This window comes from Apium graveolens, unplaced genomic scaffold (assembly GCF_009905375.1).
Source record: "Apium graveolens cultivar Ventura unplaced genomic scaffold, ASM990537v1 ctg1791, whole genome shotgun sequence".
Taxonomy (NCBI): Eukaryota; Viridiplantae; Streptophyta; class Magnoliopsida; order Apiales; family Apiaceae; genus Apium; species Apium graveolens.
In genome coordinates, this window is record NW_027417398.1 from 1 (window position 1) to 118,607 (window position 118,607).

At 35.1% G+C, this 118,607-nt stretch overlaps 10 protein-coding genes, 1 long non-coding RNA gene and 3 pseudogenes across 12 annotated transcripts; 9 read left to right on the top strand and 5 right to left on the bottom strand.

The window, feature by feature from the left end:
* Positions 1-2,417: 2,417 nt before the first annotated feature.
* On the top strand, positions 2,418-3,519 carry LOC141700115 (uncharacterized; annotated as a pseudogene).
* A 1,401-nt stretch (positions 3,520-4,920) lies between these two features.
* On the top strand, positions 4,921-6,470 carry LOC141700116 (putative histone H2A variant 3). The gene is made up of 2 exons (XM_074503890.1): positions 4,921-5,059; positions 6,143-6,470. The coding sequence occupies exons 1-2, from the start codon at positions 4,943-4,945 to the stop codon at positions 6,437-6,439; spliced, it is 414 nt and encodes a 137-aa protein (XP_074359991.1). The 5' UTR covers positions 4,921-4,942; the 3' UTR covers positions 6,440-6,470.
* Positions 6,471-7,750: 1,280 nt separating this feature from the next.
* Positions 7,751-12,727, bottom strand: LOC141700118 (uncharacterized; annotated as a pseudogene).
* A 12,658-nt stretch (positions 12,728-25,385) lies between these two features.
* LOC141700117 (large ribosomal subunit protein uL10 pseudogene) lies at positions 25,386-26,376 on the top strand (annotated as a pseudogene).
* Positions 26,377-27,725: 1,349 nt separating this feature from the next.
* Positions 27,726-28,867, top strand: LOC141700106 (caffeoylshikimate esterase-like). Its single transcript, XM_074503880.1, has one exon. It carries the CDS (start codon positions 27,780-27,782, stop codon positions 28,779-28,781), a length of 1,002 nt encoding a protein of 333 aa, XP_074359981.1. The 5' UTR covers positions 27,726-27,779; the 3' UTR covers positions 28,782-28,867.
* A 19,097-nt stretch (positions 28,868-47,964) lies between these two features.
* LOC141700114 (plastidic ATP/ADP-transporter-like) lies at positions 47,965-52,350 on the top strand. The gene is made up of 5 exons (XM_074503887.1): positions 47,965-49,034; positions 50,363-50,617; positions 50,907-51,050; positions 51,138-51,485; positions 51,696-52,350. Exons 1-5 carry the CDS (start codon positions 48,273-48,275, stop codon positions 52,038-52,040), a joined length of 1,854 nt encoding a protein of 617 aa, XP_074359988.1. The 5' UTR covers positions 47,965-48,272; the 3' UTR covers positions 52,041-52,350.
* Positions 52,351-52,887: 537 nt separating this feature from the next.
* On the top strand, positions 52,888-55,832 carry LOC141700111 (pentatricopeptide repeat-containing protein At1g15510, chloroplastic-like). The gene has a single exon (XM_074503885.1). The coding sequence runs from the start codon at positions 52,976-52,978 to the stop codon at positions 55,595-55,597; it is 2,622 nt and encodes an 873-aa protein (XP_074359986.1). The 5' UTR covers positions 52,888-52,975; the 3' UTR covers positions 55,598-55,832.
* A 349-nt stretch (positions 55,833-56,181) lies between these two features.
* On the bottom strand, positions 56,182-60,015 carry LOC141700113 (uncharacterized). Its single transcript, XM_074503886.1, has 7 exons — positions 59,715-60,015; positions 59,001-59,116; positions 58,806-58,924; positions 58,557-58,719; positions 58,238-58,461; positions 57,830-58,148; positions 56,182-57,720 (listed from the first exon to the last, which is right to left on the bottom strand). The coding sequence occupies exons 1-7, from the start codon at positions 59,871-59,873 to the stop codon at positions 56,376-56,378; spliced, it is 2,445 nt and encodes an 814-aa protein (XP_074359987.1). The 5' UTR covers positions 59,874-60,015; the 3' UTR covers positions 56,182-56,375.
* Positions 60,016-61,472: 1,457 nt separating this feature from the next.
* LOC141700119 (uncharacterized) lies at positions 61,473-65,774 on the bottom strand. Its single transcript, XM_074503891.1, has 6 exons — positions 65,076-65,774; positions 63,700-63,736; positions 63,378-63,614; positions 63,238-63,285; positions 61,861-62,306; positions 61,473-61,740 (listed from the first exon to the last, which is right to left on the bottom strand). The coding sequence occupies exons 1-6, from the start codon at positions 65,375-65,377 to the stop codon at positions 61,656-61,658; spliced, it is 1,155 nt and encodes a 384-aa protein (XP_074359992.1). The 5' UTR covers positions 65,378-65,774; the 3' UTR covers positions 61,473-61,655.
* Positions 65,775-75,580: 9,806 nt separating this feature from the next.
* LOC141700120 (F-box/kelch-repeat protein At5g15710-like) lies at positions 75,581-77,926 on the top strand. The gene is made up of 2 exons (XM_074503892.1): positions 75,581-75,717; positions 75,935-77,926. Exon 2 carries the CDS (start codon positions 76,105-76,107, stop codon positions 77,404-77,406), a length of 1,302 nt encoding a protein of 433 aa, XP_074359993.1. The 5' UTR covers positions 75,581-75,717; positions 75,935-76,104; the 3' UTR covers positions 77,407-77,926.
* A 3,880-nt stretch (positions 77,927-81,806) lies between these two features.
* LOC141700107 (uncharacterized) lies at positions 81,807-82,776 on the top strand. Its single transcript, XR_012566217.1, has 3 exons — positions 81,807-82,012; positions 82,109-82,170; positions 82,320-82,776. It is a non-coding gene; the product is annotated as an uncharacterized LOC141700107 (long non-coding RNA).
* Positions 82,777-83,053: 277 nt separating this feature from the next.
* On the bottom strand, positions 83,054-90,338 carry LOC141700110 (O-fucosyltransferase 27-like). Its single transcript, XM_074503884.1, has 10 exons — positions 89,800-90,338; positions 89,061-89,145; positions 87,413-87,483; positions 87,243-87,331; positions 86,889-87,132; positions 85,380-85,492; positions 85,210-85,300; positions 84,995-85,123; positions 84,275-84,825; positions 83,054-84,053 (listed from the first exon to the last, which is right to left on the bottom strand). The coding sequence occupies exons 1-10, from the start codon at positions 90,016-90,018 to the stop codon at positions 83,591-83,593; spliced, it is 2,055 nt and encodes a 684-aa protein (XP_074359985.1). The 5' UTR covers positions 90,019-90,338; the 3' UTR covers positions 83,054-83,590.
* A 7,977-nt stretch (positions 90,339-98,315) lies between these two features.
* Positions 98,316-104,469, top strand: LOC141700109 (transcription factor BIM3-like). Its single transcript, XM_074503883.1, has 7 exons — positions 98,316-98,477; positions 98,560-98,653; positions 100,826-100,895; positions 101,241-101,336; positions 102,601-102,989; positions 103,582-103,711; positions 103,827-104,469. Exons 1-7 carry the CDS (start codon positions 98,411-98,413, stop codon positions 103,935-103,937), a joined length of 957 nt encoding a protein of 318 aa, XP_074359984.1. The 5' UTR covers positions 98,316-98,410; the 3' UTR covers positions 103,938-104,469.
* A 372-nt stretch (positions 104,470-104,841) lies between these two features.
* LOC141700108 (rhamnogalacturonan I rhamnosyltransferase 1-like) lies at positions 104,842-108,692 on the bottom strand. 2 transcript variants are annotated; one of them, XM_074503881.1, is made up of 9 exons: positions 108,379-108,688; positions 107,786-108,122; positions 107,342-107,409; positions 107,176-107,264; positions 106,920-107,085; positions 106,537-106,826; positions 106,220-106,424; positions 105,979-106,136; positions 104,842-105,506 (listed from the first exon to the last, which is right to left on the bottom strand). In XM_074503881.1, the coding sequence occupies exons 2-9, from the start codon at positions 108,102-108,104 to the stop codon at positions 105,260-105,262; spliced, it is 1,542 nt and encodes a 513-aa protein (XP_074359982.1). In that variant the 5' UTR covers positions 108,105-108,122; positions 108,379-108,688; the 3' UTR covers positions 104,842-105,259. The 2 variants fall into 2 exon arrangements, with proteins under 2 accessions (XP_074359982.1, XP_074359983.1); XM_074503882.1 differs by having other exon boundaries at positions 105,367-105,506; positions 105,983-106,136; positions 108,379-108,692.
* Positions 108,693-118,607: the final 9,915 nt, after the last annotated feature.

Genomic DNA, 118,607 nt, shown 5'->3' on the forward strand with positions numbered 1-118,607 from the left:
GATTTTATTCCAAACCTCGTCGACAGAATAATCCCCAATAAAAATTGTGTTCTACAAGTTAAATTATAATCAAGCAATATGCTTTCCACGTAAGTGATTTGATACAGGATGGATTTAGGAAGATATGGATATATGATATTAAATATATAAACTTGGGTGGTTATCCCCAGAAAATCCACTTCCCCGAGGGTTTCCAACTATTAAAGGAAGATTTATGATGGACCAGAACCTATTATAAAAGACCTAATTCAATATTGATATAAAAGATGTATGTTAACCAACTTTAGCTAAGCGAGGGTACAAAATAAAGTTTAAATTCTGAGAAGACTAATAGACGAAGGACCGTGAATTATTATATATCATTAATTTTATGAATACAATGTATTTATAATAAATTAAATTCTCTTTTATTTCCACTTCCATATATCATCATGATGATAAGATGTTCTACTGTTGAAGCTGATAAACTGTATACAATGAGTATGGGCTATAATCTTGATGCTATGGATAAATCATTAAATTTTAAATTATAAATGTGTACTGTTTCGTTGTTCGCTTGAGAATCTTCTACTAGATATTGCCTTCTAATGATTTTCATGTCAATTTGTTGGTATGGTGTGGTTTCGCCTATGTTGTATATGATTAAAATATCTACTGATTTTAGCTACTGGCTTTTTTGTAATTCTGCATTGAAATATATATTATAATCAAGCAACCCCTTCTAAAAACAGTTTATGAAGTCTGAGCTTTTGATAATATGAACTCTTAGCTCATTATGACTGCGGTCAAGGACAACACTTCACCCATTAAAAGATTGTTTTTCGATTGCTTGTGCTACTTGTGTATCAATCTGCTGTAAAGAATCCGAGATCTTCTTTTAGTGTATATTTTTTTCCAATGATTCTAGAAAGATTATTAATTCATCTGCGGCTTGGGAGGACATACTTATTTCTATAACCAATTACTTTGCCCTTCTCAGATTCTACTCCGATGCTAAGAAATGGAGAGACTGGTGATTGGATTGGTACCTTTCAGGGGCACAAAGGTGCAGTCTGGAGTTGCTGCCTTGATAGTAATGCTCTTCGTGCTGCATCTGCATCAGCAGATTTTTCTGCGTATGTAGTCCAGCTTCCTTTAACTGTACCAATGCAGTAACTTCAAGTTTTAGCTGTTATTGTAGTTAATCGGATATAAATATAATTATGACTTAACAACCTAAATGTTGGATTGACACTTTATATGCTTTTATTAGAAGCTATAGGATATCCTAAACATCCCGCGGACCCTGTTTAATTGAAAATATAATTTTTTTACAGGAAACTGTGGGACGCGTTAACCGGAGACGTATTACATTCATTTGAACACAAACATATCGTTCGGGCATGTGCTTTTCTCAGGGGTCAGTACTCTGCTGTGATCTTTAAACAGTCTATATATGAGATGCCTTTTCTGTATGGATTGTTAAAATTATAATGAGATAATCTATTTTGCAGGACACTCACCTATTACTTACCGGTGGCTTTGAAAAAAAACTTCGGATATTTGATTTGAATAGACCGGATGCTGCTCCAAGAGAAGCAGCTGACTCTCCCGTTCAATTAGGACTGTTGCTTGGCTCCACAGTGACCAGAGCATATTAAGTTCCTGCAGTGATTCTGGGGGAGTGAGGTATGTATAGTATGCTATTTGACCTATATTAATGCTCACTGCTCTCGTGTTAAGATAATTAAGGCAAAAAACGGTCATATACTGTAAGTAATAGATCTATAAGTTCCTCTTGTCCCCGCTGGAGGACTGGTTGGTGGTTAGAACACTTGCCTTGTCTTTTATAAAGTATTATTAGGTGAAGGATTCAGCTTCTTCATCATTCTACATCCCCAGATCAGATTGAATTGAATGGACAAAATAAACATGTTCATAAATTTGGTTGTTATTTTTCTTGTCATCTCTTACTGTTTGATGTTGTTCCTGTTTTAGCAAGTCCTCTTTGATGCTAACAGGAACCTAAAATTTGTAATCGAATTAACAAAATTTTCCAGGAAACAATAAAAGTTATTCATTGATTCTGATACTGCAGAATTTTTACAACAACATGCCATTCACCTCCAAACTAATTAGTAGTAAAGATATTTGCCCGATTTCCTGTCGATAAAGCCTACTGTACTCCATTTTCATCCTCATAATGTTTAAATTATTGTACTATTAATGAAGCCTTCTTAAACACATTTATTAAACAGTTCACACACACACAACAAGCCTGCTATTATACTTCTGCAAGCAAATAAGTTTCAGTTAGTTAATTGTGAAGTGGCCTGAATTGTGATGGACCAATGTGTATTTAATCCGCTTATATTAATATAAGAAAAACAAATCAAAGTCTGAATTTTATTAGTTATATGAACCTAATTGTAGCAAATATGTCATGGATGAGTAGGTTGTGGGATGTAAGAAGTGAAAAATTGTGCGGACACTCGAGACCAAGTCATCTGTAACCAGCACAGAAGTCAGTGCCGATGGCCGCTATATAACCACTGCCGATGGCTCCACTGTCAGTTTTTGGGATGCTAATCAGTAAGAGTCTGATTCAGCCTTTTCTTTTTTCCTTGTAACCTGCAGCATCCAACAATAGTTTACCATTGTCATACTTTAACGTTCTTGTCTGCCTTGTTTGGACCATCAAATTACAGTTTTGGTTTGATTAAGAGCTATGACATGCCTTGCAATGTGGAATCAGCATCACTGGAACCAAAGAATGGTAACAAGTTTATCGCAGCTGGAGAAGACATGTGGATCCATATGTTTGATTTTCATACAGGAGAAACGATTGGTAGGTATCCTGAACCTTTCAGTCCTCATTTAGGGAATTAAGTCCATTTTGGCTCTCATCTTGTAGTTGTTCCTTGAGGCACGGGGAAATATAAGAAATATAAGTTACTAGTGCACCTAACACTGAGTGTAGCTGAGTTCTATAAAATTTTCTAGCAATTGCAAAAATATCAAAAAATTTAAACACCGCCAAATCCCCCCTTCTGCTACAATTTCTACTTCTATGAAAGTTTGAGATTGTAAAATCAAGTACATACTGTGATTTTATTAGGAGTCTTTCCCCTAGTGAATTACTTGAACCGGAATTCTGTGTTTGACATTTTAAACATTGCCACGTGTCGCTAACTCATGTACAATGTTAGGATGCAACAAGGGTCATCACGGTCCAGTGCATTGTGTAAGATTTGCACCTGAAGGGGAATCATATGCTTCGGGGTCTGAAGATGGAACCATAAGAATATGGCAGACCGTTCCGTCAGTTCATGAGCACGATACATCGCTGGCCAATGGCCCGGATGGGAAAGTAAAGGGCACTACCGATGAGGTTGCCTGGAAGGTGGGGAATATTCACATCAGTGAAGGTGGGGAGAGTAAAGAGAAGTAAAAGAAAGATAATATCCAACTAGGAACATAATGGTTGTTTGAGTATAATCTTTGTGATCTAGAAATGGGAACTGTTCTTTCTTTGTTTTTCTTGATACTCGTAATTTAAGTTTTTGATAGACATACGTACCTAATACCCTGTACTCGGCGGATAGATATGAAAGAAATTGACAAATGAAGCTATATTATAGTTCTCGAACGTGCAGGGAATACGTTGTGTCGTGCGTCGCAGGAAATGAGATATGAGTTTGCCTTGTTTACAGATTGAAAATGATCAAATTAAAGCATCACGAGATAGAAGTTTATACCTGATTGAACGTTGAGTTGCAGGAAGTATTGATTTATTCACAGCGAGCCTAGTTTATACCTTCTATTTTGTACGTCCAATAGTTGCGGTCGCGGATACTAATTTGTAAGGTTATAAGCCTATATTTGTCACACAAAAAAAAAGTTGCAGGGAATATGATATCACTTCTGACTTTGGAGAGTGTTAAAAAAACTAGATTTCAATTATTACATCAAATAATAAAAAATTCAAATTCAAAAGGTGTTTATAGTCAAATACAAGTAGTGTGGCTTCACTTGGAACATTATCAAATACAAATTGTATGTGTGCTGTTTTAAGGTCCAAGTTTCCAATGTAGTCAAACATGGAACATTTACCATAATTACACCAACTTTAGCGCAATATTCATCGGCACACTTGATAAACCCAAAATTACGATAATAATGTGTAATGGACAACACACACATGAAACTTACTCCTTCACTATTTCTGCACACGTCTCAAAATGCTTTGACCGGCTCATAAAAATTATTATTTTTTAAAATTTTATTTTTTAAATAAAAATATAATTTATACTAAAATTCACAAAAATATTTATTTTAAAATACTTAATATGACTATATGATCAAGCAACTTTAAACTAGGTGTAGTCAAACAAAAATATGTAAACGGTCTTTCTAATATGTGCCCAATGACACATAATAAGTACTAAATTTTATGAGTTTGATGCATTTTTATTGGTGGAGTTATTGTAAATGCAGGGTCCATCAATATTTATGATTAGAGGACCAATCAAAATGCACCAAACTCATTAGAATTAGTGCTTATTATATGCCCTTGGGCACACATTAGAAACACGACAGATAAATATAAGAAAGCCCGGAGAATGTCAAACGCCGTTTATGTACTGGTTATAGAATGATTTAAAGCTTGATAAAAAAGAATAATTTAAAGTTGAAAATTAATATCATTATTCACATATATAGTTTAATAATTACATTTTTATTTTACACTTTGAACACTTCCTTATAAATTAAAAAATTTAATAAAATTATCCAAACAAATGACAATCATTTAATAGAGTCAAAAACAAAACAAAAAAATTATATTTTTATTTGTTTTGGAAAGAAAAAGTAATACAAACCGACATTTTATAATTTTAAGGTAAGGCGACTATAAAAAGAGGCGTGTGAGGAGTAAAAAGGAAAGAAAAAACAGGGAGAGAAAATGTCGGGGAAAGGAGCCAAGGGATTGGTATCAGCAGCGGGCAAAGCTCCTTCTTCCAAAACCCTCAACAAAGACAAGAAGAAAGCCACCACTCGTTCTGTTCGTGCTGGTCTTCAGGTCATCTCTCTCTCTCTCTCTCTCTCTCTCTGTCTCTCTCCCTCCCTCTCTGTCTCTCTCTCTCTCTCTCTCTCCTCTCACTCTCTGTCTCTCTGTCTCTCTCTCTCTCTCTCTCTCTCCCTCTCTCTCCCTCCCTCTCTCTGTCTCTCTCCCTCCTCTCTCTCTCTCCCCTCACTCTCTGTCTCTCTCTCTTGCTCCCTCTCTCTCCGTTATTTGAAATTTGGGGTTAATCATTTTCGTTCTGAATTTTGTGTGGATTAATTCTAATCACTTAATTCATTGTATCTTACCCTGATTCTGTGACAGTAAAATAGACGATTTAGATTTAATTTATCCCGAAATGGTCTCTTTATTTTTCATTTGTTGCTGTTTTTTGTTTGCGTGATCATCTTGACATTGTGTAGTGTATTTATTCTTTCTATACATTTTTTGAGTTGATACTCTTTAATTCAGCAGTATAGAGATGTTCATATAGTTGCGAAATAAAACTAAACCAAACTAAACAAGATGTTCCAGGTTTGTCTTGCCCAGGGACATTGGATAGACTGCTTCCGATTTTTCCAACTTATGATCTAGTGGATAACTGTTGACACTTAATCATTGTTGAGCATGACCTTGGTTGTAAACTAATTGATATCAATTTCTTGCTATATATACTATCATTAATAATATCTGGATTGTTGTCGAATGATAACCACACTGAACCTCCTTTCAGTGGAAGTGTATATTCTCCCTACTCTGCTAGGTGGTGTACCAGATAATTTGTTTTCCAGTTTTTAAATGGAATCAGTTGACATATCTATTACATGTACGTGTAGGCAAAATCGACATTGTATAGTGGGTTACTTTTTGATTTTTGATCCATTTATTGATTGTTTAATGTAAGGAGCATAACATTTTGCATTGTACTATCCTTTAGTTTAAGGGGTATTAGTCGTCTTGGATATGTTTTATTGATAATGTTGTGTGATTGTTTCGTAATATTGTCAATAATCAAGAATAAAGCATATGTTGTTCATCTCAGAAACTATTACTGTTCTCTCTGGCTCTCATTTCTAGATGTTATTCGTTTGTTTATTGCAGTTTCCAGTGGGTCGTATTCACAGGCTTTTGAAGACGAGGGTTTCTGCAAATGGAAGGGTTGGAGCAACAGCTGCAGTTTATACAGCAGCAATACTGGAGTATCTGACTGCAGAAGTGCTGGAGTTGGCAGGTAATGCAAGCAAGGATCTAAAGGTTAAACGTATAACCCCGAGACACTTGCAGCTTGCTATTCGGGGAGATGAAGAACTCGACACTCTCATTAAGGGAACCATAGCCGGTGGAGGAGTTATTCCTCACATCCATAAGTCGCTTATCAACAAGTCTTCCAAGGAGTAAGATGAACCGCAGAGTTTCTACTCGTGGAGACTGAAAAAGAATTTAAAGAAACACAATGCAAAAACTCGATACATGCAGTGTCCATCTGTTTCTTTGTTTTGAGTCGAACAACCTTTACAGTGGCGTATGACTTTAAACATCAGTTTCTCTTGTCTGAAATGTTATGAACCTCAATTTTGTTTGCTGTTTGTCTTTTGAGTCTTGTTCTTGTGACATTTTTGTGTTTAAGCCTTCTAATATGATCTGTGCTTGGTGTGTGACTCCGTTTGTTTGGAAATTTCGGGGACAGGAAATGATATGGTTCCGTTTTTCTGTTTTTCTTCCCCTAATCGGCGATCATGAGCTTTTTTAGCCGGAGCACCGGAGGGATTGGATAGTAAAGTCCAATCTCTGATTCTTATAATCTCAAATATAGTACTTTTATAGATAAGTGTGTTTAATTAAGTTATAAGTCAAGTATTAATAAAGTAAAGCCTAGAAACGAGAAGTTAGTCATTAGTGTTTTGGAGTTTCAGCTTGAACTCAATTTCGTCCATGTGTTTACTTTTTGTAACTAGCAAGTATTTGTAATCCGGGTTAAAATTTTATTATTAGCTGTATCTTTCATTTTTACCATTTTCATTCTTAACGTTAGAAGTCAATTGGATGAACAAATTGCAAAATGCAGAAATGTTTCTTTCTCCGAGTAATTAGAGTTATACGTCTTATAAATAATTATCTTTAATAACTCTTGGCGATTAGCGAGAATCGAACCCAGAATGTGGAATGAAAAATATAAGATTGTACCGATTAAAAAAATACTCCCTTTTGATGTATACAGTTTTTTCATTTTAAGGTGAATATAAAATATATATTAAATTTTAAATAACAAGTTTTTCTTGGACACAAAAAAGTTTAAAATATTATTTATGAAATTATATTTTTTAAAAGTATTAAAATACGTTCCCAGCCCCGGCACGCAAATTTACAGGGGGGGTATACAAGTAATTGGGCATCTTATCGTACCAAAACCAGTCAGATTGTTGTTTGCACGGATTTTTAGATAGTGTTTGTGTACTGTATATTTTTACAACTGATTTGAGCGGCTGACAGATTCTCTGAATCTTCATTATGCCCCATTATGCACTCCTGACCTCTTAAAAAGAAGCCTAATTAAAGAGAACAATACAATAATTATTAAATATAAAGAAATATGTAGTATCTTCTCTTAATACTCTAAATTCAATCACATCACCATTCACCAGCAGCAGCAAGAAGATGTAATACATGTTAAAAAGTAGAAACAAGGAGATATAATAGAAGATAACACACTTTGGTTTGTAGAAAACATGCCTGACTGAGCGCTTTCATTACCAACTTGAATATAATGTACAAAGATGTTGATCCACGACATGAGTGGTTAACAACAGGACTTTCTGAGCACACTAAAAGTTACTAGACCTCACCAACAACAAGGCAGAGGGAAGATACAGAAAACATACATGAAAGAGTTCTATGACATCCTGCGGAGGCTACTGGTATGGCTCGAAACTAGTCAAAAAAACAACTGAAAGAAGAGGACTTCTTTTGAGAGTGAACTACAGGCTGGGGGAAGGGCAAAAGGAAAACCCCAATCCCAAACCCCACAAATAAACCTATTTGTACTTAATAACAAATGGTCCTACAAGTTTTGTAAATCTCGTATTCTTAAGAGTCTGCTTATAAAGGGTGATAAGGCTGCGAGCAACGCCTTTGGACACTCTTCATGCGGAAGATGGCCACAACCAGATATTGCTACAGTCTCTGCAATGCAACAGGTCAGTTCACGGTCAGATATGTTAATCTTATAAATTATACCTAATTAACAAATTCTTTGCACACATCACATCAAGGATAAAACATAATGACATTATCTGTCCAAAATATAACAGCTTTAAACCTTTGCACTCATTACATCAAGGATAAAACAGCTGTTTCTTGAATTAATACACATTTATTTTCTATCGAGGATTTTCTAACTTTACCAGTTTAAATAAGTACCAGCTCAATAACTCCAGGTTCCGAATAAAAACTAAACTGGTCAATACACTATAATACTAAATAAATGATACTCATTTAAAGGTTTTTATGTCCCAACTATAACGTATCATTTCACTTTAGTAGTTAGTACCGAGACTTAATTCACATGCTACCTCGTGATTCATGAAGTAAAGTATAGTGCAATACTTACAGAATTTACAAATTTCGAGCCATAGTTTGAACCAGTATTTAAAGAGACAACAGCATCTTCAGCTCCTGCGATAAATAAAACTGGGATATCTTGAACTGCTGCTACTAAAGATGCTGCATCTTTCGGGGAGAGAACTGTTTCAAATGATAGTCTAAGTATCTCATGGAGTGCTTCAACCCAGCCTTCTACATACAAAGGGGCCTGAATATAAATAATACCAACTCAGCAACGGTGAGATTTAACAATGCTGATCTAGAGGATGGTAATGTCTACAAGTACCAATTACAAAAGATGTCACGTTGGATGATAGATGAATAAACAGGAAAAAGAAAAAAACAGGGCCATTTGTTTCTGTAGTTATTCACCACTTTCTATTAGCCAACATTTTTTGACCGATTGTACGTAATTAAACCAAATCACATATTCCCCTGTATTTAATTGTAAAGCGAATATCAGCCTACCTTAGTCCATAAACAAAACATCGTTTTAAAATAGCAGAAGTGAGTAATGCTAATTCAACTGGAGATAGAAATAGGTCTTAAACCATGATTTGGTGGTATTGTTGGAGCAAAGTCGCAAATACTTGTGTTGGCAATCACCAAGATTGTAACATTACAAACCGCATTCACATGTCCTATACAAAACCCATTACCAACCTATATAGAGTATCTTCATTATAAAATCTAATGATCCAATAACAGTATACTCTTCATATTACATAGTTTCCTGCTGTTATAAGCTGGTAAACTTTTTCAAATAGAAATTTTTACTAGTTTGAACAAGTTTTCAAGAGAAAGAGATAAAAGCTGAAACTTTACTAAACCAATGGCGTGTCACACTTATAAATAATTAGCCATATAAAGAATTTGCTCATGTAGTGTTCTAACAAGGTGAAGGTGAAGAGACTTTTTTTAAAATTCGTGCTTTACATGTATGTGGCAAGGGGACATTTCATTGAGACTTTTGAACAAAAAGGATTTTGACAGAGTAGCAGATGGCAGACAGTCAAAGTACCAATAGAAATAGAGCAGGCATTTTAGTGTTTCATGTCTGTTAAGCAGGGAAATAGCCTTAATATATACAGACATTGCTTACTTTATAGAGACTTGTGATTTCTGTTGTTAACTTGGTAGCATCATACCAAGCACGCCGATTGCCTACTTGTGTGATCTCTGCCCGAAGTAGACTTACAAGGTTTCTTTTCAGTGCAGTTCCCAAAATTATTCTAGCAAAGCCAGGAACAACTTCTCTTGACAAGCTTACATTCAGTAATACCAACCCCTTGATTTCAACCTGCATTACAATCATCAGTACGCTTACATAGATGGATGAGGTTATCACAGTACATATATGATGAAATGCGGGTTAGATACTAATTGACATGTAAATACAATTAAACATAGATCTAGCTTTAGTTTATTTCTTTTAAAGAATCATGAACATGCACAAAGATTAGAAATACAGTGTTCTCATTTATCCAAAGTGCGAGCTCCTCACATTGACAGAGGTTGCAGAGACATCACTTTCTGTGCAGCTTTCATTGCAAGCAGGCCTCCATCATCATGACCAACAAGAACAACAGAAGAAAACCCCATCTCCGAACAAAAATTTAGAAGCAGGTCAACCTGGAAACATATGTTATCGCAAAGATGTTCAGATAAGGGTTGTCATGGAGAATAATACAGTGTAAATTGGGTATAACAAAAAGGGCATACAACTACGTTGATGATGGGAATTAAAATATTACATGCAGAAAACCACAATGAACATAACTGCAGATGGACGGTTCCTATTTTATACATGAGAAATGAATGGCTAAGAAGACAATAATGAAACCTCAGTTTACTTGAGCAACATTCATAATAGTAATTTGATCAAACTCAATGTGCAAGAAAAATGATAATATATCCTGCAGGCAATAACCTGAGTTTCAAGCTTGTAAGGATTAGGCAGCTGATTATCTTCCCAGTCCTGTTTCTGTGGCCTAGATGTTAATCCCCATCCAGGACGATCAAAAGCGGCAACTGTGCAGCCAACCTGCCGAGCCAACACATCCATTACATGCCTCCATGAGAAGATACCCCCTCCAAATCCATGCACTAGAACAATGCCAAAATGACTAATTGTACTCGAATCTTCCACCACAGGAGAATGATGTCCACTCACATCCTCAAAATCACCAGTTTCATCCAAGCTCAACATTGGAATATCTTCTGATTGTCTAGAATAAGTTGATCGATCTAATAGTGGTGTATGGAGCGAGGAGGAATTAAAGTGGCTGCTAAAGCTCCTTTGAAGATGATACTTACTTTTGGATATACATTTAGTGAAGGCCTATTAAGAAAGGTTGAAGAAGACAAGGAACGAGAAGGGGCACCAGATAAGCTAAGCTTGTAGTGTACGTTAAGCCCTTGGGTCATCATAAATAAGCTGTCAGTATCTGCTAATAACCGAACTGGAATTTCCTCATGATCACAAGTAACCCCCCCAGGCCTTCTATTCAACTCACTATCACTTCTTAGTGTCTTCCCTGCAATGGGAGTGGGTGATCTTGGAACTTTCTGATAACCAGAAAATGATATTTTGCATGAAAGAATCTGTTATCATTAAAAAGATTCATCAGAAAACAGAGGTCATAAAGTGGTATTCGACTATTCGAGGCACTTAATATATAAGACGCTAAAGCATAATTATTTGTAATTTAATGGTCAGGAGCTAAAGTGTGATTCAAATTTCCTTCATGAATATAGTGATATAAGAAGCGATGTTTTCAACTTTACTTAGAAAAAGAAGTATTATAAGCTTACAGATTCTGGATCAACTCGATGCAACATTAATTTCCTCCTTGCTCTGCAGCTTGTGCGATAAGCAACAACAATGTGCCCTAAAGCAAAGACCACGGAGGAGAGAAATAACACAGGCATTCCCCATGACTTCTTTAAATGTAGTTTCCGCTTTGTCAGAGACAAGGAAGCTTCAGCCTCAATTTGAGAATTGACAGAAAAAACACAAGCCTTAACCGAAAGAAGTAGTATCGAAGCAATGGAAGACATCGTAACAGTTCCTAAATAAGGCCCGTGTGAGAGAGCAGGTCCATCACACATATAATACACACCTGAACCATATAAAGATAAAACAATTAGGGCTTTATCATAGACTGCAGCATTCACCAGTCTCCACCTATATGCAGTTTTAAGAACTCCATTAATTGATTTAGTAAGTAAATCCAAAATCTCCTTTCAAATATGTGCAAGAGCATAACTCATCTCCTGTTACATTTAGGTGTTAATTCAATTCAATATATTATTAACCCACCTAATGCAATTATAAATTTCATGCAAATCAAATTAACCACCATAACAAACAGATTGGACAACATAAAAATCTAGATTCGCGACGGAGCTAACATGTACCAATTACATAATCCACATTCACTACAATGCTGCATTTATTCTTTAATCAAACAAAATTGTGCACAGAACATACAAAAACAATACAATGTTGCATATAAACAAAACATCTAATGAAAGAGGGAGGGAGAGAGAGAGGGGGGGAGAGGGGAGAGAGAGAGGGGAAGGGAGGGAGAGAGAGAGAGAGAGAGAGAGAGAGAGGTGGGGGAGGGAGAGAGAGAGAGAGAGAGAGAGAGAGAGATTTTGCACAAAACATACAACAACAATACAATGTAGCATTAAAAAACAAAACATATAATGGGAGAGAGAGAGAGAGAGGGAGAGAGAGGGAGAGAGAGGGGGAGAGAGAGGAGAGAGAGAGAGAGAGAGGACATACTGGTGATAAGGAGAGATCTGATAACGGAAACGAGGGGAATATCAATCAAGGAAGAATTGAAAGCGTAACGATGAAGATGAGATCGAAAGGAATGACAAGTAACACAAGTAAAACTAGAAATCAAAAGAGCAGGAAACAATACATCTCCAATTGCAACTAACAAAGGTAAACACAAAACCAAAAGCGAAACCACCATTGCAATCATAAAATATATAGTACGAGCTATTCGTCTCATTTTCTCCACCATTCCTTTACTACTCGCCGCCATTCTTATCCTCTTTCTTCTCCCCCAAAACAAAACAAATGATCCCCAAACCACCGAAATTACACTTAATAACTTAATATCAACAACAAATAGTGATGATGAAGATTGAGATGAAGTTTAATTCAATTAGTCATGTAAAATGTATGTATATGTGTATGTATATGTGAATAGATCGGAGAAGACGAATCGAGAAACACTAGCCGATGGAGCGGTAACTCATTGGCCATCATGATGACGTGGTGGCCGAGTCTCCGCTTTTAATGAAGATAAAATTACAGAACGTGTGTAATTTGAATTTGAATTATGATGACGCCATGGCTAGGGTTTCAAGAAGAGCTTGAAATTGAGGCGTAATGGTTGATTTCAATTAGAGAGATTTTTTCTCCAACTCTCTCTCTCTATCTCTCTCTCTCCTCTTCTCTTCCTTTCCTCTCTCTCTCTATCTCTCTCTCTCGCTGGTTTTGTATGTATATGTGTTTGGGCGAGAGAGATTACTGTATTTTTTGGTTAATTAATCACTCTGCTTTTTTGCATGCCTGGCAGCTTTTGTTTCTCTCTCCTCTCTCTCCCTCTCTCTCTAGAGTCTACCGTTCTATCCCTCCTCGTTGTTCCGTTGATCCTTTTTCGTGTTTTCTATTTTTATCTCGCGATAAATAATGGGATTTTCTGTTTTGACCGTTTGCGGGTAACGTTACTTTTTATACTTTTATTTTGTTTGTGATGCTTTTTTGGCTTAAATAAAAGATTATCATTAGAGTGTTACTTTTTTTTTTTTTTTTTATCGTAGGTAACCCGTAGCCGTTATCCTTCGGGTGCGCACTGGGTAAACTCTACGGGCTCACGCAATAGCCTGCAAACCACGTGAACCAAGGTAAAACTTTTTTAATCTTCATAGTTTACGATTTTTAATGTAAAATAATTACGAGCAAAGAAAAAGAGTTATATAAAAATCATTGCTTCATTGGTCATTGTGGAAATCATATACATTTTGTAATCAAATGAATAATTTCAGAAAAAATGTTTTTTTTCAAATCATTACCAAGCATGTAAATATAGAATATTCATTTCGAATCATTACGAGACTTGTAAATATAGTCTAGCACATGTTCAGATCATTTATTTTTTACATATCTGAATTTATAGTATAACACATGTTTAGATCATTTATTTTTTACACATCCAGATTCCTAACTTTCGACGATGCTGAGTTTCTTAAGATAGTTTAGAAAATTATGAATGAAAATCATATGACAACCGGTTTGACATAATTTATTTAGAGCATTAATTTGATAGATTTTGCATTATTCATTTATTTCATTTATATATGTCGAGATAAACAGTTTATTAATAAAGTGTTGTTAGAGCAATTCCAACAAGTTCCTTAAACTTTATGTAAAAATAATATAATTTAAATGCCTCATAATTATTTAGGATTCAAAATTTATTATCATCTCCAACAACATCTTTATCCCACCTCTTAACTTATATTTTATTAATAAATGTACTTATTATATTGGAAAAGAGATATATGATGTTAATAAAAAAATTGAACATAATTCATGTATGTGAGTAATGAAGGACAAGAGGAAAGAACAGAGACTCCTAAAAGAGAGGAGGACAAATTGGTTGCCAGGTGTTTGAGTAAGAGTTAGGAGGATGTTGGAGCTTATTTTTCCAAACTTTTTCTCAAAATTTAACTTAGGAGCTTGAAATGAGGAGTTGTTAGAAATGCTATTAGAGCAAATCCAGTATCTTAACAAGTTCGTTATAAATATTGTAAAATATTAACTCTTAGTGATTTAAGACGTGATTTTGAATTTGAACTCTAACAATGATCCTTATTTTCATTCATTATTATAATAATAATAATAATTTTGAATGAGATATGAAAGAAAGATAGAGAAAAAAACTTAAAAGAAGAGAGAGAAATCAAATTTTTATTGACAAAAATAAAATAAGGGATAAATTGTGATTCATTAAAGACCACTAATACACTGTTGAAGTGTATTTTTTTGTCACATTTCTTATATTTGAAGTTAAGAGCATGTTTAAGGGAGTTGTTGGACTTGCTCTTACAGTGATTAAGTTTACGTCTCTCTACAAAAATTATGAATTCGACTTCTAATATATACGTTTGTGATTAGTTATAAAAAAATCGAGCAGTGTAAACAGAGGAGGATTTAGTAAGGAGTCCCCCACAAAATAAAATTTTGCCATTTTTATCATTTCAATTTCTGAAAATATTTAAAAGCGCCCCTATAATTCAAAAATATAAAAATTTATTCATAAAATACAGTCAGTATCCCCGGGGAATATAATTTCTCGATCCGTCCTTGACCAAGTTCCGAACTCGCATTCCAACAGGCAAAAGGAGTGAAAGAAAACAGGGAAAAGGTAAAAAAAGAGTGAAAATAGGAACCCCACAAAAAGAGGGGTTGAGTATGGACAAACCAACGGCAAATAAATATGGTGAATATATTTAGGGAACGCCGCCCCAGAACGTGACCGTTAATTTCATCAAAGTGGGACTACAAAACCCCACAAGGAGGTCGTGCTCCGCATCTTTAAGTCCCTTCAAAACGGTGAAAGAATATTACTATGTGCCTCACACCCAGCCGCGCAGGGGACAAGTACCCTTTAGGGTGATTTCACATTTTTATGCTTAGGAGTCCGGTTTGCTTCTAGATTTTTGTGTTTTTTTAATATTGATAAAATATTAATTTAAAATTGTTGTAAGTATTTTTCTAACATTTTGAGATTCTGAAGTGATCGCTTAGAGCAACTCCCACAGATTAGCTATATTTGATCCTGAACTAAAATTCTAGGAATTTTGCAGAAATTTGAATTTAAACGTTATGTTTATTCCTTAAAAAGTTAGCATTTTTCTCTCATGGCTTATTTATAAGAAATCACCAGTTATTTCTTATCTTGTTTTTAATAATAATAAATTCATTTCTCTTTTTTCTCCGTTTCAAATGCATAACTAGAGTTTAAATATAATAATAAAATATTAATAGGATACATGTATAAGAAATGTTGTTAGGGTTGAATTACAATAAAATATCTTAAAATACTATGATCCATTTTTATAATAATAATTTTGATGAATATGTTATGACTCTATTGGAGTGCTCGTACTCAACAAATTAGTAGTATCAACTTAAGATCTTAGAGTTTCGCGTTCATTAGAATATCTCCAATGTACTTGCAAATTTGCAATGATGCAACATTTGTGACGCAAATACGGTTGCGTAGGGATGAGTATCGGGCCGGTTGCACGGATTAGAGAGGTAAATCATCTGACCTGATTTTTTTTGATTTTTTAATTATTCTAATCATATTCATAACCGTAACAGTTACTTAAAAATCATAATCACCCAAATTATAATGGTTCGGATTAGGTGATTTCCGCTCAAATTGTTAAGAAAATATATGCATATGTGTACTCGGGAAAAAAATGAGCTAATAAATTACCAATTAGATCAAATTTATTATTGAAACTTTTTACACCCCTCTAAATAGCTAAAATACATACTTGTACTAAATGTGTATATATTGCACGTTACTATTTTACTATATCCTATTCGTTTATATATCAAATAAGGGGATAATTTGCTCGCACGAATTGACTCAATTGTTTAAAAGGAAATAAGTTTTCTCTTGGTCACAGGTCGAATCTCACTATAGAAAAATTTATAATTATACTTCCTGAACTAGAGTATGTCGCTTAAGTGCGATTTATTTTGGTTAAAATGGTTTGCAGACTATTACGTGAGTCCGTGGGATTTACTCAGTACGCATCCAAAAACAAGCGGCCGGGGATATTCTACGATACAAACAAAATATGGGGACAATTTGGTCATCGCCTATTAGAGGTGCTCTTAACAAACCAGTAATGTTTTCTTTCTTGAGGGGCTATTGTACCAATATTCTATCTTTTATTTATTACTACTCTTATTTTCTTTAATATATGAAACTTGATTTTTTCACATATAATTTTAAGAATTTTGATCGCATATTTAAAATTATTATAATTCAATTTATTTTATTATTTTTAATTTAATAAGAAATTTCAATAAATACAATTATAACTACGTAATTAAAATTCCTAAACATATGCAAGCGCACTGAAATGTCAAACATCAAATATTAAAAACGGGAGTAGAGATTAGGGAAAATTGATAAAATTAAATGTAGACTTTGTAGGATATCTCTACTATAATATTAAAGACGAAACATTAAAGGTCTGGTTGTTGATATTTGATCATTCAATCTTGAGTCCTCCGATCAAATTGATGAAAGCTAATAAATATAATTTTAAAAATTATTATTCACGTGATATAAGATCGAATAATACAAGTAACATATTATTAAAATTATAATTTATAATAAATAATGATAAAAATGACGATACATCACATTATATAGTAGTTAGTAGTATTAAAAAACATTATTCCATAGACAATAAAGGACAATCCATTCATTTCTTTTGCATGAATGCGCTCAATATAATTTATTAAATATACCTGTCTAAAATTGTGACTCATCAATTTATTCACTCCACTCGCATGAGAGGTCTACATAACTCTTGTTTCAAAAATTAATATTACTATATACTCCCTCTGTCCCATTGATTTATATACGTTACTTTTCGATACGCTTTTCAATACTCATTTAAAACATAATTCCACAATATTTTTTTAAATTTTTTTTCTTCTGACTAAAAGTTTCATGTTTAAACTTTTATTCAAAAAAAAAATTTGAAAAAATATTACAGAACTATATTTTATAAAGACCTCGAAATACGTGTAAATAGTAAACGTATAATAATCAATGGGACGGAGGGAGTATCATGTTCACATCTGACTTTTTTCTTGGTAAACTTCGTATACATTATAATACAAAGAACATATTAATAGTAATAAAAAACTAATTTGAAGCAAAAATCGGAAAGACACTCATTTTCTCCATGAAAATTAAAGTTTGAGCAATATATTTGAAGTATTTAAGCGGTGGAGACACAATAGATGTGAGGAAACGAAGACACGCAATACGGCCAGCGGTTTTTGTGTTAAGTGTTCATATATACATGATAATTACGAAAATTTATATGTTTGGTGCATATAAATTAGTAGATAAATTTTAATTTTGTAGTCATTTATTTTATTTAAATAAAAATAATTAGTAGATAAATTTTAAAAATCTCAAAAAAATCATCTAAAATATTATGAATTCATAACTTTTTATTTGGTTGTAATAAGATTTAAAAAAAATGTTTAGAGCTCCATAAAATAAATTTTAATTCTCGAGCACATATTTTGAGGTATCTGTTTGATATTTATTATTACTTTAGTGATCCAAATGATACCCCGTTAAGTTTGATGATTAAACTGATATATGATCTTGAGTTGAGTGACCACTTTGATATTTAACCTATTCAATTAATGTGATTAAGTCCCTTAAGAGGTTTGGGTAAACTCAAAAATTAGGAGAAAGTGCCTAATTTTGGATAACTATCCTCTTGATCACATGTTCGAATCCCACGGGAGAAAAATTTATAATTATATCTCCTGAGTCAGAATTTGTCGCTTAAATGCGGTTTAACTTGGTTAACGTGATTTGCAGACTATTACGTGAACCCGTAGCATTTACCCAACATCCACCCAAAAAATAGCGAACGGAGACAGGGCGAGTATAACACAGGATCACAGGTATGAGCGGCGGAAGTGATGATGTGCATTCAGGCTGCCCTGCGAAAAGAATAAAATACACAACCGTTGCGCAAACTTTTCGAAGGATAATTTTAAATTTGAAGGACGTTAGAGACAAATACATCGTGCACATGGAAATCAATAAATCGGACAAACATTTAACCGGACTTTTTAAATAAACTACACTAATTAATTTATTGATTCCCGGTATCCATGATATTGTGCAGAACCACCGTATTCTTTTGGTTTTATTTAATTTTAAAAATTTAGTATAGTCATACTAATCACTTTACGAAAATCCAAGCACTCAAGCAAAGAGTTTCGAAAAATAAGGTTAAACATGCTATTATTTAATTTTTTTGAATTAAACCTAGACAAATAATAGTGTAATAAGATTGGACCCGCATATATTAATAAATTAAAATATATTGAACGTTATATTAGTCATTTGTGAATCAGTTCGGATACGTAGTATTAGAATAACGAACTTAATTAATGGAAAATGTTATTTTTATATTAACTTTTTTTATTTTCGGAGCCGGAAAAATATGAAAAAACGAAATTACCCTTACATTACTTTTCTCTCTTTGTCGTTATTGTGTATGTTGGGGACAATTTTATCTTTTGAGTAATATTAGATAACACAAAAAAATTATAAAAAATTGTTACAAAATGATGTAACATTATTGATGTGACAGTATGAGTTAATTTAATTGATGATATTGATGTTGATCCGGTGTGCCTTTTTTTATTTAGAAAATTAAAGGTTGTTAAATAACATTTTGTAATTATTTTTGATATCTCTATTATTTTACTTTATCTTTTCATACTTTGTTTGTTTTGAAAATAAAAAATATGGTCAGAGAATAATGTTTTCCTAATTTTTCATATTTTGTTTGTTCTGAAATATAAAATACTAGTATATAACATGTGCGATGCACGGTCATTTTTATCATTATATAAGATAAATTATAATTTTAATAATACGTTGCTCGTAGGATTCGATCTTATATCACTTGAATAACAATTTTTGAAATTATATTTAACGATTCTTATCAATTTGATTTGACCGCTTTACATAAATGATCAAGAACCAACAATCAAATTTTTAATATTTTATTTTTAATATTATAGTATAGATATTCCGAGAATAGTATTTCCCTAATTAATCATAATAATGAACTTCACATAGAATGTATTATGAATTAAAATAGGTTGTGAAATAGAAAAAGATAGGAGGTGGGGCACACCGACCACGACCGTAGAATCAAGTGATGTCCCTATCTCGACGTGATCTTGTGCGTTTTGCATGCAATGCTAGGGTGTTACTCGCACAAAAGTGGCGCATTGAGAAGCAAAAAGGCATAAAATTTTATGTATTATTATTAGCATGGTCACCACAATGGTCCATCCCCCTTTCTGGCCCTTTGCAGACATCAAGCCACCACTAAATACACACGCATTTTGCTATTGATAGGAACTACACGCACATCATATCTTAGAGCTGTTCCATCCCTTGTTATTTTCTCTTTGACCTGCATGTGCTGCTTGTAAATTTGTTTTTAACATTCTCTTATCTCGTTCTGTCACTCGATTCTTGTAATCATCTATCTGGTTATAATTTTAAGCGCATAAGTTTAAAATCAAAAATTTTGGTGAATGTGTCGGTTGATGTCATCAATCCGTGTTTAATATATTATTTTTAGGACTTTTTGTCTTGTCAAAATATTATAATATCTATGTCTCTTTTTAGTTGTCACATTGGATTTTGATCCAGTCAAATTGACTAAAATTTGACCGAGATTTATTAATATTTTATAATTGAAAAAAATAAAAAAAATTACATCACCGTAAAGTAGTTTTAATCAACTTTAATATATAATTTTTAGTTTTTTTAAATAATATAAAAGTAATGTTTAATCTTTGGTAAAAAACTGGCTAATTTGACTTCTATAAAAAAATTGTGACAATTAAAAAAGAACGGAGGTAATAATAAATAACTAATTGCTAATAATTGATTGTGTGTATTTGTCTTATCTTACCGCGCACGTAAAATAATCGAGAAGGAGCTTGCACAATATCTGACTGTCATGACCTTTACTTAAATTCAAGCGTTTATTTAAAATCGAATTTTGGATCTTATTAGGTGGTAAGCTCGTAAAGTTCTGAACTCACCCCAGCGAGTTATCGCGGTTGGGTAACTTTATATTTTTTATTTCTTACTAAAAATACTAATATATTTTTTCATGATATTTTTTTATTTAACATCTCGGATGCTTTGCATATGGCAGGTACCATAGGCTTTTGTAGTTTTGTGCCCTGCTTAATCATAATGTTAGGACATTAGTGGACAAAAATCTAATTCTAATCAGTTTCAAGATATATTAAACAAAAGGGATTAATTATACTTACACAAGTGTCTCTTATATATTACTCCTTCTGTTTTTTTTTAATTTGTCGTTTTGACTTTTGTACGTATTTTAATATGATTTGACCGGCTAGTTGAAATATAATTTTAAAAATTTTCTTTTTGTGAATTAAAATATAAGTTGTATACTTTTATTTACAAAAAAAAAATTATAAATGATAATTTTAACTATGCGGTCAAATCACATTAAAATGTGTGCAAAATTCAAAGCGACAAATAAAAAAACAGAGGGAGTATATAGAAGTATTGATATAGAAATCAGACGATTTTTTAAAAATCGTCGATAAATTGTTTAAAAAATGATTAAAATAAGTGTTTGATTTGATTGTTAATCGGACGATTTGATCGATTAAATCATTAATAAATTATTCAATTTTTTTAAAATTATACGATAAATTACAAATCAGTAACTCAATCAAATAATTCCGATTTTCGAAATATCTCATCATTATCATGCAGATGAGAAGCAATTGTGGTGTCAATCATCACATTTAGACCTCAATGACCAAAGTTAATACCTTTTACATGACTAAATATAATATAATATAAAATAATTAAAATAGTTGTACAGTAGTAAATAATAATTGAAGCTACTTGGAAATAATAATGTTATAAATACCAACTTGAAATTAAGGCAGTACAGCTTGTTGAAAAACAAGGCATACACATATGGGCTCTTTTGTCTCTTATGTCATCACAACTTTATAATGTTTTCGTGTGTGTATATATTAATTAATGCCCGTTATGTCACTAATTTTGAAAATGAGAACAGCGTGAACCCCGCCAAAGTATGTACAAATTAACGGACAGTGCTCACAAATTATATTCAAACGATTTATCTGGTGTGTTCATAATCACATCCTAAAAGATATAATTGATGGATTATAAATCATTATTAACGAGCTCTCAACAAATATTTTGTGAAAAACTCATCAAACAATAAGTGTTAGTATGTGCTCACGTGCACACACGCGGGAAAAATCCATATTCAAATTGCAGTACAAACAATGTGGTAATTGCACATAATTAATAACATAAATTAATTAATTATAGTTGGATAACTCAATTGCTTAAAAGTTAAGAGAAGTATTAGTTTTTCAAAATTGGTTCCCGAAATATTTCCCGAACAACGAGTTGTCATCGTGATATAGGATGTTTACTCGTAAATGAGATGGAGCTCTCGTGTATTAAAATAAAACACACAAATGAAAAGATGACACATGTTATTTTGGAAAAGTTTTTGGAATTATTTTTGGGTACGTAACATTACTCGTTTAGTTTATCCTCTGTTATGTCAGAGTTTGATCCAAGTTCATTTCGAAATTTATTATGACCGGTACTCGTTTATAAAGTCATAGTAAGTCATATTGATATAAAAAAACAAGATACATAAATTTATAGAAGTACATTAACCAATAACCAGACCAAAATATAGGCATATAGCTGCATGAGTGTTACAGCCTAACAGGCTAGTTTGACTCAAGATTTGGTTTAGGTCAAGTCCAATCCACAATAAGACCCGCTATGGCCCAGTCCAGTCCAATCCATAATTAGATGGGCTATAACCAAATCCAGTCAAAATGGTTTGCATGAGGCTTGGTTACAGATTGCAAGATTGACGAATCATTTCACATAAATGTACACAATTTTGATTCACTTATTATTAGTACAAAATTTAAAAAGCGTGAGTTGCATATTCAATTATTCATCAACTACTTTCGGTTCATTCTAACTCTGTATTTTGTAGGTTTAAATAGGTTGAACACTTCAACTTAAACACGATATTAATAGTGTTCCCCTTTCCCAACCAAAGATTAATCGGAAACTAATTATCAGCCAACAAATCACAACCATTCAATTTGAATATTTACAGATACATTAAACATTTCTGCAATAATTTACTGCGAAAGGTACGCATTCGTAATAACCCATTCATTGTGAAAGACAATGGCTGATTCATTGTGAGAGACACCTTCTCAAAATTTAACTTTTGCGGGGCACTTCGATGATTCAAGGATGCAAGTAGTCATGTGGCTTCTGAACAACCAGACAGAGGGGAAACTGAAGCATGGTGCAGTTCAAGAAGTGGCAAATCTGTTCAATGTATCAAGGAGAACAATCAGCACAATATGGAGCACTGCAAGGAGGCAAAAGGCAGCAAGTGAGCCATACAACATGTCAACAAAGGGTCATAACTCAGGGAAAAAAAGAATACAAGTGCAGCCTAATGCAATAACTGGGATAAACATGGGGGACAGAGCATGCATAAGAGACTTGGCAGTACAACTTAAAGTATCTTCAACTACGGCAAATGGAATGATAAAGAGGGGACTCATTAAACCTCGCACAAACCCTTTACATCCTGCTTTGAAATATGCAAATCTATTTCAAAGGGTTGAATGGGTTCTAAACTTGCTAATGGGAGACACACCAACAACAAAGAGACAATATTATCACATGTACAACTCCATACACATTGATGATGGAACCGAGAAATATCCCTTGCAACAACAACTTCATACACATTGATGATGGAACCGAGAAACAACAACAATCGAATTAAAACGATACCTTACAACAACAATCGAATAAACGATTAGGACCGAGAACATTCATCTTCTGAATCGGCCTCAACATCCAAGTCGTCGCATGACGGATCCGGAGCAACAACGGTGGCCACTTAGACTGGATCTGAAAAAAGAGGGGATGAAGGAACATCGTATTGATCCAAGGGGACTTCAATCTCACTTGCATGCAACGGCGATTTAGAGTTTTCATCTGATTTCGCCACCGTCCCATCTGATTTTGGCACCGATTCCTCAAAAGTATTTCGACTACATCTCAATCGAATATTTTCTCGACTGTAACTGTGTTCCCCGTCACATAAATCACCTTCATCGTAATGGTTCCATCATTATGATGGAACTTCATACACATTAATAAGGGAACCGAGAAACAACAACAATCGAATTAAAACGATTCCTTACAACAACAATCGAATAAACGATTAGGACCGAGATCATGCATCTTCTGAATCGGCCTCAACATCCAAGTCGTCGTATGACGGATCCGGAGTAATAACGGTGGTCACTTCGACTGGATCTGAAGAAAGAGGGGATGAAGGAGCATCGTATTGATCCAAGGGGACTTCAATCTCACTTGCATATAACGGCGATATAGGGTTTTCATCTGATTTCGCCACCGATTCCTCAAAAGTATCTTGACCACATCTCAATCGAATATTTTCTCGACTGTAACTGTGTTCCCCATCACATAAATCACCTTTATCACAGTGATTGGGATCGGAGCACTCGTACATATTAGTAGATTCATCATCGGAATCGGAAAAACCATAATGAACACTCATGTTTATGAAGAGAAATTAGGGTTTTGATGGCAGTAGAGAGAATGGAGAGAAAAAAGAAGGATAAGAGTCGATGTTAAATAAGAGAATGGGTATAGATGAAGTAGGTGAGGGAAATATTTTAGAGTATTTAGATATGTTTTGTTTGTATTTTTAATGTAATATTTTTTTACTTTTATGTTAAAAAAAATGTGGGAAAAGTAATTTGATTTACCTAAAAAATAAAGTGGGAATTTTTTTTAGGAACGGAGTGAGTAATATATATGCTCTCAAACATTGTATTTGTGTTTATAAAAATTGAAATATAAGAGTGTTTGATACTCCCTCTGTCTCCCTAGAAAGTATACATTGGGGGGACGGGGAGCCGACACGCATTTTAACGCTCCTTTATAACATATTTGCATAAATTATTTTAATTTTTTTTTCTTCTGAATAAAAATTTGATATTTGAAGTTTAATAAAAAAAGAAAATTTTAAAAATAAATTAGGGAAATATGTTTTTTATTTACCTTAAAATACGTATCAAATATTAAAAAAAACTGTATACAATCGGATGGGACAGAAATCGGATGGGACAGATGGAGTAATTGATACGACTATGAACGGCCAGTTCTCCTATATAATGGGGGCAATGCCAAGTAGCCAATCATATCAATAAAATACATCACAGGGTCCCACATATATCATAATTGACATTTTAGACAGACCACGTGGTGTTATGTGACTGTCATTTTGCAAAAGTAATTGCTACGTGCGAATATAATAAGTCAGCTTAATCACTTATAATCTCCTAATTATTAATCGAGTGTTTGTCGACACAGTTTATAAGTTGAAATTATAACTTATAAGTTGATAAGTTTAATATTGGGAACGACATAATTTTTTTCAGTTTATTTTTTTATTTTTCATTTTTTTACTAATTTTAGTTTAATTATTTTTATTAATGTTAATCTAACTTAAAATATAAGAATTAAGATAATATATTATAAATTATTTATTTTAACTCATTTAATTAAAAAAAATCTGAATTATAAGTAAAATTATTAAAACACTTATATAACTTATAAATATTAATCAACTTATCACTTAGAAATCACTTATTTGATTTAAATTAAAATTTATTTATTTTAAAATTTTCCAAACAGACACTTTTTATTCGATCTGTCTTTGAATCCATTATGTTATGGCACCAAAAGCATCAAAGGCCGATAAGAAGATTGCTTATGACGCAAAGCTGTGTCAACTTTTGGATGAGTACACACAAATCTTGGTGGCTGCTGCTGATAATGTGGGGTCGAAGCAACTTCAGAATATCCGAAAGGGTTTGCGTGGCGACTCGGTTGTGCTTATGGGGAAGAATACTATGATGAAGCGGTCTGTTAGGATTCATGCTGAGAAGACCGGCAATGAGGCCTTTCTTAATATCATCCCTCTACTTGTTGGCAATGTTGGGCTGATTTTTACTAAGGGTGATTTGAAGGAAGTGAGTGAGGAGGTTGCTAAGTACAAGGTCGGAGCTCCTGCTCGTGTTGGTTTGGTTGCTCCTGTTGATGTTGTTGTGCCACCAGGGAACACTGGCCTTGATCCTTCTCAGACATCTTTCTTCCAGGTCCTTAATATCCCAACTAAGATTAACAAGGGTACTGTGGAAATTATCACCCCAGTCGAGCTTATTAAAAAGGGTGACAAAGTGGGATCATCAGAGGCTGCTTTGCTTGCAAAGCTTGGTATTAGGCCCTTTTCTTATGGTCTTGTTGTCTTGTCTGTTTATGACAATGGAACTGTTTTCAGCCCTGAGGTGCTTGACATGACTGAAGATGATCTCGTGGCAAAGTTTGCTGTTGGTGTTTCCATGGTCACTTCCCTATCACTGGTCTTGTCATACCCAACTCTTGCAGCTGCACCACATATGTTCATCAATGCCTACAAGAATGTGTTGGCAATTGCCCTTGAGACAGAGTACTCATTCCCACAGGCTGATAAAGTGAAGGAGTATCTTGCGGATCCTAGTAAGTTTGTAGCAGCTGCTCCTTCTGCCGCTGCTGATTCTGGTGCTGCTCCTGCTGCCGCTGCTGCTGAAGAGAAAAAGGAAGAGCCTGCTGAAGAATCTGATGATGACATGGGCTTCAGCTTGTTTGACTAATTTCTGTTGGCATGAATTGCTATAATCAGCTTTGTCTGGTGTTTTTGTGCTGTTTTATTTTTGAGACTTCCAGCTATGCTTTTAAAACAATTGTACTCTATTTGTTTATGAATATTACAGACTTTAAATTCCTGTGGGTTTTACTGGGTTAAAAAAAAAATGTTAGAATAATATAAGATCCTCGAAAGGGTCATTCTCTAACACCTTGAGGTTTTAGAGTAACTAGTTTACTCAACATGGTATCAGAGCTTAGGCTGGCGGGAAAACTAAGGTTCGATTTCCAGCCACCCCCAATATTCTCACAATTTAATGTGGACACTAAAGGCAATTAATGCCCCAAAGATGGTATTGGGGCATTCCTCTAACAACTTAAGGTTTTAGATGAGCTGGTTACTTAACAAAGTAATTATCACCTCTCTTCTGTTATTAAACTAGTCGGCAACGACGAAAAATTCAACCGAATATATTGATTTCCGCAAGTTATTTATCAAATTTCTCTGCCGAAATGACTTCAATACTTCGAGGAGAGTAACAATTTATACCTGAGCAAATTTGTATGGTGGGCCTTGAGAATAAAGATGTATAAAAAAATTATCAGATTTTTCAAATTTTTTCAAGATCGAATTTTTCCCACTTTTTTCATAATCATCGAATATGAAGCTCCTTATTTTTTGAACATAATTTTAATTAATTTTTGAATTATAAATATTGATATACTCCCTACATTCACATAATTCCATCAATAAAAATAAGTTAAATTTAATAAAAATATAATAGTTATTGTGTGCCAACTAGCACACATTTAAAAAGATTACTATAATTTTCTTTAACTTTTAATTACCTATTCATATCAATTTCAATGAATATAACCAGTGTTCCAAAAATCCTCGATTTTTAGAAAAATTCCTGATTAATCCCCGATTAATCTTTAAAAAAATTTGGCCGATCTAGTTTTTAAAATTCGATTAATATTTATAAATTGTTTTTTGAATTATATATTTCATAATAAATAAAGTAAATATATGAAATATTATTAAATTATTTAAATATATCCGATTTTTATTCCGATTAAATCCGAATTTGCCGATTAATCTCTAATCGGTACCTAAACCAATTAGTACCGATTTCCGATTTTTACAAACATCAATATAACCCGTTTATGATAAGAACACCAAAACAAAATTACTAAAAATAATTGAACATAGCGGTTGGTAAAGCAACCTTTCTTGACTCACCAACAATGCTTAATTGCTTACACCATTCACCAACTATTCCCCCTCATTTTATAATATTATCCTTATTTTTACGGTCAGTCTTGAAGCCTCACCTACTCCACCAACACCATTGTCTACTAGACTTCCACTATTAAAACCCATGCTAATTATTTGTTATTAAGCTAAAAAATTTGTCACTTTTGTCACTTCAACTCCAACCATGAACACCATGCCGGCGCCACCTCCCAACTTCTGGGGCGACATGCCGGAAAATGACTATTACAAATCCCAAGGCGTAACGAATTCGAAATCCTACTTCAAAACCCCTCACGGCACTATTTTCACTCAATCATTTTTGCCTATTTCACCACTCGAGGACCCCACTGGCCCCTACGCAGCTTCGGTAAAGGGTACGGTGTACATGACTCATGGGTACGGATCGGATTCGGGTTGGTTGTTTCAACAAACATGCATCACTTTTGCTACGTGGGGATACGCTGTCTTTACGGCCGACCTTTTAGGGCACGGCCGTTCTGACGGTATCCCCGGGTACATAGGCGACATGGACAAAGCCGCCGCCGCATCGCTTTCATTTTTTTTTAATACTCGACGGGGTGATCGGTACCGTGATCTCCCCGCTTTTTTATTCGGTGAGTCGATGGGTGGGGCCGTTACAATGCTGATGTACTTCCAATCACCGCCCGACACGTGGACGGGACTAATATTCTCGGCCGCGCTCTTTGCATGCATGCAAGAAACTAAGCCGTCTAGGGTTAGGTTATTTATGTACGGTTTGCTACTCGGAGCGGCCGACAAGTGGGCATCATGGCCGGAGGAGAAAAAAATCGGGAACGCGATAAAAGATTTCGAGAAATTGAAAATAATGTTACAAAATCCACGTCGATATTCGGGTCGGGCCCGGGTGGGGACGAAAAGAGAGGTGGCAAGACTCGAGGAATATTTACAAAATAATTTTCATAAAGTGAAGGCTCCGTTTCTTGTTGTTCACGGCTCCGACGATGGCGTGACGTCGCCGTCGGGGTCGGAGATGTTGTATAAGAAAGCGAGGAGTGTTGATAAAACACTTAAGTTGTATGAAGGGATGTATCATTCGTTGATACAAGGTGAGAGTGATGAGAATGTAAAGATTGTGTTGGGTGATATGCGGGCTTGGATTGATGAGAGGGTTGTCAAGTACGGCCCAACTTGCAAAGCCCAGTAATTAATCACTATTTCTTTGTCTCTATTTGGATTTAATTATTATCATGATTGTTAAATTAATAATTATATACAAAATATTTTTTAATATTTTAGATGCTTTAAGGGATATGATGTTGTAGGAATTGACCGATTTTTTAAAAAATTGTCGATTTTTTGCTCAAAAATTAATTAAAAATATTTGTCTGCTTTATCGAATTTTTGATAAACTTCTAATAAATTATCCGATATTTTAAAAATTAACATCAATATCTAAATCGAATAATTCCGATTTTCGAAAGGTATAAAACACAAAATTCTGACGCCTTTCTATTGCACGTTAAATGGTTAGTATATATCTCAAATTCCATCTCGTACGTGCCCAAAAGTTCTTTTAGTTAAGCAAATATAAAAATATAAGTAATAATACACATTAAAAAATGATCCTAAAGTTATATGTATTCTCTTATTAGTGACGTTCATTTGCATGCATGATAAGTTAATTTTATGATAAATCAGATTTTAAAGATTGAATTGAATAAATATTTTTTAAGAATTTATTGATGATTTATCGGTAATTTTTGAAAAAATTATTATTTTATTAAAAAGCGAACATTTTCAATATATGTGGTATGACTTTTTTCTCAGTAAATCAGTTTGAACTTAGAAAAATAATACTTAATGAAACAACTAAATTAAATAACTATTAAAGTTGCTTTACAAAAAAAGTGATTTTTTGAAAAATATCCAAATCCAAGATTTTTTTTTGAAAAATACAATCACTTTTTAACAAAATTGCAAGCACGTTTTTTTATTTACAAAAATACGATTTTTTTTGCAAGAAAATGATTTTTTGCATTTCGATGCAATCTCTGTGTGTTTCTGCAACTTAATGTAATTTGAAATGTAATAAAAAAACTCGATACAACTATTTGCACATCTGGTTAATTTTGATTGTACTGTATTTTTACAAATATTTTTAGAATATAATAAAATTACAAAATATCACTTTTGCACCCCATAATCTATTATCAACACATATCATCTTTGTCCGATCGGTTCCGGTTCTATTATCAACACATATTAATAGGTCCCACTACTTTAACCACTTTTCATCACTTTTCATCACTTTTCATTACTTTATTTACTTATATATATATATATTGGTCTTCATGCCCACCAGGGATGTAAAGATCCTGGTGGGACGGACGGAGGGAGGAGGGAGTAGTACTTTAAAATGTTAGTGACAAATTTTCAATATTAAAAACTTAATTTTCAGTTTGAAATATAAAATTTTTGTTTATTGAAATCCGCAATTCGTTTGAAATTTCGATAAGCATTGGGTCGTCCAATCTGATTGGTATTATTACAAGTTGCGTACCAATCAAAGAAACAAAACGTGCCCCGTTTAGTCTTAGAACTGTACACAGATGTGGTCAAAGGTCAAAACAGGTTTAACTAGAGTTGAAGATGAATTGTACAAGGAACGTTACAATAATCTTGTATTCATTTATCATTCCAAACCCAAATGTCAACGTTGTCCCATTTTATAGAATTAGGATAGTAATTCCTCGGTTTTTGCGCACATTTCAATGTTCATTGACAGGATATTGTAATATATATTTTAGTATATTTTTTGTAAATTATAATATATATTGTCTAATTTTATTTTTTAAAATTAAATAAAATAAATATATAATTATCCGATTAAATAACATTGAAGTATGTGCAAAAAATCAAACATAGTGTAATAAAGAAAGAGCGAGTATATCTTTTACGAAGGTAGAACTGGAATATGAGTCGATTTGGCAAACTATTATAGGTCGTCTTGCCTAATTAATTATGAATATTTAGTAATTTAATATTTATTATTTACTTTCTTACTAGATTAGTTTCTGAGCGGGTGTCTAGTATCTGTCCGATTATATAATATTTATTTTAAATAAATTTAATATATAGAAGTTAATATATATATATATGAATGTATACTTATAATGAAATATTATATATTTATGAAATAAAATATACATTATTATACACAAAATTATATTATATAATTTGATATTAGTCAAACGAACCAAAAATGATTAGCAAAAAGAAAGAAACTGAACCAAATACAATTTCTTTAATTTGAATTTTGAATTTTTATATAAGAGAGAACGTACCATATCATATCAATTTTACAAACATATGTCTAAACATTATCGCCAATCTTCATTAAGAACTCAAACTTTTCAAACTGAATAGGAATCGTACAAATGAGTATGAGTCTGCGCATACATAAACAATTGTTTGCAATTGTTTATGTATACAATTGTTTATATATGCGCAGACTCATACTCATTTGTACGATTCCTATGAACCATATCATAATCGATCTCACAAATCTCTAAAATTTAGGACTCATAGATTTAACGTAAGTAATTCATTTCAAGTAATTTTTCATCTTAACCGCATCATCAATCATATAAGACTAAATCATCTACCTTCTACACTAGTGTGAACATCCGTATCTTCCCTATGTATATGACTAAATCATCTACCTTCTACACTAGTGTAATTTCTTTTCTTTCATTTTTCCTCTGAAATATAACCGCAACTTCAAATTGACTTGTGAACAAATTAATGGCAATCTATCTAACATGGTATGCCCGTAATTTCATATAACATCCTTGACAGTACATATATCTCCTGGAAGTACTACTCCTAGGCTTTTAACTCCATATATCTCCTGGAAGGACTACTCCTACGCTCCTAACTCCATACGGCTCCTGAAAGGACTGCTCCTAGGCTCCTGACTCCACACAGCTCTTGGAAGGAGTAGTCCCGCACACTACCAGTCCTAACCAGCTCAGTCCCGCAGGCCTAACCTTGGTAAATCTTAGCACGTGAGACGTTGGCCCAAGCACATGATGGGGACAGCTGTCACACATCAATCATGGGAATAATCAGGGCACGTGTCAGAGGATCCTCAAATTATTCCTCAGTCAGTCCCGCACTGACACATGTTAAGCATCCACTCCAGCCAGGTGTCCTCCGCTCCCAGAACCAATGGCCACGATTTAAAGGTACCAACCCCAAAACCCTACCCTTGGGCTATAAATAGCCCAGGGAGGTGAGGTTTTGGGGTTAATCATTCTCTCACACTCATATACACACACATCCACCTTATATTCATATTCATCTTCATCTTCCCAAAAAGCTAGTTCTTACTCTCACGCCGGAGGCGCCGCGGGACTCCAACCCCCTTCCGGTGTTGTTTTGTAGGACCTCAACCACAGCTACACCTCTACAGCGGAGAAGGATCCAGGACGGCGACGAAGGAGCAGCCATGCCACCAGAAGTTATCATTTGGCGCTAGAAGGAGGGGTCGCTCCATCCTTGGGTCTCGGTGCCCCTGGATTCACCTTCATCAACAAACTCTTCAAAGAGTCCATTTATTCAAACTTGTAAGAACCCAAACAACCAACCTCTTCCATAAGCATGAATGTTGTTTATTTCAGCCACGTTTGTGTGTGCTCGTCATTTTAGGCCACGTTTGTGTGAGCCCGTTTTGTTGATTTAAGCCACGTTTGTGTGAGCTATCGTTAGTTTTAATCGTTTTTACTCTGGTTTGAATATGGCATTTACGTTATACTACATCGTTGCGTAGTACCAGGAAATTGTTTAAACTGCTCCCAGGAAGCTATTTGTTAGTGTTTGTTGTTATTCTGGGCAGTTTCTGCAAATTTCATAAAGTAACCTTAGACCAATATTCTCTGTAGCATATTGTTGTTATTTGTTGTTGGTATTGTTGAGAAATGGCAAGACCAGGAAAGAACACCTCTGGGAGACCATCTGCTAGTGCTCAGGTCCAGGAGCCGGACCACACCCAGGACCTTGATCCAGGAGCCGAGAGAGAAACATTCCAGGAGCAGCCACTACACACTCCTGTAGTGGAGAGAATTGTAAACACCAGGGATGTCAGGACCCCCATAGAGCTCAATCAGTACAAGTACACCAATGTTCCAGTAGCCGAAAAGCACATGGCTAACCTTACAAGTGATGAACTAGCAGAAGCAATCAGACTATATAGGCAGGAGCAGACCCGGCTCCAAGAAGAAGCTGAACTCGAGGAGGAACCGGAGTAGTCCGAGGACTCCCAACAATCGAAGAGATCTGTGTTTGACCGAATTAGAGCCAAAGGAAAGAAAAGCAAAAAAGATCAAAGCAAGAAAGAAGCAGAAGCGGCTAAGCAGAGAAAATTGGAAGAGGTCCGGGAGCAAATCAGGAAAGAGGAAGAAGCAAAGCTTGAGATAAAGATCCAAAAGAGAATGCAGCTAGAAGAAGAGAAGCTACTGGCCAAGTCCAGGAGCAAGAGAACCCGGAGAGACCCTACTCCGGAGCTGATCTCTGATGATGAAGAAGAAGAGAGGCAGAAGGACCTGTAAGATATGATTTATGAATTGCAGAGAAAGATGGACAGAGACTCGGGAGTAGAGATTGGAGACACATTAACTCCTTTCAGTCACTCCTTGGAAGCCATTCCCCAGCAGCAAAACTTGAAGCATTACAACTTCGACTCTTTCGATGGACTAGGAGACCCGTAGGAGCACCTGAACTACTTCGAGCAGATAGCGCATATATATTACTACAACGACTTAATGAAATCAAGGTTCTTTGCTTCAACTCTTAAGGGAGGGGCCCAGAGATAGTTCAGCAGAATCCCCTCCCGCAACATCCATTCTTGGAAGGAATTTCGAGCCTCCTTCCTTCGGAGATTTAGGGCAAACAAAACGCACGAAATGCACATGTGTCAGCTGGAGACAATCCGACAGCATGACAATGAGTCCCTCTTTGCATACATGCGCCGGTTTCAGGAAGCAATCAATAAAGTTTCAAATTTGGATGAGAAGGAAGCTTTAAGCATTTTCAGGAGAAACCTGGACCCAGAGCACAATGAGAGATATATAGTGGAGCTAATCAATAAGGAGCCGCAAAGCCTGACAGCATCTTACTCAATGGCTTCCAGATTCATTAAGGATACAAATGTGCTCCAGGCAATGAGGATGACCCGGAATGGGGGGGTCCAGGAGTAAAAACACTGATGACCGACCGAAAGGGGGTTACCATCAGGACAAGAAATTTAAGCAAAGCAACCAAAGCCAAGAAAGATAAACTACTCCGGTTTTCCAGAGACTTGGTCCTAAGAAGGAGTCGATCAATGACCCAGGACTTGTGAAGCAACCGCGGGAGCAGAAGCAGGAACCGGACTGGACTCCTCTCAATATGACCCGGGAGGAAATCTTGAAAGAGGTAAAAGACAAGCCTTTCTATTATCCTCCAAAACCAATGCAAACTCCTCCGGAGAGCAGGCCTTATAACAGGCAGTGTGATTACCACGAGACCCATGACCACAAGACTGAGAACTTCTTATCACTCAAGTACTTCATTGAGGACCAAGTGAAGAAGGGGAACATGAACAAGTACTTAGTCCGGGACAACAGAGGGGAAGTGCAGAAGAAAGGAAAAAAATATAGTCAATGTGGTCCTAAGTGGATCCTACTCCCCACCCCGGAGCCCGGACTTCGGCGAAGAAGTGCTATCAATCCAATCACTCCCAGACCTAGTGATATCCTTCAGTAGCATGGACTACGAAGGGGTCAACCCTCATCACAATGCAGCTTTGGTTGTCACTCTGGACATCTTTGATAATGAAGTAAGAAGAATGCTCATAGACAGCTCCTCGGTAAATATTCTCTTCAAGCACACAGTGGATAGAATGCAGTTAGGGAGCGTCCGCTCAAATGAATGTCGGGAGGACCCACTCTATGGCTTCGGCCACAACGTAGTCCCGATCCAAGGAACTTTATATCTGCCAGTCATTTTTGGATCTGCTCCTAACCAGACTCATGTCATCAAATTTTATGTGATCAATGCTCCTTTTTCATACAACGGAATCATTGGCAGATCAGTTCTAACCATGATGCAAGCAATAACTTCAATCTCCCATCTCAAGATCAAATTCCCAACCTCGACAGGAGTCGGGGAGATTAAAGGAGATTATGGAGTTGCTGAAACATGCTACAACCAGGGGCTAGTTATGGCAGAAACACATCAAGATAACAAGAGGAAGGCTACGGTCCTTCGCAAGCAACAAAACATGAAGAAGTACCGACACCAGACAAGGGAAGAAGCAAACAAAACAAGTCCAGAGGGACTGGCAAGCAACCAAGTCATGGTAGTGGACAAGGCAAATCAAGTCTCAGGCCAAGCTAGTCCTACCATGCAAGCAACCAAAGAACCTGAACAAGCAAAATTCTATCTAAAGAAGAACTCTGAAGCCCGAATTCATCAAATGGTTTCAAACAAAGAGCAAGCAAAAATTGAAGCTGCAATCGAAACAGAAGAAGTCCGGGTAGATGAAAGCAATTCTAGCAAAAAAATGAAAGTTGGGTCAGGACTCGAGGAGTCCTTCAAGGAGAGATTAGTGTCCTTGCTCCGGGAGTACAGAGATGTTTTTGCCCGGAGGGACATGCCAGGACTACATGAGTCCATAGCAATGCACAGCTTGGATGTTAACCCCAACAGAAAACCAGTCAAACAAAAGATAAGAAATTTTGCCCCGGAGAGGCAAAGAGCAATCGACAAAGAAGTGGAAAAGCTACTCAAAGCAGGAATCATTAAAGAAATAAAATATTCGGAATGGCTAGCTAATGTTGTTATGGTGAAGAAGTCCAACGGCAAATGGAGAATGTGTGTGGACTACACTGATCTGAATGATGCATGCCCGAAGGACCCGTATCCTCTCCCAAATATCGATCAACTGATAGATGCCACCTCCGGATACATCATGCTAAGTTTCATGGACGCATTCTTCGGATACAACCAGATAAAGATGAACCCAAAGGACATTCCTAAGATAACATTCATAACTCACAGAGCAGTCTATGCTTATGTGATGCTACCCTTCTGCCTTACCGGCGCAGGATCCACTTACCAAAGAGCCATGAACAAGATATTCAGCTCCCAGATTGGGAGGAACTTGGAATGCTATGTCGATGACATGATTTCCAAATCAACAACTATACCAGGGCATGTGAAAGATCTGAAGGAATGCTTTGACAACCTAAGGAAGAACCAACTCAAGCTGAATCCGGAGAAATGCACCTTCGGAGTAGGAGCAGGAAAGTTCCTAGGATTCATGATCAGCAACAGAGGAATAGAAGCCAATCCGGAGAAAATAAAAGCAATCCAGGAGATGAAAGCTCCCAGGACCCAAAAAGATGTGCAAAAGCTAGCAGGATTCCTAGCAGCACTCAGAAGATTTGTCTCAAAACTAGCAGAGAGGTGCCTACCATTCTTTGATTTACTCAAAGGAGCAACCAACAAGAAATAGGTAAACTGGAGTCCGGAGTGCCAAAAGGCATTCGAGGAAATCAAGTCCTACCTCTCTCAGCCACCAGTCCTAACCGAAGCACAACCAGGAGAGCCTCTCTACTAGTACTTGTCAGCAGGAGCACAAGCCGTAAGAGATGCCCTAATCAGGGAAGAAAACGGAAAACAACAACCAGTTTACTATGTAAGCCAAGTACTCAAAGATGCAGAAACAAGATACCCAAGATTGAAGAAGTTTTCCTTTGCCTTAGTCACAACTTCAAGAAAACTCAGTCACTACTTCCAAGGAAGAGAGATCAAAGTAGTGACAAATCAGCCCTTAAGAAAAATAATTCACAAGCCGGATGTCTCAGGAAGACTCAATTGGGTTGTGGAGTTAAGCCAGTTTAATTTAAGCTTCATTCCCAGGATGACAATCAAAGCTCAAGCTCTTGCAGATTTTATAATCGAATGCAACTTCCCAGAAGAAGAACCGGAACCAATGAACATGGGTCAGGAGCCAAAAAAGGAAACAAGTCCGGGAGCCTGGACATTAAAGGTAGATGGTTCCTCAACAAGCGAGAGGTCAAGAGCCAGACTCATACTCAGAAGTCCAGAAGGATTCAAGATACAGACAACTATATCTTTCGGCTTCCCCGCAACAAACAATCAATCAGAATATGAGGCATTGATCGCAGGACTAAAGCTCTCCAGGACTCTAAAGATCCAGGACTTAAAAATTTACAGCGACTCCTAGATAGTGGTCAAGGAAATAAATGGAGAATACATAGCAAATGACCCTACTCTGGAAAAGTATCAAGCCTTGGTTCAGAGTTACTTAGCTTCAATACCAAGCCATCAAGTCATTCAGATATGTCGAGAAGAAAATGAAGAAGCAGATATCCTATCCAAATTAGTCCGGAACTCATCAGATCTAGACTGCTCAGTTTATTTCGAAGAACTCCTCAAACCATCCATTGAATCTGGAGAGGTCTTGCCACAACTGGATGACTCCCTTCATCAAATACTTGGAATATGGAGAACTCCCAGAAGACAAAGGAAAAGCTCAAAGACTGAAAGCAAAAGTATCCAAGTTCTTCCTCGAAGAAGGAGTACTCTACCGCAGGACCTTCTCATCTCCTATCCTGAAATGTATTGGCCCAGAAAAAGCAAAGTACTGTTTGGCAGAAGTCCATGAAGGGATATGCGGAGACCACATGTCTGCAAAGGCCCTAGCTCATAAGATTATAAGACAAGGCTACTACTGGCCAACCATTCATCAGGATGCAATATAATTCGTCAAGAAGTGCAGAGAATGCCAATTTTTCAGCAATGTGTCCCGAAACAGCCCAGTCCTACCATCCTCAGGCCTGTCACCTATCCCTTCGCTGTGTGGGGTATTGACATCATGGGACCCTTCCCCCGGGACAAAGGAGACCTCAGGTACCTGTTAGTCTCTATTGATTACATGACAAAATGGGTTGAAGCAAAAGCTATGAGGACAATCAATCAACAAGACTGCATAAAGTTTATGGACAATATTTTGACGAGGTTCGGGATACCACGAGTCCTAGTATCAGACAATGGGCCCCAATTCATTGGATCAGAGTTCGAGTCCTACCTCTAGGAGCGCGAGATCAAGCACAAAAAATCATCAGTGGCATATCCCCAAGGAAATGGCCAAGTAGAAGTAACTAACAGAATCCTGCTCCGAGGTATCGAGAAAAGACTCAAAGAAAGCAAAAGCAAATGTCCAGAAGAACTACCAAGTGTACTTTGGTCCTACAGGACAAGCCCAAGGACAAGCAACGGAGAAACTCCATTCAAACTAGCTTATGGAACAGAAGCAATGCTTCCTATTGAAGTGGGCTCTCCTTCCCACAGAGCAATAAAATTTGAAGAAGAAGCAAATGAAGAAGGACTCGGAACAAACATGGAGCTAATTGATGAGGTCCGGGACTAGGCTGTAGAAAGGATGGAAAAATACAAGGAGAAAATAAGAGAACACTTCAGTAAGAAGTCAAGAGTCAAAAACTTCCAAGTTGGAGACTTAGTCCTTCGAGACACTGAAGCATCAGATCCCACAAACACTGGAAATCTAATGCCCAAATGGGAAGGACCATAAAAGATCAAAGAAGTCCTCAGGACAGGAACCTACAAGCTCCTGAACATGGATGGCTCAGAAGTCCCAAACACTTGGCATGGACTAAGGCTAAGAAAATTCTACCAGTATGAGAACAAACAAAGCAACCAAAAATCTTGTAGCCAATATGGCAAGCAACAAATTTGTTTCTCCTTTTATTTTGTATGAATGATTAATGAAAAGCTTTTCCCCTTTACATACTTTTCAAATCTAACCACTAGTCCGAACAAGCTATTAGTCAGGACTAGAGCAACCATTTCTACTTAGAATTAATTTTCTAGCTAAAAGCCACCACTAGTCCGAACAAGCTATTAGTCAGGACTAGAGCAACCATTTCTACTTAGAATTAATTTTCTAGCTACTAGTCCAGACAAGCTATAAGTCAGGACTAGAGCAACCACTTTTACTTAGAATTATTTTCTAGCTAAAAGCCACCACTAGTCCGGACAAGCTATAAGTCATGACTAGAGCAACCATTTATACTTAGAATTAATTTTCTAACTAAAAGCCCCCACTAGTCCGGACAAGCTATTAGTCAGGACTAGAGCAACCATTTCTACTCAGAATTAATTTTCTAGCTAAAAGCCACCACTAGTCCGGACAAGCTATAAGTCAGGACTAGAGCAACCATTTTTACATAGAATTAATTTTATAACTAAAAGCCCCCACTAGTCCGGACAAGCTATTAGTCAGGACTAGAGCAACCATTTCTACTCAGAATTAATTTTCTAGCTAAAAGCCACCACTAGTCCGGTCAAGCTATAAGTCAGGACTAGATCAACCATTTTTACTTAGAATTAATTTTCTAGCTAAAATCCACCGCTAGTCCGGACAAGCTATAAGTCAGGACTAGAGCAACCATTTCTACTTAGAATTAATTTTCTAACTAAAAGCCCCCACTAGTCCGGACAAGCTATAAGTCAGGACTAAAATAACCATGTCTACTTAGAATTAGTTTTCTAATTAAAAGAAAATAGTAGTCCGGACAAACCCATTAGTTTGGACTAGTGCAACCATTTTATTTGGAATAAAACTTCTAAGTAAAAAAGCTAACCACTAGTCCGGACATGCTACCAGTAGAGCTGGCCAAACGAGCGGTTTGGCTCGGCCCGTTCGTAATTCGGCTCGTCAAAATTCATATAATTCGACTCGTAAATGAACGAATAATTATTCGGCTCAAACCGTCTAGTCCAACGATCCGAACACGAATTCCATTTGGTGAAACCGGAACCGGCCCGGAACCGGACCGACCCGGACCGTGTAATTCGTAAATGAATAGAGAAGCAGAAAGCATGTTTTAACCGTGAATAAATCGTTCGGCGGCACGCGAATTATTCGCTATTCGCCTGGCACGCGAATTATACAGTCAAACTAGATGCATTGAGCTGGTTTCTCTATAAATGTAGATAATTTTTAAATACAGTAAAAATTGTACAGTCAGGTTAGAACAGTTATATTAATATATTAGGGGAATAGGGGGCACTATATCAGGACAAAAGTGTGCAAATCCATACATAGTGACCAATTGACCATTGACCATTAGGGGAATAGCGAATTACATATAATAATATATAACTAATTTTATTTTTTAAAACTAACAAAATTATTTTTAAAAAATTAATTTTTAAAAAATACGATTAAAAATAAAATTTTACTAATCTAATAATACAATCTTAAAAATGTTGAAAAATGTTAAAAATCGATAATAATCTTTTTCAATATAAGGAAATGTAAATAAAAACAAAAAACAAAAAAATAAAATAAAAACAGAAATTCACTGAAACATAAATGCAAAAATATAGTTGACTGTACAAATAAAAATCAAAACATAAAAAATATAGTACATTGTACTAAGTAAAAAAAATATAATTTTTTTTAGTACACTGTACAACAACAGTACAAGTAAAAAACAAAATATAAAAAAAAGGCGATGCAGGCACGTGGCGCCACACCCAACCTGACACAATTCTATTTGTTATTCGCCTATTCATTCATTCATTCGTTATTCGTTATTCGCCTATTCATTCATTCATTCGTTATTCGCCTGTACATTCGTTTATTCGCCTGTTCGCCAAATTCGTTCTATTCGCGATCCGTTCACGGTTTCATATTCCTTCTAACCGGCCCGGCACGGCACGGAACGCTCAACTTTACGGGCCGTCCACGATCTATCTGAGTAATGAACTGGACCGCCGGAAATTCGGCCCGGCCCGCACGGACCGACCGTTTGGCCGGCTCTAGCTACCAGTCAGGACTAGCGCAACCACCTTAGAATAAACTCGAGTAAAAACGTAACTACTAGTCCGGACATGCAATTAGTCAGGACTAGTGCAACAACTTTTACTGGGGAAAATATTCTAAGGCAAAAACAAACTACAAAAACAAAGCAAAATAATAGCAAATATTAAAACATTGCCGGACTTGAATAAGCCCGGAGCAAAGTACGAATATTACAGATGTCAAAGTTATCAAACGTCTTCAAGAAATATCAAAAATACAAATTCAAGACTCCGGAGCATTAGGAGGCAAGAAACTGGGACAGGGCCCGTCGAACGGCTCCGGATCCCACTAGCCCGAGCTCAAAATCCTCCATTGCCTTAATGAATTCAGTAACAAAGCTGTCCCAACTGGCCTTCAGATCAGTCTTGATGTGCCTTTCTGCAACCAACTAACAACGAGTTATCTCCGGCACACCAACATTAGCAAGAGCCTTGTCATACTCTTCGGATCTCTTAAACTCCGCAATTACTTCAGACTCCGGACGAACAACAAACATCTGCCTCCGGAGCTCAGCCGATTCAGATTTCAGATCGGAAGCTTCTTTTTCAGCATTCTCAGCCCGGATCCTGACATCATCAAGCTGCTGGTTCAGCCCGGAGAGAGAAGTGTCCTTAGCAATGATCTGGTCCCGGAGCCTGCTAATTTCAGAGTCCTTATCAGCAAGGGCAATCCGGGAATTTTTCAGCTCATTGTAGGCCAGAGAAGCTGATCCGGCCATATAACCACCCAACTGCAAAAAACAGGAAAACTTAGAAAAATATCCTAAGGCAAACAAAAACAAGAAACAAAAACAAAAAGAAAACATACCTGACCCCAGAGCCGGGAGCACTCCTTCATAGTTGCATCGAATCCGGACTGATTCATTCTCCTCCAGTCAGCTTGAGTAGGAATCCCAGCCATGAAACGAGAAACTTTCTCCTCCAGCCCCGGACCACTTTCATCCGGACCCTCTTCATCAGCAGTTTTTCCTTTACCAGCCCCGGACCCAGAGCCAACCTCAAAATTTTCATCCCGGGGAGGTTTTGACCCAAGAGTCCGGAGCCTCTTCCTCCTCCGTCTAGACTCAACACCCGGAATTTCCCCAATAGGGCCAAGATCCTTAAGATTATCAAACTCATTGCCGATATCCAACTCAACATTGTGCTCCAGAGTAGACTGGTTCACGTCAACTTCGGGTTCGGGCCTCGGAGCCACATTACTCTGGGATCCTTCCTCCACAGAGGCATTGGATCCGGACCCAGCACCAGCAATCTTCTTTGGCAACTTGAAAGCCTTGCCAAGACCTTTCAATGCATCACTGTATGCAGAAGACGACATGTCCGGATTGTAGTGTGGCAAACCTGTAAGAAATAAAGCAAAAACACAAGTCAAAACCAATAAATAACCAAGGCAGATGAAAATAGATAAGAAATATATGAGAGGTCCGGACAGAAAGGAAACTACTTACAGCCTAGTCTATGCATAGTTCTATGATTCATAAAAGTGTCTCGGGTCATTTGGAAACCCAGAGATTCACAAAACGCAAACATTAACCGAATAGCTTCACCCCGAAGTACATCCCTACGGAAGCGAGTCCAGACTCCTTCTGAAGCAATGTGGGGAAGATAGTACAAGTCTAAGCCCCGGAGCATGATCAACTCTCCATTCCAATACTTCAACGAAGATTGCTGGATAACAGGCCTGTAGGGGCCGCCATACCCGCACTCCGGAGCGCGGAACCAAAGTTCATAGAGAGGAAACTGACTAGACCGGACCAAGTGAAAGATGTGATGCCATAGCTTGAACGTGGGCTGCACCTTGAAATGATTGCAAGTAGCAATTAACCAGGTCATCCACTTTATACCATTAGGGGTTATCTGCATCAGAGAGATCTAGTACACGTACTTGCACAGATGCTTCAAGAACAAGTGCCGATGAGGATTCCATCCGGACCGGAGATGCTCCAGCCACACCGGAACAAACCCATCAGCCGACCTATGATGAGCCCGCTCGTCCGGAGCCGGCCACCTCCACTCGATCTTGGGGTCTAACTGAAAAGCAACCTGGACCGCAGAATCCTGAGCCGTGTGATCTAGGGTAGCGTATTCATCCTTGAGCTCATAGTGCTCCTTAGCCACTATGCTATCAGCAAACTTCCTGTCAAATGCTTCCCTTTCGTAGTGCCCCAGACCCGCATTAGCCTGAAAGCTTCGTTATAGCTCTGGAGTCCGAGGTTGAAGCCTTTTCCCCATCCCAGCCCGCTCAGAATCACCAGAGGACTCAAAATCCGAACCAGATGGCCCCGGATAGCAAGTTATGTAAGCCTTCGCAGGAGCTTTAGTCCGAATCATAAACCTAAAAAAAATGGCAAATGTTAGTCTAAAATCCTACAGTTTATTTATCTTTAAAGCTACATGGTCCGGACTACGCTATGTTCAATTTTAACACAAGTCAAATTCAAACAGTCCGGAGTCCCAAGCCCAGAAGACAAAACATAAACCCAAAATATAACAACCACTCCGGAATACTCAACTAGCCTAACACCCCTAACCCAGAGGCCACAATAACACAAAAATAGTAAATTACATATCCCAAAAAATAAAACCATTAGTCCGGACTAGTTGATCAAGTCCGGACTCAACCAAAAACCCTAAATCTAAAAACATGATTCGCCAAAATTAAAGCACCAAATTATACCCAAAAACATATACGTACATACATATATACACAAGAAATACAAGAACCCTATGAAACAAAAACAATCAAAACTAAAGCAGGAAACAGAATTTCAAAGCATCTGCGAAACAAAAAAGAGAAAGAAGAAAAAACTTACAGGTTCAAAGAGAAAGGAGAGTTTGAGGACGACCGAGCAACGAGCAGAAAGCCTTAAGTTCTCCCGCGAGCAACCGCCGGAAAAAGATTCAGAGAAGAAAAAGAGAGAGAAAACGAGAAGAAAATTAGAGGAAAGTAAAAAAGAAAGGGATGAGTTAGGTGCATCTTTTATAGGCACAGTGAAACCAAAAGCCTCTCGCCACGTGGCAGAATCTAGACCGTCCATCAAAACTGTAATTAATACAAGTAATGATGAGGCACGTCTCTCCAAATTCTTACAGTTGTAATAATTCAAAATAATTGGGGGAAAATCCCTAAAACCGTTTCAACTTCCAATCCCGGATTCCTTCGCAATCAGCAATCCGGATTCGGGGGAAGGAAAATCCCAGCTCCATCCGAAGACAACCATCGCAATCCGGACTGAGGGGCAAGAAAAATTCAGCTCCTTCCAAAGACAACCACCTTAGTTCGGATTGGGGGCAAGAAAAGCTCAGCTCCTTCCAAAGACAACAACCTTAGTCCTGATTCTCCGAACTCATCACAATCCAGACTGGGGCCAAGAAAATCCCAGCACCTTCCAAAGACAACAACCTTAGTCCTGATTCGCCGAACTCAGCACAATCCGGACTTGGGGGTAAGAAAAGCACAGCTCGTTCCAAAGACAACAACCTTAGTCCTGATTCGCCGAACTCATCGCAATCTGGATTGGGGGCAAGAAAAGCCAAGCTCCTTCCAAAGACAACAATCTTAGTCGTGATTCGCCGAACTCATCACAATCCGGACTGGGGGCAAGAAAATCTCAGCTCCTTCCAAAGAAAACAACCTTAGTCCTGATTCGCCGAACTCAGCGCAATCCGGACTAGGGGGCAAGAAAAGCCCAGCTCCTTCCAAAGACAACAACCTTAGTCCTGATTCGCCGAACTCAGCGAAATCCGGACTGGGGGGCAAGAAAAGCACAAATTCTTCTAAACATAACAATCAAAGGTCATGTCCTACAGACAAACCCAAATTCACTCCCCCATCCAGAAAATCTGCATAAGGGAGTGTGGGGCACATGATAGTGCATATATCTCCTGGGAGTACTACTCCTAGGCTTTTAACTCTATATAGCTCATGGAAGGACTACTCCTACGCTCCTAACTCCATACAGCTCCTGGAAGTACTACTCCTAGGCTCCTGACTCCACACAGCTCCTGGAAGGAGTAGTCCCGCACACTTTCAGTCCAAACCAACTCAGTCCCGCAGGCCTAACCTTGGTAAATCTTAGCACGTGAGATGTTGGCCCAAGCACATGGTGGGGACATCTGTCACACATCAATCATGGGAATAATCAGGGCACGTGTCAGAGGATCCTCAAATTATTCCTCAGCCAGTCCCGTACTGACACGTGTAGAGCATCCACTCCAGCCAGGTGTCCTTCGCTCCTAGAATCAATGACCACGATTTAAAGGTACCAACCCCAAAACCCTACCCTTGGGCTATAAATAGCCCAGGAAGGTGAGGTTTTGGGGTTAATCATTCTCTCACACTCATATACACACACAGCCACCTTATATTCATATTCATCTTCATCTTCCCAAAAAGCTAGTTCTTACTCTCACGCCGGAGGCGCCGCGGGACTCCAACCCCCCTTCCGATGTTGTTTTGTAGGACCCCAACCACAGCTACACCTCTACAACGGCAAAGGATCCAGGTGGGCGACGAAGGAGCAGCCCCGCCACCAGGAGTTATCAATGCAAACCACGAGTCTCCAATTTATCTCTCTTTTGTTATAATTTCACATTCAACGATGGCGTTGTATATGCCACTATAACTATGTCATATGCAATAGACATACAAAAAACTACCTCATCCCGTATTTGTGATAAATTCAAATCTCAGCCGAAAAATATCGAGTGTGGGCTCAAATACAAATTATTACTTGAAAATGCAACTTATATATCGCCCTAGGAAGTGGAGGAAATCATGTCAAGAAATTTGTGAACATTATATTTAAATATCAGCTCGTGCTTTATATTTATTTTACTGCACATTTAATGAGGTGTATCGTCTTCATTATCGATTTTTTAAATATGAAAACAAATTTTATTTTCACTCATCCCGGTCTATCTTTTTACCCGTACATTCTCCCGTAATCTAATGAAATGGCTAAAAAGTTCAAATAAAAGGATAATTATTTTAATTTTATACATCATCCTTATTTGTATTGGTATAACCGTATTAAACATGCACTCATGTGATATTTTAGTAGTTGTAAGTATATTATTGAATAATTTAAACGCTAAACTATGCGCTACAATAATTGTTACAATTTTATGAGTATATAATCCGACCCTGTAATTTTACATTAGATACGGTATGTGAGATCCACTAAGTAGTAATATGTATATATGTTGAACATTAAGATCGAATCGACAAATTTCTTCCCGACTCAGATATAAAAGTCCTTATATATCTATCCATCCATCTATCTATCTATATTATTATATCAAATGCGAAACATTAAAAATTTGATTTTTGGTCCTTGATCACTCAATCTCATATTAAGTTGATGAGAACCGCTATATATATAATATTAAATATTATTATCCAAGTGATATAAGATCGAATTCCATAAATAATATATTATTAAAATTATAATTTATAATATATAATGATAAAAATGATCGTGCATCGAACGGGTCATATGCTAGTACTTTTTTATGATAGTGGATAAAAACTGACGAAAAATTGTTATTAAAAAATGTTTTTAGAGTTAAGGGGTGAACTGCTGTAAAAAAATATCTGAGCATTTGAGTATTTTTTGTCAAAAGTAGGGGATATGGAGTGTATTTTTTTTTTGGAAAGAAAAATATATTAAAGGGATTAAGCACAACAAATCCACCATTACATAATACTAGCCCAATTAGAAAATGGGCTAGAGAGAATCCATACTTATCATACTAATATCATCCACAAAATAACCACCAATTGGGCCAATTAAATCTTGACTTTCCTAAACCAAAAACGTAATAATTAACATAAAAAGAATATTGAGATACCCAACCCAGCCTCACTACTTCTCTTTGCTTCTGGTTAGACTCAGAGTTCCATATCTTCTTCACCCCCTTGCATTGCACCAGCCTCTTCCGCCGTCACAGCAGCCGGGAGTCCAACCACAAACTCGAGCTCAGCAAATTCCTCATATTCATTATTACCCACTGCACCTCCATCCACAACAATATTTTCCTGCAAAACAAACCCTGAACATCATTGTCTTCTACTTCCTGAGACAAGTCTTCCTTTTGAGGATCGAAAACTTCATTTTCGAGAACTGCAAGCTCAGTATCACCTTGCCTTGTGGCCCTGAACCTCTACTCAATACTTTCTAAGCCCATACCCCAATACCACAACCCTTCGATTCTACCAAAATCTTCCTCAATGATCACCATTTGCTCCTAGTGATTAGCACCATCTCATCTAAGCATGTTGCCAACTCACTGGCTTCTTTATCAACAAGCCTTAATTCACACTTATGTCCTTATCAGCCTTGCGTTGATTGAGTTGCCACATAACATATGCGCATTAGGGACGCCCTCCCACCACTACAGAGTTAAATAGTTCCCGCATTCACATTATCAGTTTTTAGAATAATCTTCTTGTAATCCTTAAAATATGCCTCCTTTAAGCCTTGCAACATAGTATGAAACTCATTCTCTCTCTGTTCTTCAAATCCCAAAGAGCCCCTAGTCATGTGAAGAATGACCCCTATAACATCTCTGAACACAACATCAATACCAGAACGGTTTCCATTTGACAGAGCTACACATTACACTTTATCACCCATTTGCTAGTCATCAACCATCTAGCATTTACATTTACATTCTCTCCCTCCATGATATTTTGTTAGACTGAAAGAAACCCTAACCAGACTTAACCTCTCTCGGTTGAACATGTTTTGAGAACCGAAGTGACTAAATTGATTCTTCTACATGCAACGATCCCACTATATATATTATTTCAAATCCTAGACTCTGTCATAAAAGCCCTATAGTCTCAATACTGCTCCCTTAAAAAAAGGTTTAAACTTTCAAGAAGAATCTGATAATTTTCCATATGCCCAGACTATCATAAAGACCCTATATTACAAATAATTAGTTATATAACTCTATAAACAAATAAAAAAAATAAAGTTAATAAATAAATAATATACTCTAAAAATAAATAAAAGTTAATTTATACCGATAAAATCACAAAAAAATTAAATAAATATTCCTTACTCATGGACAGCTAGATATATAGTTATCTTATTTTGACCCTCAACCAGTTATTTGTGTGAGCAAAATATCTAAACATTTTCATATCTCTCAGCTAAAAACCATTGCTTTATTAATTTTTTGTCACAAGATTCCTTTGTACATTAGATTCCTTTTTTGTCCCTCAACTGTATCTTCCGTCCACGCTTCACTTTTCATATCTTCTTTTTCTGTCTTTTCTCCTCCAATTATTATTTATTTATTATAATAAAATTCCCAAATATTTATTCAAGTTTGCACCAACAACTTTTTTGGAATTTTCTTTTTCCCAAAATCAAATACTACTCATTTTGCCTAATTTTCTTGATCCTCACTTCAACTTTTTCCTCCCCACCAATATCAGTGTGTGTATATAAAGATATTTGTATGTATACATTAACTTAACCCTCCTTTCCCCTAGCCACCTTATCTCCCCACCCCTCTCTTAAAAATCAAGTCTTTAGGTGTTCTTGAAGCCAGAGAGAGAGAGATTTTGAGAGAGAGAGAGAGGGGGAGAGAGATTTTGAGAGAGAGAGAGGGAGAGAGATTTCGAGAGAGAGAGAGGAAGAGAGAGAGATTCTGAGAGAGGGAGAGATTTTGAGAGAGGGAGAGAGATTTTGAGAGAGGGAGAGAGATTTTGAGAGAGAGAGAAATGGCAGCTGTTATTGAAACAAGAGGGCTTCTCTCTCTACCCAAAACCCCAAAAATCAAATCTTTCATTTCACCACCAAATGGTCTAAGAAATAGAATCACACCCATTAACAACTTCAAGCCTAAGAATCTTGGTGGCCTATCTTTATCTGCAAATGGGTTTTCAAGATTTCAAGGGTTTATCACTAAACCTTGCCTGGTTGCTCAAAAGAACAAATCTTTACATGTTTGTAAGGCTGCAGCAGCTGATGGGCAGCCTCAATTTAGTGAAATTGAGGCTCCTAAGTTCATGGGTATTGAAACAGTGACTCTAAAAAAGATTGTGCCACTTGGGCTAATGTTCTTTTGTATCCTGTTTAATTATACAATTCTTAGAGATACTAAAGATGTCTTAGTTGTGACAGCTAAAGGGTCTAGTGCTGAGATTATACCTTTCTTGAAAACTTGGGTTAATTTGCCTATGGCTATTGGTTTTATGTTGTTGTATTCACAATTGAGCAATGTGTTGTCAAAGCAGGCTCTTTTTTATACTGTTATGGTCCCTTTTATTGCTTTCTTTGGGGCATTTGGGTTTTTGTTGTATCCACTTAGTGGCTACTTTCATCCTACTGCTCTTGCTGATAAGCTTCTTGCTACACTTGGTCCTCGTTTTCTCGGCCCGCTTGCGATTTTGAGGATTTGGAGCTTTTGTTTGTTTTATGTCATGGCTGAGCTTTGGGGCAGTGTTGTTGTGTCGGTGCTGTTTTGGGGTTTTGCTAATCAGGTCAGTTTCTTTTGTCGGTAATGCCGTACTTAAAATTTGATCTATATAATTTCTTGTGGTTTATGTTATCAACAAGAATTTGTTGGACAAAATTTTTGAATTTTCTTGAATAATCTGTGGTGTGTGACAACGATTATTGCATGTGTTGTAGAGCATTAAGGAAAAGGTTTGATCTGTATTTCATTATTGTTCCCTGCACATTATTTTCTTCGAAAAGTTAAAGCTTATTAACCAGTCTTTGGCCTTTGGATGATGTTAAAGATGCTTTACTGTTTAGTCATGTTATGTTGCTATGCTGATGCTTTACATGTGATGAAAAATCATTTAGGCTGTCCGAATACCTTTAGTGTTTGTTTCTATGGTCATCGCTTAAAGTGTTCTAAAGGACAGGTGATTGGCAGTCTTATCTTGATTCTTGATTATTTTTGGGAGTATAGATTCTTGATTATAAGATCTAAACGAGGAAATTGACAGTGAATATGTATAATTACATTCATATTAAACATAATTCAACTTTCTCTTCAGGAACAGGGTGTTTGATAACATAAAATTTTAGATAATAAGCCAAAAGATTAGTATGACAGGCTGATCAAGTAATATATGAAAGGGAAAACTGAGATGTACTTGGCTTGTTTCACAATGACATGGTGACATGCACACAAGTTTAGGCATGCTTGTAGTTTTATAATATTTTAATTTTGTCTGGGCATGTTCATGTCTTTAGGCGGACTTAGATTTGAAAGGAAATTTGTGTTTTGAGTCTTTCGTATTCACATGGCTATGGGGCACTCTGACAAGTTGTAAGAAGTTTATGGCTAGGTGTGCTTGTATGTTACCAAATGTTCTCTCTGGCAAAATACTGATTCAATTTAATGTTTGACATGGATTGACACCATAAATTTATGGTCAGGGACAGGTAGTTTTGTCCTAATAGTAGTGTATATTTGTTCACTTCACAGCCAGGACTGAGGAGCTTCTTAGATTTTTATGTTCATCACTAAGCAGGATGCATTCTTCTGTATTATCTCGTCATACATTTACCCGGGGGATACCAGTATGACAGTTCTTTTGGCATCTTTTTGAATGTATGGTTACATTTGAAAGATGTAAATATATCAGTTCTCCTTCTCCATTACTATTGCTGAGAAAAATAATTCTTATTATATGGTTTAGATTGAAATGTTGTTTGCCAATTGTAACTCATTTATACTGGTTGGTTTTTTATTTTCTTTTTGCAATTCCCGTACAACTTAAATTTTACGTGTTTTCTCGGTCAAAAGAAGTATGTGCTGCTGTAATCTGACTGTCTTTACATTCTTATTTGGCAGATAACTACAGTGGATGAAGCCAAGAAATTCTACCCTCTTTTTGGACTTGGAGCTAATGTTGCCCTTATCTTCTCTGGTCGTACAGTCAAGTACTTCTCAAATTTAAGAAAAAATTTGGGTCCTGGTGTTGATGGTTGGGCCCTTTCCCTCAAAGGAATGATGAGTATTGTGGTGTTGATGGGTCTTATCATATGTGCTCTTTATTGGTGGGTCAACACTTATGTTCCCCTTCCCACTCGTAGTAAAAAGAAGAAGGTAAAGTTTTAATGACATTATATCTGTCTTTAGTTTTTGTTAAATGCAGTTTAAACAAATTTTTTTTAAGACGGTAAACTCCAAAATTTATAGCATACTTTAAGCTGTTATACTCATATATACAAGAAGTGTTTGTACTTGAGGAGTTTATCTCTTATCATATGTTATCATAATTTCATGTCTAGACTCAGAAGCTATAGTTACATAATATCAATTTCAAAAATAGTTACCTTGCGTTATCAACTTTTAGTTCTTTGGTAGTTGACACGACATGAATTTATTATGGCAGGAAAAGCCAAAGATGGGGACAATGGAGAGCTTGAAGTTTTTGGTGTCGTCAAGTTACATTAGGGATCTTGCCACTTTGGTGGTCGCATATGGTATAAGCATCAACCTTGTTGAGGTTACATGGAAATCAAAGCTCAAAGCTCAAGTAAGCACTAAGTTTGGCCTAAGTTCTAACATTGATAGTCTTACATCTTTGTTTTGCTTTTAATCCTTTTTTCTTACTCTTTTACAGTTCCCAAGTCCAAATGAATACTCCTCTTTCATGGGTGACTTCTCTACTGCTACCGGTATTGCAACTTTCACAATGATGTTGCTAAGCCAATGGATATTTAACAAATATGGCTGGGGAGTGGCAGCAACAGTTACACCCACAGTCTTGCTACTCACAGGAGTGGGATTCTTCTCCTTACTTTTGTTTGGTGGTCCTTTAACACCTGCTCTCATGAGTTTTGGGATTACTCCACTGCTAGCAGCGGTTTATGTAGGTGCAATCCAAAATATTTTCAGCAAGAGTGCAAAATACAGCTTATTTGATCCTTGCAAAGAAATGGCTTACATTCCTTTGGATGAAGACACCAAGGTTTGTTGCTATAAATTACTTCAAATAAATTTTTACCCTGACAGTCCTGCCAAAATACATGGCATATATACTTTAGTATGTTGTACCCTTAAGCTGCGTTCAAATATTAAGATATTTTAGGTGCTTGGGCTATAATACCCCGGGGCAGAATATCTGTTAATCTCATTTCCTCTGGAGAATTGATTGTAATCCATATTATTGGTTACGCAGGTTAAAGGAAAGGCTGCAATTGATGTTGTATGCAATCCTTTGGGGAAATCCGGAGGTGCTTTGATACAGCAATTCATGATCCTTACATTTGGTTCACTCGCAAACTCAACTCCCTACCTTGGAGGAGTACTTCTAGTGATCGTTATTGCATGGTTAGCGGCTGCCAGATCGCTAGATAAACAATTTACTGCACTTCGTCGTGAGGAAGAACTTGAGAAAGAGATGGAGGAGTCCACCTTGAAAATACCAGTTATCTCAGAAACTGAATCAGGGAACGGCACCATCGGAGGTGGGCCAGAACTGAAACCAATAGGTGGCGGCGACTCTACCGGAGTTTCATCTTAAAGCTCAGCACCTTGCAAGGCTTATCGATATTTTGTTCTTTCGCAACAGAACAGTAGAAATACAATTGTTCTGGCGATATACGGAATGCATGATGCATCATTTGTAGGAATAATCTGAAGTTCTTGGAAGGATTGTCTCCTTTTACAGAAATAATGGTAACCAAGATAGCATGTTTAATTAGCCTCAGTGTAGCTTTCTAAATGCCATTGTATAATTAATTAATTACCATTAAATTGATATTTTGAAGTTTCAGTTTGTATCAAATACTCCTGTATGTTTGAAGACAAAGAAACAAAATTATTTTCTTCAACCCTGAAAGTCTCTATTCTTACAAATTATGAACGTGAACCACCAATTCTTACAAATTTGATAAATATTTTCATTTCATTGTTTTTTGAAAAGCTTCATTTCATTGTTTTTTGAAACGCTTCATTTCATAGTTAGTCATGCGATTCAGTTTAAACGCTTCATTTCATTTCATATTCCACCACCTGACATTCATTGTAAACTTGTAAAAATTCGGAAATCGGATTGACTCAGTTACATCTTCAAAATCCAGCTAATTGGCTGATTTTTGAGTACTCGTCTTCAGCATTCGAGTACTCGGCATAGTACTCGCTAAATCCGAATCAGTTCAACTTCGATTTTCAAGTACTCACATGAGTACTCGTCCGACTCAACCGATTTTTAGAATACAGATCGTAAAAGATTGCAATTCCACCACAAATGCTCACTTAAAAATAAATTTATCCAAGTAAATAAGTAAGATCTTTCATTTTTAATTTATTTACCTTTTTAAAATTTTAAACAAACATCATCATAATCTGGCAATAATGTATGGTTAAAACATAGATTATGACTGCAGTGTTACCAGACCAGAACCTCATCCTAAAACCCTGCCTTAAACCAAACATGTTCTGTATCTATATCCTAAAATGGCTACTATCTCTCCTAAAACCCCTCAAATCCCCCTCAATTCAGACATTCATTTCTCCCCAATTTCCAACACTCTTAAACCCAAAACCCTAAATTTCTCCCGTTTAATTCAAAGACACCATTTTTCTCTCAAGAAAAACCAAGATTTCTGTGTTTTTAGCACTAATTCAGCTGATAATAAAGACCCAGATGCTCAAATTTGTGATTTATGTCTTCAAGGGAAGTTAGATGAGGCTCTGACCCTTTTGAAAGCACTTCAAGAAGTTGAGGTTTGTGTAGAAGAAGATACATTTATAGCTGTTTTGAAGCTGTGTGAGTGGAAGAGAGCAGCTAATGAGGGGTGTGAAGTTTATGGGTATGTGTGTAGAAATGTGGGTAATTTGAGTGTTAGGCTTGGTAATGCTTTGTTGAGTATGTTTGTGAGGTTTGGTAATTTGGTTGATGCTTGGTATGTGTTTGGTAAAATGTCTGAGAGGGATGTGTTTTCTTGGAATGTTTTGGTTGGTGGGTATGCGAAAGGCGGGTTTTTTGATGAGGCTTTGGATTTGTATCATAAGATGTTGTGGGTTGGGATTAGGCCGGATGTTTATACTTTTCCGTGTGTTTTGAGGACTTGTGGAGGTGTGCCTGATTTGGGAAGAGGGAGGGAAGTTCATGTTCATGTGCTTCGGTTTGGGTACGCGTTGGAAGTTGATGTTGTGAATTCTTTGATTACTATGTATGTTAAGTGTGGGGATGTGTGTAGCGCGAGGGTAGTGTTTGATAGGATGGTAAATAGGGATAGGATTTCTTGGAATGCTATGATTTCGGGGTATTTTGAGAATGGTAGGTGTTTTGAGGGGTTTAGGTTGTTTGTTATGATGCGGGAATGTTCAGTTGATCCGGATTTGATGACTATGACTAGTTTGATTTCAGCGTGCGAGAGTGTTGGTGACCAGAGACTAGGGAAGGCAATTCAAGGGTATGCTATGAGAGCAGAGGGTGGTATAGATGTTGCGGTGGGTAATGCATTGGTGCGAATGTATTCTAGTGTTGGTAATTGGGAGGAAGCGGAGAAAGTTTTTACTAGAATTGAGTCGAAAGATGTTGTAACATGGACGTCAATGATTTCAGGTTATGAAAATAATGGAATGCCTGAGAAAGCTGTTGAGACTTATGAATTGATGGAACTTGAAGGAATTAGGCCAGATGAGATCACTCTGGCCAGCGTACTATCTGCTTGTGCTTCCTTGGGCCTTTTTGACATGGGTACTAAGCTGCACGAGTTTGCTAAGAGGTCCGGATTTATATCTTATGTTATAGTTGCAAACACTCTAGTAGATTTCTATTCCAAGTGTGGATGTGTAGATCAGGCTCTTCAAGTCTTTCACAAGATTCGTGAAAAAAATGTTATATCTTGGACTTCGATCATCCTTGGCTTACGTATCAATAATCGGAGTTTTGAGGCATTAATTTTATTTAGGAATATGCAAGTCATGCTAAAACCTAATTCTATTACATTGATTTCAGTCCTCTCCGCATGTGCTAGAGTAGGAGCTCTTCTGTGTGGAAAAGAGATGCATGCCCAAGCATTAAGAAATGGATTAGTCTTTGATGGTTTTTTCCCGAATGCTCTGCTTGACATGTATGTAAGGTGTGGAAAGATTGATCTTGCATGGAATCAATTCAACACGCAGAAGAGAGACTTAGCTTCTTGGAATATTATGCTAACGGGCTATGCCCAAAGGGGGCAAGGAGCTCTTGCTGGTGATCTTTTTGATAGAATGATAGAAACAGAGGTACATCCTGATGGGATAACATTTATATCTTTATTATGTGCTTGTAGTAGATCTGGAATGGTGGCCAAAGGTTTAGAATATTTTAAAAGCATGGAACCTAACTATTCTATCTCCCCAAATTTGAAGCATTATGCGTGTGTGGTTGATTTACTTGGCCGTGCAGGGAAGTTGGAGGATGCTCACACATTTATTCTAAATATGCCCATAGAACCGGATCAAGCCATCTGGGGAGCCTTGTTAAATACTTGTAGGATCCACAAGCGACTTGAGCTGGGAAAACTAGCTGCTGAACGTTTATTTAAACTGGATGATGGCACTCTTGGATATTATACTCTTTTGTGTAACTTTTATGCTGACAATGGTAAATGGGATGAAGTAGCCAGATTAAGAAAGTTGATGACAGAAAAAGGACTTAGTGTTGATCCTGGGTGTAGTTGGGTTGAAGTTAAGGGAAAGGTCCATGCTTTTCTTAGTGGAGACGATTTTCATCCCCAGATAAAGGAGTTAACTGCAGTTTTGGAGGGATTTTATGAAAAAATGATTGCAGCTGATGCAAATGCCCCAGAAATAAGTTCTTGTACTGAAGTCGAATCTTCGAAAGCTGAAGTTTTATGTGGTCATAGTGAGAGATTGGCCATTGCTTTTGGGCTCCTTAATACTGCTCCTGGGATGCCTATATTGGTAACAAAGAATCTGTATATGTGCAAAAGCTGCCATACTACCATCAAATTTATCTCGAAAGTTGTTCGAAGAGAGATATCTGTTAGGGATACAGATCATTTCCACCAGTTTAATGATGGAATCTGTTCCTGCAGAGACGAGGGTTACTGGGATGATAACTGATAAACACGATGACCCATCTCTTCTATCAAGCTACAATTGTATACTGGACTGGAAAACTGAGCAAATCGGAGATCTTACCACGAGACTTTGCATGTCGTGTCAGTTTTTTGTGGCCGTTAGCAGCTTCATTGACCTCTTGCTCATGTCTTAGATGACACCATATGGCATGCTTCATATGATGTGAAAATGCAGCCTATGGCGGCGGGGTAATATCTCATGTTGTCTGTTTCATTTTTACATAGGATATAGTCATTATATCCACCACACTTAGCCATGCCCAAGGAAGAAGATCGTTGCAAGTAGTTTCTTGTTTTATGCTTGGCACGCTTCATCTTCTCAGGTTTGTTGGCATCCATCTGTACAGATTGTCAAGTGATTACAGGAAAGCATAGTTACATGAATATATTTACATTCAGAATCCAATATGCTGCCTAGAAGCTGAATTTTTTTTATGTCATATGCATACTTTAGTAATGGAATCACTTAAATTTTTACACTCTGGTGTGATGGTTTTATTTTTTACCTACATAAGACTCAAGGAGTTGAGGATAAGCCATACAATGAATTAGTTTGAGAAGTTCAAAAAAACTAAAATTTAATTTATTATTCAAAGTCTGGAAGCAAATAGACTTACTGCACAAATCACTCACAATCACTGGTATTCACTCTCTCTTATTCAGTCATAAGAGTATAACTATCAGCAAACAGCACACTGTACTTGAATAAAACTAAACAAATATCGGTCAAATTGGCAAACTCGATAATGTACTTCAAATGTTTACATCTTGACCGCTTTCTTGATCGACTTGATAGAAGATCGTAAGAAATTGTTGGCATCTTCATCCCTGTCTTCATCACCTATAACGGATGGCTTCTTCCTGATACAATCCACCCCTTTTCTCATTCCACCCAAGATTATGGACGGAGAAGATGGACTTCTGCGAAAACTTTTGCTAAAACTCTCAGACCTTGCAATACCTTTACCCTTTTCACCCTTGTCCCTTTTATCCTTTTTCTCATAGCTGTTGCTATCTCTTCCTGTTAATTTATCACCCCTGAAACTTGCCTCACCTGAAATACTTTTTCTTGATGCTAAAAGATAAGGTGGAGGGTTTTGCATCAAAGTGTTCTTTGCTTCTACCTTTCCCTCTTCTCTTCTCCCATCAGTAGCTGTTCTGTTGAAGGTTGTTTGCTGTTGCTGCTCTGTCTTCAAGTGCATTTTCATAGCTTCAGAATTGATGGCATCTTTTTTCCAACCAGCTGCTTGTTGCTGATGACAATCATTCTGATCTGAGCTCTCTGTTTGTTTCTGTATTTTCAATACATTGATTCTTTCGGGAAGTTTTGGAATCTTAACCTCCTCCTTAGTTGGATATTTCAGATTCAGCTTCCTAATAATCTCATCAGTTTTGCTGCTTTTTCCCTCATTTTGGAGGTCGTTGTTCTCTTGTGAATCATCAAGCAAAATTTGTAGCCACTTATCTAAGTTTCCTTTACCACGCTGTTTTCTGCTCTCATCGTCCTCCTCACCCTGTGATTCAGGAAGACCTGGAATTTTGAAGTTGTGCATCTTTTCATCCCCTTCTATTCTCAGTTTCTGAAAATCTGTGCCGATCGATTCTCCATCCTTTAAGGCAACTATAGCTTTGTTAAGTTCCTCTTTCTCTTCCTCTATTTCTTGATGCTCTTCATCTTCTTCAGTAGTCAACAAGCCGCCATCTTCAGATGCTTTTTGCTCCTCTTCCAAAAACACTCTTAGTTCCTTGTGTGAGGGGGTTTCTGGCTTCGTAATCTCTGGCAAGCAGTTAATAGAACTGCCTCTTCTCTCTCGCAATGGAGATCCACTCATTTTTTTCTTGAGGTATGTGCTTTCTCTGTTTCCTGGTAAATACAAAACTGCCTTTTCATGTTTTTCTTGGGGAATGTACTCATCACTCATTCTTGATCTCTTCCTTTGCTCCCAGTCAGGTCTTACCAGTGTCTCTAGCTCATCTCTGTGTTTAAATTTTTTATGAAGTTCCCTCTCAGAAGAATCACATATTGCTTTTTGAGCTTCAAGTCTTGCCATCAAAGCATTACTAGCAGCCTGATTCAGCCTCACTTGCTCCTTATATATCACACTCCTTGAAATGAGAAAAAAGAACACTTAATAATGAATGTTAAAATCTTTATAATCTATGTAAACATTGATGTAATTTCTATCTGTGTAGCGTTGAGTACTAAATCCCTTACTGGTGCATGGTGTCTCGGATCATTTTCTCAAGCATTGCCCTGTAAGAGGATTGTGCTTCTGCTAACCGCCTGCATTTCTCAGCCCTTCGTCTTCTTTTAATCAGAACCAACTCCAAGTCCTGAATAGTAAGCTTTTCCTCCTCATTCTTTTGTGTCAGTTCTTTCACTTCTTCATCCAATTTTTGTATTTCTCCCTGCATCTTTGTTGTTTCTTCTTGTTGCTTGAAAGAGTTTCTGGCCATCACAATGGCCTGATATGGATTTGTTACCATGTTAGGGTCTTCATTTTCTTTCAACATGCCAGCTTTTAATTTTCTTGCTGCAGACAACCAGAGAAATAAAAGCATTAGTTCGCGAGTCCTAACACCTACTATCAAAAGGTAAAAGATTCAGTTTTCCTTCACCAACCTAATAGAGGGCTTTTAAAAGAGGATCGTCTATTGCTCTCAACAGACTTCATAGTTGAAGTATCATAAGATTCCCTTCTAGATAGAACAACAGCAGCAGGAGCAAGACCTACTTGTTCTTTCAACTCAATAAAACGTTGTGGAAAAATGTGGGAGTCCACATTCTGCGAGTCATTCAGTTCTTCACATTCACCATTCAAGAAAAACGATGAGAATGACCTGTACCTGTAAAATATTTTGGAAACATTAAGATTTTAGCTCACTTGAATTTAAGCTGCACTTGTTGAAAGACCAAACCGAAGCCAAGAAAATCAACCAACCTGAAGTCCGAGTTTGATGAAGCAAAGACAGACAAGAATTGGTTAACAGAGATGCCCACTTGGAGATCCCACCAAGGTATAAGGAATTCCAGCTTGTTATGTTTCTTGTTGCACACTTGCCACTGTAAAATCTTTAAATTACTTGGTACTGTCAATCCACCTCCTACAATTTTACCAATAGAAGCATCAGGATTCAATATCTGTATTCTATAAATATAAACATATATATGCACAGTTGAGGGTCTTTACTTGAGCAAGGAAACCAGTGATCAATATTCCAAGCAAGTGGTGAAGCTGGATCAGCATGATAATACAGAACATTGCCATATTGGTCCACTCTAAAAGTTGCTGGATCAAAGCCAGCATTCCTGACAAATACAAAATTCAATTCCACTAAAGCATGAATCGAAAAATTTCTTAAAACCAAAATTCAGTCATAATTACCCAAGGTGATTGAGTTGCTTCCACAACAGACTGACAAAAATACTAGGCTTCGTCGTAGGCTTTGCTTTCGAGTCAATAATGGGAAACATCTCATCCAGATCCTTCAATCTCAACACCTGATCAAATTCACAAAAATCAATGCACACACACAAGATACATAAACACATTACATGTAATGATGTAAAGAGACACATAGAAGAGCTTCAAGATACAATTTTGGTCAAGACCCATTACTTATAAACCTCCATATATGACAATTAGATGCTAAAAATGTAAGCTTTTCAAGAAAAGAAAATACAGAAACACATTACATGTAATGATGTAAAGAAGGACACTTATATACAAGAGCTTAAAGATACAATTTTGAGCATAACCCATTACTTATAAACTTGCATATATGATAATTAGAAGCTAAAAATGTGAAATTATCAAGAAAAGATCAATTCTTGATTAACCTGATGGTGTGATTGAGAATAGGGAGCTTCAAGACACAATTTTGGGCAAAACCCATTTACTTAAAAACTTGCATATATGATAATTAGAACCTAAAAATGTAAACTTTTCGAGAAAAGGCCAATTCTTGATTTACCTAATTGAGAATAGGGAGCTTCAAGACACAAATTTGAGCAAAACCCATTACTTAAAAACTTGCAAATATGATAATTAGAACCTAAAAATGTAAACTTTTCGAGAAAAGGTCAGTTCTTGATTTACCTGATTGTGTGATTGAGAATAAGGAGTGAAAGTAAAAGGAGGGCCATGGCTGAAAGACCAAAAGCTTGGATCTTTACAGAGCTTAGAGTAAGCAATTGGGTAGCCAAGGCCTTGATCAACTCTCATCTCATCTTCACTGAACAGCAAATCTTCAGCCATTGAAATGCAGACAGAGAGCTCTTGTAACTGAACTTAAAGCTCACTTGTTTGAGTTTGAGTTGTTTTTTAGAGTCCCAACGGTCTGTTTGATGTATAAATTGTTGAATTTTTTGTTAAGTTTGGTTTCAAATGTTGGGAGTCATAGTTTGTAACGTTTGTGAGGGGGTGGGGGTTGTAACGGCTACATATTATGTCCCTACATTTAATATTTATGATTTTCACATGAAGTGAAAATGAAGCCCCCTAAAGTCCAACAATTTTTCTTTTTAAAAAATCATTGAAAAGACGATATTGCCCTTGACTAAAATTGCCATAATTTATTTGTTTTTATTGGTTGGAATATAATTATAAAGATTAATCAGAACTAATTAATTGAGATACTGATTTATAAAAAATCGGATAATTAATTGAAAATTTATTAAATCGAACAATTTATTGACAATTTTTAAAAAATCGGTTAATTTGTTCGTTTAGCAATTGGCGTATCGAGTTGACGAGATTTAAGATGAATTGAGTTGAAGTGGTCAAACTATATTTTAAATTGAAAAGTACTTGATTTATGATATATCTCATCCCTTCAATATTTCAACAGATGATATGATTAGTGATGCTTAAACAGGGTTAAGCAAAAGGTTGATTTTACCGTTAACTACAACATAATCCATTTTTTGAATGTTCTTATCACCCACTTGCATTCAAAATCCCCGTTTTGGCAAAAATTAAAAAATATATATATACAGTAATTTAATGCTCATTTTTTTCACTAGTGAAATGCAATGAATCCACTCATATAAAAAAATATGAACATTCAAATTTAAATTTGTGCAGAATATCCGGAAAAATAATAATGATTATATGCATTCACTATAGAAACAATTTGCCATTTTAACCTCGCTAAAATAATATTTTCCTCCGGTCCCAATATGACGAACAATATTTTTTTCTTGGTCCCGACCCCTAACTGTATTCCCAATTTTATTCATACATATTATCAAAAACAACAGAATGAAGGATCCAGGATACCTTATCGCAATAGCTCTCACCACCTCCTGTCATCAGTTCTGATGCTAACTCTATAAATTTACGATAACAACGAAACATTGTTCCAACTCGAGAAAATGATAATTTATTCCCCAGATGCTCAAACTTGACCAGAAACACATCATAACATGTAACAACAGTCTCTAGTACTGAGAACAGAAGGGGAAGGGGAATCCATCAAGGTTTTTGGCTCGATTTCAATGTTAGAACAGCAACACTTTCTCAATGTTACGGTGAGATGTATCTAGTTCTGTGTGTTCAGATGTTTTCGATGCCTTAAAATATATTCTAGCACATTTACAGAATCCTAGCTAGTGACTGTTTAATCCATTATTTATCTCTGTATCGCACGACATAAAGGTTTGGCCTTCAAGTAACGACATAAAAATAGGAACGCTGTCTATGACTTCTAATCTATCTAGTAGTACATTTATAAGCCAAACATTAATCTGTATGCCACTCCCAGGGGAAGAGGCAGTTTGCAGTAACAAGTGCTGAATTCTGGTCAAGAATTAAATTAACGAGTGGATATGTACAAAAAAACAATAACAAAAAAAGAGTACAAAAGAAAAACTAATTTATTATTTTCCCCAAAGATATGCGATACAGCATCTTCCAGCCAAAATTATTATTTCTCGTTTCCACGAAACATGTAGGAAAATTCGACATTTCCAGTGTACCCAATAACCAATAGAAAGAATAAGTGGTACCAGAGAAAAATTGATTTTCTGGACTGACCTCTCACCGTCCTTGGATCCCTACCGCTCTGGCGGGTTTAAAACAGTCTGTATTGCATAATACAGCTGACCTCACCATATCTCCAAAGCTGCCACCATCAAGTGAGCTAGTTTAAATTTAACGCAGAACATCACAAAATAATAAAATATATAGAATGATAATAAAAAATGAAATGAACAGAAAAAATTCTAGTGCTAAGCATTCTCACCGGTCAATGCTCTTCCTTGCTTTCTCTGGCTGCTCTGTGTTATTATTTGTTTTTTCAGTGTAATCCGAATTTTTCTTTGATTTTTCTCTCTTATCAAAGCTGCCCCACGATTTCTCTCTGCGGTCCGTGCTGATCCTTGGGTTTTCTCTCATGTCTGTACTTAGCCTAGACATCTCTCTATGATCTGTGCTATGCCTGGGTTTCTCTCTAAAGTCTCTGCTGTGTCGAGGATTCTCTACATAATCTGAATAAGTTCCTGATAAACTTCTCAGATGCAATGATTTCTCCACAGCTATAATAAACTTCTTGAGATGCCTAACATATTCTGGATATAACTCCAGGTCGCAATGCTTCCCCCCATTTACCCATAATGGTTCATACTTCTCCTTGCAAAGATCCCAAAGCTGTTTCCCGTGCGAGTGATCCACAACATCATCTGCGGTTCCCTAAAATTACCAAAAGAGAGATATAACGTCAGATGACATCAACAACGAAGAGTTCCTACAGAAAAATGAGACCTAGGCATAAACATGTGTAGTGATCCCAATCCGAAACTATCAACCAACCCACTCACTCTTATGTTACTCCCGACTAATTTCCTTTTGATGCAACCAAGGAAGCAGGGATACTTGGGTCACCTAACAAATCCTGTACCCCCACGTACCCCGTATCGGATACTCAGATTCTTACGGATACTCGGATACTCACATAGTGCAACAAAAAAAATTCTGTCACAATTAGGACTACAGAATACATGATTCAAATTAGAAGGTTGTCTTTTAGATGCTTATATTATGTATTTAATTCATTTGATACAATTTGCAGATTATTATTAGTTTTGATAATAGATTATATCACTCATGATAGCAAATATACATTTATAATGTTATTATATATGCAGTATCCCCCCACAACCAAATCACCACAGAATCGTATATGTGGAATCCATGTCTCTCCACACTATGAACTCGTATCCTTGCTTCTTAGGATGCAACTACATATTATATAACATGGTGAGCACTCCTCCATCAGACTAGAATCTCCCAACGCAACTAATGGGGACATAATTGGCACTCTCTCCACACTATGAACTCGTGGGGTTAATCAATTCAAAAAGACTTGTGACTAATTTGGAAACACCTACAAGTTAAGTTGGTCAACATCGCAACAGGAAAATAATAATTGCTAGTAGGTGGAGGATGAGTAAATGGGAAATCCACATATGAAATAGGACTTAAATTTTAAAGGTTCTTCTTGATGCAAATTTTGTAAAATTACTTAATCGACCATATTGTGCTTACCAATATATTCTATGGCATGGCATTTATAACATACAAACAGTTAGAACTAGCATATTACTATTCAGAAAGTACTTACATGGATTACTAAGATTGGACATTTGACAAAGGGTATCTTATCAATATTCTGCAAAAGTAAAAAGTATATTAATTAGTAAAGCGTTGAGAGCAGCAAAGATCATCAAATACTAATTCACTACTATATCGGAGAAGAAGAACCTTATATATATCAAACCAGAAAGACCGCTTCACTGGATACATGACTCGAAGTCCAGAGAGAATCGGACTATGAAGAACCACAGCCCTCAAACCTGATAATTGTGATGCTAAATCTAAAGTCGGCCCACTCCCCACAGATTGGCCATACAGTATAATATCTTCCTCTTTTGTCCCGTAAGTCTCTTGCAAGCATCTATAAGCAGCCCTTATGTCTGCATAGGTATTCTGTTCACTTGGCTATACAAGCACACACAGAAAAACAATTTAACTTGCTGAAATAATATATAACTCCTTCCAAATCAATAATTAATCATCTTTGTACCTTTCCAGTGGATTGTCCATACCCCGAATAATCATATCTGCAGAAGCACAATAATTTTAGATATTTTGGCTATATATACAAACATTTTTTGCGTAACGGTCTATATCCTTGTCCACTTCTTGTCCTCAAACTTGTAACTTAGTGGCCTGAAAGACTAAACATATAGCCAACTTATTGGCCAACAAGACTGGACATATAGCTAACTAAAATTGCACCCAGCCACAATAATTTAGGAGAAGTCTAAAACTGCAATAAGGGCAAGTCCAATGGTGTGCTAAATCTTGTTCTGTATCTATATTATAGAACAAAAATTAAAATTTATCACTTCAATGGTGTTCTATATCTTGTGCTAAATATAGAAGAAAAGATAGATGGAGCTATAATTGACACCTCGTCAAAAAGTAAAAGAGTTAGGTAGGGTACTTGGAGAGTTAGTAAATCTGGAACAAGATATAAAATCAACCAACGGAGTCCCTACACTATTTTAGCACCAGAAACTACTATTTGGTGCTTAATTATAGCAATGTCTACACTTATTTTTTACACCACCATTGGACACGTTCTAACAATTGCGAGACCAACATGAAAAACTAAAGTTCCAATTTTTTTTACTCCCTCCGTCCCGTTAAACGTTTCCCTTTTTGGACTGTTTACGGTAAGCGATCGACTACTAATTTACGTCTAATTTATAATATCAAACATAGTCATGATTGATTTTGTTGGATTCGTGTTTATATTTATGAGTACTTTAATACAGTGAAGTTTTTATATTTAATACTAATAAGAAATTAAGGATATTAACAGTCAAAAGTGTGCATTGGCAAACGTGTGCAACACAAATAGGGAACGTTTTTAGGGACAGAGGGAGTAGAAAAAAATAGAAATTAGAAAGCTTATGCAAAACAGCTAAACATTCATCAAACATTTGCATTCATCATGTAAACAGCCAAAAGATAACCTTTACAAGTACCTAACAACAAACTTTAGCAAAAAAACTAAAAACTAAAAGGCCCATCAAATTAAAAGAAGTGTTTAAAAACACAATAAAAAAACATGGGGTAACATTAGTACTGATCACAGACGACCGTCCAATAAATCATCATTACAGTACTAATTACAGTACTAGGACAACAAATCAAAAGAGTCAAACAGTGACAGTATGACACAACACAGGCATACACAATACTATAATAAAATAATGCTTCCGTCTCAAAATACAAGTCTCTCCGACTTTTTAAGTTGTCATAGCTATCCTTTTATTCAGGAAAAAAAAATTTGAAAAATATATTTTCTGGAGATACACGTGAAAAGTGACTTGTATTTTGAGACGGAACCAAGGAATATATGAAACAGTATGAAGTTGGTGTTTGACTGACCCGAGCAAGTTGACTCGGAGATGAACACTGAGTTCAGCGAACAAATCATACATCTGACCCAGATCAGCCGCGTTGCCATGTGAATACAACACAGTTAAATTAGCCGCCGGATTCTTGAAGTAAAGCGCAATAATCTCCGTCCCTCTCTTTGTCTTGAGCTTCAAAACGTCGACGTTTGGTCTCTCGTTCACCGCACCATCCATCTTCATCTTCCCATCTTCATCTTTCACTATCTTATACGACGCTGGTTTTGGCGGAAAGAACGCAAACTTCGCTGCCATCGTCGACGTCACCATCCCCATCTCTCCCAATCTCTCTCTCTCCCAATCTCCCTCTCTCCCAATCTCTCTCTCTCGCTCTCTCTTTCTCTTTCTCTCTCTCCCTCTCCCAATCTCTCTCTCTCGTTCTCTCTTTCTCTCTCTCTCCCAATCTCTCTCGCTCTCTCCCTATCTCTCTCCCTATCTCTCTCTCCCAGTCTCTCTCTCTCCCAATCTCTCTCTCTGGAGAGATTTATTTAATATATAAGAAGGGGGTGTTTGTGATAAATATAGAAAGGGGGAGAGAGAGAGAGAGAGAGATGTAAAGAAAGTGTAAAAAATTACTGCGTACAGCTAGCTATGGGAAGAGAGATGCAGGAAATATAGAACGGGGGGATGTGTGATTTGTTGTGATGGGAGAGAGTTGAGACAATTCCGGCGAGAAAAGGTCAAGTGCCCACGTGTGTTAATACTAATCTTATACTCACCCGTCCCAAATTACTTGTCGTTTTTTATTTTTACACGTATTTTAAAGTATCTCGATAATATATTTTCATACAAAAAATATTCTTTTTGGATAAAATTTAAAATTTTATTTATAAAAAAAATTTAAAATAATCAAAAAAATACACATCAAGATACCTTAATAATGTACGTAAAAATTAAAATATCTTAAAATACGCGTAAAAGTCGGGCAACTAATTTGTCAGGGAAAAGTGCACTTCTTATTATTCAGACCGTCCCTTTTTACAAGTACGGGTCTTGTACTGGTTAGTCATAGGAATATTGAGGTACGTGTGGTGGATTGAGGACACGTGGAATATTCAGCGGACGTGATTTTGCTTCACTCGTTCGTATATTTTTGGAAGGTTAAAATATCGAATCTGGTGACCCTTGACTGCGTTATATTCTCCCTTTTATCCCATTTTTGAAATAAATTATATTATTATATTACTATTTATATTAAAGACGAATTATTAGAAAATTTATTACTATTGGTGCACGTTGCACTACGTAATTTTTCTTATATTTATTTTATTAAAATAATTATTATTTAAAACTAACTGATTACCTTTTGTCATTTTAAATACGAAATATTAAAAATTTTAATACGTTATCTAATTTTTGGTACACGGTGAATTATCTAATGTAAATCCTAATATTTTTTTCATAAAAGTAATTATTATTAAAACTGACCGATTAGCTTTTCAAGTACACTGTCAATTATCTTTTTCAATTAGAACATGTTAACTTTTCTATTTATTACAACTAAAATATTTCATGTTCCGAATATATAATTTCAACTAAAATATCTCATTTTCCGAAAATATCACGATGAAGTCTATTTAATAATATATAATAATAACATGATTATTAGTAGCTAACAATTTAGCTTTTTCAGTTATAACACGTTACATTTTTCATTTTTTATTACCAATCAAACATTTTTTTTCAAAAAACAATATCAATAATGTCATTTAATAAAATAATAATCTTATAATTAATAAGTAACCAATAACCCTTTCTAAGTAAAAACATTATCAGTTCGATTCAAATTGATGATACGGTATTAAATAAAGTTTAACTCAACTTAAATTAAAAAATTAAAAAACATTTAAAGAGATTACGTGTATACCACGGGTTTTAATCTGGTATATAATAAATATAATAAGGATATTATCCGATTTTTTGGTAGTATGGTCCTGACAACCAATATAATAAAGATGATTATATCCTTCAATGTATACATTATAGTTGTAGAATTAAAACAACATAATATTCTTTAATTAATGAAAAATATATATTCTAAATTGGATTAGATATTTCACATTTGCAATTATTTAAATAAAAATGAAGTAGATATTTTAAATTGAATATAATATTAATACAAAATTCGTAAATATATTTTTTCATCGGTTTCTTCATAATTCTAATTGGACAATACTTTTTAAACCATCAATGAATTAAACATTATTTCATAGCTTGACTTGGCTTTAAGACCATCATAATTTGATTTGCAAAACTCAAGATAGAGTCAAAATTAAATCAAACAAGATTGGTATTTTTTTATTTTGTTTATACTTTAATTTTATTCTTTTTTATAAGCTATTTCAAATTATTTAAAAAACAATAAATTTAAAATTTGTGCATTGCACTCTGACATATTTAAAATTTGTGCATTGCACTCTGAGAGTTTATACATAATTATTATCAAATTATATTATTTAATAATTTTAAATGAACAAATTGCACAATATTAAAATTCTCAATTCAAATTAAATTTTATAAATTATACAATGTTAAAAAATCTGTACGTCGCACGGGTTCTAAACTAGTAATTCTAAACTGAACATCAGTTATATTAAAATATTTTAAAAGAAAACTAATTTTAATTTTTTTTGCACGAAAAAACACTATTTGTTAAAAAATGTGCAATGTTTTGAATTTTAACTTTTAAAATGTTCAAGTACATTCATTAAGTATGATATTTATTTTACATGATTAAAGTTATCATTATTATATCAAAAGGCCTTTTTACATACAAAATGAGTTTAATATAACAAGTCATGAAGACATCGTGTACTAGTTTTAAATTTAATTACATGCCATATCTTAATATGATTTTATAGATAATATTGATTTTTGAATTTTATAAACAAAAACTATTAAAAAAGTGAATATTGTAATTTATGAGCTATAACTGAATTTATAGTTATTGTTACCAACTTTGTAATTTTTAATTATATGTAAGCCATGAAAATAAAGACTCGGTAAAATATTTGGTTATATAATGGGTTGTGTAAGATGACAAGTAATAATAAAATAAAATGGAAGAAAAATACGTTGTCATATATCGAGAATTCCATAATTGCCTATGTTGGGAAGTCTATAACATGTTTTTACCAAAATTTGTGGGTTAAATACTAAGGATGTTGGTTTATGTTTTGAGTAGCGCGATTATCTTAAGAACAATACAAAAGAACACGAGAAATTGGTGACGCGGAAAACCCGTGAATGGGAAAAAATCGCGGGTGAGATTGTGTACCCAACCTAATTAAAAGTTCACTAATAATTCAACGAAGATTACAATGATTCCAAGACAATACAATGTGTTCAACAACATTTTCGTTTCTAACTCTAATGACTGTGTTTGTGTCAATGTGTTTGAGATCGTGTATTTGGGGTTATGGCGTATTTGTGCTGATCATGTGTATATCATATATGTGTTGTCCTGGTATATACAGGATTATGTGTATATATTGTGATACATCTCTCCTGCTCGCCGTTGTTTTCTTCTTCAAATTATTGTCTTATCCCCCGTTTCACTCCAACCTCCCTCCTTTCTCTCCAGTTTCGAGATATGGTTGCTTATTTTGTTGTATTACTCTACTGATCCCCTTGAAACTCGAAGTGGTTCTTGACTATGTCTTCGAAATTCCTCAATTCACGAAGTCCTGATTTGTTGATGTCCATGATACCTGCGATGCCACTCATCCGTCACTTACTCTCATCTCGTCACGTCTACAAATCCTTGACATAACAATAGCCCCGGATTTTGTTAATTGAATATTAAATTAACAAAATCTCTACCTAAATTGATAATCTGTAATATTCACTTTTCTTGTACATAACGTGCAGTAGTGGATCAGTCAGCCCCCTTGATACCCGTGTGAATCAATTTATGATATGCATGCATTGGTTACTCACTTATCGAGAAACCCTTTCACTACCTCTGCTAGGACTCTCTAGATACCCCTATATATCCTTTTCTCACAATTCATCTATCATTCACTCACTCTCGAACCTGTCTCTTCTCCTCCTTCTTCTTAACCATTGCCAAAAAAACAGCACGAGTTATGGAAGCCGTAGCAACGAGAGCCCCAACTTGCCCTCTGATCGACTCAATTGGGTCGCCACCAACTTATTAGACCCCAGAGACAACCGTCATAGTGAAATCAAGCCTGAAAGATTTAAAGAAGTCAAGATGTTGTTCCGATCCGATGTCGTTGTTGTGGTACCAGATGTCTCTATCCGTGCTGATTTCTTCAAAGAAGGTTGGGTATATTTCTATTATACCCTTTCGATGTTGGACTCACTTTCTCTTTTTCCTGGTTTGTTGTTGGTGTGTTAAGCATTCTGAAAGTGTCCCCTGGACAACTGATGCCCTTTACGTGGAGAGTTCTTGCATGTTTGAACTCTATTGAGGAAAAGCACAAGCTAGGTATTGATGTTGAAGTCGTGAAACATTCTTATAGCTTAAAGAAATTTAGTGGATGCAGAGTTGGGTTCACCAATAAGGACACCGATGATCCGTTAATCCTCAACAATGATACAGTCAATGACCGAAACTGGAAGAAAGATTACTTTTTTGTTGAAAAGGCGACTCCGGGAGATGATGTTGATTACCTGTTGGAGCGTTAGAGCAACACTGGTAACCCTCTCAATCTTTATCATTGTAGTTGTCTTGCGTTTATTCTTCATATGATAGATCTATTACTTTAATGTCACTTATGTTTATCTTTGCCTTGCAAATATCTTGTTTATTAACATGCATGCCCTTTCTGAACTATATCCCAATTGTTTCTCTTTGTCTTGACATATATTTCTGTTATAGCACTCCGTGTTTACTTGATGTTTTTCTTTATTCTCGTTTCTGCAATCGTCGTGTCGTTAATTATTCTTCATACTTGTAGATTGTGATTTTGATTTTGATGAAGATAACACCAAGGCTAAAGCTACAGTTGATAAGACCCGTGCTTTGCCCATCAGAGAGAGATTTTGGCCAAACTGTTTGGGTAGACCCATTCGTAATGCTGGTCAAGTTAATGTTGAGGACTTTGCTTCTGGTTTGAAGAAATCTCAATCGCGTCATGAGACTAAAGCTTCTAAGAAATCCGTGCAGATATCTGCTGCAAACAGGACTCGGAGTAAGCAACTTTCAAAACATGCAACCCAACAGTCCTATTCTGCCTTGAGTTTGTCGTATGAGTCCCAAGATAGCCCCAATAGTGTCAAAGATGATGAGATGAGTTCCGGACGAATTTATGCTAAAGGTATACGTTGAGCATTCTCTTTTTTGACGTACTTCCTTTTTTCTTTATGTTTATCTCTAGTTATATTGACATGGATCGAACCCTTTTTCCTTATTGTAGAGTTTCAACATGCAGTAATCAAACCCTTGATCATTTCCAGTAAAGACCTTTTTGCCAAAAGAGCTCGTGATGATAAATCAACTGAAACTGATTCCTCTAAGGCCCCCATGATGTTGAGCCTCATTAGCAGCCCCTTTTCTAAAAAAGTTATGATTGATCCATCCGTTACAACAACCAAGTCTGGGAATATTATCCTTCTTGCTATCTGAAACTATGACATGGCTGCTGACCCTTCTACTTTTGCTCACCTGCTCAATGACATGCTGCTTCCCCAATCTATGGAAGCTCTCTCCGCTAAACCAGCTGCTGTCATTCTGAACGGTGTTGTCGGCTATTCCTTTCACGTAAGTATCAGTACAATTCTTTGTCGATTGGATTTTTTTTAAGTATTCAGTTGATAATGATTTTTTAATATAACGCGGACCCTTCAAAGTGTCATGGTAGCTCGCGAGGTTTACGAGCATGAGATGAAAAAGCTCAAAGATTTAGAAGATTAGCACCAGAAATGTGCAGGAATGATTAAAGCAGCTGAGGAATTGGCATTCAACAACTTAAAGGCTATGAAAGACGTTCAGGATGAACTAGAGGACTTTGTTTCTAAGGTGCAGACAATGGAGAAGGACATGTGTGGTGAAGTAGAGAAGGTCGTGCATCAGTAAATCATGCGAACTAGAGTTGACATGATGCTGGAGTACCATATGGGCGAATGGAGCTCGTGGGAAATTCCCGAGACTGTGAGGATCTACAATGAAGCGTTCCCTGACGATGTTTTCCCTATGGACGAGTTTTGTTGGTGCTGATCATGATGATGAAGTAAAGTCCCCTAAAAACGATGCTCAAGAGGACAAGTGACATGATTATCTTTTCGTAACTTTTTGTTTAAGCCTATCGGACTTAGTCTTGGTTTTAATTTCGAACTTAATCTTTCGTTGCTTTACATTTTCTCCGTCGTACTTCATCCCTGTTTCGCCTTGACGGCGGGGGATCGTAATTGTTGGATTTTGGTTTGAACTCCTTTATTGTATCATGCATATTGATGCCTATGAATCATTCCCATGTCGCCATGATATTTTGTGTTCCTACTCGTATTGTCGCCTTTACTAAATGTTGTTTACTTAAGAATTTGTCATAAATGTTGAGTGTCGTGTAGTCGTCAAAATTCCAAACTGAAGGGTTTCGAACACATAAACGCAACGGAAATAGTAATTAAAAACGTAAAAAATCAGAATTTTCGAAATCCACCGCAAGATCCATGCAAAAATCATATATTTAATTCGTAGATCAGATTGTTTACTTTAAAAAGCTTTACCAATTGGTTGACTAATGGAGATCCAAAGTTTGTTCAATCACCACGCATCCCGCTCTCGCGATCTACGCTCTATCGGTATCCACACGAATGTTTGAACTCAAGGATTGGATGTGTACTAGCACAAACTTGTTTCTTCTTGCTCTCTCCATCTTCTCCCTTGGTGGCTAGGGTTTTAGTAAAAGTCTTGCATACAAAATCAGCCACACAAGAGATATTATATAGAGAGTATAACAAGAATTATAATTCTTAACTAATTAGGAGTTATTATTAATTTGAAATTTCTATTTGTATAAAAGTTAAGTCACACTTAATTATTTAACAAATGAATTTCATAATTAATATTAGTAAATTCGAATATCAATATTTATCTAATTAATTAAGTCATACTTAATTAATATTATAAAAAATTCGAATTACTTTAATATAATTTAAATCCTATTTAAATTAAATAATCCTTCAAGCATTCTTAGTGTGTGACCCTATAGGTTATTATTACGTTGGCAACAATTTTTAAATCTAATTTAAAATTATAAACAATGAGCGGCATCTAGTAATACATCATTGCTAGTTAAACCTCCATAAATGAATACGTTTGAGACCGGGAAATTTTATTCATTTAACGAGATTATTCATTTATCGAGGTTAAAAATACATTGTCTCTATTATGTTGGGACCGGGAAAAATTATTCATTTGACGAGATTATTCGTTTATCGAATATGCATTTATCGAGGTTCTGCTGTAATAATAATTGAATCAGTGATCGATTAAACCTTTCGTGAATAATGTACAATGTAATATAATCCATTTAACCAAATATTATAGAGTAAACTAGAGGCATGTAATGTGTCATCCTCATAGTTTAATCCAAATTTTCTTGATCAATGAGTAGACTATCATATCAAATCAACATTTGAACGTGACCACGAATTTCATAGCCTAGCTCACACAAGAGACCAATAATATCACTCCTAAAATAGGAGGGTTAAATTCCATCTAGATCATTCATATTTCTCATACGATTCATAATATACCCAATGTCCACTTTTATAATTACCCGGTCAAGGATAACTTTTAATGTAATCAATGTATATTAATTTTCGTATATAAATATAATGACTTCAGGTCTAAGAATCATTACATCATTATCACTGTGAGAATTACTTATGACATAACAGACATGTAGAATCTCACATTGGGTCTGTCCAGCACCATGTACATATACATTTGCCTGTATTTTTGGCTTTAGTATTAGCATACCTATGATCAATGAGATGGGATCATCAGTCAATAAACACACCAGTCTTAATGCATTATTATTGTCCCTTAATAATAATATTCGACTAGGGACCTTTAGGAACATTTATACTATTCTCAAAATCTCAATTACAAGTCACGTACTTAGAGATATAGAATTGCATATCATATTCCAATGACATTTATTAATCTAACATTTATATCGCAGTAAATTAAGAATTAATAAATTATAAAGGGAATAATCGATAGAACATAAATATTAATAATCCTAATGTCTTAAACTAAAACATTATAGTGTTGTCACTAGGGCACAAACACCAACAATAACAAGTTATAGTGTCAAAACTAATTGATCATTCACACAATCTCGTAAAGTACAATTACGTGTCATTGGAATTCAATTTTTCCTTCAAACGTAATCATAATTGTCAGTTTGCCTTGTTTGTTTCGTCAATATACGTTGGTACATGCACTCGTAGAATGATTAAGAGGCCTTTATCCCTCTTGAAACTCACCAAAATTTTCATTTATTAGAATAACGTAGACATGTATAAGTATTGTTCATTGTCGTGATGAATTCAATGAAACTTTTATGAGGATTATGTCTGTTAAATGCTTAAAGCATTTTCATTTGAAACAACATGATTGTGGTTGGGTGATCAACCCTTGCTTTGTAATTGAAATGTTCTATTCGTTGCGTATTAATGTTTATTAGAAAGAACTCGAGCACAATAAATCAACTTAAATATAAGCAATTACGAAGGGTAAATGCAATCCACTAGAACAACTTGCATAACGATGTAACATGTAATTTAAAACGTGAAACATAAGAATTCAAACACATAAGCATTACAAATTATAGGATATAATAGAATATAAATGTTCTGATAAAAAAAAGATATAAATGAGATATGATGGGAATAAATTTGTTTTTGTTAATAAATGCGAAGGCATAATATGAATTACGAATTATATCAAATGTAGTGTAAAAATTACACCAAATATATTTTTGTTACCAAATTTAGTGTCACATTATTTATTTATGTAATTTTAATATTATTATAATATTATTGTGTTGGTTTGGAGTTGCTCGTGCGTTTAATTTAACTAGAAAAAGAGAAAGAGACATCTAGATAAGGGATAAATAGATTGGGTTACACAATTGATGAGATTTTATTCTTTCTGGCGATAGGGTTGTAATTCGGACCGAGTAAGCCGAGTTTTGAGTCGTGCGTAATTCGAACCGAGATTAATCGAGTCAAGCCGAGACAACTCGTTTAACTAAACGAGCCTAAAACTCTGTCTGAACTCGACTCATTTAACTTCACGAGTTGATTCAACGAGCGACTCGTTTAAATTTTACACTTAATCGAGACTAAATCTGTTGACTCATTTAAATTTTACACTTAATCGAATCCAAACCTTTATCCGAACTCGACTTGTTCAATTACACGAGTCGAGTCGAGCCAACTCGAATAATTAAACAATCTCAAACCTCTACTTGAACTTGGCTCGTTTAACTAAACGAGACGAATCGAATCCACTTAAACGAGTTGAAGTCGGCCCAGCTCGCGAACTGTCCGAGTCAAAAATGAGCCGAGCCGAGTCCACTTTAACGAATCAGCTCGTGAGCCGCCCGATTCGAATTAGCCCCGTCCGCCGGGAACCGATGTGAAAAGCATACAAGAAAACGTTAAAAATGGTGCATGGGGTAGGCTAATTATAAAATTTTGACATAACCCATTATTAGGCTAGAGTGTGTATGTTGGTGGATCCTAAAATGCCAATTAAATAGCTTTCAGTAGTCCAAGAAGGCCCATCTTCTCTTTAGTGGACCTTGCTTATTATATTTCACATCATTATTGTCTATCTCTCGTTTGGTGCAAGTAAAACAAATTAATTATCCACACTTTCACTTTGAATATTTCGAGCCCCTCACCTTATGTTTCAAACTTGTCTAACTCAGATATATAAAATTGAAATAATATATTTCTAAATACGTAAAAAAACTTGTCTTATTAACACAATTTATTATGGCTATAAATTATTATTTTTAATCAAATTCTATAAGTATAAAAACAATTTCATATAATCGGATAAATTTAATCACATCCTTGTGTATTTAAAAGTATCAAACTTTCTAAATTTGTATTTTATACGAATTTAGAAAATGGATAACAAATTATTATGAAAAGTGTAATGTTATATATCCAAATTTTTTTTTTTAAAGATCCCTAAAATGATACGTGTCATGATTCATATTAATATACAAGGTGCCATCTTATCTGTAAGCCAACATCCAATAACACGATGATAACTCGAAAACCTTCGGGAAAGATTTGTAGGAATGTAGCCTTTTTATATGGAGAAATGGTATTTAAATACAAAATTGACTTTTTCACTGCGGATAGCCGGATAGCATTTTTAAATTTGTAGTTAGCTCCTTATTTTTTATTTTACCAGAAGCGACAAATAAGAAAAAAATAATAGAAAAATCTAACACAATGTAAGCAACTATACTAGACATTAGACAATAGAAATAAAACAAGAGAGAGAGAGAGAGAGACAAAGTAAAAGATTAGGGCTTTTTAACATTACCCATCCTACAAATTGTTCAAGTTCTTGCAAAATAGAGCTACCCATCTTTCAAAGATTCGATCTTTTTAAGGTAAACCCATTTCAATAATCTTTTCATTGATGTTTGCCCATTAAAGATTTGATATTTCATGGTTTCAAGAACCATTTTTTATTTTGGATCTGAATTAGAATCTTGATTTTCTTGATCTGAAGTTGTAGTTCATTTGATTACTTTTATGTTTTTAGTGTTTGAGTTTGATGATGTTGTGATGATTTTACTAATCTTTGTTGTATGTGACTTAAATTAGGTGTTTTGATGATTTTATGTTGTTGGGTTTTTGGGTACTAATTTATGTTGAGTTGGGTTATTGGGGGATTTTTTTTTGTTTTTTTTGTTTGAATTCGGGTTGTTTCGAGTTGGGTTGAAGTGAAAGATTGGTTTAAGGCTAGATTGTTGGGGAAATTGTTTGTTAGAGGGATGATAGGATTTGAGGAGGCTTCTAATACTGGGGCTAGATTGGTGAGAAGTGGCTCTTTCCGAGAAGATGATGGTTTTCATAGGCCAGTGACTCATTTTGGGGGAGGGGGATCGAGGAACACTAGCCCATTAAGCCGAATAGGGTCGAGGAATACTAGTCCTTCTAGGCAGAAGGTGATTAAAACTAAACCAAGGGGGTTAGATGAGGAGACGGTTTCTACATTTTCTAAAGCGGTCCACCCTGATGTCCAGATGGAAGATAATATTTGGGCTATGTTGCCGGAGGATTTGTTGAATGAAATCTTGGCCAGGGTTCCACCATTTATGATATTTCGTTTACGGTCTGTTTGTAAGAGATGGAATTCGATTTTGCAAGATAGTGGTTTTCTTAAGTTTCACTCTCAATTGCCATCTCATGGGCCTTGTCTTCTAACATTTTGGAAGAATCCACAGACCCCTCAGTGTTCAGTTTTCAGCTTGCCACTGAAACAATGGTATAGGATCCCATTCAACTTTCTACCACAGTGGGCATTTTGGCTTGTAGGTTCCTCAGCAGGCCTTGTTTGTTTCTCGGGGTTGGATGGTTTGAAATTCAAGATCTTAGTCTGTAATCCTTTAACACAGAAATGGAGGACATTGCCGAGTATGCATAACAATCAACAAAGGCAATTGATTATGGTGGTTGATCGAAAGGACCGAGCTTTTAAAATTATCGCTACAAGCGATATCTATGGGGATAAGTCATTGCCCACAGAAGTATATGATTCAAAGCTCGATAGTTGGTCGCTCCACCAAATAATGCCTGCTGTTAACTTGTGCTCCTCAAAGATGGCTTTTTGTGATTCAAGATTGTATCTTGAAACTCTTTCACCCCTGGGTTTAATGATGTACCGACTGGATTCCGGATACTGGGAACATATCCCAGCTAAATTCCCACGATCTTTGCTGGATGGATATCTGGTTGCTGGCACCCACAAACGTCTGTTTTTAGTTGGAAGGATAGGTCTTTATAGCACTCTCCAAAGTATGAGAATATGGGAACTAGATCATGCTAAAGTTGTTTGGGTTGAGGTAAGTAGGATGCCGCCAAGGTACTTTAGAGCTCTTTTGAGGTTATCAGCCGAGAGATTCGAATGCTTTGGACAGGATAATCTGATTTGCTTTACATCTTGGAACCAAGGGAAAGGCCTTCTGTATGATGTGGATAAGAAGGTTTGGTCTTGGATTGCTGGTTGTGCTCTTCAGTCATACAACAGCCAGGTGTGTTTTTATGAGCCAAGATTTGATGCATTAATTTATTGAATGGGGGTGTTAAACAAAATTTCCTATAAAGTGGTTTCAGTCCAAATTGACTCAGATTTCTTTTGATACCCTTTGGATCACTACAAAGACTAGTTAAAAGAAACCATCAACGTAAGTGGTTCAAGTTGCTTGCTAATTTCATTTATCTGGTTGATATCTTGGGATTTATGAAATTTGTACTCCAAGAAACATGTCAGTTTTTGACAAGGGGGAGCAGGTCTCATCAGCAACACTCTTTTTAAGACAATGGCATCTGGTACCAAGGGATTGATGGATTAACTTATAGGGAATATTTTATTTGGTGTTATTCAAAAAGAAGGAAAAAAGATCGACAAAGATGATGTCTTTGGAATATAAATGTAAGAAATTTTGTCCAACTTGTGTACATTATCTGAATTGCTCGGAATAGCAAGTTTATTTCATACATATAATTATTTATTAATCACCAGTGTCTTATCTTATATTCTATGTTGAGTCATTAACCTTACCAAAGGCGAGCGAGCTCTGGTATGATATAATAATGCATATTTCTTGCCTTACTACTTTGTCCTAAGAAAAGTTTGCGATAGAAGTTTGTTGGTCCTTAATATACATATTATTGTGTGTAATTATTTGTTTGATTCAAGTTCTAGTTGAATGCGACACTTTTGGCTAGTAGTTAAGAGATCAAACGTAGATAGCTGGATACATATCAAATGTCAGAGTTCTTTGGTAGGAATATGCTGGGATGGGAAAATTGTTGATTTTGGAATTTACAGTCTGTTGAGCATGCCAAGAGGCTATGTAACCTGGAGCGAAGTGGCAACTACTTGATCCCTGGCCAAGGGCCATGGCCAGAAAGGGAAGGCGAGTTTAACATTATTTACTTTGTTAAGGAATAAACAGAAATATCACATTTTTTGAAATAGACGACCACAGTCGGGATATGTAGGGGGAGGTTTTCTATGTGTTTTGGTCCCCCCCTCCCTTCTTATTTAAATCAAGAGGGACAGGACCTGTTAACAGTTATAAGCATGTCAAACCTAGAAAAAGGGTTTAGGGCTTGTCTAGGAATCAGGCCTAACACTTGTAGCAAAAAAAGTGTCTCCAGGTCAAGGAACTAGGAGGAACATGATTGCACAGTCTACCTTAGTTGTGTAATTGATGTGCCCTATGGCTCAAGGAATGGTACTCTTCCCTGTATATCAATTTTTTGTTCCTAGCCATCTGCTAGTTTATGTCTTAGTTCTCTGGACAGGGTTCTTAAAGTGTAGGAACTTGGTTATGAAATTATTGTGTTTGTGTTTTGGGCGATTTTTTGCAAGGCAATGCTCTAACTGTCTAACAGAGTCCAGGCACACAACACTAGAAGAAAGACAAGTACTTGTGTTGCATGTGTTTTTTTTGAAGCGGTATTAGGTAAGTTGGCGTTTTGTGTGTGACCTTTTTGGACTTGCATGTCAAGGGCCAGTATGTTTTAGTGATAGCAACTTATGTAAATCAGGATTTTTACCAGATTTGCCTCGAATATTCTTAATTTTTTTGGTTTAATCGACAAAAAGCAGCATTACCCCCAACAGAACATATGTAATTACAGTAACTTCGTTATTTTTGGATAACTTAAAGGTGAGAAATTATTAAGTAGGTAATAGTTTATAAATTATCAGAACTTGTAAAGAATAAACCAACCATTCCCCAAGTGCATTGCACAAACCTCTGGTTCCTAAGTACATTGCACAAACCTCTGGCCAGCCAAATAGCCTGGAAGGTTGGTTTATCAGTACCTAGTGGTTTGGCTTCTGGTGGATTAAGGTTTGCTTTTACTGGCTTAAGTTTTGCTTTTACCTTGGGTTTAACATGAAGATCAAGCATTCTGGTAATAAGCTGTGCTTTTACTGTGGTTTAACTAGTGCTTTATGGTGTTAATTTTACCAAATTGCTTAGCTGTTCACGCGGAAATTGTTGCTTTTTGTTGTGTATAGTTCAGTTTTTTTAATGGAATGTGTTTCATACAATGCACACAATTGAATTGTACACTCTTGAATGTATATTGTCAAGCACTCCTAAGAAAGATTTTAGCGGGAGAATTGCGAGAACAATTGTTTGGCTTATGCTATGTGCTAGCTTAAGTAATTATACAAGGTTTTGAGTTACTGAAAACAGCATGGCTCGTGTTGCAACTCGAGTTTTAGATCATCCTTCGACATCATGCTTGAAGTCGTTTAAGTTTGAGAACTGGCTCGCCTCTCGGGAAAAGGATCGAGCTTGAAGTTCACCTAATAGAAAGCTTAATTCTGCTTCCAAGTATAGTATACTAGTAACAACGAGATTGTGATAAGGCTGGGCTCATATGCTGCTTAGAAACTACTACTATGGTTACTAATATTTATCCGCCAGGTGACAGGCGTGCTACATTTTGAAAGTCGCAAAAAATCACTGGAGTTGCAATTACAGAAGTAATATAATTGATCAAAAGCGCAGAAGGTGCATGGGGGTTTCAGAGAATTGGTTGAATCAAGAAATTGATTTATGTACGATCCACATTGGTATTAGTAGCCTCCTGCACTTGCTCTTTTTTAGTACAATTCTGAGTATGAGGCCCGTGACCACATATTGGAACCCATTATGTTTGCATGTATAAGTCCGTAACTGCTTATCGACGACTGTTTGTGAACCAAACTTATAAGTTAAATTTATAACTTATAAGCTGATAAGTTGAATGTTAGCAATGACATACTTTTTCTCAACTTATTATGATTTTTCATTTTTTCATTAATTTTTTAAATTTGAAAAATATATTTGTAAATGTTAATCTAATATAAAATTCACGAATTAAGATAAATATATTTAAAAGTTTTTTATTTTAGTTCATTTAAGTAAAAAAATGTAAATTATAAATAAAATTATCCAAACGCTTAAATAACTTAAGTATTTATCTACTTATCACTTATAAGTCACTTATTCATTTTAAATCACAAGTTATTTATTTTAAGATTTATTAAACGGGCACAGTATGTTACCCCAGGTGCACAAGCTGTAGTTAATATAAAATGATTAGTTGATATAAATATGGAGGTTAGTATATTGAAAGAAGAGAGAATTTGAGTTAACCAATGCATTAGTCACTAGGGCATGTTCCCTTAAGCTCTCATTTTCATGCTTGATTCTTTGGGAACTATGCATCCCCCCCCACCGCCCAAACTCAGAGCCAACCTATTGGTTGGTCGGTTAGTGGGGGAGATGGTCCAAGGCAAGCGATCACGGTATTATTCTGCCGTACGTGAAATGATGGGACTCCTGTATATTCACACACGTACGTAATTGTTTACAATCATAAGAGTAATAGAAACGAATGCAAAACAAATAATAATCGGACCTCACTACAAGAAAAAGGTCTGTAAGTGACAACACCAAAAAGGTCGGATTTGAGCAAATAACGGTTGACTAAGGCCTAAATAAGATTCGGTTGAGACATTTCTCAGACACCTTAAGGTTATAGATGATCATCTTACTTAACATAGTATCACACCTCACGATTATAGATACTTACTTAACTTAGTATCAAGGCTCAGGTCTCAGGTTCGACCCCTCAAAACTTGGATTTTAATTGAGGGGTGTCATTGTCACGTGAAATGGGAGACTAATAAAACACCTTAACCGGTCGCCTAAAACCGACCGATAATTGCCAACAGTCAGGCAGTTCCTATAGTTGGCATTGAAATGACCTTTGTTTCCTGGGGATTAATTAGCAAAACAGGAACTTATCATTTCAATGCCCTCAACAAGAAGAAAAGAATGTTCAATACATGATCCAATAAAAGATTTAGGAGATCAATAGCTGCATAGCTTATCTTTGACTCCCACCTTGGGAAAATAACTATGTACAGGGATGATGTGTGCCAGGCAGAATATATGTGTGTTTTACCACTGACCATAGTACTTTATTACTAATCACAGTTTAATTGCATGCTAAACATATTCTAAGTTCAACTGGTCAGGTGATACTATTATAATATAAAGCTAACTCTGATCACTTGGTTTAAGGCTCCAGTTGGGATTGTTGTTGAAAACTGCCGTGCTATGAGAAAAATTGGTAGTGGAAAAAGTGTTGTCAGAAAAATTAGATGACTGTTTGATTTTTTTTTTTAATTTATGCATATTTTGAGATATAATATATAAAAATAATATTTTTTAGAATGTTTGATGGTAAAACTGACAGCAGCTTTTAGACCAAAAGCGCTTTTTTCAGACAACATTTTTTTGAATTTACCAAACACTTTTCTGAAAGTTTTTTCCTGAAAAGTTGTTGTAGCCTTTTTCAGACAACAACTTTTTGAATTTACCAAACACTTTTCTGACAGTTTTTTGTTGTAACTGTCTGTAACAGCAATATAAAACGGGGCCTAAATCTCTATAAAAACACACTTGAGATTCCTTGTTTAGTCTCTTTTTGAACTTTGAACAATAAAGTTTTAGAGAACCTGAGAATATAGAGCATACTCAGCTGTCAACACCTAAGGTAACTCAGCAAAGATTAGAATGGAGTTAGTAAGGTTTCTACTGGTGATAATCGCGAGTCTCGTCCTGGTTTTGCACAACTCCTGTGCTCATGCTGTTCATCACCAAGGTAACATCTAACTTCTACTAGCTAGAGCTCAGTCGTCTGTGTCGTAGATACCTTAAAGATTGACAATCGGATTATAGCTTTAAACTATTATTTCAGGAAGGGAACTGAAAGGGAACTCACTAATGGCTGGCAAAGAAAATGCTGCACCTGCTAAAATGGTATACATACTGCATCTATCTTTAAAACGCTTTCTTAGTAGCATGAAACCAATATTGTGATTGATTAGTGCTAAAAATACAGGGTTCTTAATGTATTTGGTGTTAACTTAGAGCAGACTAACTATTCTGACTATCAGTTTTATCAACAGAATGGCAAAGCCTTGGAGACAAAAACAAGGCATTCGGGTGAGAAAGATGAAAGAAACGTATTTACTGAGGATGCAATCGATAGGGAGGTTATGAACATGATGCGCAGGGATTATCATCCCAGAGGAAGGACTACAGGGAGGCACAAACCTCCCATCCATAACCACAACCATAAGCATTGATCTGAATCTGATCTTGCTACAGACATAGGTCAGTAATCAGTTAGGTTTAGGCTCACAATTTTGACCCCCAGCAGTGAACTTAACCCCCAACACCATCTTATTTTTTTCTCTTTTCCCCTGCTGTTATAGACAGTCAGTCAGCACTCAGCTATCATAATGTTGTAACTCTTCACTATGCTCTTGGCCAAGCTCTGAAAAAGTAGTAGTTCCTACTTTGTACATTACATATGGTCATGTGGGCTAAAAGTATTAGTTTATCAAAACTGCATTTCTAGCACTCTAATACTTGCTTTTGTATCTCTAGCACCTTGAACTTGGCCAAGTCTGTTGCACACTTGCACTCCATATACCTCTAACACAAACATCTGATACTTAAAAACTGAAATTAGACGATTAACATCTGTTCTCGATAAATTTAGCAAACAATTAGCAATGTATTTATACATCATCCAGAGATACAAACTTGCTGTAGTTTTAAAGTTAATCCACATCACAAATCTATGCTGAAGACATTCTGTTCAGGAAATAAGAATGGCAAACTCATACAGTAGCAATGTTGTAGAATGAACACCATAATTAATATATTAAAGATAAAAAAACACTATCGAATATTGATGTAACACCCAGTGGACAGAATATGAGTCAAGTAACAAGTGTTTTCACCAGGGATTACCAACAATCAGTGCGTACATATAGGAACCTATGAACGACACAATCCTCTAGCACATACGACAGGATGTCCTAAATAAATAATTAGATACAGCCCGGATGTAGTTCAACATTAACCAACGTAAACATATCACCAATATGTCATCCTACATTCTACCAAAATTTTGTTAAGAAACTATTAGGAGAATCTGGAATGAGAATACTAACTGTGACTTTGTCAAGATTGATATGAACCGGCTTCATCAAGCTTTAAGGGCAAGGAGTTATTTGTTGGTTGTATAAACGTTGCACCAACTGTTGAACCTGAAGCTATAATGATCTCTTTAACCATGGCAATAACTAACTCGTAATAAACCAAATTATATGTACACACTTTCTAAAAGAGAAGTCCATGGTGAGTTTGCTTCTAAATTAGATTCTCCTCAGCTCTCACCACCTTCAAGTTCTTCTTGATCTTCCATTTGAGTGTCTTCTTTGGTGTTGATTTCCTCGCCATCACCTTCGTGATTCTCACTACTGCTACGGAACAATAATTGAGACGTGGTAACATCATCATCAAGATCCTCATCAGTTTCTTTGTCATTTGGTAATGAGATTGTATTGTTCATCCAAGAAGGGCAAGGGTGCATTACTCCAAGGCCAGCTGGAAATTGAGAGGGATTTGAAGGACTGGAAGAATAGTTCAATGTTTCGTTTTCAGGTCTCAAGCAAGAACATTCAGGAATAGGGAATGAGAGAAAAGATAATGATTTTGATTTTGTGGATTCTTCTGCTAGTCCATCAATGATACTTTTTCTCAGGTGTCTGCGTACTGATGTTATCCATGTATGATTGGCTTCATATAAATGGTCTCGGATTTCTTCCATATGCTCGACAACTTTTTTCCTGTGTTGGAAGCACAAAATTATACAAGTACATTAGCATATTAGCAAGTTGACGTGACTCCCAAACAAGTTCAAGCATCTTATAAGGTATATAAGCAAGCAAATTGACACACATGGTATCAATTTGACACTTCAATATAATTAGAACCCTTCTCACCTCCACGTCCCAACAAATAATTACAATTGCAAACACTTACTTAGAAAGGTATGATAATGAGTTACCTGTCCAGCCTGAACGTTTTTGATGCAGCAGATTGGTAAAGCCTATGCCCCATTACCAAACTTGCGAAATTAGGGTGTCCTTTACCATCTCTATCGAATCCCGGGATGAAAACGTCAGCTTCAACACATATAGTGTAGTCTATTGCCTCCCATAATAGTTTGTGGGCATTAGTCCTTAATTCCATAACAGTAGTCTCAGGCTCATTATCACTCTCAGCCACCCAGCCCCACCAACCCTCAATGTTGTAGGACTTGGGCCGTGCTGGAGGTGGTGGAAGTGGACGTGGACGAGGACCTGAAGTTTTCCACGCTTCAAATTTTATTTCTTCCTTTGCAGAAGGTGGAGGTCTAGGATATTTGTCAACAAGGTTAGGCTCGTGGCCGTAGATTTTATTCAGTTCCCATGCCGAGGTCAGGGAGGTTCTATCAACGACATTTTCGAACATGGCGTGTAAGGGAATTAACTTCTTTTGACCACCAAAAACTTCTCTAGCAGAAACATAAATTACTGTGTCCCATGAGTAACCATAAGCGCGAAGAAGAATACCAACCTGTCATTAACAACGTCTTGATTGCATTAATTGATATATAATACATAATGTAGTGTAAAATTAGCCCCCACACTCATCATTCCCATCCCCTTCAAACAATAGATAGATCATCTTTTTTTTTGTGTGTGTGTGTGTGTGAGAGAGAGAGAGAGAGATTTTGCATCGTTACCTCTTCGGGCATAAGTGGACAAGACCCATTATGCCGCTGATCTTCTGAATTCACAGTAAGATTTCCTTTCACGATTCCACGTTTTAGCATCCACGCTCGTCTGTGCTGAATGAGTTCAGTGTGTACATCCTTGATAACAACATAGGAAGTTCGATAAGCTTCATGTAATTTGGTATTGAAATTTTACAATCATCTATTCAGAATCAAGCAGATACCTGGAAGAGTTCAGCACAACCATAATACGCCAACACATCTCTGGTGATCCCCAAGTCATAGGCAATAAATGGACGACGAGTAGCCCTTAATCTGAAGAGTGAAAACATATAAGCATACAAACTCCAGAGAACATAAAATTGCATGCCAGAAGGTGGCTCAAATTTGTGACCTGCTTAATATTTTAGTTGCCAGCTCCTGGACCTCCTGCCGAAATCTTAGAGCATGAAAAGCGACCCTACATCTAAGCCTCTGATAATCTTCTAGATGGGGAGGAAGCACTGCCTAAAACAGATTCAGACAAGGTCACAATCATCACGGATAAGGGAACCTTTCTATGTTCTTTAAGGAAGAAAGATATATCCATGTAATAATTAAACAGAGCAAGACCGATAGACACATGAACTTAATTAAACCACAAATCCACAAGTGAAAGAAGACAGACTCGAATGACTATTATCTTGCAAACACATGTCTTTGAATCATTAATAGGTGAGATCCAATTGAAGAATATTCTAAATTTCCATACATTTAAACTGTTTACTCAGCTCTAGGAATCATAAGCCCAGATGATTATCTGACTTGTGTATTTAGGAACATTAAGATGACGGTCATCGCAAAGTAATCTGAAATATATTTTAGTTTTAGAAAGTAAATCAGGTTGAAACACTATGATTATAAGAACACGTTATTTCCTAGTATAAATCAGTTAAAGCAACTGCGACTTAAACATGTGCCAAAACACTTAATTAGTCAATGACACAATGCTATGAAACAATATGCAACAAAGACTTTAGTATAACTTCAGCAATTTTTATCTCTTATAATTAGCATCATCCTGATCATAAAAAATGAGAGGTTACACTGTAAATGTGCTTTTGACGTGATAATAGTTTTAAGAAATAACAATCATGTTATAGTCTAGAATCAACATGAAAGCATTAGGTTCAAATTGAATATCGAACCCAGCTTACACCTATTGAAACGCATTTGATGGAATTTGAACTCTGCAATTATCTAATCACACAAATCTATATCCGTATGCACAACTATGCTAGTATCCTATTTGGAAAGTCACTCGCAACCAGTCACTTCCTCAATTCTGTCGTAGATTGTGGTATATATCTATTTTATAAAGTTTTCCTCATAAAGTCAGAAATTTATAATATTAGCAACGCGGAATTAGATCTAGATATATAGTGTTGTAAAATATTTTTTGGATGACTCTTGGCCTTTTATGTACTTGAGACTTTTAGGAATTCATTTTCCATGTAACCTGCAAGTCTACAACATATAGCCTATATAAGGCTTTTGTAAGTGCTTGATTTGGGATGTATGAAAATCACTTCTTCCTCCCTCAACTCTCTTTAGTATACTCGTATATTTATAACACTTTAGCACAATAATTTCGGTTTTTGTTCAATATTAAGCTAATAGAAGAATTAAATAATGATATCTTCTACACTAAGGCAGGACCAGCGGAGAGAAGGTAAAAAATGATAGAAACCATGCCCCCACTAACAAATTCCTCGAGAATACTCAACAAAACCAATATACGTCAAGGAGTATGCCTTTTTGTCGCATGCATATGCTGCTACTGCTATAACATATATTTTGCTAATGTCATAACATTATATAGACAAGTAATAAGTATCAAAAGGAACAACATAATTCACATTACCTGCAAGCATCCTCCTTCTGAAACAACAAGTTCAACTACGGAATGCCTGTTTAACACCGGTAGAACATGATGGAGATAAAAATACGGCGAAGCAGAGTGTGGCACATTAAATGTAGGAATTTCTTTCTTTCTCCTAGCTCCTTTGAGATTCTTAGGAAGAGTTTTAACAATGTTTACGTCTTTCGCTAATGCAGCCATGAACTGATCCTCATTATATAGATAGGCAAAACTTTTAAACTGCGAACTGCATGTAGTATGAACAAGTAAGCTAATGAGACCTACTACAGTTCTTAGGAAGTTCTTTATCATCAAATTGTATCACATAACTTTATATTAGGTAATAATTTCACATACCTGATACCCTTACTACTAGTAGCCGACTGGATCTCAGGAATGACTAAAGTTGCGTTGAGAAGCCGAGATATGACTACAACATCACTAATCTACAAATATTCATTTTTAAGGCATAATAATAATATGCATAAACCGAAAGAAAGTATTAAACTTGAGTGAAGTATACTTACCGAGTTCCTAATCTCATGAAATTCGCCTCGAATTCTAACAAATATATATCCATTTGTTTGTGAAACGGGAACTGTACAACAATATTTTAAGGATGCATCAGTATCAGTAAATTATGCATGTGGAAATTAACTTTCGTGAACTCTTTATATAGGAAATGGTGTAAACTCCTGTGTCTTAACTTATCTATAGATTTTCTTTCTTATAGCACGCCACGTGACTAATTACAAATGAATCAACAGATGGGGATCTCAGCCCCCAGCCATACCCACCTCATAGAAAGGCCCGCTTAATATACTCATTCACAAATGTTAAATAATTAGTAGGAAGGACTGAACCAACACAGGCTTGACCAATAAGGAGTTTATTACAAGTTAAACTTCATGTAATTTTGATTTGCTATACTGCTTTTGTACACACACAATCTTCAGGGATTAAATAAATCACAAACCAGCCCATATTCTTTCCGGAAATATATGTTTTTCGCCATCGCCACCTCATACCCCATAAAAAGGACAAACTGGCCCATTTGAATGGGTCATATGAGTTTCCCATTACCACACCCTAACAACAGAAGATCGACTTCCTTTACACATTCTACACTTTGCCTCACCATAAGATTATGTTTAACATTTTCTAAGAATCATACCCAATCAGGATGAGAACGATAAGTCCTTTAGGAACATAAAACGGACACATTAATTTAAACACCTTGGATATCTAAGGGCCAACTTAGCTCACACTTCATAATATTTCAGGTTTCATCCTGTTCCTACTTCCTGAGAATCACAATGTTGTTCCCATGTGAAAACTGGTTTGATGGATTTACTTGGTTGGAACTGGAAAATAATTTTATACATGCCCCTTAGAATTCCAAATAACTCTTACTGCTTGTTCGGTTGACCTCTAAAATACCTCGGAAGTTGAAATCAGTGCATTTCATGGAGTTGTGTGTTTAACATGATAAAGAGCAGTGGAAGTTCCTTAGCATTCTGAATTTCCATTAAACATAGGAAGTTGTTCAGCATTCAGTAACTTCCCCCTGGTAAGTTACAATTCCCATGGGAAGTGAGATCCTAAATAACAACCAAACACATCATCATGCTTACAACGCATTACGATTTATATAGGCAATGCAACTTATATAGAAAGTAACTTCTCATTGCAAACCAAACAAGCACTTATTCTCATCCCCCAGCCTCCCCCCTCTCATTCCCCATTCTCGTTTCCATGTGTCCAACTGATTTTCAAACAAGAGTTAGTATTCATAAAGTAGGTGTTGTTAATTTCAGCATTGCTGTATACATATAGCATCTATTTATGCCAATTATATGTACTAGTGTCTGCAAGTTTTATTTAGGTAATAAATGGACTACATCACAAGGAAATTATATAACTTGCCGGGATCAATATTTTAAAGATAAGATGAGAGAGTATCTTCCGGTCTTACCCCTTGAGAAAAGAGACTAATTATAAGTATGTATTTTCTGATGGCGAATAACCAACATGACAATTTTCTTTTGTTCAACAAATTACAGTGATTAAACTTAAACCACGATGAATTTCTTGAGAGGTGCTGTAGATAATCCAGACAATCAAAGGATCATAATACAAATATGCCATACACATAACTCAAAAGTAGCAATATACCTGCATAATTCCCTCTTGGGTTAGCATGTGGATGTAAAGATTCCAGTCTCCTAACTGGACCCCAAAGTCTTCTATACAGCGGTTTCTGATAAACAAGAAGAGGGAATTCAGGAAGATCTTTGGGTTTCCAAATTAAGTTAATAATTTGAGACGTCTTGTGATTGGGGCAAGAAGTAAAATATAGTAATGACTACTTAAAAAAACAAAATGACACCGATTCGAACCCCTATCCCTAAACAAAAACAGATTACTAATATTTTTTAGGGTTGATAGTCGGTTGAATAATTACATTTACTTGCTATCCCCTAGGCTAAGTTGTAATGCTAAGGATATTAATCATTTTTGGTCAAACATAATAAGTCCATCAATTTTTGGAGGTATGTCATTTTCTCCAGTTAAGTTTCAATGTAGGTCCACTGAAGGAAGAATAATACCAAAACAAAAGAAGTTCTAAACATTCCTGTACCTATATTCTCTTAACCTCGAACTCTCATTCACCCATTTACAATCAGTCAATAACTCAATATAAGTTCATTCGCACTATGCATACAACTATGCAAGGCATTATTGACTAATTTCATCACAATCGAAATAACTAAAATTTTCAAACAGAAAGCAAAAGTCACCAGATTTACAGTGCTGAGACACTGCACAGATCATAATGTGATTGAAATACATCAAGAAAATATAAAAAGAAACAAAAAGATTAGATCTTTAATTGAAATATAGTACTAGTTACCAAGCTAGACAGATCTGCATTCTCAAACATGGGTCTCCAAGAAAAGATAGTAATAGCAGATTGGTACTGTGAAATCCCCTCATCATCAGTGTATCTTGCCAGGAGAAAATGTGTACAAAGAGAAAAAGCAGACAGAACAAGCCCAACTAAACCAACCCACTTCAGTTTAGACTTGAACACCATCTTTCCTTCCCCTTTCATTGATACCCAACTTTTCATAATCCCCTACTCATTAAAAACATAAAATCTCTCTCTCTCTCTCCCTCTCCCTCTCTCTCTCTCCCTCTCCCTCCCTCTCTCTTTCTCTCTCTCTCCCTCTCTCTCTCTCCTTCTCTCTCTCTCTCCTCTCTCTCTCTCTCCTCTCTCTCTCTCTCTCTCCCTCCCTCTCTCTCTCTTTCAGACAGGGAGTATGTATGTGTGTGATGTTTTTCTGACTAAAAATTGAAGTAAAGAAAGCCAACTGTCTCTGCAAACATGGGTTAAGTTAAGCTGGTTGAAAGATGAGAGATTTCTCACACTAATTGGACATGCCCCATATTCTTTGCACAACACAACTGGTGTATTATTGATTTTTTAATATCTCACTTATGTGGCGCGTGAGTTTTCTGCACAGCGCGTGCATGTGGATGTAAGAATTGAAGTCGTACGTAGAGGTGAGCAAAAAATTTCATAACCGTCCAAACCAACCGTTTCAAACCGCCCAAACCGAAATTTAATGGTTTTGTAACGGTTTAAATCGGTTATGGTTTCATTTTTCCAAAACCCGAAAAATAACGGTTTGGTTTGGATTTGTGTTTTATACCGCCCGTTATATCCAAACCACCCGAATCTATTAAAATATTTTATTTATATATTTTAAGGATACATATATTAGATAAATTATTAATATTTATAAGTAGTTGAATCCATATTATGTTAAGTGCACTTGAATGTTACATATTTAAGTTAAAAAATCCAAATTATTACATAATGAATTTGTTTAGTTGATAATTTATTAACTTATTAAATTTTTTACCTAGTAAATATATGCACATATTTTTTCTTAAAGATTTAAACGGAAACCGTCCAACCCGAACCCTTATAGTTTGGGTGGTTTGGTTATATCAGTAACGGTTATGGTTACTGATAACGGTTATGAAATTTAACGGTTTTACATTTTACTTAACCCTTATAGTTTGGGTGGTTTGGTTATATCAGTAACGGTTATGGTTACAGTAATGGTTAAGTAAAATGTAAAACCGTTAAATTTGGTTTGGATGGTTATCAGCTCTAAACCCGCCTATTTCACCCGATACTCACCCCTAGTGTCACGTGTGAGTTTACTGTTTAAGTGTCGTGTCACGTGACCTCATCTCCTTAATTAACCACGGATAAATGTGTGATTATTTTAACTTTTCATTAAATTGTCTTACTTGTTTTTCTTTGAATACTAAACGGAAATTTTTTTATCACCGATCCCCGCCAGAGGGCTTCTCGAGGGGATGCAGGGAATAATTAAAAATAATATTTTTTCTATTTTTAATATATTTTTTAAATAAATAGCAGTCTACTAATTCGTTATATATAGAAACATTGATTATATCTCATATTTTTAATATCAAATTATATTAAAATTTATTTGTAATTTAAATGAATGACAAATTAAAAATATATATTATATCATAATGTAAAAAAGTTGATCAATAAAATTATAGATTATTTTAAAATTATTATAATTCTTTTAAATATTGTTTTTATAAAAAATTATTTAATAAAATATATATATAAAAAGTTATCAGGTTGACTAAGAGAATTTTTAAATGTGAAGTGAGTGAAAAAAAATATGAAGTGATGACATTTTTAAAATTTCATAATAAAACTACAAAAACTAAATAAAAATGAGACACATAAATAATATAAACTAATATTTTATTTACTCGAAAATTAAAGTAATAAAAAAGAATTTGTTAAAAAAAGGATGTAGCTCATCTAATGAAAATTTTAATATAAACTCAACAATATATGTAGCACGCACTAACATTAAGTTTTTGAGTAGGAGATTTAGGGTTTAGTAGATATAATAATATACCTATTTTTAACAAAAAATTGTGTGAGAAATGACATTTTTATAATTTTCCAATATAACAGGGCAAAATTATAATTTTACCGTCATTAAAATGTCTCAATTTATCCCTAATCCTCTTTTAATATATATAAGGAGATATAATATAAGTTCAACTACGAAAATTAAAAAAAAAACGGCGTTAAATAAATAATGTAAAGCAACATTTTATTTACTCTAAAATTAAAATAATGAAAAAAATTATGATTGAATGAGACGATGTTCTTTATCTAATAAGATTTTTAAAAATGTTTTATGAAGAAGGTGGTCGGTTATGTCCCTTGACGGTCGGTTTTCTGGGTTTTGTAATGGTCAAAAGTGGTCGGTTATGCCTATTTTCGGTTGGTTTTAAGATCTGATTTTTAAAAAAAATTACAGGTTTCTTGTATACCAAACCAAATCAATACACAAACCAATCACAAATCCAATCCAATCACAACCAAACAACAATGATAATCATTAAACTATACTACTCAAAATTATTCGCAAAAACTAGTAAATTTTACAATTAAACCATAGTAATTAAATCCAACACAAACATTCACAAACTCCAATAACCGGAGGATTAAACCGTATTATTACATCATTATATTCAATTCTAAATAACCGACAAAGTATCAAACCATCACAACATATTATATTACATCCCATAAGCATCAAATTACAATAACTTAAAATCGATCAATGTAAACTAATCCGACAAATCAACATCGGACGATCCACCGCCATCACCGCCGCCATCATCAAAGTCCTCGTCATCGGAGGTCTCATCCTCGGACGTGTAATCCTTATCGACTTCCATAGCACGCCGATTGTTTTCCTAGATACACAGGTTTAATTAAACTAGTTAAAAGGAAGAAACAAAATTTACATGTGAATGAAACAAATAAGGTTATTTTGAGCGATATCTTCAATCAAGGAGCCCGCGTTATACACGATCTCGCCATCAATAAGGTTATTCCATTGCAACCTTTGGGTATGATCGGAGGATGGATCAGAGGCCTCGAGAGCGGTACGTGCGAATGTAGCTATCTCCGCATCGGAAAGTTGGCGAACAAACCGATTTGGATTAGCACGGATCTCTGTAAGCACATTCCTCACGATGGAAGATATACATTGTCGGGGATGGCTTCACGTTGTCTTGGAGCGGATGAAGATGAGTCGACTTCATTTCGTGTGGAATCTCGGTACCGGGTAGCAAATGTAGGCAAGAGATCGGTGGCCCGAGCATTGGGGAACCCCACCACATAATTCTTTTTCGGCCTTGTACCTTGGGGGACCTCCAAGGCTTCCATCCACCAATCCCACGACTCATCCCGATCACCCGTTTGTGTAAACTCCACGGGCATGCGCTCGAGAATGGCGGCATATCGTTCCTACAAATTCATTTAAAACAATTAACGATGCATTTAAAATCAAATAAAAATACATATAAAATCACATATAAAAATGCATTCAAAATCACATAAATACATATAAAATCACATATTAATGATGTATTTAAAATCAAATAAAAATGCATATAAAATCACATATAAAAATGCATTTAAAATCACATAAATACATATAAAATCACATATTAATGATGCATTTAAAATCACATAAAAATGCATATAAAATCACATATAAAAATGTATTTAAAATCACATAAATAGATATAAAATCACATATTAATGTATTTTGACAATAGAAGGTCGTTGGTTCGAATCTCATTGTATAAACAAGTTTTCTTAATTTTAGCTTAAATTATATAAGAGTGTCATTTTTGTAATTTTTGAAAATAAAAGGGTAAACTAGTAATCTTACAGCTATTAAAATAGCTCAATTTGCCCCTGGTTGCCCTTTAATATATAGAAGGAGATATAATTTTAGTTAAGATCACGGTGGTCATTTGTTATTTTAGTTGTAATTGCGTTTCAGAAATCGTAATTAATTGATTGAGTTACCGATTTGTAATTTTTGATAATTTTTTAAAAAATCGAGTGATTTATATATGAATATTTTTAATTGATTTATCGGAGATTCTCGGTATTCTAAAAATTCCCGATTAATCGCCGATTAATCCTTAAAAAATAGTTGATCGATTTAATTTTTGAAATCCGATTCATATTTACAAATCATTTTTGAATTATATAATTCATAATAAATAAGGTAAATGTTTTAAATATTATTAAAATATTTAAATATATCAATTTTTTGTTTCCATTAATCCCTATGATTAATCCCCGATTTATCGATTAATCCCTAATTCATACATAAACCATTCTTAAAAATTGTATAATTTCTATACCATGATTTTAGTCCATATATTAAATTATTTTATAAGTCGTGATTGTTTTTATGTTTATAACTCTTTCATGACAAAAAAAATGTGTTTGTTCATTACCGCCAGAGGTTAGAAATGAATTTCAAAAATTAGTTTTTTAACAGAATGTAATTTTCTTTTTTATATATAAGCTGGAATCGTTATAGTAGAAGCCTAAGATAGCTGCAATAATGAAACCAAATTGCACACTTTGTATAAGCAAGTAAGAGAATGACTTGCATGACTACAATTCACGACTGCTTTATGAAGTTTTCAACTTAAACCAGGAAATGTAGCATACACAGATTCCAGATTCCATGTGATGCTGCTGAAAGATAGGTTCCGAGAATAGGATGGGCGGCAATATTGGACACGACCCGAACCCGACTCAATTCATAACCCGATTTACGGGGAGAAAACCCGAAAATGAACCAAACACAACCTGCACAATTCAAAGGTGACCCGAACTGATCTGTTATTAAGAATTCCATTCATTATCACTTAAAAGTTTGTTTTCATTTAATTTTAGGTAATTTGGTGGTAGTCGTTTGTAGAGATGCACAAAAAGTTCATCAGACCGGGCTTGATCCGGGCTTTAAAAAACCCGTTTTTTTAAAACGTATCGGGCCGGGCTTTTTTAAAAATTGGGCCGAGATTCCTAAGAAATATAAGACCCGTTTTAGACCCGCGAGTCGGGGCGGATCGGGACGAACCGGGTTTTATCCAGACTTTTTATTTATATATTAAAAAAATATTTTAATATTTTATAACTCGAATTATGAGTAGATTAAATACCAAAGAAAATAATATTTTCATATATCAGATAGAGTAGTTTAGACACCGAAATAAATAATTATTTTTAATATAATGTATAAATAATCATATATACTTTAATTCTTTCTAATATTATGATATATTATTTTAAAAATCATAAAAAGTATTCTATATTTTCAAATTATATATAAAAATCGGTTTTTTAATCGGGCTTTTCAAAAAACTCGGGTTCTTATCCGGGCCGAACCGGACTTTTATCCGAGGGTTTTTCGATCCAGACTTTAATCCAGACTTTTTTAAATCCGGGCTTCGAGCCGGACCGGATTTTCGAGAAAAATGAGGCTCATTTAAGGCCCGCGGACCGGGCCGAACCGGACCGGATTTTTTTCCTGTTTGAATTTTTCGGCCTTTTTTGCGGATCAGATCAAATTTCGGGTTTCGAATTTTTTGAGTCGTTTGGTCACTCGATCCCCGGCTCTTAGACATTTCATATCAAATTGATGAGACCGAATGAACTCGTGATATAATATTGGGGTGAAAAGTTTGAATCGCGTTAACAACATATTAAAAATTATTATTCATCTATACGATTATATTAAAAATGAAACATTGAAAATTTAGTTGTTGGTTGTTGGTCGTTCTATTATATTTAAAATATGACACTTATATTATATTTAAAACAAGATACCTAAAATTACTCGTCTATCAATTATGTTATATTTAAAATAGAACACTTATATTATATTCCTATTATATTTAAATTTGGTTGTTGGTTATTGGTCATTCTATTATATTTAAAATGGGACACTTATATTATATTTCTATATTATATTTAAATCAAGACACCTAAAATTACTCGTCTATCAATTCTATTATATTTAAAATAGGACACTTATATTATATTCTTATATTATATTTAAAACAAGACACCTAAAATTAAAACGTAACTTTATATTTTGACCAGAAAAACAAACACACGCAGACGCGGGGAATTCTATCTCGCCTATCAATTGTCTCAGACGCCTACGTCAGTCCATCAATTGTCTATATTATTATATTAAAGATGAAATATTGAAAGTTTTGTTGTTGGTCCTGGTCGCTCAATATAGAGCCGTCAAATTAAAATAGATATAATTTAAAAATTATTAAGTAATATAAGATCAAATCTTACAAGTAATATCAAAATTATAATTTATAATATATAATGATAAAAACAGCCGTACATAGCACGAGTCATATACTAGTAATATATAATGCTAAAACAGTTGTATTTCGCACGTGTTATATACTACCACCTCTGTTCGATTTAATTTTATATAATTTTCTTTTTGGGACGTTCCTCTAAATTATACACATTTCCAATTATTAAAAAGTTTTATAATATAAAATTCAAACTACTTTATATAATACACTCATTTTATACATTCAATATTAACCGGCCTTACCACTTTACTCACATTTCTTACTTTTTCTCGTTTTAATTATACTTTTCTTGATCTTAGTGTCACACCCCATATTATATTATTCAATTGACGGGGGTATGGCATATTAACATTTCAATTTACATATTCGGACTGGTTCACTTAATTTGGTCGATTTGAATATAAAAATTAAAATCAAACCGCAAATTGTATAATTTGATTTGGACAGTCTAGATTGACCTATTTTGATTAACTTGAAGAAATTTTGCTCAACCCTTCGTAAGACTCGAGAACTTAGCTATTTTGAAAGGAGGTCGAGGATTTTGAGAGTCGACTCCCATATTTAGGATTCTAGCTGTCTTATCTCCACTTTTCGATCCTTCCTCTCTTCCCCTTCGCTCTTTCATACTCTTTTGTATTTACATGTTTTTTCAATAAAACGATATTTAATTTTATTTTGATAAAATTTTGTTGAGTACCTTTTATCAAAATTGTTGTTTGTACCCATCTTTTTGGGCACAAACAACAATATCAGTTTGTTATATTTTGATATCAGTTTGTTATATTTTGATGTTTTTGTGTAATTTGTCGTGAATTTCGATAACTTTTTTGAGAGATGTTTATATGATATTTTGGGAGATCTGTAATACTTACATCGGATGTGAGACGTTGGTGGATATTGCAAAAGTTTACCTTTCATAAAAAATAACTCATATTTTGAGGTATCCGTTATTCCAATATCAATTAATGACAATGAACTATAGGTGATGCCTACGTAGATGATGTTTACGTGAAGGTCAACTATTATGCTACTAGTTTCACAATTGGGGTAAGTTAGAATTTTTTAGATGTCATTGTAATATCTTTTAAATTGAAAAATTTGAATATTTTCTGTGTTATGCGATCTGGAAATAAAATGACTATTTATTTAGTTTTTTTTTGTTCCACAATCATATTATAGTTGAAAATTCGGACGTTTGTTACAGTGGGATTATAATGTTTTATTATATATTTCGTTTTTCTGTCCTCGACTTAAAATCACATAATCACCCTTCATAAAGTAAAAGCAGTGTCCGGGGTACTCATACTCAGACATATTTTCGATATGATTTTGGTATACTCGGTGATAGCTCGGTTTTTACCTGACTCGAGCCAAACCCGGATAGATCTTGGACTACCCAAGAAAAACTCGGTTATAGAAGAAATTTGTTGAAAAAATGAGTAATGTCTCCAAAAAAACCCGTAAGGAAATGCTAGTTTTTAACAAAAAAAATGCAACTTCTAAGTAAAGTTTATGTTAAAATGTTTGTAAAAGGCAAGCCAAACAAAAAAATATTTAATTATATTACATAAAATTTATAAAATATTACAAGTTAAATTTATACTAAATTAAAAGTTACCGGTCGTTTAAAATTTTCAAGTTTTAAATCAAAAAAATAATTAATTATCTTATATATCACATATTTATAAAATACTTTAACTTAAAATAAATATTAAAATAAAATTTATAATTTTTTCTATCCGAAATTTTAACCAAATACTCCTTCCGACCGAGTACTCATTACTCCTTACCCTTACCGACTCGAACCGAGTACCGATTTCTAGAACACCGGTAAAAAATATACTACCTTCATCCCATTTTAGTTGTAACATTTGACTTTAATCCTGTTAAATTGATTAAAATTTGATCGAATTTTATTAATATTTTGTAATTGAACAAAATAAAAAATTATATAATCGAAAAGTAAATTTAATCTAATTTAATATATATTTTTCAGTTTTTTTTGAAATAATATAAGAGTAATGTCTAATATTCAGTTAAAACTTAGTCAATTTAACATTTATAAAGAAAAATGTGACAACTAAAGAGTAACATCCGATAATATTTTATTGTCAAATAATAATTTAGGGTTTTAGTTAAAAATAAACTCACACAGCTGAGAGTAACGCCTTAGCTCTAGGGCTTGTTTGTTTCACCCCAATTTTCATTTTCACAATTAAACGGCACAAATGGTGAGAACAATCAACGCTGAAGAAGAAGCCGACGACGAAGACTACGCTTCTAAGCTCACTCACGGTACTTAATTAATTTATTTTTTTAATTTATTTTTTGAATTGTTGATTTCATTGATGTGAATTACATTTTGATTGAAATGTAGATGCGAAGAACGGTGATCGGAAGTCTATTAGTAACACTAGCAGGTCCAAGCATTCCGAGACGGAGCAGCGGCGACGAAGCAAGATTAACGAGAGGCAAGCTTCTTTTCGAGGTCTCATTTTGTTAATTTTTCGTAATTTTTCGTATTGATGATAGTGTGTTTTTGTGGTAATTTAAATTGTGGTTTGTTGGTGTGAGAATGTTAAGTAATGTTTAGTTGTATTATGTTTATGGAAGACGTGGTCGATTAAATGTTTTATGTTTTTTTTTAATTTTTTGATCACTTGTTGTACTCATTATTAAATCATTTAGGCATGTGATGTAACATGTGAGGAAGATGGATTATAATTACGTGGTACATCGCAATGAAAGACTCTGTTAGAATAAAAGTTGTTCTCTTGTCTTGTGCAAGAATGCAAGGAAAGGCTTTTGTATCGGAAACATAAGAAGTAGATGCTGGATTACAAATTAGTTACAGAAACATCTCGGTGTATATTTTCTATTGTGTGATTTTGTCCTCCTGTGATAAGAAGCATAGAGGTTCTTATCTTGTGTCACTTGATTGCAGGAAAATATTCTGTAGGACAGAAAAAGATACAGTCTAACATAAAATGAATTCCGATTAGATTAGCTTGATGTTTTAAATAGGAAGCTTAAGCTATGTATGCATATGAAAGTGCACACCCATTCTTTAGAGATGTAATTTTAACATATGGATGTACCTGAACTGCAGTGTTTATTGAAACACTATTTTGTCATGGTTAGTGGATGAGGTGTCAATTTGTTCAATTTTTCCCCAATCTAGTTTTTCCATTTGTCTTCAAATATAACAGGGTTACAGGCTATAAGAGCATTCCCAACAGACTCCTAGCTCATTCTTTATAAACAATATAAATTATTAGCTGTTATTGATTTAATATGTACTCATCTCCAACAATGCTCTTTAAATTGACTCCTTAATATATTTTTTATTATCAAAATTAAATATATTCACAAAAGAACAAAATTAAGTGGTGAGAGAAAGATAGCGTGGTTAAGAATATATAATATAATAATAGTTAAGAGTGGAATTAGAGCAACTCCAACCCAACACTATAACACTATTATAGTGTAAGTTATAGTGCAAAATTTACTCCAATGCAACGCTATAATGGTGTCAAAAATGCAACGCTATAATGGTGTAATAGTGTGACACCAAGTAAATAGCGTGACACCAAATTTGGTGTCAAAAGTACATTTGGTGTAATTTTTACACCAAATTTGGCATAGTTCATATTTCCCTACAATACCCTTGTCTTTGTTGACAAAAACAAATTTATTCCCCACATTCTATTTATATCCTATTATGTCCAAACAAGGAATTTGCTTTTGGAAAAGTAAGTATCATATCTTTGTTTAGACATATAGTGTAAAGTATAGTGTCAATGGGTTGGAATACATTTTATGGATAGTGTTACTTTGACACTATTTTAGTGTCAAAGTAACACTATGGGTTAGAGATGGTCTAATGCACAACAAATACTCGATAAATTTTTAAAACATAATTTAATTGTAAATCTTGTGGTTTCAGCTCTAAATTAGTATGATCAATTCATCATTCACAAACATTTGTAGTAACACAAATTTCAGTGAATAATATAAGTCTCATATGATATATGTGAAATATTTCAAAAAAAAATTCGTAAGCACATGCTTGCAGTTAACTTGTTAGAGAGTTTGCAAAAATGGGTTGAGCAGTTCAATTAATCTTTATACTGATTAGTGAATGTGAAAATTTGATCAATAAAATGTCGGAAATTGTTATTATTTTAATTAATCGCATATAGTTGAAATTAATTGGCTGGTAGGATTGCTAAACAAATTGTACTTACTATTGTCCTTCCAGTTGTTTCCTTTAAAAGCATCATTTTGGCACATATAGTCCTCTATACGAGGTTTAACTAGAAGATTAGTTATAATTTTAGGAACAAGTAAGGTTTTTTCATTTTCTGAAAAGAGTTTCCTAACACCCCCCCTACTGATGCTCGTTGATAGAAGGCTAATTACTCTCCTTATAACGAGCATCTGTGGTGACTGGTGCCTACTTTGGAAAGGCTTAAAGTCCTTGTGTGACAGCAGGACAGTTCTTTTACTCTTTTATTTCATTGGTCTGTCTTTCAATTCCAGTCGTATATCTTCGTTTTTCTTTTCCTGTCTGGTACCAATGTTTATTGTTTCTGGCCTTTTCCTATAGATTTCATGGAGGTTCATATTTTTCATTGATGCAGATTTCAAATTTTACGAGAGCTTATACCTGAAAATGACCAGAAGAGGGATAGAGCCACATTCTTGTTGGAGGTCAGGAGCTTAAGCTATTATTACAGCCTCTCTTTTTAAAATATCTTGACTACTTTTTCTGTCCCAAGAATAATCTTGGTTGACATTGAAATGATTGCACTAAGTCTCTAGTGATTGATATTGTAATGGCAGAACTTTTGCTGAGCAATTAACAATTAGTTTAACAATCAAGTAAAACAGTGATTAAATGTTTGTAGCTCCTGCTGTAATCAGTTTCAAGTTTTACCCCAAAAATAGTGTACGACCTGAGACTAGTCCTACTCTTGTAGTTATACCTAGGTACTAAAAGCAGTTACAGATATTGGTTGTTTATTTTGATAAATGAGAGCATTGCGCTAAATGCAGGTTATTCAGTACATCCAGTTTTTACAAGATAGGATCCAGGTGTTCGAGGAGACATACCAAGGTTGGAGCCCAGAGTTCACAAAGCTGACTCCATGGGTAATATTTTCTTTATATAGTTCAATGGTTAATTGCATGCGACACTTTCTCCACATCGAAGTAGGTTTTGAACTATAGACAGTTTGCATAAATATTGACTCGCAGTGTTTTATTGTTCTCCCTGATCTCTGTTTGAACGGGGCTTGTAGACTCTCTTTTTAAGCATTATTGCATATAACCTTATGGTGGACTGAATCCGAAATTTGAGCATAGCGCGGGTACACACATGTATGTTTGTGTATTCTCTGTATTGTAACACAAGCAACTGTCCTGTTTTTGTTATTTTTGTGAGGATGGCTATATACCGTCATAGTTACTAGTTCCACTGATCTAAATTCAAAGAAGCCAAATGATCTTCCTTGAGTATGTATAGTGTTCATTTGTGGGTTTTGACACTTGTATGAAACTATGAATGGTCTTAAGTTCCTATTGCATGCCCCTAATTATCCTTTTTTAAAGGCTTGATATTTCAATTTATATTCACGGATTAAAAATTTAGTTTCCAACATGTTAAACCCTGGTATGCAGGTTATCTTCTTTTTTTCTAAATATTTCTTGCCCGCTTTGTGCACAGATGGATTTCTTTTCTTCAATGAGCAAAATTCCTGTTTAATACATTAACAAATAAGTCTCTCCTCCCTGTATTTTGTGTTTGCGCTATAGCTTCTCTCCTCTTTCTCTGAGCTCTTGAAGTGTCAATCTCAAATTGTGTACTCTACTTTCTAAAAATAATTTCTCCTCCTTTCCCCTAAAACTTATTCCAGACGAGGCCATGATTTTGGCTCTTAATGAATTGCCTGAGGATGGATGTGCTACAGTAGAGCCTCAATAAATTATTAAATTTTCTCAGTCCCAACATAACAGATGCAGTGTATATTTAAGCTCAATAAATTAATAATCTCGATGAATTGATAAGTTCAGCGGTCCCAAATCTGTTAGTGTCTAGAGATTTACTGTAGTGCTAGTTTGTGTGGTATGCGCAGATTCTGCTTGTTTTTTCGCTATTTCAGTTTTTATTTCTTCACCCTGTTAGAATATGATAATGTAGATATCTAGCCTTTTTACTAAAATTCGACATTATAATAGATGGGAAGTGAATTTACGAATCATATTTATTTGTCATGGAAGTGAATTTACGAATCATATTTATCTGTCATCTCATCCTTTTCTTTATGTAGTAAGTTTGTGATTAACTAGCACCTTGTACTATTAAAACTTTTACATTCTAAGAAAATACTATAGTCTCTAATCTTTTTGTAAACAGAGGAGCAATTGTGGAGCTGTTGAAAACTTTGTTGATCAATCTAATCTTGTAAGGAGTGGCCCTGGGAATATAGTTGATCCGCCAGCAACTCTCACCAATTCACATAACTCGATAGATTCTGATTTCGGCTGTGAATACAGAGCAACAGATCACGGTGCAGGATCTCAAGCAGTTTCTCTAGGTATGTCAGTGGCTGCAAATTTGTTTGAAGGCGGGACAAATGAAGCTCCCCCGATATCTTTCTCAAATACAGAGCTCTTGGCATCTCAAATACAACCCCGTCATTGGCATGATAGAGCAGTTGAATGTGCTACTACGAGCTATACTCCAGATGAGCTGGAAGAGCTGAACACTGAACGGATAGCTGTCTCAGACTCCTGCTCCCAAGGGTGAGTATTGTGCCATGTCTTGCATATTTGTTTCTACATTGTTTCTTCACTTTTTTTTACTAAATCTGTTTCTACATTCTTGTAGTACCGGAAGTTTGGATTGATAATATTATAGCTGTTTTTTTATCCTTTGTTACACAAGTAACCCGAGCTGTTTTGATGCAAACACTATACATATCTTTGATTTATTGTAAATTATCTGCGTGATTCTCAGTTGATATATATGTATGATTGTCAACAAGTTTATTCACTATGATATATATGCACATGCAAGCTGTTTGTTTGAATGGTGTCCCTAAGGTGTTTCCTTTTATATTCAGTGAGATCTTCAGAGGTTTGGGCTCGAGCAATTTCAAATTTACCATTAATTTAGGTTAGGGAATGGTCAAGTAGTTATTTACAGTATTTTTTTAATTAAAGAAGGTGATGTTTCACTTCTAGTGTTTGCAGTTTTGTTAACATGCTTGTTTACAAGATTTAGCACGAGTAGTTTAGGTTACCGAATAGTCAATGGAATCCCTTTCCAAGCCATAAATTTATTCTATTTCAAGGTTCATTTGTGATGGTATTGAATCAATTTACTGCTGAACAGGCTGTTAAATACCCTAACTCATGCACTAGAATCTTCTGGAGTGGATTTGTCACAGACGAACATCTCAGTTGAACTTGATATTGCAAAGCATTCTGATAGCAGAATAACATCTATGGCTTTCTGTTCGAAGGTACACTCTCCAGAACATTATTTTCTTGTCTTGCTGATATAAGCCAAGTTGCTTATTCTCTTTACCGTCTCAAGAAGCGAATTTTAGTTACTATTTTTTTTTTTATATTTTACAGGATAACAGGAATTTACCGCCTAACAATGAGGCACTATCAAATTATGGAATTGGGAGTAGTAGCAATGATTCCATTCAAGGCCACAAAAGACAGAGAACCGAACAGAGCTAGTAGTGGAATTGAACTGATCCTCTTTTATTCCCCCCCCCCCCCTCCCTCTTTCTCTTCCCTCCTTGGGGTTATTCACCTGGATTTCTTTCTTTTTTGTTTATGGCAAGGGAGTATGATCTGGGTGGTTTTTGCGATGGTGCCAGGTGAATATCTAAAAGCCAGTGCCAGTTTTGGCAATTTGCGATATGTTGAAATGTCAAGATAATTTTGTAGAACTCAGTTGATAGACATTTAGTATGAGACATATTGGCACATAAAAATAATGCAAGTGTGACTGTGCTAATGGGGTTGGATGTGAATATAGAGTTCCTTATTACCTGGATACAACTAAGACGGTAAGAATTATGATCTGGGTTATTAGAACGTGCAACTATTATGAATAGTGTTTTATAATTGTATCCGGAGAAGTTTGTTTTACTAAGAAACCTATCGTTTTGTAGGTTGCTGCACCCTTAATTTGTACTCACCGGTAAGATTTTACTGTTGGGATATTTTTAATTTTCATATAGAACTAGCCCTAGATTTGTACTCTGATTCTATTAACAAAGCAGGTAATTGATATTTAACAGGCATCTTGTTTGTTTGTTTTATATGGGGATATCGACATTGTCACAAGTAACTAATCAGATATTGGTAATATGTTATCACAAAAGGAGGTTACTCATTTTTTTATCTGGAAGATGATCAAGGTAGTTCATGAACCCAGTATTGGACATGAAGATGTCTTATGCAACGATAATCGCAAAATGTGATCTTAATTACTTTTGAATGACAGACTTCATTCAAATTGTCAATACATGGTGGACGAACAATATCTATAGGTGTTTATATCGAACGAACACCATTTTGAATACCTGAAGGGAAATATCGATTAAATCAGATGTTTACGACAAGGAAGCAAAAGTAAGAAGAAAAAAGATGCCCTGAAGAACTCCCCAATTTCGAATGACAAATTATATTATCTGATCAGGCTATCAAAAGTTTAGATGGTTCAAACTAAGTTTATATGGTTCAATCTTATGAGTAACAATATCCATTCTAAATAGTTCACCCCTTGAATGATGCAATTTCCTTTTCTGTACAATAATTTGATTATCGAGAACTCCTACAAGTAATCATCTTTGAGTTTACGTTAGTGTGCTCCAAAATAACTCAGGCAGAGGCCTCAAATTGCTCACCCGGCTTAACTCAGCCGATTAAGGTCTGTGCAATCGACTTCTAGAACATGTGTATAGAAGACCAGAGCTCTCGCTGTAAGATGTACATAATATACACAAGCAGTCTATGACAAAAACTAACCATGAGACTGGCACTGGTGAGAATCATGTTAGTCCCAGTGGTTCAACCAAGGGCTGTAAACACTCGTGGGGATTGGCGTAGAAATAATCTTCTTCCTTGGGTTTATCTGGCATGACTAAACGCCTTCTTGCAGTCCCCATTCGATCGGCATGAGATTCCTTGACTGTTAAAGAAAAATCATCCCAGCTTAATGATCCACTACGATATTGATCAATCAAATCAACCAAAAGCTTTCTGTCCAGCGCAATGGTCTTCTTGAATCCTAAATATCTGAGAATTTAATATAACAACAAAGAAGTGGTTAACTTTAACTGGACTATGCTTTAACACAACATAAAATGCATAACAGTAAAGCCCTGAAATATAATTGAAGTGAACAGCACACTGCTAGTGCAATACTATGTGAAAACACCTAGAAAAATACACTGTAAACACGGAAAATCCTCTTAGTTGTGTATCAGAAGCAAAATCATAGTTTTTGGAAAGAATCGTATACTGATATCCAATATCATGGTACACTACTACATGAAAAATACCAAGAAAAATCATGGTTTTTGGGAAAGGAACTAATTACTTCTCCTGCATCATATAGACTTACACTCTGCCGCTGCCATATAATTGGAAGCAATCATTTGCGTAACATAGAAGTTTTTTTCATTAAGCAAATAAATGAAGGTAACTAGGGAGCTGGACAAACTTAGTAAAAACAATCAGTTCAAATTGTGGTTGGTATATAAAGTACCTACGATGTCCTTCAACAACTTTGGCCATGTTTCCGTCATATGTAGGCACAAATATGTCACTCTCCAAGGAGACAAGATAATCTAGCGCAGCCATTTGGGATGAGTGGTTCTGGAAATACATCAATTCTGAAGGTTGTAGGAGTTTTTCCTTTCTAACCTGCTCAGAGCATTAATAGTGTTTGTTAGGATATTATAGAGAAGCTCAAAGAGAAAGTCATGCATCTCCTTTTTAGTACAGACCAGATTTGGATATGCGGCTGCCAAGCTTGCCATTCTACGACTCCCACCATAAATTTCTCCAGCAGCAATATAAATTTGAACATCATGGTTGATCCCCAATGCTGTTAAAATTAGAGCAGTTTCTTCAGGTGTCAGAGGACACAAACCTTCTTTTCTTTTGAAGTCCGAATCTATAACTTTTTCCTTCCACCAAGGGTAGGCGTACCTAGTTATGCAGAGTTCAACCATGTAAATAAGGGATAAAAGCTTTCTAAATAAATGATTGTCAACATAGTTGTGCACATTTTTAACAATATCAAATACCATATCATTTGTACCTCATTCTTGTTAGTTCTTCCACCTCTTCAACGTTGCAGCCATGGCTGCAGCCAGAAAATGCCAACATATCCATCTCGTATCTTAGATGGAGGACTACAAAAGGGCCATTTTGTCTCAAGATGCTGACAACCTTTCTACCTAGCTCCTCTATTTGAGAAGTGAATTTCAAAGCATTAAAATTTACTCTGCAACGCAACTTCTGAATCTCCAGAGGTAACCCATTATTTGCAAGTCGAGCATCTGTTCTATTTAAATGCACAACTTTATACTTTTGAAGCAGGGGCAGTATCTGGTTACGTAAATATAAATCAGAAGCTGAGTTATATATGTATAACCGTAGACATTGAGAAACATATGTTAAATTTATGCAACAGCTACGTACCTGATCGTGATAGTACGAAATGTCAGACCAACTAATAGGGGGCAACGAGTGGAATAGTCCAAGTTTAAATCTTTTCTTTAGTCGAGGTGGGAGCTCTTTCAAAATACGAACTTCATCTCTTAAGGATGTAATGAAATGGTCCACATCAAATATGTCCTTGAACTCACTGCGATGTTTAAATGAAAATTTTCAAATCTGAAGTTGATATGTTAAAAAGGAAAATTCCTTCAAAAGAAAGAAAAACAACCGAACTGACCTTGGATCAGCCCAAAATGAAGTTTTATCCAGTTCTGGGACAATTAGCGTGACATTTAAATATCTTGCAATAGATACCATATCACAAATCTGCATCAAAAAGTACAATATGAAATCAGATCACAGGAGCAAATTCGGTGACAGTATAAGAGTAAATAGAAACTCACCGCTGCTCGCATCTGATTGAGCCCTCCATTGCAAGAAACCAAGAGATAACCATTGTTCTTGTAAATCCCTGAAACCCATAGCTAGGCAATTCAGTTATGAAACTAAATTGGAGATACACCATTAACAGTTTTTTATCAACCAGACAAAGTATTACAAACAACCGAAAATTAAGCAGCACTATCGAGAAGGAATTGTTTTTGCTAGTAAACCAAAAACAATGAATTTGTGAAGCAGGTTTTGATGACATAGAAATGATCTTAAAAAGTAATGAAATACATCCCAACTAGGTTCAACAGATGAGCCACTTCCAGCATTTGCATTCTACCAAGTAAAGAATGAGATAGAAAACCATGAAACTCATATTCTCACAACAATACTAAAATATTGATATCGCAAAAAACCAATATAAACTGCAAATGACACAAGCATACTACAATACTCACTCTTGGGAGGATGAAAATCTTTGGGAAGAACACCGACACTCGATAATTTAACCTCTTTTGCAAACAATGTAGTTGGAGGAGTAAAACAAGAAGGCCAACTCTTCAACAATTTAGGCCCCATAATCTCCCCCATTATCAATAACCTTATAACAAAAGTCCAAATCAAGAGTGTTGTCACTCCCCTCACAATCCACAGCATCATCGGAGCCCGAGAAACCATCAAATTTGGCCTCCCAATCTTACTCACACCAACATATTTCATCCCAATCTTCCACATTTCCTCTCTTTCCACCATACTATCATCACCACATTTACACATTGTTTGATACCATCACATCTACAAGCATCAATCAAAAACCCCAATAAATTCCACAACAAGGTACCTAATAAACAAACAATACATAACAAGAAAAGTACAAAACAAAAGCATCAATATTTTATTACTCCAAACAAATTTAATTACTATTTAATCATTGTATTAAAAAACAAAACGAATCTACAAACTTAAAAAACTAAAACCAAACCCCAACAAAACTAAATTAACATTAAACCCAAATTTCAAGATTTTCAAGATTTTCAAGAACTCCACTTACAATGTAGATTTATACTGCTCAAATGCGAAAAACTCGATCGACCCTTTTCAAGATTTGCAATTTTAGTGACACCCCCGATCAGATTCCGGCGATTACTGCCGGAAAAAAATGGTCCAAAAATTGAATTTTTTGAAGAGGAGAGTGTGGATGAGTACAAATAGTTGAGGATAATATTTTTACCGATTGTTACGGCGTCGGTGTGACACATATATATATAGAGACAAGTAGTGTGTATGTATTTACAGTGGCCTATGATTTATCCAGGAATGATTGTATGCAAGTGTAACTACCTCTGTTGTTTTCACTCATCATGATGTGTGCAATTGGAGCTATGAGAAGTGTTTGTTATTATTTTATTGTTTAAATGTTTTTGGAAGGAATAGTTGGGGTGTCAATTTTTTATACTTGATTTAGTTGCTGTTTTAGCATATTTGGTTGGTTTTGTGTGAGTAGTTGAGAGTACTATGTATATATGTTGCTAGAAAAAAGTTATCTTCTTTGTGGTAAAAAGATGTGATGAGTGGGAAAAAAATAAATATTATTTTAGAGAAAATGATAGAAATTCCAAATTTTTTTACAAAAAATGTTAGATTCCTATTTCCTAATAATAATATGAAATTCCGTGTGCTTTATATGTGCCCACAAACCAAAATCAGCAATGTGTTAATTTGGTAAAAATTTTGGAAAGAATATTTGGGATATCTAGAACTACTCATTTTTAATTAATTATAATTACTAGTTGATAACCCGTGCAAAACACGGGCCGAGATAATTTATTTAAATAATTTTTAAAAATCATAATAGTATAAGTTCACTGTCAAAAATTCTAATTTACTCAAACTATTGAGTACGATATTTGTGTTATGATTATAATAAAAAAAAATCTAGTTTTTATACGATTTCAAAAAAAATATTATTTCATTATAAAAGAAAAATAAAAATTATACATTTAGAATTATAATGAAATTCAAAAAGGGTGAAATCAAAAATTGATGAAACTAAACACTATAATATACTCCCTCTGTCTCATTCAATTCTATACATTACTTTTTGACACGCTTTTCAATGCTCATTTAAAACATAACTCCATAATATATTTTTTTAATTTTTTTTTCTTTAATAACAGTTTTATGTTTAAACTTTTATTTAAAAAAATAAATAAATAAATTATGAAACTATACTTTATAGAAGTCTCAAAATACGTGTAAATAGTGAACGTATAATATTCAACGGGACGGAGGGAGTATTGAATTAGTAATACATAAATGAATTAAGAACACAAAAGGTTAAAACAAAAGGGTGAAACAAAAATAAAACTTAATAGATAGAATTACAAGGAAATAAAAATTAAACCGAACTTAATGGAATCATAATGTAGAAGTATAAGTTAACAAAAATAAAACCAAATTTAATATAATCATAATACATATAGAAGTATAACATGAATAAATGATGTAATTAAAAGTTTAGTATAATTAAAATACGTATAAAAGTAGAATCTATATTATACTATTATAAGCAAAAGATATGATAATTTGGTTGGTTGGTTCACACATTCCTAAAAAGTCTTTTAACACCTTCTAAAATAAAGTTTAAACAATTATAATTTAATTAAAAAAAATAAATCATGTATTTAATATAACTACATACTCTTATTTATACTATACTATTATAAGCAATAGGATAATTTGGTTGGTTGGTTCACACCTTCCTAAAAATTCTGTTAACACCTTCCAAAATAAAGTTTAAACAATTATAATTTAATTAAAAAAAACAAACCATGTATTTAATATAACTACATCTGTTATGAATTATTATCCAACTTAATTTCTAATCACACTCGACTTCTATCTTAATCTTATCTCTTTTATAAGAAACCAAACACTTTCAAGATTAATTTTAGTAATTCAAATTATAATATAACAAAATAATTAATAAATCAGGAAAAAATTACCACTTTCATATAGGCACTGCATCGCACAGTAAAGCGGAGACCGTAGTAGAAAGACTTATTGAGATTTTAACTATTTAAATTTTGAATCTTTCAATAATATAATACATACAAAATAATATGTAAATATTTTAACTTCATTAATCTCAATAATATATACTTATTATTTTTCTTAAATTATTTTGATATAAAATAATAAAATTACAAATGTTATAATCAGTCTGTGTATCGCACGGGTTATAGGCTAGTTATAAAATATACACGAATAAATAAGTGAAACTAAAAGTTGGTGAAACCAAAATTAATAGTACCATTTAAAAAGGGTTTCACTTTTTAATAAAAGTTATTAATGTGCTTTATGACTCCATCTATATCAAATGGTTAGTAATTAGTTAGAGAGAAATGCTAGAGTACTCAAACGTTGTTCCAAGACCGTTTTTAAACATAAATGGGTTAGTGTATATTTGCTAATTATTCTGATAATAAGATGGTACTAGCTCGTAAATTAAAACCTTATAAATGTCACATCATATTATTTATAATTTTTTTGTGAATGAATATAGTTCATAATTTTTTTTTAGTATTTTTGCACGTTAATTACTTCAAAAGTTACTGCATTTTAGCTAACACTTTTATCCTTACGCTAATGCTTGTCATTAAAAGGTTTTTTTAATTTACTGCACATCAAATTTATGTGAATTGCAGAATTTGGAGTAGGTGAACCCCATCTCTCCCTTAACTAATTTAATTATTTATAAAAATAAGAATTACGAAGATGATACCGAACGGTTCATAATTATATAACTCGTTGGTGCATCAGCTGAGCTCTTATTCTTTCGCAGGATGGTAAAAATTTGTTTCGGTAAGTATGTAATTTTTTTTCCCAAATTAAAAGCAGATTTCATTAATAACTTGAAAGAGACTTAATCGGGACAAACCCCAACTGATCATACAATCCGGTTGAAAAATAAAAAAAACTAAATAATTAGCCGTTTTGTTTTCGGATTGCTTAACAAACTCATTACAAATATTCTGAAAATTATAATGAAGGTAATAGTTTCCCGGGCAATGCAGTATGCATCTACCCCGAAAACAGTAGTTTCACAATTGACCCTCACATTAATTCGATTAATAGTCCAGTGTTCAGATGACTCATTTGCAACAACTGAGTTGAGATGACTCATGTTTTGAACAATATTTTTTGTTACAGGTGAGCACATGTAATTCTCACCACCGTTCCAATCGCACCCAGCTATCTACATGCCGGACACCAGTTATAGACCTGCTATTATATTAATTAGCAAGAATAAAAAAAATGCTACTATATTAGCTTTGACTATGTCATATGCATGTTTATATGAAACCAAAGAAGTTTGATTTATTTCACAAGACAAGAACAAATGACATGAGTTAAAAGTTAATAGTATAGTTATAAAACGCTCGGTGTCAATCTTAAAATCAATAATCAGTTACTCTAAAATTTTAAAATTTGCGAAAAAATCTCAACACAGTCTTACATTATTAAATGCAAAACATAAATTTGTACTTATTTATATTAAAAGTTAAAAAAAATGTTTTAAAAACAAAATGAAAATATATAAGTACTCCCTCCGTCCCTAAAAACGTTTTCTATTTGTGTTGGAGACGTTTGTCGATACACACTTTTTGTTGTTAATATATTTAATTTCGTATTAGTATTAAATATAAAAATTCCATTGTATTAAAGTACTTATAAATACTTATTCAACAAGATCATTCATAACTATGTTTGATCTTATAGATTATACGTAAATTAATAGTCAATCGCTTACCATGAATAGTGTCAGAAGTCAAAATAGGAAATATATTACAGGACGGAGGGAGTAGTAGATAAACAAATCTTGAATCTTTTAATTGTTCGATTCTAATAGCGTCTGCTTTCTTTTCTACATGGCGTTCTTGTCTATATAATTTGCTACTATACGTAGGGGTATTTTTAGGGGTGATAGGGCCGTAACTCGATGGAGCCGAGCTAGCCGAGTTATGAAATTGACGTAATTCGATACGAGTATAATCGAATCGAGTCAAGTTGAGTTGAGCTGACTCGTATAATTAATCGGATCGAAACTTTTAATCGAATCCGACTTATATACTCATTTAACTAAACAAGCTGAAGTCTGTGTTCAGACTCGATATATTTAATTAAATAAGCCGATTCAACCTAAAAAAAGTTAAAATTTTGTGACAAACACAATTAAATGAGTTCGAGCTTGCGAGTTGCCGGCCCTCCAATGGGAGCTGATCAACAATTTTGTTTAAAGTATCCAAGTATTCGTACAATTTCACCTGTTGGAATTTACAAATGTGACAATTTTCCCGTGACCTATTTTTATTGTCATGCATAACTGGCATTTGTTGTGCTCATATATAGCTACCACATATTTCAGTTTTCATTTTGTCTCTTTCAAGTTTATTTCCATAACTATTGATTGTCTATCTTATTATAAATCAGGAAATTTTGCAATTTTTTTACCGTAAACTAAATAAATTTTACGAGAATAAAGTTTTTGAGATGAGTAGTGCTGAGTACCCAGAAACACAAAATGACACATGACGTAATATTATTGATAAAACTCTTATATATATATATATGCGCATGGGCCCATGTCGTTAATACCGCCAACTAAGTATTTTGAAACAATTTTTGGAACCGTTTTTGGGAACATAACATTTTTCTTCGGAGATTAGCTTAGAAAAATTTTCTTAGATGATACTCCCTCCGTCCCAAAAAAACGTTTCTCATTTTGACTTTTTACACTATTTATGGTAAGCGATTGACTACTAATTTACGTATAATCTATAAGATCAAATATAGTCATGAATGATTTTGTCGAATTCGTATTTATGAGTACTTTAATACAATGAAATTTTTATATTTAATACTAATACGAAATTAAAGATATTAACAATCAAAAATGTGCATTGGCAAACGTGTTCAACACAAACGGAAAAATTATTTAGGGACGGAGGGAGTACTAAATAAAAAAAATTCAATAAAAAATGACACGTGTTATAAATACAGTTTGTATTTGTGTGTCAAGAAATGAGAATAATTAAATGAATATTACCAAATATAAGATAATTTGATTGCGTATCTCACATAAAATTTTCTAAATTAATCTCGGAAACATTATTCGGGTGATTCTATTTACAGTTTTATTTTCTTCACATACGTGCAATCTGCATAAATATATATACGTCGATCTAAATTCAAATTTTTTTACGTGACATACATTTTACGTATAAAAAAAATACAAATTAAATAATTTGTTTCCTTGACTATCTTAAATAATTTTATTAAAAAAAGTTGAATTATTTGAATAATCTTTCTGGTATAAACTCGAAATTATTTTATCAAAGAAAATTTGGTTTGTGACATGGAAATATATATATCTTGTGGGTGAAAAGCTTAATCATTATACAAACCACGTAGTTTTTTTTTAATTATTATAATGGGCTTTATTTTGGTGGAGGCAGGATATTCCAAATCAGTGTTCTGCTCTGAAATGAGTGGCCTGCACTAATAATTACCTGTAAATCCTATAATTAAATTATGCATAATAATTTAATAAACTCTATTGCTCTAACTAATTTATCCGGGACCAATTAGTTAAGCACTGACTCTTCTAAAATGCGAAGTCGTAAAGTTATCCGTGACGTTGAATTATTAACATTATTCAAATACTCTCTCAGTCTTATTGAATTGTTTACGTTACTTTTTTGGACGTTTTTCAATGCTCGTTTAAAATATAATTTCATATTATTTTTTTTAAATAAAAGTTTTATGTTTAAATTTTTATTCAATTTTTAAAAAAAAAAACATTATGAAACTATACTTTATAGAAGCCTCGAAATACGTTGATTCGAATCCACGGGAGGATAATTTATGATTATGTCTTCTAAGCCAGAGTCTGTCGCTTAAATACGGTTTAACTAGGTTCACGTGGTTTGCAGGCTATTGCGTGAGCCGTAGGGTTTAGCCGGTGTACACCCCCGAAGGGTAGCGGCTGCGGATTATCTACGATAAAAAAAATACCAGTGGGACGAAGGGAGTACTTCCTTGTAGACTTGACAATTCGAATAATCGGTTCGGTTTCAGATCCGATCAATTTCGGATCGGAAAAACTTTCGGTTTATAGTTTATTTGAAGACCATTCAGATCGGATTGGATGTGATTCGGTTCAGGTCTAATTCAGATTAAAATCGGATAAAATTCGGATTAAGATCGGATAAAATCCTGTTCGGATTAAATTCGGTTCAGATATTTTTGGATCATAACTTAATTATTTTTTCAATTTTTGAGATTTAAAAATATCTTTTTCATGTAATTTAGTATTTTTAATATAATATAATGTACTTTTACAAAAGATTATGATTAAATAAGTGTGTTATTATAAACATAAAATTGTTCAAAGTATAAATTTTGCTTATTTCGGGTCATATTCAGTTCAAGTAATATATTATTCGGTTTTAATCGGTTACAAGTTATAATCGGATCTTATATTTCAGATAATTTTTGGTTAAATTTTCGGTTCGGGTATTTTTCAGATCGGTTTAAATCGGTTTTCGGATAACTATCGGATTGTATGATTCAGATCTCGGATCAGATCTCGGTTTCATGAATTTCGGTTTCATGAATTTCGGTTCGATTTTTCGGATTCAGACTCATTTTGTCAGGTATACTTCCTTACATAATTTTCAAGAATGTTAGTACTTTAGTAACTCTGGCATATGGTTAACTCGGACAAGTACTCACGAGTCTCCCAGTAATGGGATCCAAGAACTTGTAAAGCTAGGTCAAAACTTCGAGTACTCGGAGTCAAACTGGTACTTGGTTTTAATTGTCCTCACATTAGTTTTAGTGTTTTAGGTTTAAAAAGTTACACCCACTACGATCAGAAAAACAGGTGATTTGAATGAATGAAATGGTGAAAGTAAGGTAGAAAATTCCATGAGCCATGATTGTAAAGATGCTAATATGGGTATTGAATCACAGAGCATGTTGAGATGATGGATTCTGAGAATGACATTGTGCAGTAATTAATCTCACATGTCTGCATCAGATTCAACATTATAAGAAATCCAAATTATGGTTGACAATGAAACTTTATGCTGCATTTAAATTCACAGTTGTCACCTTTAAATTGTTCTTTAATATGAACATCTACCTAGCCTACAAGCAGGGCAACCTGTTTTTCTTCAGGTGTACACTATAATACCTACCTATATTGTTGGGCCTCAAATTCGGCTCTCAGGTGTTCATTTTAATAGTCCATCAAGAAATTAAACTGGGTCAGAGAGAGCCCAAGAAGCATTTTTTTTCAATCACAGTAACCCGCAACCGCTACTCTTCGGGTGCGCACCGGGTAAATCCCACGGGCTCACGCAATAGCATGCAAATCACGTTAACCAATATAAGATAAACCGCATTTAAGTGACAGACTCTGGCGGGGAGACACAATCATAAATTCTACTCCCGTTGGATTCGGAATAGTTATTATCTTTTTAATCACCCTTGCGATGCTGATAAGATTTTGGTGCAACTCTACACTATCTATTTTGGAGCTATTTGTAAGAGATTTTAGGAGTTACTATTTCATTTTAGTTGCATAAATTGTTTAAACTCTTTGATACATTGTGTTATCTGTTGCTAGCATGTTATAAATTTGAAAGCTATGAACACGGCATATAAAATCATGCCTGGGAAGTTAAAGCCATTAGTTGCAGCTTATAAGAACAACGTCAAAAGAAGGCTTATGGTTTAAAACTTTAATCAAACCGAGCACCATCGATGAATGTTGCAACATGACTAAATGCAAGATTATTGGTGTAGGCCCAACACCTCTTGGTATAGCGGTATCTCCCTCGCTCCCTTTTTAGGATGTTGAAGGTTCGAACTTTGTCAAATCAATAAAAAAAGATTATTGGTGTAAACCTTGCACGAGACTCTTTATATGCAAGATTATTGGTGTAGGCCCAATACCTCTTGGTATAGCGGTATCTCCCTCGCTCCCTTTACAGGATGTTGAGGGTTCGAACTTTGTCTCATCAATAAAAAAAGATTATTGGTGTAAACCTTGCACGAGACTCTATATATCCAAGATTATTGGTGTAGGCCCAACATCTCTTGGTATAACGGTATCTCCCTCGCTCCCTTTACAGGATGTTGAGGGTTCGAACTTTGTCACATCAATAAAAAAAGATTATTGGTGTAAACCTTGCACGAGACTCTATACATGCAGATTATTGGTGTAGGCCCAACACCTCTTGGTATAACGGTATCTCTCTCGCTTCCTTTACAGGATGTGAGGGTTCGAACTTTGTCTCATCAATAAAAAAAGATTATTGGTGTAAACCTTGCACGAGACTCTATACATGCAAGATTATTGGTGTAGGTCTAACAGGTCTAACACCTCTTAATATAGCGGTATCTCCCTCGCTCCCTTTACAGGATGTTGAGGGTTCGAACTTTGTCACATCAATAAAAAAAGATTATTGGTGTAAACCTTGCACGAGACTCTATATATGCAAGATTATTGGTGTAGGCCCAACACTTCTGGATATAGCGGTATCTCCCTCGCTCCCTTTACAGGATATTGAGGGTTCGAACTTTGTCACATCAATAAAAAAAGATTATTGGTGTAAACCTTGCACGAGACTATATATATGCAACATTATTGGTGTAAACCTAACGATTTGTGAAAAAACAGACTCGAGTTCTTCCAAATACTTCGATTTCCAAAAACACAAAATTGTCCAAGGTAGTCCATGTTGATTGCATGGCATGGCAACCAAGCTCAACATCAACTGGAAACGATAGCAGTGATGCCACACAATTTGATCCCTTTATCCGACTCTTATAATGAACCTGGCCTTCCAACTCTATGCAGAAATGAGCTCAATTCTGTAATCTCATATATTTTCTACATAGCATCCCTTTTGTACAAGGAATGTGGAACAGTGTTTTTGTAATCATCTGAAACCTCTTTTATTTCTCATTTCTGCATCTTCAATGAAACTCATGGCAAGCACTGTTTCTCTTATTCTGTGTGTTTGAGTTACTGCAATGAATGATTTTCTGTTAGTCTTCAAAAAATGCATGACAAGGATTTAAAAATGTTTGTCGTTCGTGCCCTTCTTAGATGTATAACGCTTGATAGGGATAATTGATTAGAAGCACCTATAATATTTATTATCATTTGTTTGTACATGTGTAAAAGAAATAAGATTCTCGAGAACTTGTCCAAGTTTTCCGGTTAACCAGTGACCACACCTCTTCTAGAAACTATGCCTAATTTAATTGTGTATTAGAAGTTGGAAAGAATATGATCAGAAGAACAAGTACAGCAGATACAAGAGGCTTTAAAGTAGATCATTAGAAAGCATCTTTATAATGACACTCCATCCTTCCTTTTGTCTAGTGCTGCTGATATCGCCAAGGAACAAATTTACTCTGAATAACTGATGTTTCAGAAGTGATTGCAAACACGCCTAATCGTTTTGTGATGGGGTTGTTTGCTTGTTTCACAAAACTCTGCTTTAAATAGAAATTTATGGTATTACGAATAACAACTTTGAACTTTACAAGGTATAACAATCTTTGAGATTCATGTATTAGAGTACTGATATTCATATTATGCTAGATACAATACAAGTGTAGAACCAGGATTTAAGCATTAAATTATACTCAGGTAGAATTAACATGGTTCATTGCTATTACATGTTAAAATCACCATGGGTATGACAAGAAACTTAAGCAAAAGAACCATGTTTTTTTATTTTTCCAGGCATAATGTACAAGGAACGTGTGATTTTTGGCTAATCAAGGATGCTTTGTCTCTTTTGAATGACTGAAGTTGTTGCTGGTGGTACTCCAGGGAATCCTGGTGGAAGAAATGGATGACCGGAGGCGGTGGTGAAGCTGGATGACTAAATCCTGGTATAGGTGGGAAGAATGATGGAGGTGAGACTGGTGGTGCAGGGATTACGGGAGGAATATGAAGGCGGGGTGGGATGAAAGAGGAAATAATGAAGGGGCGTGAAGGGGGATGACTGGAGGAACTAATGCTGGTGGGGCTGCAGGGGTTGGGGACTAAGGTGGCTGAAAGGGGTTTGGAACTGTAGGTGGAAAAGGAAAAAATGGTTTTTGGTTTTTCAAGTCACTGCTGGTTTTTGTAGGAGTTGCTGTTTTGGGGGGAGTATAGGGGAAGATTTGGTAGTTCTGGTAAAGGAGGGAGCC

Bases quoted from the DNA above. Each gene is read 5' to 3' on its own strand.
- LOC141700119 (XM_074503891.1), bottom strand. From the start codon at position 65,377: ATGGGGATGGTGACGTCGACGATGGCAGCGAAGTTTGCGTTCTTTCCG. The intron at 62,307-63,237 runs GTAAGTACTTTC...TGGTAATTTTAG, and splicing joins GTCCAATCTTAGTAATCCAT to GGAACCGCAGATGATGTTGT. The intron at 61,741-61,860 runs GTGAGAATGCTT...TGATGGTGGCAG, and splicing joins GCAAGGAAGAGCATTGACCG to CTTTGGAGATATGGTGAGGT.
- LOC141700111 (XM_074503885.1), top strand. From the start codon at position 52,976: ATGGCTACTATCTCTCCTAAAACCCCTCAAATCCCCCTCAATTCAGAC.
- LOC141700109 (XM_074503883.1), top strand. From the start codon at position 98,411: ATGGTGAGAACAATCAACGCTGAAGAAGAAGCCGACGACGAAGACTAC. The intron at 100,896-101,240 runs GTCAGGAGCTTA...CGCTAAATGCAG, and splicing joins GAGCCACATTCTTGTTGGAG to GTTATTCAGTACATCCAGTT. The intron at 101,337-102,600 runs GTAATATTTTCT...TTTTGTAAACAG, and splicing joins TCACAAAGCTGACTCCATGG to AGGAGCAATTGTGGAGCTGT.
- LOC141700113 (XM_074503886.1), bottom strand. From the start codon at position 59,873: ATGGCTGAAGATTTGCTGTTCAGTGAAGATGAGATGAGAGTTGATCAA. The intron at 58,720-58,805 runs GTAAAGACCCTC...GTAAAATTGTAG, and splicing joins TCACTGGTTTCCTTGCTCAA to GAGGTGGATTGACAGTACCA. The intron at 57,721-57,829 runs GTAAGGGATTTA...TCTCATTTCAAG, and splicing joins ATCCGAGACACCATGCACCA to GAGTGTGATATATAAGGAGC.
- LOC141700116 (XM_074503890.1), top strand. From the start codon at position 4,943: ATGTCGGGGAAAGGAGCCAAGGGATTGGTATCAGCAGCGGGCAAAGCT. The intron at 5,060-6,142 runs GTCATCTCTCTC...TGTTTATTGCAG, and splicing joins CTGTTCGTGCTGGTCTTCAG to TTTCCAGTGGGTCGTATTCA.
- LOC141700110 (XM_074503884.1), bottom strand. From the start codon at position 90,018: ATGAAAAGTTGGGTATCAATGAAAGGGGAAGGAAAGATGGTGTTCAAG. The intron at 89,146-89,799 runs GTAACTAGTACT...CTTGTTTATCAG, and splicing joins ATGCAGATCTGTCTAGCTTG to AAACCGCTGTATAGAAGACT. The intron at 87,133-87,242 runs GTATGTGAAATT...TACTACATGCAG, and splicing joins ACTAGTAGTAAGGGTATCAG to TTCGCAGTTTAAAAGTTTTG.
- LOC141700114 (XM_074503887.1), top strand. From the start codon at position 48,273: ATGGCAGCTGTTATTGAAACAAGAGGGCTTCTCTCTCTACCCAAAACC. The intron at 49,035-50,362 runs GTCAGTTTCTTT...CTTATTTGGCAG, and splicing joins TTTGGGGTTTTGCTAATCAG to ATAACTACAGTGGATGAAGC. The intron at 51,486-51,695 runs GTTTGTTGCTAT...TTGGTTACGCAG, and splicing joins CTTTGGATGAAGACACCAAG to GTTAAAGGAAAGGCTGCAAT.
- LOC141700106 (XM_074503880.1), top strand. From the start codon at position 27,780: ATGAACACCATGCCGGCGCCACCTCCCAACTTCTGGGGCGACATGCCG.
- LOC141700108 (XM_074503881.1), bottom strand. From the start codon at position 108,104: ATGTGTAAATGTGGTGATGATAGTATGGTGGAAAGAGAGGAAATGTGG. The intron at 107,265-107,341 runs GTGAGTTTCTAT...TTTTTGATGCAG, and splicing joins TCAATCAGATGCGAGCAGCG to ATTTGTGATATGGTATCTAT. The intron at 106,827-106,919 runs GTACGTAGCTGT...TTACGTAACCAG, and splicing joins TTTCGTACTATCACGATCAG to ATACTGCCCCTGCTTCAAAA.
- LOC141700120 (XM_074503892.1), top strand. From the start codon at position 76,105: ATGATAGGATTTGAGGAGGCTTCTAATACTGGGGCTAGATTGGTGAGA.